Consider the following 144,179-nt stretch of genomic DNA (forward strand, 5'->3'; position numbering starts at 1 on the left):
ACCCCTATCCTGGTAACGCACAAGGCTAGAACCCACACACTCCCGGCACTCATAGACTCAGGAGCAGATGAAAGCCTGATGCCTTGGGGCGTGTGTAAACTGTTGGGACTGCGGCCTGTTCCTCTCAAGCGACCTCTGGTGGCCACGTCCCTCGACGGCAGCAGACTGTTCACAATAACCCATGCTACCGAACCAGTGGGGGTGGGGGTACAAGAACATACCGAGACCATGAGCTTTCACCTTTTCTCAGCATCAACTCAGACTGTGGTGCTGGGGTTTTCCTGGTTATGTAAGCACAGCCCGCAAATTGAATGGAGAACTGGGACAATTGCGGGTTGGGGTAGTGGCTGTGCAGGGAACTGTGGGGGGGGGGGTAATACGGGGGCTAAGAGGGTCGATGTTAATAACGTGTCTCTTTCTACCTCCTCAGGACCGGAGATCGACCTGAGCACAGTCCACCATTGTTACCATCATCATCTTCTGCAAGACCAGTGCTATGTCCTTACCTCCTCACCGACCCTATGATTGCGCCATCAACCTCATCCCTGGGTCCACCATCCCAAGGGGACGTCTCTATTCGATCTCTGGTCCCGAGAGACAAGCCATGAAGGACTATATTCAGTCCTCGTTAAAGGCAGGTTTGCTCCGCCCTTCTTCCTCTGCCGCTGGGGAAGGCTTTTTCTTCGTGGGGAAGAAGGACGGAGGCCTGCGTCCATGTATTGACTATCGCCAGCTTAATGATGTCACGATTAAGAACCGTTATCCACTCCCGTTAATGTCATCAGTTTTCGATCAGTTGCAACAAGCCAAGGTATTCACAAAGCTTGACTTAAGGAATGCTTACCACCTTGTTAGAATACGAGAGGGGGATGAGTGGAAGACTGCTTTTAACACGCCAGATGGCCATTATGAGTACCTTGTGATGCCGTTTGGTCTTACCAATGCTCCAGCTTTCTTTCAGGCTATGATTAATGATGTCCTACGTGACTTCTTAGACCGCTTTGTATTCATTTATTTAGATGATATCCTTATCTACTCACCCGATTTAGCAACCCACCAGCAGCATGTAGCCACAGTATTAGAAAGGCTCTTGGCTAACAAATTATATGTTAAGGCAGAGAAAAGCCAATTCCATGCCGACACCATCTCCTTCTTGGGCTTTATCGTAGCCCCTGGAAGGGTTCAGATGGATCCGGCTAAAATCAGCGCTGTTGTTAACTGGCCAACCCCCGATAGCCGCAAGAAGGTCCAGCAATTCCTGGGATTTGCTAACTTCTACAGGCGGTTTATCCGAGGCTTCAGCGCAACAGCGGCTCCCTTCCATGCTCTCACTTCTCCACAGGTGCGGTTCTCGTGGACCCCTGAGACGGAGGCCGCCTTCCAGACCCTCAAGACCCGTTTTACCACAGCACCAATTCTGAACATGCCTGATCCCCTCCGACAGTTTGTGGTGGAGGTTGACGCTTCTAATGAAGGGGTTGGGGCCATGCTCTTGCAGCGCTCTGAACAGGATGGAAAGATTCATCCCTGCGCCTTTCTTTCATGGAAACTCCAAAGCTGAGCGGAATTATGAGGTGGGAGACCGAGAGTTATTGGCCGTGAAGACTGCCTTAGAGGAGTGGCGTCACTGGTTGGAGGGGGCGGAGCACCCTTTTCTGGTCTGGACAGACCACAGGAACTTAGAATACCTTAAGACTGCTAAGAGACTAAACGCTCGTCAGGCCAGGTGGGCGCTCTTCTTTAACCGCTTTTCGTTTTCAATCTCTTACAGGCCAAGGTCCCAAAACAAGAAGGCTGATGCGCTCTCTCGCCTCTACGACCCTGAGCCTGTGGCCAAAGAGCCTGAAAGCATCCTGCCACTGAACTGTGTGGTAGGGGCGGTGCATTGGCAAATAGAAAAGGAGGTGAAGCTGGCTAATGGGGAGGCTCCATCACCGCGTGGGTGTCCAGAGAACCGTCTGTTTGTCCCGATCGACTTACGCCCCCGGGTGTTTCAATGGGCCCACTCCTCGCCGCTTTCCTGCCATCCGGGAGTTCGGCGGACTATTCATGCCATCTGCCGGAGGTTCTGGTGGCCGGGGATGGAGCCGGAGGCCCGGGAGTACATTAAGGCATGCTCGGTCTGCGCCCAGAACAAGAACTCCAACCGTCCACGCATGGGACTATTACAGCCACTGCCCATTCCCTCCAGGCCATGGGCAGAGATATCCATGGACTTCGTCACGGGGCTCCCGGTCTCCCAAGGCAACAACACGATCCTCACAGTGGTCGACCGATTCTCAAAGATGGTTCGTTTTATTGCTCTGCCAGCCCTGCCCTCCGCCAAGGACACCGCCGAGATCATGATGAGGCAAGTGTTTCGGGTTCATGGGTTCCCCAAGGATATCGTTTCCGATCGAGGGCCCCAGTTCGTGTCCCGATTCTGGGGGGCCTTCTGCTAGCTAATCGGAGCCAAAGCCAGCCTCGGCTCTGGATATCACCCGGAATCCAACGGCCAGACCGAGCACCTGAACCAGCAGCTGGAAACCGGCCTCCGGTGCCTGGTTTCCCAGAACCAATCGATATGGAGCAACCACCTGGTCTGGGTCGAGTTCGCCCATAACACGCTGCCCACCTCAGCTACGAGTATGTCACCGTTCAAATGTGTGTTTGGCTATGACCCTCCAGTTTTCACCGCCCAGGAGCCGGAGGTCTCAGTCCCCTTCCGCCCACGCCTTAGTCCGCAGATGCCGGCGCATCTGGGAGGCTGCCCGTCTGGTCCTTGCTCGTCAGGGGGACCGAATGAAGAGAGCGGCAGACCGTCGACGATGCCCGGCGCCTTCATACCAGCCGGGGCAGCGGGTCTGGCTCAGCGCTCAGGACCTGCCCCTTCGAGCTTCATCCAAGAAGCTGGCACCCCGCTTTGTTGGTCCATTCCCAGTTTCCAAAGTGATCGGACCGGCGGCTGTTCGACTACGCCTTCCCCGCACCCTTCGGATCCACCCCACGTTCCACGTGAGCCAAGTGAAACCCGTGGTTGAGAGCGCCGTGCTGCCGACTCCGCCCTCACCACCCCCGCTGGAGATCGACGGTGGCCCCACCTACAAGGTCAAGCGGCTGTTGGCGGTCCGGACCAGGGGCAGGGGACGTCAGTATCTTGTCGATTGGAAAGGGTACGGCCCCAAAGAGAGACAGTGGGTCCCTTCCCGCTTTATTCTTTGCCCAAGCCTCATCAGAGACTTCCACAGGGCCCATCCTGAGCTGCCTGGTCCGTCTGGGATCCGGTCCTAGAGGGGGGGGGTTCTGTCACATCCTGGTATATTGTCTCTTCCTGCTTTATTTTGAAGCCTCACCCTCCTGTTTCCACCACTCACCCTTCCTGCTGACCCACCTGTCTCTGATTATGGTTACCTATTGTTCCCACCTGTGCCACATTCCTTATGTGCTTAAATTGTTTGTCACTCCCTAGTCTCGTGCCAAAGTGTCTTCGCCCTTCGCTGCCACCAAAGTCAGATCATAGCCAAGATATTCTAAGTTGTAAGTTGCTCATAGTAATTTTGTGCCTCATGCATAGCCCTTCGTTGTACTTGTAAACTCCAGTGCATTTTGCCTGGCTCTCTTGTTTCTCGTTTGTATCATTTTATTTTATAGCTCGATATTTCCTCCTTCTGGAGCGTCCTCAGTTTGTTCCAGCTTCTTATGGTTTCTGTTAAATAAAAGACTGAACTGAATTCTGCACGTGAGTCCGCTCCGTTCCATCCAAGTGTGACAAGTGCAGAGCTAACAGTTCTGGGTTTTGAAGATGAGGCAAATCACTGTCCAGAACAAAAAGTCCTGTTGTTGATGATGAAGTGGTGTTCTGTTTCCTTATACCGAGATTAAATGATTTTTATATTCAGATTTGAATTCTTCCAAGGTGTGGTTGATTCTGGGTATAAAGGCATCATGGAGACAAAATAAGTCAGTTTCATTGTCTACATGTAGGATACCCAGGGATTCCATTTCATAAAAAATTGGTGCATGATCGTGGCGACAGTTCAAGTCTTGATTAAAACGCACAATCTTTTGTGTACAGAATTTCTTGTTAAAACAAAGCATTCACCCCTGCTTGCATGCATGTCCGCCCAGATTTGAGCATTCTCCCTTCTGTGATCAGTTCTAATATGTAATTGTCTGCCAAACTGTCTAACAACTGTATTAAAGAGATTTCTCAGTTTCAGCGCGATTATTGTTGGAGCAGTGAAGAAAAATTAACATTCTTATGTAGCCATCTACTGCACCATGAACGACCAATTTCCACCTAATCAACTTGATTTCACTCTATATGCCATATACAATTTGGATGTGGGACAGAGTATACTCTTCAGCCTATTGTTGTTCTTCTCCTGCTTAGGACGCCAAATGGGTCAATCCTTCGCAGAGAATCCCTTTCACGATTTCTCTGAACCACAATGTTTTTGGAGCGGAGATGTCCCATAAGCATCACTTCTCTAACATTTTGGTGTTGAGTTTTTATTTGGGACACTTCAAAATCCAATTGTTCATCACTGTTGCTTTTAAATTTGGATGGTGTGATATTAAAGTCTCGCAGTAGCTTGTAAGTTGGCTTTGAGATGGAAAGAATAGATCAGGGTTCACTAAATCCGGACCTCGGTGCCACTTTCCTGTCGTGTTTTCCATGTCTCCCTCCTCCAACACACCTGAATAAAAATAATCAGGATCATTATCAGGCTTCTGGAGAGGTTGCTGATGATGTAATCATTTGATTCAGGTGTGTTAGGGGAGAGAGATGTAGAAAACACGACAGGAATAGTGGCACCGAGGTCCGGATTTAGTGAACCCTGGAATAGATGCTTCTGTAAAGGTGGGTTTCAGTGAAAGAACATGTTCAAGCTCTTCTTTGGAGATCTGATGTCTTCCTTCATTCTACAACACAGCAAAGAATATGACATTTAGCATGTTTTTATAACAAACAAAGGTGATTAAATGCTTACCGTATAACAAGCATTCAACAATTTTCTGAACCGCTCTCACGAGGATTGCGGAGGTGCTGGAGCCTATCCCGGCGAAGTTCGGGCAGGAAGTGAGGTACACCCTGAACTGGTTGCCAGCCAATCGCAGACAAACAACCAGTCACACACACTCTTGCCTATTGACAATTCAGAGTTATCAATCAGTCTACTTTGCAATAGCATACCGCACGAATGCTATTTTTAGACCGTGACGTTGCATCGTAAAGCGGGAGTAAAGCGGAAGTGGGACGTTATAGACCTGCCCTCGCATGGAACCAATGTTATTTTTGCTACTTTTCTCCGGTAATGTTTCAAAAACGAACAGGCCGATCACACATTGCTTTTTTGGGATTTGTAGAAACGACTCTAGACATTACGACATACGTTTCCTGAAACCAAAAACTCGGAGGAAAAAATGTGGGGAATTAATCAACTTGCGTGGAAGTTTAACGCCAGCTAGGTGAAGCCAAGCCATTCACTTTTCATATGCAGTGGACATTTTGTTGGGTTGGCATGCTCCTTCAGAGGACAAAGAGGTAAGCCATTTTGATATTTTTAACTTATTTTTTAGTGTGGCGTTGTGCTGTGCTGCTTCTGTCCGACAATGAATGACCTGAAAAGAATTAAAATGGTATCTGACTGCCACTGTTACCTTTTCTGTTGTAAAAAAAAAAACTTTAGTAAGGGGGAAGTGTAAATAAATTATAGAATTAAGATATGTTATTAATGAAAAAATTAAGTGTTCGTTGGCTCTCAACGAGTAGCATTTGCAATCGCTACACAGAAATATCAGTGTAAATTGCCCAAAAGAACGGTCAGAGACGTAAGACAACCAGAGGCTATAATATTTGAGATAGACAGCATGTGGTGGCAAAGGATAGATTGTTGAAACAGGAGAATGTCATTGTCAGTCGTGTAAAAAAAAGGTGTTGATAAAAAAGCTAAGGCTATGCTTAGGTCGGCTCGTTTTTTTTTTTCATCTTTTTCAGCCGTTGATACTCAAGCCATCTCTTTAACTGAACATGTAGCGGATGATGTTGTGTTCCCCTAGAAGTCACCCACACAGGACGTCAGGCTTAACCCGATTATACAAACCAAGTCAGGCGGCCACAGCAGAAGCAAGGGAAACGCCGAAACCGGAGCCAAAGCGACGTCAACGTTGTCCAAAAGTGGTGGAATAGGAGAGGCAGCGGCGTTCGCAGACGTTGGCAAAGGAATGACCTCAGAGACTTCTGGAGGCGCTGGCACAGCAGCGAGATTAGCAGTGGCCAGCGGCGCTGGCAGAGGAGTGACCTTGGTGACTTCCGGAGGCGCAGGTGCTGGAGGGACGTCAGCAGTGGCCATAGACTCAGGCACAGGATTAATGTCGCCAGGAAGACCAAGAGCAGACGCTGCGTCGATGAGAAAACCAGTGCCGGACGGGACGCCATCGACTAGGCCGGAGGCGAACGCCGTCGAGTAGGCTAGAGGCGGGCGCGGCATTGTCGAGTAGGCCGGAGGCGAACGCCGTCGAGTAGGCTAGAGGCGGGCGCGGCATTGTCGAGTAGGCCGGAGGCGGGCGCACCGGCGTCGAGTAGGCCGGAGGCGGGCGCACCGGCGTCGAGTAGGCCGGAGGCGGGCGCACCGTCGTCGAGTAGGCCGGAGGCGGGCGCACCGTCGTCGAGTAGGCCAGAGGCGGGCGCACCGTCGTCGAGTTGGCCGGAGGTGGGCACGTCGACGTAGAGCAGCGCCGGAGCCGAGGCGAGCGAGAGTGGTGCCAGAGGCGAGACAGCAACGTCGGTGTCGGGAAGCGCCAGAGTGGGAGCGTGCTGTGATGGCGCGGGTACTGGGATGTAAGTACGACTTTGAGGAACCGAGGCGGAAGCACTGCCATTGTTGGCAAGAACCTCAGGCAGTAAGGGCTCTTGTTGCGGGCACCGTGGGCGTCTTTGAAGTCGATAAAGCATACAACGGTTCAAAACAGCAGAAAAGGCCCGCTTTGAGCACCCCATATTTGTCCTCTTTCGTCAGAAAAGCAACAAAACGCTGAACTCTGTCGAGTACCCGAGCGCAGCCACCACGTGGTAGAAGCACATGGTATCGTCGGCTATACCGTGGAGGGCGAACTGCGCCTCCGTGCACGCGAACCACGTGGCCGCAGATGACTCATCGAACATCGTTAGCTGGAGAAAGCTAGTGTCCGCCATTGCTTAAAGTGTTTGAAAAATGTCTGTGAGACTTCCACGAGGCCAGTCGGGGTCACCAGTGTAGCGGGTGTTGTCGTGTTCGGCCGCTCATGTCTCTCGTAAGTCTCTAGTATCTCTTGCTCGGCCATAAATGCGCACGGCTAAATAGTTCCCCCCAGGAACACAACATGCCCCACACAAGTTCCCTAGGTGAATTCTGTTAAGAGGTAGTGGTCACTACAAACATTTTTCTGTTCTTCTTTACCAATGAATTTGGCACCAGGGAGATCATTTTCGGACATAATTGGTAGCTTTAGCTCTGTAAAATTCTCCTTCGTACACGATTTCCGTTTATTTCCTTTTGGGGACAAACGTTAGCGTGTCCCCCCTTAACATTAACTATCGTCAATGATTTTAATGAGCGGAAGTGACGTGTAGCGTGTGGTACACCATTGGCTAGCAATCAGTTCAGGGTGTTCCCCACCCCGGAGTGACCTCGGATAGGCTCCAGCATCCCCCGCAAAGACAAGCGGGTCGAATGATGAATGAATCAGTCTACCGTGCATGTTTCTGTGATGTGAGAGGAACCCAGAGTACCCAACGAAACCCCACACAGGCATGGTGAAAACATGCAAGTTCATTAGCTGGAGTCGATCTCAAAACAGTGTGGCGGACGTGCTAACCATACTTTTTCACCATGCTGCTCGGGGTAATGACTATTTTTGGTAATTTAAAAAAAAACCTTAGCCTTAACCGTATTTTATATACGTATATGTTCTAATTACTAACCCTTTATGAATCACTCATTCAACTTACTGGCTGCCACTGACGGTGCTCTCCATCCATCATCTGCCGCTTAATCTGGGGTCAGGTTACGGGGGCAGCAGTTTTAGCAGGGAAGCAAAGACTTCCCGCTCCCCAGCCACTTCAACCAGGTCCTCCGGCGGGATTCCAGGGAGTGGGCGTTCCCAAGCCAGCCGAGAGATATAGGCTCTGGGTCCTGGGTCGTCCCTGGGGCCTTCCACCAGTGGGACATACCCGGAACACCTCTCCAGGGAGGCGTCCAGGAGGCATCCGAACCAGATGCCCGAGCCACTTCAACTGGCTCCTCTCAATACGGAGGAGAAGCGGCTCAACACCAAATCCCTCTCAGATGACTGAATTTCTCACCCTATCTCTAAAGCAGAGCATGGACACCCTGCGGAGAAAACTCATTTCGGCCGCTTGTATCCGGGATCTTGTTCTTTCGGTCATGACCCACAGCTCGTGACTAGAGGTGAGGGTAGGAACGTAGATTGACTGGTAAATATAGAGCTTTGTCTTTTGGCTCAGCTCCTTCTTCACCACTACGGACCGGTGCAGAGTCCGCATCACTGCAGACGCTGCACCACTCCACATGTCAATCTCCCACTCCCTCCTACCCTCATTCGTAAACAAGACCCAAAGATACTTGAACTCCTCCACTTGGGGCAGGATCTAATCCACGACCCGGAGAGGGAAAGCCACACTTTTCCGACTGAGGACCATGGTCTTGGATTTGGAGGTGCTGATCTTCATCCCAACCGCTTCACACTCTGCTGCGAACCGTTCCAGTAAGAGTTGGAGGTCATGACTTGACGAAGCCAACAGCACAACATCATATGGTAAAGCATTAGAAAGTACAACAGTCAATAAATTTCAAACTCGTGACCACAAAGCCAAACTTTTTGGGAAACAAGTGTTTTTATGTGTCAATGCGACGAAACAAACAGGGAACTACCACTTTGCGCTTAAAATATGTGTTACATGGTGTTATCTTTAATATATTACTACAGGTAAGTGAATCAAGGAAATATAGACATTCTCTGAAAAAACAATATTCTAGTTGAGAAAAAAGAAAAACCTAAATCAACTTGCATTTCAATGTAAAAGTCGTTTTCCCATGCTAATGCTAACACAAACATGAAACTTTCTCTCCGTAACAATTTACATCATTTTCAGTTGTCGCCTTACCACTCCAAATGTTAAAGGTAGCATTTACAAATATGTTACAATGCAATGACAAAATCAAGCAAGTACTTAAATACATGATTTTATTAATTTTCCCATAAATGTCGCAATCAGTGCTGTCAGTTCCATTGAAAAACATTACAGCACTGCTTGTGCTTGGAACTACTCCTGCCCAACATGAACCACGTGACCACCGGCGGCGAGATCAGAGAGTGTCGCAACTCTTTTTCTTCGTGGCTATGGGTCAGACTGCAGCCGCAGCCACGCTACAAACAACGCCTCATACAAACTTTGCCTCTCCAAACCACGCCTTTTGTTGGTACAGTGGCACGAAGAATTTGTTTACTGCACTATGTGAAGTTCAAAGGGTTTTTGGGACTATAGGCCCTAGCCAGAGGTATGTCGTAACGTGTTACATGTACTCCGTTACATTTATTTGAGTAAATTTTGGAGAAAAACGTACCTCTAAGAGTAGTTTTACTAAGCCATCCTTTTTTACTTTTACTTGAGTAGATTTGTGAAGAATAAAATGCTACTCTTACTCCGCTACTTTGGGCTACACAAGTCGTTTTTCTCTTTATTCTACATATTAAATTTTTTTATTCATTTTTTTTTTTTTTTTACTAGTGATGCTATTGTCAGACGTCGCAACAATAATCACATGACTCCATTACACCAATGTTCTATGGACATGCAAGCCTGTCCCAAGGGGTCAGATTGTCCACCTGCTGGCACTTTGGGCTAATCAGCCCAGCATACCAATCAGCGTGTAGAGCCCTCCGACATAAGGAGGGAACTATCTTGACCCTATGAATTGCTCTTTAGTGTCGAGGTCTCCCACGTCCTATAGACCCTACTCACGTGACGTCACAGCCACGCCCCCGCGCCATGTTGTCCGGATACTCGTCATATAAATGCATTAGCGCTTCGTAAATTCCTCCTATTATTGCACGTTTTACTGCTCGTCAACATTAATACTCAAAATGGTGAAGTCGTGTGTGGCGGTCGGTTGCAATAACAGAGAAGATAGACGGAGAGACTTGAAGTTTTACCGGATTCCGAGGGACCCGGAGAGAAGAGCGAGATGGGCTGCTGCAATTCGACGCGAAAACTGGGCTCCAAACGACTACCACAGATTATGTAGTAGTCATTTTATATCTGGTAAGATGCATTTAATATATATTTAGAGGGTTTTTGGCTGACAACCACAATTAAGATCATTGCTAGGCTAATCGCCGACAACATACACGTATGTATGTAGTGAGTGCTATCGCTAAACCATATAAACATTAAAAGCCCTAGCTCCATCGACAAATGACATGAAATACATTAGACTTGACAGTGGATGTTAGCAAGAACAAAAGATTTTGAATTGAAAATTTCGTAACTCACCTTCCGAGCACAAGATTCCTGCCGAATTTTCGTGTACGAGGACCTGTTTCACCCAACCAGCAACGTAGCATTTATAAGCCTCCAAGCTCTTAAAGTTTTTCAAACTTTCGTGAGAATAGGCTGATTTTGTGTGGACAAGATAGTTGTAAATATCAGGATATCAGATGTCAGGCGAAGCCAGCGGGTCGAAAAACATCGATTTAGGCATCAAATACGGATCTGGCGAATGGATAAACTGAAGCTTTTCCACGTAACGCCTTTTATGCAACGGATCCAATGAGTTTACAGTGTCAGATAACACCGGGGCTTCCATGAATTGCTCTATAACTTGCTCGACTAATTGAAAACAATGAGAATAGGTCTGAAAAAGAGGTACAATATGGCGGCCGGAAACAGCGACACGCCCATTTTGTGACGTAGGTGAGTAGGGTCTATAGACCCCAATCACGTGACGTCACAACTCCGCCCCCCGACTGGTGCCGCCATGTTGTCTGTCAGCTCATCGTGTTTACATATTACTGCTACGTACATTCCTCCTATTACTGCGTGTTTTTCTGCTTGTCTAAGGAATCACCGCCTAGTAAACGAATCCAAAAACATTCCTGAGAATCGTTAACATTGATTAATCAAAATGGTGAAGGGAGGTGTGGCGGTTGGTTGCAGTAACAGAGAAGATAAATGGTCATTTTAGTTGCTGTGTGCCCATTGTTAAAAGGGCAAATCTCGAAAGCAGGGGGAACATTTCACACGGGGCAGCTATTTTTCGGCACACACCGACCCGTTGTCGATCAAATTTCATTTTACAATCGTGACAACGGTGACGCTCAGCTGTCCAAATGTCGGTTTATATTCGGGCCGGTGCCGATTTTGGGTCCCCGACTCCTCATCGTGACACAAACTGGAGTATGATTGGAAATTTTGTGGTCTCAGGACGAGCTCTGACGCACGAGACGGGACCGGACGGGAGGAAACATCGGTTTGTGCATCAAATATGGATCTGGCGACTGGATCGACTGAAGCTTTTCCAAATAACGGCTTTTATGCAACTCATCCAATGAGGTTACAGCGTCTGAAAGCACCGGGGCTTCCCTAATTTGCAAGTGAATCCACCTTTACAAACTACGATCATTGACAATACGACACACAATGAAGGACAATATGGCGGCACAATACAGCGATCACGTGATTGTGTGACTTTGGTGATTGTGGTCTATAGCCTCTCTTATGCTCCTTCAGCTGTCAGCCAGTTTTGTGACGACCAGCAAGAATCTCCTCCTGCTGCCGTTGGTGTAAACGTGTCCCACCTGGCGCTAGTTGGACCTACCTCCTAACTTTGTCATGCGGGATCACTGACTCGGATACGCATGGAGTGATTGCGGGCTGGCCATGTTACGTGGCGACCGCTAATAACGAGACACTGCTGCTTTGCTTACGTTAAATGCTCAGGTCCAATTCTTCCGTGATGGGCGGAGCGGATGTCATCGCCGTGCTGAGTGGACGTCGTCACCGTGCGGGGCAGACTAGTTGCGTGCGCGCATGGCTCTGCCGCATTTAAAGAACTGGTGTCGCACGGAACACACCCCTTGGACATCCGGATACGGATCCAGTTTTAGTTGCTATATCATTTTTAACTTTTTTTATTTCACCAAATGATATTGTTGCCAATTTATCTATGATCATCATTGCTTCGTTTTCTGTTGTTTTAGGGCTTGGGGCTTCCAGTGGTTGGTGGCGTGCGGGTTTTGGCGACCCCTGGTGTGCAGTGACATCTTGTTTTGGTTTTGTTTTGTAGTGTTTTGGGGTTCGCCCCTCCCACCACTGGTAAGTCCCAGCCCCGTGGGTTTATGCATTTATGTTGGAAGTCCTTTATTTATTTTATTTATTTATTTATTTACAAAATAAACAATTTGTACCACGCAGAACTGCCTCTTGCTCTCCTTGCAGCACGAACCTTGCTTACCTTAAATTTAAAATATTTCCCTGGTACAAATCCAGGGAAATATTTGTCTGGCAAATTTTAAATATTCAAAATAGCACGTGTTGCCACATACAGTAAACATTTTTGTTTTGGGCCACGGTCCTTCAGAGGACGAAGAGGTAAGTGTTGTCGTTGCCATTTCCGATGCAGTTGAAGTGGGACAAGAACGACACGACACATGCGTTTTGAGACAATCCACACTTTATTTACACACGTGCAATCCCTAAATAATCAAGCCCGGTGACGTCACCCCAGTGCAACCCGCCCAACAGTCTACATATGAGAGCACACATACCCCCGTTCAAACCAACACCCTCACCTGCTCTCATAATGTACAGGTCAAATAGACTAAACATATTAGCCATTTGGGATTTGGCTGCTACACTACAAACCAAACATAAACTTTCCAAACTTCTGTATTTTCACCTTGGTTGCAGGCTTGGTCATAATATCAGCAACCATATTTGCTGTTGGACAGTATTTGATGGTCACATTACCATCTTTAACAGACGAGCGGACAAAATGAAAACGGATATCAATATGCTTACACCTCTGGTGATTTACAGGGTTTTTAGCCAAAGCAATGGCTCCTTGGTTGTATTCTAAGACTGTTGCTGGTGTATATTTACATTCCTTGTCCGTGTCCTGTAACAAATGTTAGAAATACAGACACTCTTGAGTTGTTGCCCCCAGAGCCATACAGTGGGGAGAACAAGTATTTGATACACTGCCAATGGGTTTTCCCATTGGCAGTGTATCAAATACTTGTTCTCCCCACTGTATATTCTGCCTCACATATGGATAACGCAACAGTGGGCTGTTTCTTTGATTTCCACGATACTGCTGGGCCTTGTTCCGTTCGGCCCACACAATAGCCCGTGGTACTGCGCCTATCCTTTAGATCCGCAGCCCAGTCAGCGTCACTATAGGCTACAAGTTTAAGTGCTTCATCAGTTTTCTTATAAGATAATTCGTAATTGACTGTACCCTTTAAATATCTAAGTACATGCTTGGCCGCTACCATGTGATGTTGTTTTGGTTGTAATAGGTATTGAGATAACCTGCTCACTACCAAACATATGTCTGGTCTTGTACATGTCATCACATAGAGCAGTACTTCTCAAATGGTGGTGCGCGCCCCCCCAGGGGGGCGCAGAGCGATGCCAGGGTTGGCGCGAGCGACCTCGGGGAACATGCTTTTTTTTTTTTTTGCCGTACTAGAATAAAGTGTAATTGCACATCCACGCCGTGGGTGGCAGTGGCGCTGTCATTTTCAAAGTGCGTGCAGTATTTTTGAAGTAAGCAAGAGCACACGGGAGAGACTCATGCAGAGCTGGACTCACGCACCCACTGTTTTCTCCGGGTCTCACGTGTCCGGCCGAGAAGTGCCGTTTTCGGCTTGGGATCGTCACGACCACCGCCCTCACCTACGGTTCTCCCTCGGCCGCCGAGAATGCGCTTTTTTCGGGCCGTTTGCCTTTTGGCTTTGACTTTTAATATAGTGGGAAATGAGGAAAGACCACTGTTTACTGAGTCTAAGGGTGAATCCCATTTCACCCCTTGGCCCTACCCCTTACCCCTTTCCCTCCGTTTTGCGCGTTCACGTGTAGGGGTAGGGCTGTCCCAATTCACGCTAATGTGCAGGGGGAGGGCTTTCCACCCCTCCTAACGGAGGGCCATGACTACCCTAACTCCAAACGGAGGGTTACGCGAAATTTCCCAGGGTGCAAAGCGATTACCCCGAGAATCATTTCCAAAATGGCGGAGCCAAGGAAAGAAGTACACAAATGTAAGTAGCTCTGTTTATCCCTAATTTAACTATTTTAACAGTTTTAAGTTGTGATAACTGATGTATTGTGTGAGCGGGACTTACGTCGCAATGTGTAGTTTTTTTTCTGCTATAAACGCACATCGGCGAAATCGCTCTTTATTGCATTAATAAGGAATCAGTCAATGCATGTGAATGTGCTGGGGAAAGTCGAAAAACAACACAGTTGTCGTTTTTTAAAATTTGCGAGTAATGTATTAGATTGACCATAGAGAAGTTGCTTTTGAGCGACGTGTGCGTCATTTCGCTACCTATTATCACAAGTATTCATGTTCGTGAATGTGATTCACAGGGAGTCAAGCACAAACAAAGAGCCTTACCAGGTTTGAGAACCAAGAACGGTTCTTGAAGTCAAAAGCCTCGGCCAAACAACAGTGGGAGTGAGTAATTACCTCTGCTAAGGAGGTTATGTTTTTGCCAGAGTTTGTTTGTTAATTAGCAATTCATAAGTTATCCCTCGCATTTACAACACAGGAAGCTGATCAAGGAGCTGGGGCTGCAGGGGAAGATGTCCTCCCAGCAGGTCTCCAAAAAATGGGAGAATTAAAAAAAAAAAAAGGACAAGGTAAACAGTAATGCCCGTTAAGTAGATGAATACTATGTACTCCTGAAATATTGTCAGCGAGCAATGAAGTACATTCACAATTGCCATTGTCTTACTTCTTACAGGAGCTGAAAACTCCCTGCTCTGGGGGTGGGACAGATGAAGGCCAGGAGACCGCCACAACGTGGCAATATTATGAGGATATGCTGAGAGGAAGGGCAGCAATGGACCCTTCACTCTTGGTGGATGCATGCGCAGAGGGGGATGTCATCATCCAAAGTGCTTTGGTAAACATACAGCCATATATTTTTTTTGGTTAATGTGCATGGTATGTCCAAATAATGATGTATTGTACACACAGCCACCACTCCCTCATTCTGTAACACCTTTTTTCTCAATGGATTGAAGTGCATGCTGTAATGTAATGTTGTTTGTTCCCCTAGAACGTCGCTGAGCCCAGAATGTGCCACGTGCTGTTCCTGCTCCAGTCACCCCACCATCTCTTCATTTTGTTTATTGATGGTTGTCTTATGTTCATTTTTTTAATCTGGTCATATCCATACTGTTTATTTTCTGTAGTTGCACCACACACTTTCAGACACTTTAAGCTGTAATTTGCACTATGTTCACTATTTCTGTAAAGAAGCTGCTAATAAAAGAAAGGAATAACAGTTTGTGAGCATGATTATCACATCAGCATCATATGAATGAAACGGATATTGGTTTGAAGAGATTTATTTTGTAAAATAAAAATGTGATGCATTACATTAGAATGTAATGGGAAAATAGGAGAAAAAGCGTGAAAAAAAAAAAAACTATCACCAAAAATTATATACATTGCACATCAACACACGAGCCACCACGATGTAAGAGAGTCCATGTGCCAACAAGTATATATAGATCAGGACCTCCAGTTGCCCGTCCCAACCATGGTCCTGCTCTCTCTGTTCAGCAGCTTTTGGACAGCGTTTATGGCTCTTCTGCTGAGGTGTAGGTCCCACCTCAAGTCCGCCTCAACATTGAATCACAACCTTAGAACAGGCATATTATGGTCCAACCGGCAATAATTTGTGGGATGACCCATTTGCTGGAAAGAAAAACATGGAAAGAACAGGCTTTCATCCTCCCAAACCAACACATTGATAGCACACACAATGCAGTGAATGTATTTATGTATTCACATCTGAACCTGGTACAAAAAAAATGGGTTCAAACCCCCCTGAGCAGCATGTTTACCTCAAACGGAAGGAGGCGAGTAACAAAAGCCACACGTTAGCTGTTGCTTTTTGTTCGGTTAGCCAGGCTAGGACACTACTCCAATCAATAAATCAGCAAATCAAAAAAGGCAAGCAAATTTTTTCTGTATAACAAAATATCACGAATGTACAGTTAAAAGGACGTTCAAACACAAACACATTGTTTCTTTCACACGCTAGCTCTGGAGGCTACCAACCATTTGTGCTGGCTGGACACTAAAAAGTGCTCACTCACACGCGTTATTTGTATTACTTTCTCATTCTACATACCCCAGCAAGATACAGCAATGCTCCCAGATGTCGAAGACGCCTTCGCCTGATGGCCTTTCGTCGATTCGACGCAGATATTTGTAAAAATAGCTTCATAGCCAAGGAGAGTGTGGGCACCACAGCAGTAGGCGTGTCTGTTTAGTTCTGTCGCTTTTTGATGACGTCACAACTGGCGGAATGGACTTATGACGTACTTGAGTGTGAAGGGGTGTGTGTAGGGCTAACGTTTCAAGCCCTACCCCTTATTGCTCCGTTTGAAGGGCCAAGGGGTAGGGGGAAGGGGGAAGGGGTAGGGCCAAGGGGTGAAATGGGATTCACCCTAAAAATGATTATAGCGGAGAGTCTGAAGCCAAATCAGTTAAGACGCCACTTAAAGACATTAGACCTCAATCTCATTGATAAACCGCTTGATTGTTTTTCAGCTAAAACGTGCTGAATATTGCCAATTGTCACAATCGTCCCGCTTTGTCAGTGTTATATCAGTAAACCAGTGAGCACTGTGGTGAATCAGCGAAAATAAAAACTTTCCTTCTGTCCAAAGACACCCCCCCCCCCCCCCCCCCCTTCTATTCAGTTTTGTTTTTCTCGGTCAAATTTTTTGGCATATTGTCCTGAAGAGTAAATGTTTCTAATCAATTTGAATTTGTTATTATTTACTGATTTTATTATATTTTATTTTTCAGTATCAAATGGTCAAAAATGTACCTTGAGTGTATTTTTACAGTTTGGATGTGACTTTTCTTTTTTTTTTTTTTTTTTACTTCAGGCAAATTGATGCGCGTTAAGTCTTTTCTGTTACAAGCAAAACAATGTTAATAAAGTTATACTTTATTATAAGTTGATCTATGTTACTTTTTTTCTTTAATAGAAAAAAAGGACACAATGTTAGGCTGAGGCTTACTTATAATAGTAATATTATAGACAAATGATACTATTTACAGTGGCGGCAGAGAGTTGGGGGGGGCGAAACATTTACGTCTTCCTTGGGGGGGCGTAACAGAAAATAATTGAGAAGCACTGACATAGAGCAAGCTGCCTATGATTTCCCTATATCTCTTAGGGTCTGTAAACTCACCATCAAGTGTTAGCTTTTGTTCACACGGGCTAGGTCTGGGTTTACACTCGGTCATACCAAGTTTTTCTAATACCTTTAACATATATATCAGTGTTGACTCATTTTCACAATCCCTTTTGTCTGCTCAAAATCAATGCCCAGGAAATGCTTGAGTTGCCACAGATCTTTCATTTTAAATCTTGCCATGAATATCCTCTTCACACTCTCAATTTGTTCATAATCTTTAGCCGCGATGAGTAAGTCATCCAATCAATATGACCTTTTGACCTCCTGCTCCCCTCCTGTAGACACAGTGGTCAACAGAGTTCCGTTCAAATCCAATTTCACTAAGGTAGTCATGTAGTACGTGATTCCAGTTTCTTCCTGACTGTTTTAACCCATACAGTGATTTGTTTAACTTACCCACCAGTTCCTCCCCAGTTTCTGATTTGAGTTGAAAACCCTTTGGCTGCTTTATATGTACACATCACAATCAATAAGTGCGTTCAGATAAGACACAAATACAACACTAGAATAGTCATCAGTAAAGGATAAAGCATATCTGAACCCATCCTTTGCCTCAGGTTCAATAGAGCCGGAAAGATCAGTGTGTACCAACTCTAGTGCTGCTTTTGCTCTCTTATCTGGCACCCGGTTCCGACTCTGAGCAAACTTCCCTTTTATGCAAACCTCACAGTTTTGATTTGACCAATTTTACGGCCCTTTGATTTCCATACCCCTCACAACATGTTGCAGTTTACACACATCATCGTAGTTGCAATGTCATAGAATTTTGTGCCATGTTTGTACATCAAAACACGCGTGGCATTGATCATTCTCACCAGTGCTGTAGGTGTCCAGATAATACAGACTGTTGTACTCTTTAATGTTGAATCTGGTCCCGTCCTTGTGGATCAGCTGGTCGCATCCCTGTTGGAACGTCACTGATGCTCCGTTGGCCGTAGTAGTCTTGACAGAGAATATGTTCTGCGGATAGGATGGTGTGTACAGTGCTCCCTTCAGCAATGCCTTCACCCTTTGGCCTTCGCTGTTCATCAGGTACACCTCCGCATCTCCTCTCTTGGATGCAACGCCGCTCGTTCTGGTCCCATCTGCCAGCTCCAGGACGTGTTTCTCTGGCTGGAAGGTGTCATCAAAGTTCTTAAATCTTTTGATGTCAGTGATTATGTGAGAAGTAGCCCCTGTGTCCACCATCAGGTCTTGTTGTCTGGACTGGTTGAGCTCTCCATCAACAATATTAAAGGAAAAGGCGTGTTCTTCCTCCTCAGTTGCTCGTTTGACACCATCACGCCTCCTTCGTCTGCATCTAGTATCACTGTGACTCGCATTTTTACAGATATTGCACCACTGCCTCTGTTCACTTGTGCAAAAATGGGCAATATGCCCTTTTTGGTTGCAGGTGAAGCAAATAATGTTCTGCCTGTTCTCTCTTTCCCCTCCAGGACTTGAGCCAATAACTTTTATCACGCCATCATCGGTTGTATTAGAGCCCAATTTCTCCGTACTTTCAAAACCTCTCAACTTGGTTTTAAAATCAGCAAACGTCACGACGTCATCACTCTGGGTTACATAGACGCTAAACGGTTTGAATGACTCTGGCAATCCTTTCAGAATCACCGCAATTAAAAGTCCGTCACTGAGCGTCTCTTCCGCCTTTCTCAGTGCTGTAATGGCCTTTTCCGCCCTGAGTACATAGTCTGTGACCATCTCATTGATCCCCTTTTGGAGGGAAGTTAGTTCTGTATACAAGCCGATCACTCGCGGCTTGCCTTTACCCGCGTAATGACTCCGCAGTATCTCCAAGGCTTTTCGCCGGTCTCCTTCGGTGTCCCTCATTACTAGGGAGAGGCTCTCGTCGTCAAGGAACTGGACCAATTCGGCGTATGCGCACTGAACTTTCTCTCCGTATATTTCTGCATCGAAGTCCTCAGCGGATGTGTCCGGCTCATGCAAGATTGCGTCTTTCAGCCCTTGCAGCTGCATGTGTTCCATGAATTTTGCCTCCCACAGTTCGTAATTCGTTTCTTCTCCATCAAACACAGTCTCAACCAGCTTCCAGCTTCTCGTCTGGGCCCATAACCTGTTGTCGTTGCCATTTCCGATGCCACTGAAGAGGGACAAGAACGACACGACACATGCGTTTTGAGACAATCCACACTTTATTTACACACGTGCAATCCCTAAATAATCAAGCCCGGTGACGTCACCCCAGTGCAACCCGCCCCAACAGTCTACTATGAGAGCACACACATCCTCGTTCAAACCAACAGTAAGCCATTTTGATATTTTTTTAACTTATTTTTTAGTGTGACGTTTTGCCGTGCTGCTTGTCTGACAATGAATGACCTGATAAACATTAAAACAGTGTCTGACTGCCACTGTTACCTTTCTGTTGTAAAAAAAAAAAAAAAACTTTAGTAAGGGGGAAGTGTAAATAATGAAGATGAATAATAACAAATGAAGATTTGTTATTAATTATTATTGTTATTAATGAAAAAATTAAAGTATTCATTGGCTGTCAGCTAGTAGCATATGCGATCGTTACACAAAAATAGCAACGTAAATTACCCCCAGAACGGTCAGAGACGTAAGACAACCAGAGGATATAATATTGTAGCGTCGCCGGGGCTGTCATCAATGGGTTAATTTACGCACTAACGCGGGGCTGTCATTGGTGCGCTGGTGCACCAGCGCGACGCTCCGATTGGTGTACTAGATTGCGTCAGTGTATATAGTTGTTGTTTTTTTGCATTGGTGAGGTGGCGGGAGGTGAATAAAAGAAAAAGAGGAAAAAGGCTCGTGTGTTGTTTTCGCGGCCAAACTTCCGCTTAGCAAACGCTACAATATTTAAGAAAGACAGGGCATATCCGGGTAAAGGATAGATTGTTAAAACAGGAGAATGTCTTTGTCAGTGGCGTAAGAAAAAGGTTGATAAAAAAGCTAAGGTTAAGCTTAGGTTGGCTCGGCTTTTTTTCCCGTCTTTTTCAGCCCTCGACACTTAAGCCACCTCTTTAACTGAACATAGGTATGTTCTTCCACATCTTTACCAGTAAATTTGGCACCAGGGACATCATTTTTGGACAGAATTGGTAGGTTTAGCTCAGTAAACATCTCGCTCGTACACTACTTCCATTCATTTGCTATTGGGGACAAACGGGAGGTTGACCCGCCTAGCCACAATTGCTAACGTCATGAATATTAATGAGCAAAAGTGACGTGTTGCTTGCGGTACGCCATTTGTAGCAACTGGGCGTAATTTGTAGCGGCTGTCGGCTGAAGTCAGGCATTATTAGCCTGAGAAGTGGAGAAGCACGGCGCACGAGCATAGTAACCACAAAGTCCAGCAAACTTAACTTAATGTTTGAGACACACAGGCTATATTGTATGAAGCACAGAAAAGAAGGGTCGAGGTGGAGTTGGTGTGGGTCCCGGCCAGTGTTGTTACTAAGTAACGCGTTACTGTGATCTGATTACTTTCTTTCAGTAACAAGCAATCTAATGCGTTCATTTTCCAAGCCAGTAATCCGATTAAAGTTAGTTTCCTTAGTGCCTGAGCGTTACTATTTTGTTCTTGCCTCATAATGTATGTGGAATGAAGAATACTGTAGTCATGTACGAAGAGCATTTGAATAGAAAATATTGCTCTTGAGTTTGGGAGGGACATCACATCTCACGTTTTCTCATCGAGTAAAAAAAAAAGCGGTCACGTGTATTACCATGCTGTTAGATCGCTGCCTGCCACGGCGGTCAACAACATAGCCTCACTGGCATCGCTGCCTCATCAGAATGCTAACAGTGAAAGGCAGGGTACATACCGCAAATGGTTGCCTTTGCTCACTGGAAATACAGTTACATTACTTCACATTTCTGTCCAGTAAAGATGACAAAAATATCTCCGTGCGTTGCAAACTTTGCGCTGGCTGAAAAAGAGTGTCGGCCGCTAAAAACTCTACATCCAATTCAACAAGGAAGCACTTGAAATACAGCACAACGCGACAAAACTCGAAACAAAGCCTACAGCTTACAAGACAGCCAGCACTTCTACAGTTTGTAACCAGCCTTTATGCACATTTTATTGTTAGTGTTTGTAACCATAGGCGGAGTTTTACTTTTGTGGGACTGGGGGCAAAGCATGTTGATGACTCTGAAACAAAAGTCAAAAGTTTGGACACACCTCATCATTTTTGCGTTTTATATATTTTCACTACTATTTTAAATCCTCTCTGAATACATCAAAACTATAAACGAACATCTGGAATGGCAAAAAAAAGTGAAATAACTGAAAACAGGTTTTATATTCTACATCAGGGTGCCCAAGTCCGGTCCTCGAGAGCCCCTATCCAGCTTGTTTTCCATGTCTCCCTCTTTGAACACACCTGAATCAAATGATCAGCTCATCAGCAAGCTCTGCAGGAGCCTGATAATGATCCTGATTATTTGAGTCAGGTGTGTTGGAGGAGGGAGACATGGAAAACAAGCTGGATAGGGGCTCTCAAGGACTGGACTTGAGCACCCTGTTCTACATTCTACACCTTGGAGGTGTCGCCAAACTTTTGGCCAATACTGTATATATACATATATATATATATATATATATAAAACTGTTCAAGCTCAGTTGTTATTGTTGCGTTTGAAAGCTTAGGTTTACAGGAATTCTAAATATCCATCTTGCCTCCACAGGTGTAGTTTTGGCTAAGCAAAGCAAAAGATAGTGTCTAAGGTGCTAGTCACATGATCTGCTCGAAAAATGATTTTGACCCTTTATGAAATACGTTGTAGGATTCTTGTTCATTTCATTAATTTTTGTTGTTTGTTTTATTGCTTTACAACTTTTATAGGCAATATTTTAACAGCTAGGTCTTTATTTTAAAGGGGAAGTTCAGAATTTTTGACATTAGGCTTTGTCTTGGAGTTAGCGGGGGTTGATTTAGTTGTTGGAGTTGATTTGAACAAATTATGTGCAGTTTGTCAGTTATTTGTTAGTTTCAGGGCTCCGGGGAGACCAAACTAGCACGAGTCAATGGTGGTTGAAATCAACTCCATCGACTAATTAAACCCTCGCTAACTCAAACATTAAGCCTTATGTGAAAAATTCAATACATTTTTCTGTTGTCATTTTTATGTAGAGGCAGCAAAAGCAGAAAAATTGGTAAAAAGTAACTGATAAGTTACTTTTAAAGTAACTTAGTTACATTGATAATAAAGTAATCAGAAAAGTAATTAGATTACTTTTTTGAGGTGTAAATTGTGTAATCAGTAATTAAATTACTTTTTTAAGTAATCTGTGACAACACTGGTCCCGGCACACGTGGGGATTGAGGGGAATAAGGAGGTGGATATCCTTGCCAAACAAGCATTATAGAAAGGCGGGTTGATTTTAGTGAAGAAGGGAAATCCATTATTAGGGGTCTCACACAAAAAAGGTGGCAAGGATATTGGGAAGCACAAGAAACGGGGAGACATTTGTTCTCAATACAGTCACAGGTGGGGGTGGGAAGAAGATTAGGGAGAAGCCGGAGGGAGGAGGTTGTAATAAGTCAAAATTAAAAAATAACTAATAGAGTTTCTCAAGGACACAGGGTTGTTGAAAAGGATATAGAAAGGGGATATTTTATTTTCTTTGTTTTGTGGTTTTTCATTTGGTTTAGGTTTTGTCTTCACTCAGGGTGTTTCACTGTCAAAGAAGAGCATAATTTTAATTTAGTCTGTAACGGCCTGATCTCGTACTAAACCGTCAACCCAGTAGGTGGCGGTAATGCCCTACCGTACGAGGGGTAAATTGCCAATAAACAAGAAGAAGAAGAAGTGCGGCGCAGGGGACTGAGAGGAGAACTGTGGTTACCTGTTTGAAGACGATCCACTTTTTCTTCTTCTTGTCCCCTCGATGCTATCCACTGATAGGTGGCTGAAATTTGAGGACACGCCGACAATCCGTTCCATCTCGCTTCTGCCTCGAGTCTTTTGTGTGCACGTTGAAATTTAGCCCCCTGCTTAAGTTAGCCTAGCCTAGTTTAGCTGCTTATAAAGACAACGAACAACGCGCGCAACACATCGTCGAGCAAGCAAACATCAAGCCCCGAAATGTCAGGTGAGTTGATTTTTGACTCCCGTGTCTCGCAAATATATTACAATTTGAATGTTTTATTTATTTATTTTTTTTAATATGAATGTTTACAGATAAGGGGCAATGTATGACGTGTGCTGTTTCATCTGTGTCCCCCCTAGTTTTATTGGCCGGTTTTGTCTAATATCGTGTCTTTTAATGTGATGTTCTCGAAACACTTGGCATTTCTTGACATCGTTGTGTGTATTGTGCGCCGAAAAGGTCAGACCAATCATGCGGGAGACAAAAAATGCATCTTTCAGAAACATGGATTGCTATATGGTTCGGATATGACAACAAAATCTTTGTAACAACATCTAATGTTTTCATTCTTATTCTGCAGTTATCTACATACAGCAGTTTTTACTTTCAACGAAAATAGTTTAAATTGCGGTTGCACATCTTATTTTCTATCATTTTATACATGCTATATTTACTTTAGTGAATGCCATTTTGAATCCATCTTTTTGTCCATGAGACCGTATTTAATAGTTGCTTAATAGGGAATGGGACGTACTGCGTCATTGTTTGGATACGCCGCTGTGTTGTTGGTAACATGACTTACTTCCGGTCCGGCAGACACAACGCGGATTGTAACCAGTCTTTCCGTTTACTTCACCGTGGGATGTTTTTTTGTTGTTTTTTGTTGTTGCAGGAATTATGTTAAAAAAACAAAAAACAAAGTCGTGGTGGGATTTAAAGGGAAACGCTTTCAGTAGAGGCCCAAAACCGGTACTTCTCAAAAATGACTTTAATCAATGACGTAAACCCATACTTGCTGCCAAAGAAGGCATGGAGCAACAAAATTTGGACGACCTGCCCCTATTGACTATGTATGTAAATGTAAAGATTTTAAACTGTCAGTTCAAATATTGTATTGGAGAAGTTGCAATACTTGAAATGGAAATGCAAGAACTTTAATGAACATATTTATTCTACCTGGCTATTTAACTAAGGCCAGTGAATTTTTTTTTTTTTTTTTTTTTAACTGCTTTGAAACAGATGTTTTATTGTAGTCTTGTATTTATATAGTATATTACTTTTTATATTTCATTATTATTATTATATATAATATAATATATTATATTATTACTGTATTATATACAGTGGTACCTCTACATACGAAGTTAATCCGTTCCAGGACCTTGTTTGTAAGTCGAAATGGTCGTATGTCGAGCAGGATTTTCCAATAGGAATACATTATAATTCCATTAATTCGTTCCACAGCTCAAAAACCTACATTAAATCCCTAATAAATACTGCTGGTACTATTACAAATTGCAATTACACATAGCAAAACAAATAAATTATAAATAAAAATCGGAATAATATAATAAAAATAATAAAAACAATTCCTGTATTAATGTAATGAATCGGGTTATAATGTGGCGGACGTTTTATGTGCTACCTGAACGCACCGCGGGGCTGACGTGCCAGAGACAGAGAGCGGTGAGCTTGAGAGTTTCACTTTCACTTTTAATGTTTACTTGAGAACACCATCAATTGCAGCACGCAGTAGGTGTTTTGTCTTGAATAAGTTGTGAAATAAATTATAAAAACGTGGCGAATCTGGCAATTTATATGGAGATGTTACCACAATAAGAATTGTCAGCTTAATTTATAAAGACTGGCGAACGATGGTCGGAGGAGGACTGTGGAGATTTATTGTTTAGCCATTTCACGGATGCCCAGCCCACGCTCATATTTGTCAATCATTTGCATTTTCATTTAGAAGGTAAGTGTCAACTTTTTCCTTGTTTCACCACCTGTACCAACCTTTTTTTGAAACCTGTGTCGATTTGTCACACAAGAAAATCCGTCGTGCATTAGTCTGCGGTGCTGCCATGTCGTCGTATTTCGAGCTTTTCGTCGGATGTAGAAACAAATGGCGAGTCAAATTTTACGTCGGATGTCGAAAAGATCGTGTGTCGAAGCGATCGTATGTCGAGGTACCACTGTATTATAAAATTTGCTGCCCCCTGTCGGAGTGTGGGCCTTTTTTGCTCTAATGTAAGGATTTTAAACTCAGTTTAACTATTGTGTTGGAGACGTTGTATTTGTATTGTATTGGATCGTTTTTGTTCACCACTGTAAATAACAGCACCGCAGCAGTAGAGGTAAACTGCCGTTTTCGTACAACCCGTTTTGTTTAGTGTAGAAGCCAGGTTAGTGGCTGTATTAGGCTCGAGCGTTTACGTCACAGCAGCACGGGATCATTCGAGATTTGCGACAACGCAGCCATATTGGAAGCACGTCTGCATCACGGGACATTAAAGCCTGAGTTATATTCCCGCGTTGCGGTGACGGCGTAGCGACTACGGCGTCATTCGACATTCGATAGTTCTGTGGTGAGGGACCGTGTTGCTCTGTAATTCACCGCCAAGCCACTTGTTTACTTCCGCTAGTCGGAGAAAAAATAAACAATGCAAGATGGAACTCTTGAAAGTAAATATTCTGCTCATCAACACTGAATAAATATGGAACATACAAATGTTGACAGGCAGGCGACGCAGAAGACGGTTTCGAGGTGGTCTGGCCGACTTTTGATGGCGCACAGAGAGTTTTAGACTCGGGTGGAGAGAGCTAGCTGTGGCGGCTAGCTTCAAACTGGCGTCGAGCACTGCGTTCAAGGTCTGCAAAGCCCTCCAGCCTGATTTGTTTGCCGTGTTCTACAACCAGCCAGCGGGAAGCCATAGCAGATTTCTGGCGTCTAGGGAACTTCCCAAACTGCGTTGGGAGGCTTGATTTTAAGGTTATCATAAAAAGCACCGAGGCACTCTCAATCAGTGCTGATGTATTGTGTGTGTGAACTGTCTGTTATTGAAAATTAAAGATCAAAACAGCTCTTTTGACACCAAATCTGTGCTTTATTCTTCATATACTTGAAACATATGTACACAGTAAATGATGAAGTGCACCAACCAAAAATACGACATAAAGTGATAAAAAGTTGGCAGTTTTTGGCCGACTGGGTCACCGCTTCGTGTGGCCACTCGATTCCGAACACCCACGTCTCGGTGGTTCTTCCATTTTTTTTCCCGATCGCCGACCTTGCCATTTGGCAATCACAATAATAATGTCTTGACGAGACTTGCTCTTCGATGACACTCCCGTCGGCTTGGTGCATTTTTGCGTGTAGAAAATAATGTTTGATTCTATTCTACAGTGGCGGGGATTTCCCGCTGAACCGGAAACAACAGTCTGAGCGGACCAATCACAGTCCGTTTTCGCTACGTCATACGCGTCTACGCGACGCGAAGGTTAGAAAAATCGAGAGGCGCACGTAAGCCTACGGCGTAGGGTCGTAACTCGATTCTTCCTTGACGGCGTAGGTCTGACGCGGAAGTATAACTCGGCCTTTAAACTTAACGGCAAATACAATTCAACTACGAGTGCCAAAGATGGAAAAAAGTAAGGAAAACTTGTCAGTTCGATACAGAGACAAACTTGTTACCACGGGGAAGGACAGATATGTGAGCAAACTTAAGGATGTGAACAATGTTGACCCTTACGAGCAAGCCGAACACAAATGGGAATAAAGATGTCAACAAGCTTCCACCGCTACGCGAAATGGACATCATGCTGTATTTAGTGTTTGGTGTAAGTTACTACACTCATCAGCAATTCCGAAACTACAAATCGCTACAAAGTTACGAACAGTTTTGCTGCGGATCGGTGCAGGACCTGCACATTATGACCGTAGCAAACGGCAACACCATCGTTCTTGCAAAGGTAGGCAATGTGTGTTTACATTTTCATTGTCATGTACATCTGAATTTGTGCTGTGCTGAGCTGTGATAGTTAAGTGACAACTCAATGCTGTGTTTTAGAAAACAGATTTGTTGCAGACAATGTAGCCTGTGTACAATTTCTTTGCCACTATCTCATGGCAACATGTTACAGCTTTTTCATTTAGAAACGACAGGAATTATGCCTCATGAAGTCAATGCACATGTATGCATGCTAGTTGTTTAGCTGTAGCTATAGCTAACAACAGGCCGACTTAGGGCATAAAGTTACCGAAATTTGCGTAGACAAACGAAATTAACTTACCGGAGTGGAAGTGCATAGAGCAAACTCTGTGTGTAACTGGAGAATCAAACGTTATGCCCTTCCTTCTGATCGAGGCCACCCATGCCATTCTTTGACGTTTAGTAAGTTCAGATATGAGCTTTCCCTCGCCTTTTCTCCATGTAGGGATCCGGAAGAAACTCAATGGGGCTCGTCGAGCTGTACACTCTCCTTTGTATTCGATCGGTTGTTGCAATTCTTTACCAAACAATAATTTCCAATCATTTTTAAAGAGCGACCTGAGTCGAAATGCCTCACTGTTTGTTTTTCTTTTTTACGATCAGGGTTTACTTAGCGGGTGGGGTTCAAGTGTAGTTTCATTTTGTTTGTTGTTTTGGCCTGGGCTTACGCTGAAGCCAGCTTCTTCCGCATTTTGTATATTTTGTTCATTGCGAGTTCGACTTGTGTGAATAAATTTGTGTCCACTTGCAACTTGTGTGCGTGTCTCGTTTTATGTTACGCCCTTAGCAGCCGTCCGTGGGACGTAACAGTGGGATTATGGGAAGCGTGAGCAGGCATTCCGCGCTTGCGTTAAATGCGTCAAATATTTTAACCTGATTAATTCCAAAAAAATAATTACTGCCCGTTAACGTGCTAAATTTGAAAGCACTTTACATTTCGTCAGAAACTCGTTCGGTACGCCCCCGTAATGAACCGAGGACCCCGAACCGAAACGGTTCAATACAAATACATGTACCGTTACACCCTTAGTAAAGAGCCATTATAAACATGAGAAAACAAGACGTTTCACTTAATATTAAACCATTTTAGATACTCAGTCTTTATCTTAAATGTACATTGTTGAAAACAGCCAACAATTGCTACTCAGATGTGACTAGAAAAAAAAACATTCTCTGCTTTCACTCAAAAAACTTAAAATCTTATAAAATCTTATTTTTAAACCTAAAAATGTAATTACGCTTGATAACACTCATCACTTCAAAGTTCGGTGTTTTCCCAGGTTTTTGTATTGCATTTCCATTTTTCTCGAGCTATTTTTAAGTTCTAGTTTAGTTTTAAGTTTTAGTCTAAATTGTAAGTCCTGATAGGATTTTGAGTTTTTGCAGTGTTCAAAATAAATGTATGATACCTGCTGTATTGGAGCACAGTAGGCACCAGTGCTACTTGTGTTTTATCCGTCAATGACTACCAAGCTTTATTATGTTTTTAATTTTACACCCTCACCACTTTACAGCGCTGTGTTTTTACTAGGGGTGTAACGGTACACAAAAATCTCGGTTCGGTACGTACCTCGGTTTTGAGGTCACGGTTCGGTTCATTTTCGGTACAGTAAGAAAACCAAATGCAAAATATAAATGTGCTAGTTGTTCATTACACACTTTTGTGCTTTCAACAATAGGAACAGTAGCCTATACAAAGCGGAATTCTGCTCAAAAAGTAGCGTGTATTTAAAGATAATAATCCAACAACAATTTGCCTTTCGGACGCCGCGTATTGGTCAGCTTTCTTTCTGAAAGCAAGAAGAAAAAAGTCCTGTGCTAAAGAGAAAAGCAATCCCAATGACAAAGATTTAACAACTATTTTACAAATGAAATGCCTCAATGATTTTTTTCCCTTATGAACGGTATTCAAAAGCTGCATTGGTGGATTTTCTCAAGTTAAAGCGCCACACAGAAACTAATAAATTTAATTGTGTAAGCAGGATCTGTATATTATTCTTAATGGCGTACCGCAAGCAACACGTCACTTCCGCTCATTAATATTCATGACATTAGCTACTGTTGCTAAGTAAGGACAAGCCACCGTTTGTCCCTAATAGGAAATGAATGGAAATCGTGTACGAAGGAGATGTTTACAGAGCTAAACCTACCAATTCTCTCCAAAAATGATGTGCCTGGTGCCAAATTGACTGGCAAAGATGTGGAAGAACATAAAAATGTTCAGTTAAAGAGATGGATTTAGTGTCGAAGGCTGAAAAAGACGAAAAAAACGAGCCGACCTAAGCATAGCTTTAGCTTTTTTATCGACGCGACTGACAATGACATTCTCCTGTTTCAACAAGCTATCCTTTACCATCAGCCCTGTCTTTCTTATATATTTTCTGGTTGTCCTACGTCTCTTACCGTTCTTGGGGGTAATTTAGTTAGCTTTGTGTAGCGATCGCAAATGCTACTCAGTGACAGCCAACGAACACTTTTAATGGCAGTCAGATACCATTGTAATTCTTTTCAGGTCATTCATTGTCAGACAGAAGCAGTACGGCACAACGTTACGCTAAAAAAATAAGTTGAAAATATAAAAATGGCTTACCTCTTTGTCCTCTGAAAGACCATGCCAAGCCAACATAATGTTTACTGCATATGAAACGTAAATGGATTCGCCAAGCTGGTGTTAAAGTCCGCGCAAGTTGATTCGGTCTTCACATTTTTTCCTCCCGAGTTTTTGGTTTCCGGAAACGTATGAAGAAAACATCCTTCATGTGTCGTAATGTCTAGAGTCGTTTCTACAAGTTCCAAAAAAGCAAGGCGTGATCGGCATGTTCGTTTTTGAAAGATTACCGGAAAAAAGTAGCACTTTTTACGTTGGGTCTATGCGAGGGCGGGTCTATGATGTCCCACTTCGGCTTTACTTCCGCTTTACGATGCGACGTCACGGTCTAAAAATAGCCTGCGTGCGGTACGCCATTACAGGTGTTTTAGCACATTTCAATTTATTTTATTTAAATGGGCTATTATTTATTTTACGATGTGTTTGTATTTTACAAATGTGATGTAATATTCATTTATATTGTATATTTTATGTTGTATAACTTTAGTTCCTATATTCATGCGACAAAGATGGCGCCGATACTATTTACCGGTCCAGTATTACACTTGACCGCAACCTTTTTTTCTCCTGACGCTCACTACACTCTCTGTTGTGTACTAATGACACGTGATCACTTTGCATGCCAAGCAGCTATCGCTTTTGGCCTGCTCCAGACCAATGAGAGTGGCCCAATAGCCGTTCTTAACCAGGAGTACTAGGAGTTTGAGGAAAAACAAACCAGGAGAAATGACGGCGGACTGGAAATATTACAGCATAGAAATCCCGTCGATTAAAATCAATGGCTGCATGCAAGATTTGCGGCCGGAAAGTTTCGAGAGGTGGAGTTAAATCGGCCAGTTTCGATACTTTGACCCTGACAAAAAAACCTTTGAAGACGAAACGTGAACAAACACTGAGTGCTACCAAGAGAAAGGGGGCTGGACCGCAGCAACAAAAGGTTAGTATGTGGTAGGCCTGAACGATATTGGAAAAAAATATTGCTGCGATTTTTGGGGGTTTGCGATAGTATATTGCGATATTAAAAAAAAAAAAAAAAAAAAAATATATATATATATATATTTTTTTTTTTACAAATTTTCAGCACTAACGAGGCAGAATCAAATGACACCACTGGGGTTCGATTCCACCGCAGATGGGGGGCTGGGTGAACTCTGGATGACCTAAAAAACAATGTTTAAAGGGGATGTTTCGGCAAAGGGGGTGTGAGACATCAATAGAACCGTTATGCGCCAAGATAACAAATATTGATAAAGTTAACAAAAAAATCAATCACATTAATGAGCAATTATCGAAAATAGATCGAAAATGACGAACACTACCGAAAGTGTTCCGGAAACAGCCGAATGGGGCGGCGACGTCACGACAAGTGATTGAAAGTCGAGGCGGAGCTAGGTGCCATTGTTTTTTAACGACGAGAGAGTAGCGTTGGGGTTTGTTTGACCAAAACATCACAACAATGGTTCAAAACTGCTGTGCTATGTGGTGTACAAATAGTTGTTTATCGGAATATAGTATCCATGAGTTCCTGAACGCGAAAAAAAAAGCTGGACTACACAGAAAATGGGTAAAGTTCGTCCGTGCAAAGAGGGCTAATTTTCTAGACACAGCCTCCGGCACGCTTTTCTGTGGTGCGCATTTTCCAACTGAAAGCTTCTCGAACTATGGACAAGAGAAATCGGGTTTTGCTAAAAGATTGCTGCTCAAAGGAGATGCGGTGCCGACCATAGATGCACAGCCACCTAAATGTCCCGAGATATCAAGAGAGAGACGATGACTGCTAAAGGAGGCTAAAGCTACGCAAAGAAGGGAGCAGCCAAGCTTGAAATGGCCAGAGTGAGTACTCTTTTATAATTAATAAAAAAAAATGTCACGCCTTTGGATACAGGACTCGACACATGTATAAATGATCGTTCGTAAAATATATAGAACAAATCCTCTGATCCCGTTCATATTTGTGTCTGTTGGCAGAGCGAAAAGCTATGATAGCGCAATAAATTATAATTATTCTATGCATTCCTTTATTTTGCAGTCACGGTGTATCAGCTTCACAAAAAGAAATGCTAAACAAATCATTGGTGTTTCCCACACGATCTGCTGCCGATGTTTCATCAGTGTCATTGCTCCCCTCAATGACCGTTTCATTACGCTGCATTGGCGTTCGTTTGGGCTCAAATTGGTCACCTATAACACCGATTAAAGCTTTGCAACTCTCCTCGTCACCATTAGATGAACATTCGTTACGTCCTTCTACGTCGGATTCGTCGCTGAAACTAGAAACGAAACTGACTGCCATCATCGCCGCCATTCAGTATTAAAGCACTGAGCCTTTTTCTTGTTGAAGAAACAGCCCTCACTGCCAACTCTGAATTCTCTTTTATTGACAACGAGCGGTGTTTCTTCATGAGGGAACCTGGAATATGTGCAGGACGAACACAATGCATCAGCATAAACAGCTCAAAACACCCCTAATTCTCCCCACACTAGAAGGAATTATATTGATGCAGACAGGCGCTGCCCCCCTAGTGGCCGGTGGCACTCTCTTCACTTGACGTGACGTCACGCACACAATCTGCCAGATCTCGGGCGCCGGTCGTTTTAGCTTGACAATCGAGCCAAATTTCTCTCATTTTCTTGTGTGTAATTACACGAAGTGGCATGATATGAATACAAAAGGCATGCGTTTATGGATAAATGATGGAATATCAAAATTTTCCCAGGGCGCTACATCCCCTTTAATAACTGCAAAACGATGATGGCACAAACGAAACGTTTTGCAGCACAAACCAGCACTAACGACGAAGAAAAAAATGGAATCATCGCCGTTCCATTCCGCCGCAGATGGGGTGCTGCGCGTGACGTCATCACTATACATTATTATGAATATCTCAAAAACCGTAGCAGTTCAAACAAAACTTTTTGCAGCACAATCCAGCACTAACGAGGCAGAATCAAATGACACCACTGGGGTTCCATTCCGCCGCAGATGGGGGGCTGGGTGAACTCTGGTTGACCTAAAAAACAATGTTTAAGTAGGCCTGCAAGCAGGACTGAACGGGCCCTCGCAATCTAGCGCAACTCGGACAGTGTGCAGGTCAGGGTGGTGGCAGATCGTCCTCTCTAATCTCATTAGAACCTAACATGCTCGAAAGTTGCCTCTTTACATTCACACACCTAAGAGATAAAAACCCCTATTGGAGAGAGTACTACAAAAAAAGAGTGAATAAAGGGTCGTCACGGCAACAGACAGAGACATGTGGACATGGGCCATAAAATAAGTATTTCAAAAGGTCTTGAAACTACAATGACCATCCTGAAAAGAACTGGACATATATTAGAAAAATGAGTGACTTTCTATTGCCACTAGTTGGCGCTATAGGGATGATGCAAATGACCCCTACAGGACCCTTCAGAGTATGACTCAACAAGCACGAGATGTTTGGCGCAGATATGTTGTAGAAGTTATGACTGTTCAAAGCTTGTGGTGAGACGAAATGGCTTCAGTCATTTTCACTTCTCCTGTTGGACTCTTCTGCTTCAACCAAACCTCAGTATTTTTCATCAGGCACCTGAACACGTGTCTTATGGCTCCCCTGATGCAGGTTTCAGGTGAATATATTTTTTTCCTTGGAGGAGGAGGCTGTTTAGTAAAAAGAGGCATTTCCTGTTCCCACTAGGGGGCGCTAGGCCTAATGGGTAATGTTTCAATGCACTCGTGTTAAGGGTGGGATCCCGCACATATATGTCAGATATGAAAAAGATTGAACGTTGTGTCAAGGAGCTATTAGTCTTTTACTGAATTTGTCATTTTGCCGAAAAAATGGCCGACTTTAGCACCACGCCCAGGTCAGACCCATGAATGAAAACACACCATTTTGAAAATTGTAGATCTCCTATGTCTCCTGAATAGTCTCACCAATTTTGAAAATGATCCAACTAACTCCCTGTGACAAGGTCTCAAATGTGCACCCTGTTAATTGATAAAAATTTCACATTCGATCCAAAATACCCGATTTCCTGTTTGGTTTGGAATATGGGTTCAAGAGACTTTTTGGAGCAGTTTTGCATAAGGTATCGACTCCCCACATTTTCATTGCTCGACGTTAAAAAAACCAAATAGGAAACGCCTTTTTGAAAAATTCAAGGGGGCGCCACTGAGCCATTTTGTTACATTTTTTTGTAATGTCGCAAGATTATTGAAATCCACGCAAAGCCGCATGTATGTGCAAAATTTGGTGAGTTTTCGTGCATGTTCAGGCCTCCAAATGTAAACTATACTACAAATGGATACAAATTTCACATTTGATCCAAAATACCCGATTTTCCGTTGGATTTAGAAAATGGGTGCAAGAGACTTTTTGGAACAGTTTTGCATAAGGTATGGACTCCCCAAATTTCATTCCTCTACGTTGAAAAAACCCAATAAGAAAGGCCTTTTTTAAAAATCCTTTCTGTCGCCACTAGTTGGCACTGTAGAGTTGATGCAAATGACCCTTACAAGACCCTTCAGGGTATGACTCTCAACAAGCACGGGAAGTTTGGCGCAGATATGTTGTATATCTGCTGAGTTATGGCTGTTCAAAGTTTTTTGCGAGACAAATTGTTGACGGTCATTTTCACTTTCCTGTTTGGACCCCTCCGCTTCAACGAAACCTCAATATTTTTCATCAGGCACCTGAACACAGGTCTTAAGGCTCCCCTGATGCAGGTTTAAGGTCAACAGATGTTTTTCCCTTAGAGGAGGAACCTGTCTCGTAAAAAAAGGCATTTCCTATTCTCACAAGAAAGGCCTAATGGGTAATATTTCAATGCACTCGTGTTAAGGGTGGGATACCGCACATACATGCCAGATATGAAAAAGATTGAACGTTGTGTCAAGGAACTATTAGTCATTTACTGAATTTGTCATTTTGCCGAAAAAATGGCCGACTTTGGCACCACGCCCAGGTCAGACCCGTGAATGAAAACGCACTCAAATGTGCACCCTGTAAATGGATAAAAATTTCATATTCGATCCAAAATAACCGATTTCCTGTTGGGTTTGGAATATGAGTGTAAATGCTTTTTTGGAGTGGTTTTGGACAAGGTATAGACTCCCCAAATTTCATTACTCTACGCTGACAGACCCTAATGTTATAGGCCAATTTTAAAATTTCAAGGGGAGCCATTTTGTTACATTTTTTTGCAACGTTGCAAAATTATCGAAATGTACAATTTTCCGCACGTATGTGCAAATTTTGGTGACTTTTCGTGCATGTTCAGGCCTCCAAATTGGCCGTTTTCATTTGCCCCAAAAAATAAATAAATAAATAAATAAATAAATAAATAATAATAATAACTAGGCCTGCAAGCAGGACTGAACGGGCCCTCGCAATCTAGCGCAACTCGGACGTCATGCAACTCTGACTGTGTGCAGGTCAGGGTGGTGGCAGATCCTCCTCTCTAATCATCTCATTAGAACCTAACATGCTCGAAAGTCACCTATTTACATTCCCACACCCAAGAGATAAAAACCCCTATAGGACAGAGTACTACAAAAAAGGAGCCACTACTGAGCTGTGCAGCCAAGCCCTTATTCAAAACCAAAATTAATCTTCTAACTGGGCCAATTCGACCAAGTGTGCCAAATATTGTGGCTCTATAAGCTGCCTGAGTCTCTGAAAAAAAAATATTTCCTTTAAATGGCGAACAAAGGGTCGTCACGGCAACAGACAGAGACACGTAGACACGGGGCGTAAATAAGTATTTTAATAGGTCTTGAAACTACAATGACCAACCTGAAAAGAACTGGACATGTATTGGAAAAACGAGTGACTTTCTATTGCCACTAGTTGGCGCTGGAGGGGGTGATGCAAATGACCCCTACAAGGCCCTTCAGGGTATGACTCTCAACAAGCATGGGAAGTTTGGCGCAGATATATTGTATATCTGCCGAGTTATGACTCTTCAAAGTTTTTGGAGAGAAAAATTGTTGACAGTCATTTTCACTTTTCTGTTTGGACCCCTCCGCTTCAACGAAACTTCATTATTTTTCATCAGGCACCTGAAGACAGGTCTTAAGGCTTCCCTTATGCAGGTTTGAGGTAGATTGATTTTTTTCCCTTTAGAGGAGGAGTGTGTCCCGTAAAAAAGGGCATTTCCTTTTCCCACTAGGAGGCGCCAGGCACAAATGGTAAATTTTCAATCCAGTCCTGCTCAGGCTGGTATACCTCACACACATGCCAGATTTAAAATAGATTGAACGTTGTATGAGGGAGTTATCAGTAATTTTCCGAATTCGGTGTTTTGGCGAAAAAATGGCCGACTTTGGCACCCCACCCAGGTCAGGCCCGTGAATGAAAACACACCATTTTGATAACTTAAGATTTCATATGCCTCATGAACAGTCTCGCCAATTTTGAGAATGATCAAACTAATTCCCTAGGTGCCAAGGTGTAAAATGTGCACACTGTAAATCGATAAAAATTTCACATTCAATCCAAAATACCCGATTTCCTGTTGGGTTTGGAATACGCATGCAAGAGACTTTTTGAAGCAGTTTTGTACAAGGTATCGACTCTCCGAATTTCATCCCTCTACGTTGAAAAAACCTAAATGGAGAGGCCTTTTTGAAAATTTCAAGGGGGCGCCACTGAGCCATTTTGTTACATGTTTTCATAACGTTGCAAGATTATTGAACGTTACGCAAAGCTGCATGAATGTCCAAATTTTGGTGAGTTTTCGTGCATGTTCAAGCCTCCAAATGTAAACTCCTACTGTGAACCGATAAAAATTTCACATTCGATCCAAAATACCCGATTTCCTGTTGGATTTGGAATACGGGTGCAAGAGACTTTTTGGAGCAGTTTTGCATAAGGTATCCACTCCCCAAATTTCCTCGCTCTATGTTGAAAAAACCCAATAGGAAAGGCCTTTTTTAAAACTTCTTTCTGTCGCCACTAGTTGGCACTGTAGAGTTGATGCAAATGACCCCTACAACAACCTTCAGGGTATGACTCTCAACAAACACGGGAAGTTTGGCGCAGATATGTTGTATATCTGCCGAGTTACGACTGTTCAAAGTTTTTGGCGAGACAAATTGTTGATGGTCATTTTCACTTCCAGTTTGGACCTCTCCGCTTCAACGATACCTCAATATTTGTCATCAGGCACCTGAACACATGTCTTAAGGCTCCCCTGAAACAGGTTTGAGGTCAATAGATTTTTTTCCCTTGGAGGAGGAGCCTGTCTCAGAAAGAAGGCCATTTCCTGTTCTCACTAGGGGGCGCCAGGCCTAATGGGTAATATTTCAAGGCAGTCGTGTTCAGGCTGGGATATCTCATATACATGCTAGAAATGAAAAAGATTGAACGTTGTATCACAGAGTTTTTAATCATTTTCTGAATTTGGTGTTTTGGCCAAAAATGGCCGACTTTGGGACCACGCCCAGGTCAGACCCTTGAATGAAAACTCACCATTTTGAAAACTTAAGATCTCATATGTCTCCTGAATAGTCTGACCAATTTTGAAGACGATCCAAATATTTCCTTCAGCGACAAGGTCTCAAATGTAAATCGATAAAATTTCACATTTGATCCAAAATTTCCGGCTTCCTGTTGGGTTTAGAATATGGGTGCAAGAGACTTTTTGGAGCAGTTTTGCACAATGTATCGACTCGCCAAATTTCATTGTTCTACGTTGAAAAAACCTAATAGGAGAGGCCTTTTTGAAAATTTCAAGGGGGCGCCACTGAGCCATTTTGTTAAATTTTTTTGTAGATTATCAAAATTTACGCAAAGTTGCATGTATGTGCAAATTTTGGTGAGTTTTCGTGCATGTTCAAGCCTCCAAACGTAAACTCCAGCTGTGAACCGATAAAATTTCACATTCGATCCAAAATACCCGATTTCCTGTTGGATTTGGAATATGGGTGCAAGAGGCTTTTTTGAGCAGTTAGGCATAAGGTATCTACTCCCCAAATTTCATCGCTCTACATTGAAAACCTGAGAGGAGAGGCCTTTTTGAAACTTTTAAGGGTCAAGGGGGCGCCACTGAGCCATTTTTTGACATTTTTTCGTAACGACGCAAGATTATCGAAATTTACGCGAAGCCGCACGTATTTGCAAATTTTGGTGACTTTTCGTGCGTGTTCCGGCCTCCAAATTGGCCATTTTCATTTGCCCTGAAAAAAAAAAAAAAAAAATAAATAAATAATAATAATCCTTTGCAGAACAATAGGGCCTTCGCACGCCTAGTGCTCGGGCCCTAATTAGTAATCCTTTGCAAAACAATAGGGCCTTCGCACGTCTAGTGCTCGGGCCCTAATAATCCTTTGTAAAACAATAGGGCCTTCGCACGCTTAGTGCTCGGGCCCTAATAACTGCAAAACTATGATGGCACAAACGAAACTTTTTGGAGCACAAACCAGCACAATCATAGCACAAACGATTGACATAATTTTTATATAAATTTGCATCTGATGGGGGGCCAACTTCACGGAGGTGCACGTTTGCCATGTCCAAGTTGGGCCGAACACGTCGAATTGTTGCTTTGAGCTTCCTCAGAGTCTCAATGTATACCTCCACAAACCAAATCCACAAACCCTAACCCTCAGAGGGGTTTCTCCCTCTGCAACAAGGAATTTGATTACAACTCTTTGTTTCTGACCAGCTTCAAGAGGGGCAGCCATTTTGAAAGCTAGTTTAAACTTTAAAAATCTGAACATTAGAAAAACACATATAACAATCGCAAAAAGATGTCTCCTATCATGTTTGTGCCAAATATGAACAAGATTGGTAAAATCCTGTACAAGCAATGCACTTCAGTGCATTACTTTTTGAATGCCCCTCGTACATCCCTAAATGTCCAAATTGAGTACTGCTTGTCATTTTCCCTCCAAAATGTCATGTGACTCGTTACATGAGTGCTGTCAGCATAGCTGCAGAGATTGAAGACATGGGGGTCAGCCTGTTGATGCTTAGACCATACGCCACACTCTACATCAAATTGGTGTGCATGGATGTCACCGCAGGAGGAAGCCTCTTCTGAAGACTGTACACGAGAAAGCCCGGCCATCTCATCAGACTGGAACCATGTCCTATGGTCTGATGAGACGGGCGGCGTATGGTCTGAACACTAACAGGCTGGCCCCCACGTCTTTAATCTCTGCAGGAATGCTGACAGCACTCCTGTAATGAGTCACTTGACATTTTGGAGGGAAATGGGGTTTGTTGGCTGTTCCTGCCTTCATCCAAACTTCAGGCCTCAAATGTTGTGCAAAGACAAGTAGCAACACCAGAACATCTGTGTCTCTGCATTGAATGATGAGTCGTTGAAACCAAGTTTCAGTTATTCCTATACCAATGTGTTTTGATGTTGGTTTCCGTCCACCAGAAGCTAGGAAAACACTGTCTTAAGCAATGCTGAGTAGTTTTGTATTAAAAGTTTCTTCACTATCATTTTGTAGTTCAGCATCACCAATACAAAGGAGTCGTAACAACATGTATAGACTTTCAGGCACAACTTCTACCGCATGATGCAGATCTATTCCTCCAATAACATCATGTCCCGGACACACCCTAATGTCCGCCTTGATCTTCAATGCCACCCAGTACAGCCAACTCAATATCTGAGCGTCCTTGTCAGTTCCACAACTAGTCATGGTTGCCTCTTGCGTGTCATCATTATCTGTTGATTTCTTCATGTTAAGTATGGCATCCTCAGCCTTCATTTCAGATTTCATTATAGGATCAGTTGTTTTTGTTTTTGTGAATGCCCCAATATTGCTTTTCCATCAAGCAACCTGTCAAGCTTTTCCTTAACACACTGACATCTGTAACTTCCTGGATCCAAGTCAAAGTCTGCAAGCAGCTTACAGTATCTTTCCCAAACTGTTCTCATTGAGTATATTTGACCTCTGGCAAGTCCTGCTCTAAACTCATCTGCTGCATTATTTAAATAAATAGAATATGGATCATTTGGATGTTGCGAAGTTTGTCTCCTTGCTTATCTTTCTGACAAAAGATACATTTTCCCAAGTGACTGGAGATACTGATTGTCTAGTGAAGCGGGGGCAGAAGGTGCTTGTAGGTTCCTGGGATGTACTTGCTTTTTAAAAAAAACTCTTTGTAAGGTGAGAAATGTAAGTGACATTGGTAAAAGCGGCATAACATGATTTGTGCCATTTTATTTTGTCTGTGTATAGGAATGCCTGGATTTGATCCAGAGCATCTGCATATTCCACATCCCTGTATTTTGCTCTTTCACTTGCTCTGACTCTGATACAATTCAGGTGGTTTTTGTAGCTTCTTTTCTTTGCTGTACTTCCCAAATAAAATATTTGTGCCAATTTATACCTCATGCTATTTGATCTTCTTAGGGTTCTAAGCTTTGTGCTCCCTCTGTCTCCATGTTAACTTATCTGAAAAGCAAGGGAATCATTATCTTTTCTTTAGCCTGCTTCTTTAGGAGACCGAAAATATAGATTATTTGAGCTGAGTTGCTATGCTAGTTGAAAATGTTGTCAACACTTATCTAGCAGAATGTAGAACTTAGTATTGTGCAGAAATAAATATTCCCAGTACACATCAACATGTAGTTATTACCAAGTCACGTGAGCCTAAATATCTAGCTATGATGTTTAGCTAGTCGAGAAATAGGTTTTCCTACCTTTTCTGCCACTTTGTGGTGAGACCTGGTTTGTTGTTGTAGACAGTTAGAAATGAGAGAGATGTTTTTGTTGTAGAAAAATAGAAATTAGTGAATCTAGTCAATGATTTCCTATGAAAACACCTTCTGTGATCTCCAGTGAACCTCTTTCTTCAGGCCTCAGCACAGTTGTCGTAACAAAACTGCGCAATACTCCTTTGCTATGCTTATTATTCAATTTATCAAAGGTTATACTTGCACATAAGATTGATTATATTGGAAGGATGTCCAAGAGTACAGTAGGGGATAAGAAGGATAAGGAAACACTTAGGGATAAATTCCGCTTTTGGCCACTTTTAAAGATATAGTTATAAAATGGACAAAATCAAATTTTCCAAGCTGACAACCAGTCTAAATTACATCCCAAGGGATCAAATATTAATATTTTATAGGTTGTCAGCTTGTACCCTGAGATGGCCGCATCAGTGACAATGTCAGTTTTGGCCCCCAGACTAGGGGGAAGCAAAAATTTTGAACAGGGGGGCATTTTGGAAAAAAACACAACTTTTTTTAAAACAGCAAAACCCTAACTGGAGGTGAGAGCAGGTGAGAGCAGAATCAAAGACGCCACAATTTTAACGAGATATTATCGCATACTTACCTCGTTTCGATCGAAAAACTCCATGTGGCATGTATCACCGAGTGTCAAGACACAGTTGTGAGTGGCCAGAGCTGCATTTTTGTGAGATTTCATGGACGAAACATGGTGATATAACTAGGGTCGCGATGCAGAAATCGTAGACATCAAGGAGTGGTCGAGATTTTCATTTTCACATATTTACCTTTTTAAACGTTATTATTCAATTTGTATTTGATTGGATCGATTATTTATCATCTAACATACTGGAGAAAATGCGACAGTAACAAAAAAAAATTCAATTAAGCTATACTTATGAGGTAGATATCTGTGACTTAGTGAATAATTTTTTTAAGTGTTTTTTTTTTTTTTAACGAAATAGTAGACATCAATTAATGATTCTAAGCTAGAAATGACATTTTGAATAATAAATATAAATAATTACCTTCGTTTTATGGCTGGGTTGAAACAAAAGCGGTTGCGCGACATCTGTAAACGGGGGTTTTCAGGGTAAAACAGACAAAAATAGTTCGGGGGCTTAATGCGCCATGAATCTGCTATGTCAGCATATAGGTATATTGTCCTATCAAGCACAACAGTTGTTTTGGCTTATACAGCAGTTTCTTTTAAAGAGGAGTGCAAGAGCAGAAACTGCTTTTTCAGTCTTGTTTGTGTTTTCCGCCACATGTTACTACAACTTTATACCTCTGTGCCTAAATGCTGAAGGTATTAAGTACAATTTTATTTTTTCTTGAAAAGGTTTTTCTGTGTTTCTGTGCGGTATTAATATTGCTCTCTTTTACTTTAAAAAAAAAAAAAAAAAAAAAAAAAAAAAGACGTTTTATTTTTATGTTACGACACTGGCAACTTCCAGTGCAATATTTTGGGTTTGGGAAAAGAGCCAGATTTTTTTTTCAATCTCAATGGATTATTCAAAACGGGCCGACATTTTTCCAATATTTTCGGCATTCATTTAAGAACATTAATGCTGTTCCGCTGCTGCCCTACACACATACGCAATATATGACCTTGTTTTTTTGTGGTTTCATTTGTTTTTCATCTATTTTATTAGACTGTTTTTGTTATGTCTTACTGATTTTAATGTGAATTACTTTGTGTTGGATTGAATGACAACAAGTCATGAAAAAATACAAAATTGACAATTTTCTCCAACTTTAAATGACTTGGGGACACAAGTTTGTAAATGAAGAAATAAGAATTGGGCTGTGTTTGGGGACACAAGTTTGTAAATGAAGAAATAAGAATTGGGCCGTGTTTGGGGACACAAGTTTGTAAATGAAGAAATAAGAATTGGGCCGTGTGTCTGTGGTCTTATTTTTGTAGATGTCAGCCAAGCTCATCATCCTGAGCACCAGGGGTCTGCGTGCATCAAAGAGGAAGAAGATTTACCATACATCAAGGAAGAGGAGGAGGAACAGTTGGTATACATTAAAGGTCATCCCAAGCTTTTTTTATTTTTTATTTGATGAGGCAGATTTCAACCATAATAGTATCTTCTCATAAGTCCGGAAATGCCTTTTTCAGTCTAGTATTTTTCATCACTTGGATATAGCGGCAGTGCTTACTTTGTAGACATGCCATGCACTCGTTAGCTGACATAAGGTGCCAAATCGACTTGACTTTTGTTTGCAAATTGAAAGATTTCCTACAAGTGACTAGAGGTGTGCGAAATTTCTGATTCTTGGATTATTCGCGATTCGGCCGTGGAAGATTCGAGAACGATTCACAAACATCCAAATTCCGATTATTGAAGTATGCCAAGTAAAGCGAAACGACAACACAGTCAGTGCGGTATTCGGGACGCAATGAGGAACGGACCGAGAGTAAACATCATGCTCAACTCATGCCGCTAGATAAAAAACCAATAATACCTGACTGCGGCCGACAGCCGCTACAAACTACGCCCACATAATGCTACGTTAGATATCACATGTACATAGAAGTAGATGTGAAATGACAGACTCGGCAGCGTGAGCGCATGTATCGAAAATGTTATTTAGTAACGCCTTACTGACAACCAGTGTTGATAACGGCATTAGAGTATAACGGTGTTACTAACGGCGTTATTTTTTTTCAGTAGTGAGTAATCTAATAAATGTTCTTATCATGGCAACGCCTTGACCGTCACTGAGGATGTAAAGGGGTGCGTTACTACATTGGTTGAATGACGCGAGAAAAGTCAGAGACACGGACTCAAGGAGACGAGAGAGCAAGCGGGAGTGTGCTGGATGGAAGGGAGCTGTGACGCCGTTGTAAACGCAATGCTAAGTGGCTCCAATAAGAAATGACAGACACGGCGGCATTAGCACATGTACTAGTCCTTCTCAAAAAATTAGCATATTGTGATAAAGTTCATTATTTTCTGTAATGTACTGATAAACATTAGACTTTCATATATTTTAGATTCATTACACACAACTGAAGTAGTTCAAGCCTTTTATTGTTTTAATATTGATGATTTTGGCAAAAAAAAAAAAAAAAAAAACCCTACCTAAAAAAATTAGCATAATTCATCCAACCAATACAAAAAAGTGTTTTAATACAAAAAAAGTCAACCTTCAATTAATTATATCAGCTATGCACTAGGGCTGGGCGATATGGCCTTAAGTACGTATCACGATAAATTGAGCAGATTTACCTCGATAACGATAAATGACGATAAATTCGCCCAAGCAAACTGTTATATAATTTGAAAATTTGAATCAATGCATGGAATACAAATTAAGTTTCTCATTAAATTTATTTACCAGCTTTCAATTTAACAATTGCACATGCAGTCTAAACATTAAGTATTAAAAAAAATCTTGTAAACAATAAGAATTCTTGTGTGAACATTTATAACAGCTTGTATGACTTGAAAAATATCATCACTTGAATTTCATTAAATTCATTCCGCATTGTTATACACTAGATAGTGGCATACGTTTAGATATTTAGAATAGATACAAATACGACACATCCACCCGCCCCCCAGAAATTATACTTAATTAAAAAATAAAATGTTTCACAAACCTTTCCTTTCTTTTATTCGGCTCAATTATTTACATCTAATGATTTTGGAAATCCTTACAGTATGCAATAAATAATATTCCTGTTCCCAAGCACTGTGCTTACTGTACTGTAATTTTTACAAAAAATAAACAATACATAGTTACTCCCCGTCATCTAGGACGAGCCACTTACAAGACTAGCACTGTCGTGTATTACAAATACTGCTTTGAACACATCTTCACAGACAAAAGCAATGACACAGGCTTAAAGAGGTCAACTTTAATTGTGTAAATCACACTTAATAACGACACGATCTCCTGGTCGAAATAGACGACATCCATTTAATTTCTATTGAAGATATGTAATGCTGAGGCAATTTGTCAACTTTACTTTTAAAAAGAAACGTGCACTTTTTATCCAGTAGATGGGGCTCTTGCAGTGTGTCAAACAGTGATTCAATTTAGGGCAATTGTCTTAAAAGTGGTTCATTGTTTCAGAAAGCCTCGGTTTTTCCATCCCTATCTGGAACCCGTCAAGAGTTTACTTAATGTCGGGTGGAAGTTTGGCGAAGCTAACTTAAGCCCGACTTCATCCCGTTTACTTGTAGCGTTAGCCGCTAGCGTTAGCTGCTAGCGTTAGCTGCTAGCGTTAGCCTACCGGGCTTCTGTTTGATTGGCTTCCTGAAAACCATGTGACTCCAAACGTAAGCACACTGTCTGCTTTCTTAAAGGGGAATGAACATAGCCGAACAACACAAGAGTCAAAGCGGGATCAAAAGACTATATTTTCTTCTTTTATTAAATTACAGAATTTACCGACATGGTCAAAATTACGTCGGTCATCGTGAAGAATTTCGGTAACGGTAAATTTTCGGTTTACCGCCCTGCTCTACTATGCACCCAATACTTGGTCGGGAATCCTTTTGCAGAAATGACTTCTTCAATGCGGCGTGGCATGGAAGCAATTAGCCTTAGGCACACCTTAGGTGTTATGGAGGCCCAGGATGCTTCTATAGCGGCCTTAAAGAGCATACGACAGGAGAAAAAAGTCTTAAAAATAGCATTATTATGTGAATTAGAATCATATTTTGAGACGATTCCACAATACAACACACAACGATACAACAATTTAGCAAAGCACAGATGACGAAAAATTAGTCTTTTAATCTACCGGTTAGCAACGCCTACCATTATAGGGCTCTAGCGTCCCCAACAGGTGGATGATGTCAGCGGGAGACTGGGCTCATCGGTTTTACTATTCAGCCCATTGAGGGGGAATTATTCAGAACGAGGAAAACGCGATGAAGAGAGCTGCAAAATGTCATTGTTTCTGTCTCTCTACTCCAATATTTTTACAGGATATTCTTTTTATCCAAGTATTTTTCCACAATAGCTAAATAAATGACTTGAGAAGGACCAGTCAGCCCGTCGAGGGGGAAGTAGTCACAACGAGGAAAACGCGACGAAGAGAGCTGCAAAATGTCATTGCTTCTGTCTCTTTACTTCAATATTTTTACCAGATATTCTTTTTATCCAAGTATTTTCGCCAATTGCTAAATAAATGGCATGGTCATGACAAATAAGTCTTGTGCTAAATGGAATATGAAAAAACGCACTTATTCAGGACGACATGGCAAAATTACTCCATAATGGTCAAAACTGTCGACTTCACCTTTACTGTCGCACCTCCCGAACGATATTTTTTGACACCCAAATTGGACATAAGTCATTTCCCTTCCCCGGCTTCGGAGAATGTAAACAAACCAAGAGGCGTGACAGCTAGCTGACATGCTAACCCGAACCGAGTGATGTTTCAAAGTCTTCGAAGCGAAAAATCACACATAACTAGCCCGGATTATTTGACATGACGACTGGCTTGCCGATTGTCTTCGCGGACCGGCAAACTGCCCGGCGGAGAGCAATTTATAGCTAGTTCCCCGGAAGAGGGCGGCTGCAGTTGTTGTGCAGCTAATGTGCACGAGGAAAGCTTTTTACATGCCCATCAATGATCAAACGTAAGTAGTCCTTTATTTAAAGAAAGTTTGTAGTGTTTACTTTGTAATCGCTGTATTCGTATTAGACATAATACAAAACAAGATGTTTACTCACTTCCTCGTAAGTCCAATGGTCCCAGAGTAGTAGGGCTTGTTTTGGCCAATATCCACGGTGAATGGGAACCTTTTGAAACTCCAAAAAGGCGCATACGCCTCTCCCTCATAAAGCAAGATTTTTCTGCAGCCGTTTGGCTGGCGTGATGCGAAAAATAAACATTTTAATCCGCAAAATCAGCTGAATCCTTAGTCTTCATACACAGCAGTACGGCTGTAGAGTGAAGAGGACGCCTTCAACCGTACACGTCACAGCGCCCTCCTCATCAATGCAAGACCGAAGCCGGAAGTCACTCATTTTCATGGCGCGGGATTTAAAAAACTAAAAATAATATAGCGATCACTTCCACACACATCCAGGCGGTCCATATCATTCAGGAGCATAAAACACCGCGTGTATTATGAAATAAACATGCTTTTTCGTGTCACATGCACTTTAAGCTCATCCACAGTGTTGGGTCTGGTGTCTCTCAACTTCCTCTTCACATTATCCCACATATTCTCTATGGGGTTCAGGTCAGGAGAGTTGGCAGGCCAATTGAGCACAGTAATGCCATGGTCAGTAAAACATTTACCAGTGGTTTTGGCACTGTGAGCAGGTGCCAGGTTGTGGTGAAAAATGAAATCTGCATCTCCATAAAGCTTTTCAGCAAATGGAAGCATGAAGTTCTCAAAAATCTCCTTATAGCTAGCTGCATTGATCCTGCCCTTGATAAAAACAGTAGACCAACACCATCAGACTTTTCATAAAGGGTGTCATTTTAAAGGTATTCTTAGTGTAGAATCTGAAGTATGTGGGATTAACTCCAGAAATCGTTATTTATATGACGAACATGATATGCTTTTATTTAGAAATGTTCACCGGAAGTATGTTCGCTAAACCACTAATTCAAGCTTTACACTCCGCCAAAAAAGCACTTTTTGTCATAGCATGTGGTGTCAGTAATAGATGTTTTTTCATTTTGCAAATGGTGTTAACCAGCGATTTTTCATGTTTGAAGTATCACCTTTTGACTGCAAGTTTTGGAGAAGGCTGCCTGTTTTATAGCTGCCTAAAGTAGGTCGTCTTTTTTCCCCATTCCCCTCAATGTAGCAATGCTAACATATATAGTGTTTAATATAGATGTGTTTTCCTATGTTGTATGTCTGAACTTTAATTCTACAGCGTGTTGATGAGAGAAAAGAACTGGAGTCTCATATGCCATCAGCACGCATGCACAAATGTATGCACGCGCGCGCAGCAATAAAACGCAGCCGTGAAAATGACCGCCCTCATATTTATTTACCATGCGATAAATGCACTCATTGCATATCGCGAAAGGCTTAGCAACTTCAATAAAACATGTCATTAGTTAGTTAGATGGACTTACACTCTCCTGTCGTTCTCATTCACCGCCGACGTGCAGCCAAGCTTGGCATTGAAGAGACAGGACACAACAGTGTACCCTCCTTTGTTTCTTTAAAAATAAGTTAATGTTTTGGACTCTCTGGTGCGCTTTTTTGGCTTTGTGCCGCTTTCCCCACTTGCATACCAAGCGTCCGACATTCTGAACTTTCCACGCATATATTTTTTTTAACCCTTCATTAACCGTCGACGGGATGTTGTGCTCGTCGACGGATTTACGTCATCGATGACGTCGACTATGTCGACTAGTCGGGACAGCTCTACCCCAGACCATCACTGTCTGTGGGTACTTGCCACTGGACTTCAGGCATTTTGGCATTTCCTTCTCCCTAGTCTTCCTCCAAACTCTGGCACCTTGATTTCCGAATGACATGCAAAATTTGCTTGCATCTGAAAAAAGTACTTTGGACCACTGAGCAACAGTCCAGTGCTGCTTCTCTGTAGCCCAGGTCAGGCGCTTCTGACATTTCCAGCACACGCCTGTGCACAGTGGCTCTGGATGTTTCTACTCCAGACTCGGTCCACTGTTTCTGCATGTCCCCCAAGGTCTGGAATCGGCCCTTCTCCACAATCTTTCTCAGGGTGCGGTTGTGCAGCGTTTCCTGCCACACTTTTTCCTTCCCACAGACTTTCCACTGAAGTGCCTTGATACAGCACTCTGGGAACAGCCTACTCGCTCAGAAATTTCTTTCTATGTCTTAGCCTCTTGCTTGAGGGTGTCAGTAGCCACGTTTACATGCTGACTTTTATTCATACCGATTCAAATAATTCCGATTGGAAATTTCAGATCAGCTGTTTACATGTCACTTCATCTATTCCGATCCAGCGTTTACATGTGTCTGCCTTTATTCCGAAAGGACGTTTGACAACTGCCGTCCGACATGCGCAGATGAATCAAAACAAAGCGTCACGTTGCAAAACATGGAGATCGATCGTCGGAGTGCTGCTGTTTTAACTTTAACCCACTTGTTGTGTTTGTGGGGTCGTATCCGCTTCTGCTGTTTTGCTCTTTTGCCTTGTAGTAGCCGGTTTTCCACCGGTTTCTAATCTGGTCAACGCTCCGGTCTATTCCGGCTTCGTGTAACCTCTCGTGAACATTTTTTAAATAGTTCACTGTTCCTCGTTTTACGCCCGTCTAAGCGAGCAATTATATTCAATTCTTTTAAAGTTTGAATTAAATACAATCTTTCCGCCGGACTCCAATTAGGTGCGCTGTGCTTGGAAGCCATGTTGCAAGTGACGTTACTTACGTCACAAAGTGACGTCACCACGTCAGTACGGAGCATGTGCAGAAAGAACACAACCAGACACCATTCCGCTTCCCTGTTTACATGATATAATTGTACTTCTAATCGGTTTGGGAAAAGGAATATTCCACCCCTGTGAATCGGAATGAAATACCATTCGGTTTGGGCCTGTTCATTCCGAATGAGGTGTTTATATGGAACACATTTCTTCGGTTTGAACAAATATTCCGATTGTAATTGGAATATTTGGCTCCATGTAAACGTGGCAAATGATGGCCTTCTGGACAGCAGTCAGGTCGGCAGTCTTGCCCATGATTACGCTTTTGAGTAATGAACCAGGCTGGGAGTTTTTAAAAGCCTCAGGAATCTTTCGCAGAGGTTTTGAGTTAATTCGTTGATTCAGATGATTAGGTTCGTAGCTTCTTTAGAGTACCTTTTCATGATATGCCATTTTTTTGAGACGGGGATTTTTGGTTTTTCTTGACTTTTTTGCCAAAATCATCAGTATTAAAACAATAAAAGGCTTGAACTACTTCAGTTGTGTGTAATGAATCTAAAATATATGAAAGTCTAATGTTTATCAGTACATTATAGAAAATATTGAACTATATCACAATATGCTAATTTTTTGAGAAGCACTAGTAGAGAGAACCAGATGCGAAATGATAGACTCGCCGGCGTTAATAAACAGCCGCCATCTTAACGCAGTAGACTTCTCTGGAAGGCTCTGTTGTAGAGAACCTTCCTCGCGAACCTTAGTAACTTTTTATCTAAAATACTCCTAAATCGGCAAAATCTTGATTTGAATCTATCTTTAAATGACGAAACTCTTTTAAAACTTTCACATCTCGAAAGAAGACAGAAGGGAACTAATGCAATAACGGGAGCAATTTTAACAACTTTAATGGTTGATCCACAACATTAAATGCCCTCTAAACATAGCAAAGGTTACTATGTTTTTTTTTTTTTTGTGAGCAGGGCTTTTTAGCCATTTTTATTCTTTGCTATTTCCTTTTTTTTTTAAATTCAAAAGTAATTGTCTCATCTTCTTTATAAGAATAGTGACCTGAAGTCAAACACCGACACTCAAATCAGGACAGTTACCATTGTTTATTTTCCAATTATAGCTATCTATAGTAGGATCAAGTATTAAACCAAAACCCTGTGTTAAAGTATCCATTCATAATAATTGCTGAATTCTCTGAAAAATTTGTTAGCTGGTGTAAAATTTTATGAAGAACTCTGGATCATCATCATTTTTTGGGGCATAATATTCGCTAATGTGAACAGCTTTTCTTATCTTGGCTTAGAATATTATGTATCTACCTTCCGGGTCTGCTACTGCATTGATTAAAGTAAATAAAATTCTTTCATGGATTAATATTGATACCCATCTTTGTGTTCTATCATAGCTAGCCGAATACATTAAATTAAAATTTGAGTGTCTGAGATATTTCTCTTTAAGATTTGGCAAAAAAAAAAAGAGGTGAGTTTCGAACATGTAGGTTCTCATGAGATGAAGAGAGGGGGATGATTTGCCACCACCCTGACCTGCGTGCCGTCCAAGTTGCGCCAAACTGCGAAGGGCCCGTTCAATCCTGCTTGCAGGCCTAGATTTTATTTGTGATTGTACCAGCAGTATTTATTAAGGATTTGGGGTAGGTTGTAGAGATGTGGAACGAAATAATCAAATTGTGATGTATTCTTATGGGAAAATCCCGCTCCACATACAAACTAGGTCCTGGAATGAATACAATTCAAATGTAGAAGTACTACTATATATATATATATATATATATATGTTTATACTGTGTATGTATGTATAGTATACATTAGTCACAGTGCAATATTGGTGTCATGGCATCCCGATGAGATTCGATATCTTTGTTTTTGGAAAATTCCTCTGGTGTTTTGACATACTTGAAGTTATAGTTTGCAAGACACCACATAAGTATGTAGCTACAATTTACAGAAACTTCACATGCACTCCAAATTTCCCATGCATGCAAACGAAACTAAATTTGTGGAGGTTTTCCTCGGTGCTATGTATTTATGAAGTATCACCGTCGAGTACCTCCATTGACCCAGCTGCTGCTCCGCTCCTTTCTGCTTGAGTTTTTTTCCCATCTTCTTCTTCCCCTGAGGTACCCAAGAGGTGAGGTGGCCAAGAGGCCATTTTTGTGCCCGAAATATGGTAGCTCATAACTTAAAGACAGTTTAAGCCTGTAGAAAGTAGCCAAATTTGGGAGTTGACTTGCTGTTACTGATATTACAGTTCATAAAAAGCATTTATTGTGTCTTGCAGGTTTCGGAAAATATTGTGATCCTGAGCAGCAGCAGCCAGAGTCTCTTGGCGTTAAAGAGGAGGTTGAGCTCCCCCAAATCAAACAGGGGAAGCCAGAGCCCCTTCAACAGCAAGACAAAGAAGAGCAGCGTCCAATCAAAAAGGAAGAGCTGCCATACGTCAATGAGGATGAAGATTTTACCAGGTCGACTGGCGAGCCCTTGAAGAGTAAAGATGGTCCGAGTGAGGTTAGCAGAGTGGTAAAGCCTCCAAGGGGCAGCAGCAGGTCAACAGACGTAATGCAGGCAGACAATTTCATAGCTCCACCATCTGATAGAAACGACGCCACATCACACTCGCCTGACACTGATGACGATGGTCATAAAGGTTCCAGTGACAACAAATGCTGCAAATGCTCTGAGTGTGGGAAAACCTTTGGTAATAGGGGTACTTGTCTTGGCCATATGAGCAGAGACTCCGGTAAGAAAATCTTTCCTTGCTCAGTTTGTGGTCAAATATGCAGTCACAAAAATGCTTTAGAAGTACACACAAGAACCCACACGGGTGAAAAACCTTTTGCCTGTTCTGTGTGTGGTCAAAGATTCACGAGGAAGGAAAGCTTGAAGATACACACAAGAACACACACTGGAGAAAAACCATTTTCCTGCTCGGATTGTGGTCAAAGATTCACTTGGAAGGAAAGCTTAAAAATACACACAAAAACCCACACTGGTGAGAAACCTTTTGTATGCGCAGTTTGTGGTCAAGGGTTCTCTACAAAACAAAACTTAAAAACCCACACAAGAACCCACACTGGAGAAAAACCCTTTTCCTGCTCAGTTTGTGGTCAAAGATTCACTTGGCAGGAAAGCTTAAAAATACACACAGGAACCCACAGTGGAAAAAAACCCTTTACCTGCTCAGTTTGTGGTCAAGGGTTCTCTACAAAGCAAAACTTAAAGACACACACCAAAACACACACTGGAGAAAAACCTTTTTCCTGCTCCGTTTGTGGTCAAAGATTCGGTCAGAAGAAAGTCTTGAAAATACACACAAGGACCCACACTGGAGAAAAACCTTTTTCCTGCTCAGTTTGTGGCCGAAGCTTCTCTAAAAAGGGAAACTTAAAAACGCACACAAGAACCCACACTGGTGAAAAACCTTTTTCTTGCTCAGTTTGTGGCCAAAGATTTTCTTGGAAATATAAGGTAAAGAGGCATGCGTGTGTTGGTGTGTGAAGCAGTGGCCAGTGACGGATTTTCCTCTCATCCATGATGGCTTCACCAGTTTGCATGCAGGATGATTGTATTCTGTGGGGCTTACCTGATAAAGTGTTGACATGACATGAAAAAACATGTTTATTTCATATTACACGTGTTTATGCTTTAGTTTCATTTAATTTTTCTTTTATCCCAGGCAATTATTGTCTGGGATAAAGGAAAAATTCCACTAATCTGTAAGTGTAGCAAAAATTACCTTCAAAACAACTGTTAAATGTCATTTCTAAGTCTATAAAGTTAGGAAAATGTACACACACATAAAGTACAACAGTTAAAAAAAAAACTGATACACTGTATCAAATACAGTTTATACAGTGCCACCACCTGGCACACTGCCGCTTTTGCTGGTTTTCCCACTTGCAAAGGTCTGTAATTTGTATCATAAATTCTCTTCAATTGTGAGGGACGGAATCTAATACAAAAAAACAGAATATCATGTTGTATGATTTTTAAATAATGAATCTGCATTTAATTGCATGAAATAAGTATTTGATACGTCACAAAAATCGAACTTAATAATTGGTACAGAAACCTTTGTTTGCTATTACAGATACCAAATGTTTCCTGTAGTCCTTGACAAGGTTTGCAAACAATGCAGCAGGGATTTTGGCCCACTCCTCCATGCAGATCTTCTCCAGAGCCTTCAGGTTTCGGGGCTGCACGGACTTTCAGCTCCCTCCATAGATTTTCTATCGGGTTCAGATCTTGTGACTGGCTAGGCCACTCCAGGACCTTAAGATGCTTCTTACGGAGCCACTCTTTAGTTGCCTTGGCTGTGTGCTTTAGGTCGTTGTCATGCTGGAAGACCCAGCCACGACCCATCTTCAGGGCTCTCACTGAAGGAAGGAGGGTGTCAGCCAAGATCTGGCGATACATAGCCCCATCCATCCTCCCCTCAATACGGTGCAGTCGTCCTGTACCCTTGGTAGAGAAGCAGCCCCAAAAAATGATGTTTCCTCCTCCATATTTCACGGTTGGGATGGTGTTCTTGGGGTTGTAGTCATCCTTTTTCCTCCAAACACGACGAGCCGAGTTTAGACCAAAAAGTTCCATTTTGGTCTCATCCGACTAATTGACCTTCTCCCATTGCTCCTCTGGATCATCCAGATGGTCAGTGGCAAACTTCAGACGTGTCTGGACATGCACTGGCTTCAGCAGCGGGACCTTGCGTGTGCTGTAGGATTTTAATCCATGACGGCGTAATGTGTTTCCAATGGTTTTCTTCGAGACTGTTGTTCCAGCTCTCTTCAGGTCATTGACAAGGTCCTGCCGTGTAGTTCTGGGCTGATCCCTCACCTTCCTCATGATCAGTGATGCCCCACGAGGTGAGATCTTGCATGGAGCCCCAGAAAGAGGCAGATTGACCGTCAACTTGAACTTCTTCCATTTTCTAATAATCGCTCCAGCAGTTGTTACCTTCTCACCAAGCTGCTTGCTTATTTTGCTGTAGCCCATCCCAGCCTTGTGCAGGTCTATTATTTTATCCCTGATGTCCTTACACAGCTCTTTGGTCTTGGCCATTGTGGAGAGGTTAGTTTGTTTGTTTGAGCATGTGAACAGGTGTCTTTTATACAGGTAACAAGTTCAAACAGGTGCAGTTACTTCCGGTAATGAGTGGAGAACAGGAGGGATTCTTAAAAAAAAAAAAAACTAAGAGCCGAAATATTTACTAGTTGGTAATGTATCAAATACTTATTTCATGCAGTTAAATACAAATTTATTATTCTAAAATTATACAATGTGATTTTCCGGATTTTTGTATTAGATTCCATCCCTCCCAGTTGAAGAGAACTTATGATACAAATTATAGACCTCTACATGGCTTGCAAGTGGGAAAACCAGCAAAATCGGCAGTGTATCAAATACTTGTTCTCCCCACTGTGTATATATATATATATATATATATTTTTTTTAAAGACATTTTCACTAGATGACATGAATAGCTGTTTGGAAAGACTTTGGATGACTCACTGTGACCACAGTGTACAGTGATCCCTCATTTTTCGTGGTTAATGGGGACCAGAACCTGCCTCGATATGTGTGTGTTCAATGTATTTATTCAGATTGAGCATTGGAAAGAGATACATTTAAGACATGTTTTTTCACTTTTTTCCCTAAAGTATGACTTGAAAACTTGTATATATATTTTAATAAATGGTTTTTAAGTACTTCAAATGTAATAATTAAGATCAGTTTTAAACAACTGTCCCACCGAATCATTGTTAAGCAAGAATAAAGCACCGTAGTAGAAAAATGCTTGGCTTTATTAAATGCTTCTGTTTACCTACCTTGGATGTGACTCTTCGAGTGACATGTAGAAATTACAAACTCATGATCACTTGTGGCGTTTTTTTGCCACAACACAACAGGTCCGGCTGTCTTGAACCTCTCCCCGCACACACACATTCATTCCAGCCCGCGCTTCATTGCCGCTGCAACTATTTAACAAGTTAAACAATGATTGACAGGTGTAAAGTCACTCCTCTGGCAACATCAAAGAAAACCAGCTTTCAACATCGTTAACTTTAATAAGCAAGTGCCGCAGTGACTCAGGACCAAAGAGCTGAGGGAGGGAGGGAGGCTATGCGACATTTGTGGATTAAGGAATAAAAAAACTACCGCACGTCCTTGCGATGGGACTATCGCGCATGCGCACATCCCGATGGCGATGTTTAAACGATATATCGTTCAGGCTTACCACAAACCCAAACTTTTTGGCAAAGTGTTTTTATAAGGCAATGCGACGAAACAAACTAGGAAGTACCACTTAGAACCTGGGAATGAAATATGCGTTGCATGGTGTTATCTATAATATGTTACGACAGATAAGTGAATCAAGGAAATCTAGACCATCTGGAAAAACGGCATTCTAGTTGTGAACAAAGATAAACTTAAATCATCTTGCATTTGAATATGAAAGTGAATTTCCCGTGCCATTGCTAACAAAAACACGAAACTTTCCCTCCACAACATTGGGAAGTTCCCATCTGCGTTTACATAGTTTTCAGTTGTGGCCGTACCACTCCAAATGTAAAACTAGGCCTGCAAGCAGGACTGAACGGGCCCTCGCAATCTAGCGCAACTCGGACGTCACGCAACTCGGACTGTGTGCAGGTCAGGGTGGTGGCAGATCCTTCTCTCTAATCATCTCATTAGAACCTAACATTCCCGAAAGTCGCCTATTTACATTCCCACACCCAACAGATAAAAACCCCTATTGGAGAGAGTACTACAAAAAAGGAGCCACTACTGAGCTGTGCAGCCAAGCCCTTATTCAAAACTAAAATTAATCTTCTAACTGGGCCAATTTGACCAAGTGTGCCAAATATTGTGGCTCTATAAGCTGCCTGAGTCTCTGAAAAAAAAAATTTCCTTTAAATGGCGAACAAAGGGTCGTCACGGCAACAGACAGAGACACGTGGAAATGGGCCGTAAATAAGTATTTTAATAGGTCTTGAAACTACAATGACCAACCTTAAAAGAACTGGACATGTATTGGAAAAACGAGTGACTTTCTATTGCCACTAGTTGGCGCTGTAGGGTTGGTGCAAATGACCCCTACAAGGCCCTTCAGGGTATGACTCTCAACAAGCACGGGAAGTTTGGCGCAGATATGTTGTATATCTGCCAAGTTATGACTGTTCAAAGTTTTTGGAGAGAAAAATTGTTGACAGTCATTTTCACTTTCCTGTTTGGACACCTCCGCTTCAACGAAACTTCAATATTTTTCATCAGGCACCTGAAGACAGGTCTTAAGGCTTCCCTTATGCAGGTTTGAGGTAGATTGATTTTTTCCCTTTAGAGGAGGAGTGTGTCCCGTAAAAAAGGGCATTTCCTGTTCCCACTAGGAGGCGCCAGGCACAAATGGTAAATTTTCAATCCAGTCCTGCTCAGGCTGGTATACCTCACACACATGCCAGATTTAAAATAGATTGAACGTTGTATGAGGGAGTTATGTCATTTTCCGAATTCGGTGTTTTAACAAAAAAATGGCCGAATTTGGCACCCCGCCCATGTCAGGCCCGTGAATGAAAACACACCATTTTGATAACTTAAGATTTCATATGCCTCATGAACAGTCTCGCCAATTTTGAGAATGATCAAACTAATTCCCTAGGTGCCAAGGTGTAAAATGTGCACACTGTAAATCGATAAAAATTTCACATTCAATCCAAAATACCCGATTTCCTGTTGGGTTTGGAATATGCATGCAAGAGACTTTTTGGAGCAGTTTTGTACAAGGTATCGACTCTCCGAATTTCATCCCTCTACGTTGAAAAAACCTAAATGGAGAGGCCTTTTTGAAAATTTCAAGGGGGCGCCACTGAGCCATTTTGTTACATGTTTTCGTAACGTTGCAAGATTATTGAACGTTATCCAAAGCCGCATTTTTGTCCAAATTTTTGTGAGTTTTCGTGCATGTTCAAGCCTTCAAATGTAAACTACTGTGAACCGATAAAAATTTCACATTTGATCCAAAATACCCGATTTCCTGTTGGATTTGGAATACGGGTGCAAGAGATTTTTTGGAGCAGTTCTGCATAAAGTATCTACTCCCCAAATTTCATAGCTCTATGTTGAAAAAACCCAATAGGAAAGGCCTTTTTTAAAACTTCTTTCTGTCGCCACTAGTTGGCACTGTAGAGTTGATGCAAATGACCCCTACAAGAACCTTCAGGGTATGACTCTCAACAAACACGGGAAGTTTGGCGCATATATGTTGTATATCTGCCGAGTTATGACTGTTCAAAGTTTTTGGCGAGACAAATTGTTGACGGTCATTTTCACTTCCAGTTTGGACCTCTCTGCTTCAACGAAACCTCAATATTTTTCATCAGGCACCTGAACACATGTCTTGAGGCTCCCCTGAAACAGGTTTGAGGTCAATAGATTTTTTTCCCTTGGAGGAGGAGCCTGTCTCGTAAAGAAGGCCATTTCCTGTTTCCACTAGGGGCGCCAGGCCTAATGGGTAATATTTCAATGCAGTCGTGTTCAGGCTGGGATATCTCATAAACATGCTAGAAATGAAAAAGATTGAACGTTGGATCACAGAGTTTTTAATCATTTTCTGAATTTTGTATTTTGCCTAAAAATGGCCGACTTTGGGACCACGCCCAGGCCAGACCCTTGAATGAAAACACACCATTTTGAAAACTTAAGATCTCATATGTCTCCTGAATAGTCTGACCAATTTTGAAGACGATCCAACTTTATCCTTCAGCGACAAGGTCTCAAATGTAAATCGATAAAATTTCGCATTTGACCCAAAATTTCCGGCTTCCTGTTGGGTTTGGAATATGGGTGTAAGAGACTTTTTGGAGCAGTTTTGTACAATGTATCGACTCACTAAATTTCATTGTTCTACGTTGAAAAAACCTAATAGGATAGGCCTTTTTGAAAATTTCAAGGGGGCGCCACTGAGCCATTTTGTTAAATTTTTTTGTAGATTATCAAAATTTACGCAAAGTTGCATGTATGTGCAAATTTTGGTGAGTTTTTGTGCATGTTCAAGCCTCCAAACGTAAACTCCAACTGTGAACCGAAAAAATTTCACATTCGATCCAAAATACCCGATTTCCTGTTGGATTTGGAATATGCGTGCAAGAGGCTTTTTTGAGCAGTTAGGCATAAGGTATCTACTCCCCAAATTTCATTGCTCTACGTTGAAAACCTGAGAGGAGAGGCCTTTTTGAAAATTTTAAGGGTCAAGGGGGCGCCACTGAGCCATTTTTTGACATTTTTTCAAAACGACGCAAGATTATCGAAATTTACGCGAATCTGCACGTATGTGCAAATTTTGGTGACTTTTCGTGCATGTTCAGGCCTCCAAATTGGCCATTTTCATTTGCCATGAAAAAAGAAGAATAATAATAACTAGGCCTGCAAGCAGGACTGAACGGGCCCTCGCAATCTAGCGCAACTCGGACGTCACGCAACTCGGACTGTGTGCAGGTCAGGGTGGTGGCAGATCCTCCTCTCTAATCATCTCATTAGAACCTAACATGCTCGAAAGTCGCCTATTTACATTCCCACACCCAAGAGATAAAAACCCCTATTGGAGAGAGTACTACAAAAAAGGAGCCACTACTGAGCTGTGCAGCCAAGCCCTTATTCAAAACCAAAATTAATCTTCTAACTGGGCCAATTCGACCAAGTGTGCCAACTATTGTGGCTCTATAAGCTCCCTGAGTCTCTGAAAAAAAATATTTCCTTTAAATGGCGAACAAAGGGTCGTCACGGCAACAGACAGAGACACGTGGACATGGGCCGTAAAAAAGTATTTTAATAGGTCTTGAAACTACAATGACCAACATGAAAAGAACTGGACATGTTTTGGAAAAACGAGTGACTTTCTATCGCCACTAGTTGGCGCTGTAGGGTTGATGCAAATGACCCCTACAAGGCCCTTCAGGGTATGACTCTCAACAAGCACGGGAAGTTTGGCGCAGATATATTGTATATCTGCCGAGTTATGACTGTTCAAAGTTTTTGGAGAGAAAAATTGTTGACAGTCATTTTCACTTTCCTGTTTGGACCCCTCCGCTTCAACGAAACTTCAATATTTTTCATCAGGCACCTGAAGACAGGTCTTAAGGTTTCCCTTATGCAGGTTTGAGGTAGATTGATTTTTTCCCTTTAGAGGAGGAGTGTGTCCCGTTCCTGTTCCCACTAGGAGGCGCCAGGCACAAATGGTAAATTTTCAATCCAGTCCTGCTCAGGCTGGTATACATCACACACATGCCAGATTTAAAATAGATTGAAGGTTGTATGAGGGAGTTATCAGTCATTTTCCGAATTCTGTGTTTTGGCGAAAAAATGGAAGAATTTGGCGCCCCGCCCAGGTCAGGCCCGTGAATGAAAACACACCATTTTTATAACTTAAGATTTCATATGCCTCATGAACAGTCTCACCAATTTTGAGAATGATCAAACTAATTCCCTAGGTGCCAAGGTGTAAAATGTGCACACTGTAAATCGATAAAAAGTTCACATTCAATCCAAAATACCCGTTTTCCTGTAGGATTTGGAATGTGTGTGCAAGAGACTTTTTGGAGCAGTTTTGCACAAAGTTTTGACTCTCCAAATTTCATCACTCTATGTTAGAAAAACCTAAATGGAGAGGCCTTTTTGAAAATTTCAAGGGGGCGCCACTGAGCCATTTTGTTAAATTGTTTCGTAACGTTGCAAGATTATCGAACGTTATCCAAGCCGCATGTATGTGCAAATTTTGGTGAGTTTTTATGCATATTCAAGCCTCCAAATGTAAACTCTTACTGTGAACCCATGAAAATTTCACATTAGATCCAAAATACCCGATTTCCTGTTGGATTTGGAATATGGGTGCAAGAGACTTTTTGGAGCAGTTTTGCATAAGGTATCTACTCCCCAAATTTCCTCGCTCTATGTTGAAAAAACCCAATAGGAAAGGCCTTTTTTAAAACTTCTTTCTGTCGCCACTAGTTGGCACTGTAGAGTTGATGCAAATAACCCCTACAAGAACCTTCAGGGTATGACCCTCAACAAACACGGGAAGTTTGGCGCAGATATGTTGTATATCTGCCGAGTTATGACTGTTCAAAGTTTTTGGCGAGACAAATTGTTGACGGTCATTTTCACTTCCAGTTTGGACCTCTCCGCTTTAATGAAACCTCAATATTTTTCATCAGGCACCTGAACACATGTCTTGAGACTCCCCTGAAACAGGTTTGAGGTCAATAGATTTTTTTCCCTTGGAGGAGGAGCCTCTCTCGTAAAGAATGCTATTTCCTGTTCCCACTAGGGGGCGCCAGGCCTAATGGGTAATATTTCAATGCAGTCGTGTTCAGGCTGGGATATCTCATATACATGCTAGAAATGAAAAAGATTGAACGTTGTATCACGGAGTTTTTAATCATTTTCTGAATTTGGTGTTTTGCCCAAAAATGGCCGACTTTGGGACCACGCCCAGGTCAAACCCTTGAATGAAAACTCACCATTTTGAAAACTTAAGATCTCATATGTCTCCTGAATAGTCTGACCAATTTTGAAGACGATCCAACTTTATCCTTCAGCGACAAGGTCTCAAATGTAAATCGATAAAATTTCACATTTGATCCAAAATTTCCGGCTTCCTGTTGGGTTTGGAATATGGGTGCAAGAGACTTTTTGGAGCAGTTTTGCACAATGTATCGACTTGCTAAATTTCATCATTCTACGTTGAAAAAACCTAATAGGAGAGGCCTTTTTGAAAATTTCAAGGGGGCGCCACTGAGCGATTATGTTAAATTTTTTCGTAGATTATCAAAATTTATGCAAAGTTATATGTATGTGCAAATTTTGGTGAGTATTCGTGCATGTTCAGGCCTCCAAATGTAAACTCCAACAGTGAACCGATAAAAATTTCACATTTGATCCAAAATACCCGATTTCCTGTTGGATTTGGAATATGGGTGCAAGAGGCTTTTTTGAACAGTTAGGCATAAGGTATCTACTCCCCAAATTTCATTGCTCTACGTTGAAAACCTGAGAGGAGAGGCCTTTTTGAAAATTTTAAGGGTCAAGGGGGCGCCACTGAGCCATTTTTTGACATTTTTTCAAAACGACGCAAGATTATCGAAATTTACGCGAATCTGCACGTATGTGCAAATTTTGGTGACTTTTCGTGCATGTGCAGGCCTCCAAATTGGCCATTTTCATTTGCCCTGAAAAAAGAATAATAATAACTAGGCCTGCAAGCAGGACTGAACGGGCCCTCGCAATCTAGCGCAACTCGGACGTCACGCAACTCGGACTGTGTGCAGGTCAGGGTGGTGGCAGATCCTCCTCTCTAATCATCTCATTAGAACCTAACATGCTCGAAAGTCGCCTATTTACATTCCCACACCCAAGAGATAAAAACCCCTATTGGAGAGAGTACTACAAAAAAGGAGCCACTACTGAGCTGTGCAGCCAAGCCCTTATTCAAAACCAAAATTAATCTTCTAACTTGGCCAATTCGACCAAGTGTGCCAAATATTGTGGCTCTATAAGCTGCCTGAGTCTCTGAAAAAAAATATTTCCTTTAAATGGCGAACAAAGGGTCGTCACGGCAACAGACAGAGACACGTGGACATGGGCCGTAAAAAAGTATTTTAATAGGTCTTGAAACTACAATGACCAACATGAAAAGAACTGGACATGTTTTGGAAAAACGAGTGACTTTCTATCGCCACTAGTTGGCGCTGTAGGGTTGATGCAAATGACCCCTACAAGTTCCTTCAGGGTATGACTCTCAACAAGCACGGGAAGTTTGGCGCAGATATGTTCTATATCTGCCGAGTTATGATTGTTCAAAGTTTTTGGAGAGAAAAATTGTTGACAGTCATTTTCACTTTCCTGTTTGGACCCCTCCGCTTCAACGAAACTTCAATATTTTTCATCATGCACCTGAAGACAGGTCTTAAGGCTTCCCTTATGCAGGTTTGAGGTAGATTGGTTTTTTCCCTTTAGAGGAGGAGTGTGTCCCGTAAAAAAGGGCATTTCCTGTTTCCACTAGGAGGCGCCAGGCACAAATGGTAAATTTTCAATCCAGTCCTGCTCAGGCTGGTATACCTCACACACATGCCAGATTTAAAATAGATTTAACATTGTATGAGGGTGTTATCAGTCATTTTCCGAATTCGGTGTTTTGGCGAAAAAATGGAAGAATTTGGCGCCCCGCCCAGGTCAGGCCCGTGAATGAAAACACACCATTTTTATAACTTAAGATTTCATATGCCTCATGAACAGTCTCGCCATTTTTGAGAATGATCAAACTAATTCCCTAGGTGCCAAGGTGTAAAATGTGCACACTGTAAATCGATAAAAAGTTCACATTCAATCCAAAATACCCGATTTCCTGTAGGATTGGAATGTGTGTGCAAGAGACTTTTTGGAGCAGTTTTGCACAAAGTTTTGACTCTCCAAATTTCATCACTCTATGTTGGAAAAACCTAAATGGAGAGGCCTTTTTGAAAACTTCAAGGGGGCGCCACTGAGCCATTTTGTTAAAATTTTTCGTAACGTTGCAAGATTATCGAACTTTATCCAAAGCCGCATGTATGTGCAAATTTTGGTGAGTTTTTATGCATATTCAAGCCTCCAAATGTAAACTCTTACTGTGAACCCATGAAAATTTCACATTCGACCCAAAATACCCGATTTCCTGTTGGATTTGGAATATGGGTGCAAGAGACTTTTTGGAGCAGTTTTGCATAAGGTATGTACTCCCCAAATTTCCTTGCTCTATGTTGAAAAAACCCAATAGGAAAGGCCTTTTTTAAAACTTCTTTCTGTCGCCACTAGTTGGCACTGTAGAGTTGATGCAAATGACCCCTACAAGAACCTTCAGGGTATGACTCTCAACAAACACGGAAAGTTTGGCGCAGATATGTTGCATATCTGCCGAGTTATGACTGTTCAAAATGTTTGGCGAGACAAATTGTTGACGGTAATTTTCACTTCCAGTTTGGACCTCTCCGCTTCAACGAAACCTCAATATTTTTCATCAGGGACCTGAACACATGTCTTGAGGCTCCCCTGAAACAGGTTTGAGGTCAATAGATTTTTTTCCCTTGGAGGAGGAGCCTGTCTCGTAAAGAAGGCCATTTCCTGTTCCCACTAGGGGGCGCCAGGCCTAATGGGTAATATTTCAATGCAGTCGTGTTCAGGCTGGGATATCTCATATACATGCTAGAAATGAAAAAGATTGAACGTTGTATCACGGAGTTTTTAATCATTTTCTGAATTTGGTATTTTGCCCAAAAATGGCCGAATTTGGGACCACGCCCAGGTCAGACCCTTGAGTGAAAACTCACCATTTTGAAAACTTAAGATCTCATATGTCTCCTGAATAGTCTGACCAATTTTGAAGACGATCCAACTATTTTCTTCAGCGACAAGGTCTCAAATGTAAATCGATAAAATTTCACATTTGATCCAAAATTTCCGGCTTCCTGTTGGGTTTGGAATATGGGTGCAAGAGACTTTTTGGAGCAGTTTTGCACAATGTATCGACTCGCCAAATTTCATCGTTCTACGTTGAAAAAACCTAATAGGAAAGGCCTTTTTGAAAATTTCAAGGGGGCGCCACTGAGCCATTTTGTTAATTTTTTTTGTAGATTATCAAAATTTACGCAAAGTTGCATGTATGTGCAAATTTTGGTGAGTTTTCGTGCATGTTCAGGCCTCCAAATGTAAACTCCAACTGTGAACCGATAAAAATTTCACATTTGATCCAAAATATCCGATTTCCTGTTGGATTTGGAATATGGGTGCAAGAGGCTTTTTTGAACAGTTAGGCATAAGGTATCTACTCCCCAAATTTCATTGCTCTACGTTGAAAACCTGAGAGGAGAGGCCTTTTTGAAAATTTTAAGGGTCAAGGGGGCGCCACTGAGCCATTTTTTGACATTTTTTCAAAACGACACAAGATTATCGAAATTTACGCAAAGCCGCACGTATGTGCAAATTTTGGTGACTTTTCGTGCATGTTCAGGCCTCCAAATTGGCCATTTTCATTTGCCCTGAAAAAAGAATAATAATAATAATAATAACTAGGCCTGCAAGCAGGACTGAACGGGCCCTCGCAATCTAGCGCAACTCGGACGTCACGCAACTCGGACTGTGTGCAGGTCAGGGTGGTGGCAGATCCTCCTCTCTAATCATCTCATTAGAACCTAAGATGCTCGAAAGTAGCCTATATACATTCCCACACCCAAGAGATAAAAACCCCTATTGGAGAGAGTACTACAAAAAAGGAGCCACTACTGAGCTGTGCAGCCAAGCCCTTATTCAAAACCCAAAACTAATCTTCTAAGTGGGCCAATTCGACCAAGTGTGCCAAATATTGTGGCTCTATAAGCTGCCTGAGTCTCTGAAAAAAAATATTTCCTTTAAATGGCGAACAAAGGGTCGTCACGGCAACAGACAGAGACACGTGGACATGGGCCGTAAATAAGTATTTTAATAGGTCTTGAAACTACAATGACCAACCTGAAAAGAACTGAACATGTATTGGAAAAACGAGTGACTTTCTATTGCCACTAGTTGGCGCTGTAGGTTTGATGCAAATGACCCCTACAAGGCCCTTCAGGGTATGACTCTCAACAAGCACGGGAAGTTTGGCGCAGATATGTTGTATATCTGCCGAGTTATGACTGTTCAAAGTTTTTGGAGAGAAAAATTGTTGACAGTCATTTTCACTTTCCTGTTTGGACCCCTCCGCTTCAACGAAACTTCAATATTTTTCATCAGGCACCTGAAGACAGGTCTTAAGGCTTCCCTTATGCAGCTTTGAGGTAGATTGATTTTTTTCCCTTTAGAGGAGGAGTGTGTCCCGTAAAAAAAGGGCATTTCCTGTTCCCACTAGGAGGCGCCAAGCACAAATGGTAAATTTTCAATCCAGTCCTGCTCAGGCTGGTATACCTCACACACATGCCAGATTTAAAATAGATTGAACGTTGTATGAGGGAGTTATCAGTCATTTTCCGAATTCGGTGTTTTGGCGAAAAAATGGCCGACTTTGGCACCCTGCCCAGGTCAGGCCCGTGAATGAAAACACACCATTTTGATAACTTAAGATTTCATATGCCTCATGAACAGTCTCGCCAATTTTGAGAATGATCAAACTAATTCCCTAGGTGCCAAGGTGTAAAATGTGCACACTGTAAATCGATAAAAATTTCACATTCAATCCAAAATACCCGATTTCCTGTTGGGTTTGGAATATGCATGCAAGAGACTTTTTGGAGCAGTTTTGTACAAGGTATCGACTCTCCGAATTTCATCCCTCTACGTTGAAAAAACCTAAATGGAGAGGCCTTTTTGAAAATTTCAAGGGGGCGCCACTGAGCCATTTTGTTACATGTTTTCGTAACGTTGCAAGATTATTGAACGTTATGCAAAGCCACATGTATGTCCAAATTTTTGTGAGTTTTCGTGCATGTTCAAGCCTCCAAATGTAAACTCCTACTGTGAACCGATAAAAATTTCACATTCGATCCAAAATACCCGATTTCCTGTTGGATTTGGATTACGGGTGCAAGAGACTTTTTGGAGCAGTTTTGCACAAGGTATCGACTCCCCAAATTTCATCACTCTCTGTTGAAAAAACCTAATAGGAAACGCCTTTTTGAAAAATTCAAGGGGGCGCCACTGAGGCATTTTGCTACATTTTTTCGTAACATTGCAAGATTATCGAACGTTATCTAAATCCGCATGTATGTGCAAATTTTTACGAGTTTTTGTGCATATTCAAGCCTCCAAATGTAAACTCCTACTGTGAACCCATGAAAATTTCACATTCGATCCAAAATACCCGATTTCCTGTTGGATTTGGAATATGGGTGCAAGAGACTTTTTGGAGCAGTTTTGCATAAGGTATCTACTCCCCAAATTTCCTTGCTCTATGTTGAAAAAACCCAATAGGAAAGGCCTTTTTTAAAACTTCTTTCTGTCGCCACTAGTTGGCACTGTAGAGTTGATGCAAATGACCCCTACAAGAACCTTCAGGGTATGACTCTCAACAAACACGGGAAGTTTGGCGCAGATATGTTGTATATCTGCCGAGTTATGACTGTTCAAAGTTTTTTGCGTGACAAATTGTTGACGTTCATTTTCACTTTCCTGTTTGGACCCCTCCGCCTCAACGAAACCTCAATATTTTTCATCAGGCACCTGAACACAGGTCTTAAGGCTCCCCTGATGCAGGTTTGAGGTCAACAGATTTTTTTCCCTTGGAGGAGGAACCTGTCTCGTAAAAAAAGGCATTTCCTGTTCTCACTAGGGGGCGCTAGACCTAATGGGTAATATTTCAATGCACTCGTGTTAAGGGTGGGATACCACACATACATGCCAAATATGAAAAAGATTGAACGTTGTGTCAAGGAACTATAAGTCATTTACTGAATTTGTCATTTTGCCGAAAAAATGGTCGACTTTGGCACCACGCCCAGGTCAGACCCGTGAATGAAAACGCACCATTTTCAAAACTTAAGATTTCATATGTCTCCTGAACAGTCTCACCAATTTTGAAGATGATCCAACTAACTCCCTCGGCGAAAAGGTCTCAAATGTGCACCCTGTAAATCGATAAAAATTTCATATTTGATCCAAAATAACCGATTTCCTGTTGGGTTTGGAATATGCGTGTAAATGCTTTTTTGGAGCGGTTTTGGACAAGGTATAGACCCCCCAAATTTCATTGCTCTACGCTGACAGACCCTAATGTTATAGGCCAATTTTAAAATTTCAAGGGGGCGCCACTGAGCCATTTTGTTATATTTTTTTGCAACGTTGCAAAATTATCGAAATTTACAATTTTCCGGACGTATGTGCAAATTTTGGTGACTTTTCGTGCATGTTGAGGCCTCCAAATTGGCCGTTTTCATTTGCCCTGAAAAAAAAAAAAAAAAATAAATAAAAAAAAAAATAATCCTTTGCAAAACAATAGGGCCTTCGCACGTCTAGTGCTCGGGCCCTAATAAAAATAAAAATAATAATAATAATAATAATAATAATCCTTTGCAAAACAATAGGGTCTTCGCACGCTCAGTGCTCGGGCCCTAATAAAAATAATAATAATAACTAGGCCTGCAAGCAGGACTGAACGGGCCCTCGCAATCTAGCGCAACTCGGACGTCACGCAACTCGGACTGTGTGCAGGTCAGGGTGGTGGCAGATCCTCCTCTCTAATCATCTCATTAGAACCTAACATGCTCGAAAGTCGCCTATTTACATTCCCACACCCAAGAGATAAAAACTCCTATTGGAGAGAGTACTACAAAAAAGGAGCCACTACTGAGCTGTGCAGCCAAGCCCTTATTCAAAACTAAAATTAATCTTCTAACTGGGCCAATTCGACCAAGTGTGCCAAATATTGTGGCTCTATAAGCTTCCTGAGTCTCTGAAAAAAAATATTTCCTTTAAATGGCGAACAAAGGGTCGTCACGGCAACAGACAGAGACACGTGGACATTGGCCGTAAATAAGTATTTTAATAGGTCTTGAAACTACAATGACCAACCTGAAAAGAGCTGGACATGTATTGGAAAAACGAGTGACTTTCTATTGCCACTAGTTGGCGCTGTAGGGTTGATGCAAATGACCCCTACAAGGCCCTTCAGGGTATGACTCTCAACAAGCACGGGAAGTTTGGCGCAGATATGTTGTATATCTGCCAAGTTATGACTGTTCAAAGTTTTTGGAGAGAAAAATTGTTAACAGTCATTTTCACTTTCCTGTTTGGACCCTTCCGCTTCAACGAAACTTCAATATTTTTCATCAGGCACCTGAAGACAGGTCTTAAGGCTTCCCTTATGCAGGTTTGAGGTAGTTTGAGAATGATCAAACTAATTCCCTAGGTGCCAAGGTGTAAAATGTGCACACTGTAAATCGATAAAAATTTCACGTTTAATCCAAAATACCCGATTTCCTGTTGGGTTTGGAATACGCATGCAAGAGACTTTTTTGAGCAGTTTTGTACAAGGTATCGACTCTCCGAATTTCATCCCTCTACGTTGAAAAAACCTAAATGGAGAGGCCTTTTTGAAAATTTCAAGGGGGCGCCACTGAGCCATTTTGTTACATGTTTTCGTAACGTTGCAAGATTATTGAACGTTATGCAAAGCTGCATGTATGTGCAAATTTTGGTGAGTTTTTATGCATATTCAAGCCTCAAAATGTAAACTCTTACTGTGAACCCATGAAAATTTCACATTCGATCCAAAATACCCGATTTCCTGTTGGATTTGGAATATGGGTGCAAGAGACTTTTTGGAGCAGTTTTGCATAAGGTATCTACTCCCCAAATTTCCTCGCTCTATGTTGAAAAAACCCAATAGGAAAGGCCTTTTTTAAAACTTCTTTCTGTCGCCACTAGTTGGCACTGTAGAGCAAGAACCTTCAGGGTATGACTCTCAACAAACACGGAAAGTTTGGCGCAGATATGTTGCATATCTGCCGAGTTATGACTGTTCAAAATTTTGGGCGAGACAAATTGTTGACGGTCATTTTCACTTCCAGTTTGGACCTCTCCGCTTCAACGAAACCTCAATATTTTTCATCAGGCACCTGAACACATGTCTTGAGGCTCCCCTGAAACAGGTTTGAGGTCAATAGATTTTTTTCCCATGGAGGAGGAGCCTGTCTCGTAAAGAAGGCCATTTCCTGTTTCCACTAGGGGCGCCAGGCCTAATGGGTAATATTTCAATGCAGTCATGTTCAGGCTGGGATATCTCATAAACATGCTAAAAATGAAAAAGATTGAACGTTGGATCACGGAGTTTTTAATCATTTTCTGAATTTGGTATTTTGCCTAAAAATGGCCGACTTTGGGACCACGCCCAGGCCAGACCCTTGAATGAAAACACACCATTTTGAAAACTTAAGATCTCATAGGTCTCCTGAATAGTCTGACCAATTTTGAAGACGATCCAACTTTATCCTTCAGCGACAAGGTCTCAAATGTAAATCGATAAAATTTCGCATTTGACCCAAAATTTCCGGCTTCCTGTTGGGTTTGGAATATGGGTGCAAGAGACTTTTTGGAGTAGTTTTGTACAATGTATCGACTCACTAAATTTCATTGTTCTACGTTGAAAAAACCTAATAGGAGAGGCCTTTTTGAAAATTTCAAGGGGGCGCCACTGAGCGATTTTGTTAAATTTTTTCGTAGATTATCAAAATTTATGCAAAGTTATATGTATGTGCAAATTTTGGTGAGTTTTCGTGCATGTTCAGGCCTCCAAATGTAAACTCCAACTGTGAACCGATAAAAATTTCACATTTGATCCAAAATACCCGATTTCCTGTTGGATTTGGAATATGGGTGCAAGAGGCTTTTTTGAACAGTTAGGCATAAGGTATCTACTCCCCAAATTTAATTGCTCTACGTTGAAAACCTGAGAGGAGAGGCCTTTTTGAAAATTTTAAGGGTCAAGGGGGCGCCACTGAGCCATTTTTTGACATTTTTTCAAAACGACGCAAGATTATCGAAATTTACGCGAACCCGCACGTATGTGCAAATTTTGGTGACTTTTCGTGCATGTTCAGGCCTCCAAATTGGCCATTTCCATTTGCCCTGAAAAAAGAATAATAATAACTAAGCCTGCAAGCAGGACTGAACGGGCCCTCGCAATCTAGCGCAACTCGGACGTCATGCAACTCGGACAGTGTGCAGGTCAGGGTGGTGGCAGATCGTCCTCTCTAATCATCTCATTAGAACCTAACATGCGCGAAAGTTGCCTCTTTACATTCACACACCTAAGAGATAAAAAACCCTATTGGACAGAGGACTACAAAAAAGGAGCGAATAAAGGGTCATCACAGCAACAGACAGAGACATGTGGACATGGGCCGTAAAATAAGTATTTTAAAAGGTCTTGAAACTACAATGACCAACCTGAAAAGAACTGGACATATATTTTAAAAAATGAGTGACTTTCTATTGCCACTAGTTGGCGCTGTAGGGTTGATGCAAATGACCCCTACAGGACCCTTCAGACTATGACTCAACAAGCACGATATGTTTGGCGCAGATATGTTGTACAAGTTATGACTGTTCAAAACTTGTGGTGAGACGAAATGGCTTCAGTCATTTTTACTTCTCCTGCTGGACCCTTCTGCTTCAACCAAACCTCAGTATTTTTCATCAGGCACCTGAACACATGTCTTAAGGCTCCCCTGATGCAGGTTTGAGGTGAATAGATTTTTTTTCCTTGGAGGAGGAGCCTGTTTCGTAAAAAAAGTCATTTCCTGTTCCCACTAGGGGGCGCTAGGCCTAATGAGTAATATTTCAATGCACTCGTGTTAAGGGTGGGATGCCGCACATACATGCCAGATATGAAAAAGATTGAACGTTGTTTCAAGGAGCTATTAGTCCTTTACTGAATTTGTCATTTTGCCGAAAAAATGGCCGACTTTGGCACCACGCCCAGGTCAGACCCATGAATGAAAACACACCATTTTGAAAAGTTTAGATTTCATATGTCTCCTGAATTGTCTAACCAATTTTGAAGATGATCCAACTGATTCCCTCTGTGACAAGGTCTCAAATGTGCACCCTGTTAATTGATAAAAATTTCACATTCGATCCAAAATACCCGATTTCCTGTTGGGTTTGGAATATGGGTGCAAGAGACTTTTTGGAGCAGTTTTGTACAAGGTATCGACTCCCCAAATTTCATTGCTCTACGTTAAAAAAACCTAATAGGAAACGCCTTTTTGAAAAATTCAAGGGGGCGCCACTGAGCCATTTTGTTACATTTTTTTGTAACGTTGCAAGATTATTGAAATCCACACAAAGCCGCATGTATGTGCAAAATTTGGTGAGTTTTCGTGCATGTCCAGGCCTCGAAATGTAAACTGTACTAGAAATGGACAGAAATTTCACATTCGATCCAAAATACCCGATTTTCTGTTGGATTTGGAATATGGGTGCAAGAGGCTTTTTTGAGCAGTTAGGCATAAGGTATGTACTCCCCAAATTTCATTGCTCTACGTTGAAAAAACCCAATAGGAAAAGCCTTTTTTAAAACTCCTTTCTGTCGCCACTAGTTGGCACTGTAGAGTTGATGCAAATGACCCCTACAGGACGCTTCAGGGTATGACTCTTAACAAGCATGGGAAGTTTGGCGCAGATATGTTGTATATCTGCTGAGTTATGACTGTTCAAAGTATTTTGCGAGACAAATTGTTGACGATCATTTTCACTTTCATGTTTGGACCCCTCCGCTTCAACGAAACCTCAATATTTTTCATCAGGCACCTGAACACAGGTCTTAAGGCTCCCCTGATGCAGGTTTGAGGTCAACAGATTTTTTTCCCTTGGAGGAGGAACCTGTCTTGTAAAAAAAGGCATTTCCTGTTCTCACTAGGGGGCGCTAGGCCTAATGGGTAATATTTCAATGCAGTCGTGTTCAGGCTGGGATACCGCATGTACATGGCAGATATGAAAAAGATTGAAAGTTGTGTAAAGGAATTATTAGCCATTTACTGAATTCGGTGTTTTGCCGAAAAAATGGCCGACTTTGGCACCACGCCCAGGTCAGACCCGTGAATGAAAACACACCATTTTAGAAACTTAAGATCTCATATGTCTCCTGAACAGTCTCACCAATTTTGAAGATGATCCAACTAACTCCCTCGGCGAAAAGGTCTCAAATGTGCACCCTGTAAATCGATAAAAATTTCATATTCGATCCAAAATAACCGATTTCCTGTTGGGTTTGGAATATGGGTGCCAATGCTTTTTTGAAGCGGTTTTAGACAAGGTATAGACTCCCCAAATTTCATTGCTCTACGCTGACAAACCCTAATGTTATAGGCCAATTTTAAAATTTCAAGGGGGCGCCACTGAGCCATTTTGTTACATTTTTTTGCAACGTTGTTAAATTATCGAAATTTACAATTTTCCGAACGTATGTGCAAAATTTGGTGACTTTTCGCGCATGTTCAGGCCTCCAAATTGGCCGTTTTCATTTGCCCTGAAAAATAAATAAATAAATAAATAAATAATCCTTTGCAAAACAATAGGGCCTTCGCACGCCTAGTGCTCGGGCCCTAATAATAATCCTTTGCAAAACAATAGGGCCTTCGCACGTCTAGTGCTCGGGCCCTAATAATCCTTTGCAAAACAATAGGGCCTTCGCATGCCTAGTGCTCGGGCCCTAATAATCCTTTGCAAAACAATAGGGCCTTCGCACGCCTAGTGCTCGGGCCCTAACTAGCATTGACAAATATATTATAATGCGAAAACTTAATCAAACAAGTACTTCCTCAATACGTGATTTTCCCATAAACGTCGCAAACACCACTTTCAGTTCCATAGAAAACAATTACAGCGCTGCTTGTGCTTGGAACTATTAACGCCTACATAAACCACGTGACCACCTTCGGCGAGATTAGTGTCGCAACTCTCTTGCGACATTGGAAATTCGTGATTGGGCGACAGGTGCATATGTGCTGTGCTAGTGGAAGGGTTAGGGTTTATACCCACTGATGCTAAAACAGTCATAATTTACCATTTTATGTGTGTTACTTTCCATCCATTATATTTCATGAGCATTCATGTCGGTCTCAATTGTCTGGGGGGGCGGAAATCAAGCCAGAGGAACCCACGGAATCTTCAAAAATGGATTCGGCACGACCTAGATGACACGTAGATGAGATTGGATGATTGTTTTTATCACTTAGTTGATCCTTCCTGGTCAAAATTATAACAACCTGTCAGCCTGTGTTGACGTGAAGTAAAGATTGATACGCCGGCCACTTGAGTGACCAAAATGTGGTCCATCCATCCATCCATTATCTTCCGCTTAGTCCGGGGTCGGGTCGCGGGGGACAGCCGACGGAGGAAACTAATTTCGGCCGCTTGTATCCGGGATCTTCTTTCTGTCACGACCCACAGCTCCTGACCATAGCTGAGGGTAGGAACGTAGATCGACCGGTAAATCGAGAGCTTCGCCTTTTGGCTCAGCTCCTTCTTCACCACAACAGACCGGTGCAGAGTCTACATCACTGCAGACGCTGCACCGATCCGCCTGTCAATCTCCCGCTCCCTCCTACCCTCACTCGTGAACAAGACCCCAAGATACTTGAACTCCTCCACTTGGGGCAGGATCTCATCCGCGACCCGGAGAGGGCATGCCACCCTTTTCCGGCTGAGGACCATGATCTCGGATTTGGAGGTGCTGATCTTCATCCCAACCGCTTCACATTCGGCTGCGAACCGCCCCAGTAAGAGTTGGAGGTCACGGCTCGATGAAGCTAACAGCACCACATCATCTGCAAAAAGCAGAGATGCAATGCTGAGGTCACCAAACCGGACACCCTCAACGCTTCGGCTGCGCCTAGAAATTCTGTCCATAAAAATTATGAACAGAATCTGTGACAAAAGGCAGCCTTGGCAGAGTCAAATTCTCACTGGGAACGAATTCGACTTGCTGCCGGCAATGCGGACCAGACTCTGACACCGGTCGTACAGGGACCAAACAGCCCTTACCAAGGGGCTCTGTACACCGTACTCCCAGAGCACCCTCCACAGAACTCCCCTAGGCACACGGTCGAACGCCTTCTCCAAATCCACAAAACACATGTAGACTGGTTGAGCGAACTCCCATGCCTCCTCGAGGATCCTGCCAAGGGTGTAGAGCTGGTCCACTGTTCCACGGCCGGGATGAAAACCACACTGCTCCTCCTGAATCTGAGATTCGACTTCCTGACGGACCCTCCTCTCCAGCACCCCTGAATAGACTTTACCGGGGAGGCTGAGGAGTGTGATCCATCTATAATTGGAACACACCCTCCGGTCCCCCTTCTTAAAACGGGGGACCACCACCCCGGTCTGCCAATCCAGAGGCACTGTCCCCGATGTCCACGCAATGTTGTAGAGGTGTGTCAGCCACGACAGCCCCACTACATCCAGAGCCTTTAGGAACTCCGGGCGGATCTCGTCGACCCACAGGGCCTTGCCACTGAGGAGCTTTCCAACCACCTCAGTGACTTCAACCCCAGAGATCGGCGAGCCCACCTCGGAGTCCCCAGACCCTGCTTCCTCAAAGGAAGGCGTGTCGGTGAAATTGAGGAGGTCTGCGAAGTATTCTCCCCACCGACTCACGACGTCCCGAGTCGAGGGCAGCAGTACCCTATCTTCACTATATACAGTGTTAATGGTGCACTGCTTTCCTCTCCGCAGACGCCGGATGGTGGACCAGAATTTCCTCGAAGCCGTTTTCCATAGCCTCACCAAACTCCTCCCATGTCCGAGTTTTTGCCTCAGTGACCGCCGTAGGTGCAGTCCGCTTGGCCAGCCGGTACCTGTCAGCTGCCTCCAGAGTCCCACAGGCCAAAAAGGCCAGGTAGGCCTCCTTCTTTAGCTTGACGGCATCCCTTACCGCTGGTGTCCACCAGCGGGTTTGAGGATTGCCGCCACGACAGGCACCAACCACCTTACGGCCACAGCTCCGATCGGCCGCCTCAACAATGGAGGTGCGGAACATGGTCCACTCGGACTCAATGTTCCCCACCTCCCCCGGAACAAGGGAGAAGTTCTTCCGGAGGTGAGTGTTGAAGCTCTTTCTGACAGGGGATTCTGCCAGACGTTCCCAGCAGACCCTCACAATACGTTTAGGCCTGTCAGGTCTGACCCCGCCATCGGAGCCAACACACCACCAGGTGGTGATCAGTTGACAGCTCCGCCCCTCTCTTCACCCGAGTGTCCAAAACATGCGGCCGCAAGTCCGATGACACGATTACAAAGTCCATCATCGAACTGCAGCCTAGGGTGTCCTGGTGCCAAGTGCACATATGGACAACCTTATGTTTTAACATGGTGTTTGTTATGGACAATCCATGACGAGCACAGAAGTCCAACAGAACACCGCTCGGGTTCTGATCGGGGGGGGGTGCTTCCTCCCAATCACGCCCCTCCAGGTCTCACTGTCATTACCCACGTGAGCGTTGAAGTCCCCCAGCAGAACGAGGGAGTCCCCAGAGGGGGCGCTCTCCAGCACACACCCTCCAAGGACTCCAAAAAGGCTGGGTACTCTGAACTGCTGTTTGGTGCATAAGCACAAACAACAGTCAAGACCAGTCCCCCCACCCTAGGCGGAGGGAGGCTATCCTCTCGTCTACTGGGGTAAACCCCAGCGTACAGGCACCAAGCCGGGGGGCGATAAGTATGCCCACACCTGCTCGGCGCCTCTCACCGTGGGCAACTCCAGAGTGGAAGAGGGTCCAACCCCTCTCGAGATGACTGGTACCAGAACCCATACTGTGTGTGGAGGAGAGTCCAACTTAATCTAGTTGGAACTTCTCTGCCTCACACACCAGCTCGGGCTCCTTCCCCGCCAGAGAGGTGACATTCCATGTCCCAAGAGTTAGCTTCTGTAGCCGGGGGTCGGACCGCCAAGGCCCCTGCCCAAAATGTGGTGAAATTACAAATTATATTACATTTGCCGAATGTAGAAGGACTGACACGGATTTTGTCGATACAAGGAAATACTTCAAGGTATGTGCATATCATATAAACAAAAATTGTATTTCATTCGTTTTTATTGCATACAATGATCGCAATAAAAGTTTTGGACAACATGATTCCATTTCGTGTTTTATTTAAAAAGATTGGTGCACGTGCAAAACACGTCAATAAATCACAATTTATAAAATGATTAAAAATATTAAAGGTTGAGCATACGAGGAATGCGTTATCAGACAGCAGAGCTTAAGGGATCCAAACTTTCAATCGACATTACGAGACCCTCGGCGGCATCCAGATGGACTTTATCCCGCCGTCTTTGGTGATTCCAGCTCCAATAGCATATCTTAAAATTGTTGCAGTTAAAAAGCAGTTGGATCTCTGGATCGAGCTGACAGTCCGCTTCGAGGCAAGCAAACGCCTCCAGCCCCCTCCCCCGGGTTGGACAACATAAGCTCGGTATAAGTCCATCAACCTACAGTAAGTGTTGCTGTGAGGCACATCAATTTATATTGCCTAACAGCATTTTCCACCTGTAAACAAAAAACTTGGAACACTTGCTTTTCGGGGGAGCCATCCAACACATACGCGTTTGCAATAGGCGAGCAACAGTAGTTTTTGTCAATAACATTAAAGCTAATAATTACAATCATCATCGATATATCAATAGCAAAGGCAACAAATCGTTTCATGCGCCAGATTTTAAGTTTCGTGTCTTTGGAGCAATTACTTTCCATGAGATAGCGGCACCATGATTACACGAATGCCCGGGACCCGCAGTACAACCTGCAGTTTGGACGTCTCCCTACGCTGTTAGACTGGCTTGACCGCAATGGATTGTGGTGTGGAGCATTGAGGCGCTGGCTTGATTCTGCATCCACATTCGTGAAGACAAAATTCCCGTGTTAGTGTTTGAGGACACAGCCAACTTTGTGGCTGCGGAGGTAATGGAATGCCTAGGAGCTTCCTGATGGGAGTATCCATCCATTGCCGTAGAGTCAATAAAATACGATCATATTTGACTTGTGGTCACCCTCGGTCACTTCTCTATGTTGTCTTCCCATGTACAGATGGCAGAAGAATGCAGTATTTCCCAATCATGGTTTTTCAGGCTTTCACTCCAGCGCCATTGAAGTCAATGGTAAAAAAATTGGAAATGGAAGTGGTAGGCAGACATAAGGAAGTAAAGCGAAAGTACCTCAGAAACTTGACTAACAGCTCACAAACTCCCATTCAAACTGTAAATTGTGCTTAGACATTAGATTTGAATTGTATTTATGAACAACTGGAAAATAAGTCATTGACACGATCTGGATGAGTGCTTTGCACACTAGAAAAAAAAACCTCCCAAACTGCTGCGCAGAAATGAACCAAACTTCACCGAATGGTGAATTGTGTCATATTCTAGTAATTACATTTGGAAATTTGGTTCTACGACATTTGGTTTGTGCGCAATCCTAAAAATGATTTCAAACGGCCAATATCACCTTTTGAGCCTGAGATCTATGCACTTTGGCCGAGAAATGTAATATTGATAACTCCCAAACTGCCACGCAGAAGTGAACCAAACTTCACCCAATGGTGAATCGTGTCATATTCTAGTAATTACATTTGAAAATTTGGTTCTAGGACATTTGGTATGTGCACAATCCTCAAAATGAGTGCAAAAAAGCAATACTCACCTTTTGAGTGCGAGATCAGTGCACTTTGGAAGAGAAATGTAATATTGATAACTCCCAAACCGCCGCGCAATATTCACCCAATGGTGACTTGTGTCATATTCTAGTAATTACATTTGGAAATTTGGTTGTAGGACATTTGGTTTGTGCGCAATCCTCAAAATGAGTTAAAAAAAGCCATTCTCACCTTTTGAGCGCAAGATCAGTGCACTTTGGCAGAGAATTGTAATATTGTGAATAACTCCCAAACTGCTGCGCAGAAGAAAACCAAACTTCACTCAATGGTGTATTGTGTCATATTCTAGTAATTACATTTGGAAATTTGGTTCTAGGACATTTGGTTTGTGCGCAATCCTCAAAATGAGTTCAAAAAAGCAATACTCACCTTTCGAGCACATCATCAGTGCACTTTGGCAGAGAAATGTAATATTGATGATAACTCCCAAACCACTACGCAGAAGTGAACCAAACTTCACCCAATGGTGAATTGTGTCATATTCTTGTAATTACATTTGGAAATTTGGTTCTAGGACATTTGGTTTGTGCGCAATCCTCAAAATGAGTTCAAAAAAGCCATTCTCACCTTTCGAGCACATCATCAGTGCACTTTGGCAGAGAAATGTAATATTGATGATAATTCCCAAACCGCTACGCAGAAGTGAGCCAAACTTCACCCAATGGTGAATTGTGTCATATTCTTGTAATTAAATTTGGAAATTTGGTTCTAGGACATTTGGTTTGTGCGCAATCCTCGAAATGAGTTCAAAAAAGCCATTCTCACCTTTGGAGCGCGAGATCAATTCACTTCGGCCGAGAAATGTAATTTTGATGCTAACTCCCAAACCGCTGCGCAGAAGTGAACCAATCATCAATATTACATTTCTCTGCCAAAGTGCATAGATCTCACGCTCAAAAGGTGAGAATGGCTTTTTTGAACTCGTTTTGAGGATTGCGCACAAACAAAATGTCCTAGAACCAAATTTCCAAATGTAATTACTAGAATATGACACAATTCACCATTGGGTCCAACTTGGTTCAGTTCTGCGCAGCTGTTTGGGAGTTATCATCAATATTACATTTCTCTGCCAAAGTGATTTGATCTCGCACTCCAAAAGGTGAGAATGGCTTTTTTGAGCTCATTTTGAGAATTGCGCACAAACCGAATGTCCTAGAACCAAATTTCCAAATGAAATTACTAGAACATGACACAATTCACCATTGGGTGAAGTTTGGTTCACTACGCAGTGGTTTGGGAGTTATCATCAATATTACATTTCTCTGCCAAAGTGCATAGATCTCGCGCTCAAAAGGTGAGAATAGATTTTTTGAACTCATTTTGTCAGAACTGGACTCAAAGGAGGACCCAAATGCAGAGTTATTGTTGTTAACAAAAATAATTTTTTCAACAGTCTCTCTTAAGGTGAAAACAAACAAGGCAGGTTCTTCAGCAAAAATTCACTTCATGAAGGAAGGCAAAAACGTTATCAAAAACACAAAGTAGCAAACAAACTCAGAAATGCTTACAAAATATTCACAATCAGAAAGCAGGTTCTTCAAAAAAAATTCACCTCACAAGGAAGGCAAAATAACCATCAAAAAACAAAATAGCAAACAAACTCAAAAGCCTTACTAAATTCTTCAGGACTTGACTCTCGTGGTGACTTAGGCTGTGGACTTTAGCAGGCTGGGGTGACACGTCAGCGGACGAAGACACTCTGGCAAAAAACAAAGGGGAGACTGACTATAGGCGCTTTCGCACTGTTGTAACTATCTGCAGTTCCTCGACCCTTTTGGGGGTGGATGACGTCATTTTGTGTGTTCGGATATGTAGGAACGTAGGACGAGGACCTCGTCTTCCGAGCAACATTTTAGCGCCGACTCTGAAGTGAGTACTTTCCGCGGGGCCGCAGGAACGATATTACGTAGCTCTTTGGTGATTCGCTGAAATCAGCGGCAAACACGCCCCTTACTTTTCGCGCATCACATGGAGCCGCCATATTTAAAAAACAACTACTCTGTCTGTAAATTGTTGGAAAAAAAATGGAGCCAGGAAAAGCTCAATGGAGCGACGATGAGGTAAAAGCCCTCCTTGCTATTTATTCAACTGCGAGCGTCCAAAGAGGACTTGAGGGGTCGCAACGCAACAAAAAAATATTTGCCGAGATAAGCGCACAACTGGAGAAGGCTGGGGTTTACCACAGCGCAAAACAATTAGGGAAAAAATGAAGAAACTGAAACAGGACTACAAGAAGATCAAAGACCACAACAACCAGAGCGGGGCAGACAGAAAAACTGGCAAATGGTATGAGACGCTCGACCTCATATTGGGCCACAGACCAGCATATGGGAACGCCGAAACAAAAGACTCCTCTGCTTCACTTTTGCGGTCGTTGACGCAGAAGGAGAACAACCCACCCTCCCAGCTGCTTGAAGGTATGGAACAAGAAGTTATTTAAGGGTGTAACCGTTTGTTTTTGCATGTTCGGTTCGGTTCACTTGCGTACACTGTCGGTTTTGTTGTATTTTTCCCCTGATAAAATGCATTCTAAACGCTGCATGGGGAACCGAATTACTGAAGGTGTTTCCCCACGGACGCATTAAGTGTCGGACATGACTAGTCTCGTTTTACTTTTTGTAATAGAGAAGGGGAAGTGAATAAATACATAGTTATGTTGACATTGCGGTACAGATATGTTGACCGAGATAACACAGCAGAATCAGAAGATGTTGTGTGTGCACTTAAGAAAGTAAGCTAGATTTTGTCACAACGAAATTTTAAATTCTCAACCCTTTAAATGTTATGTTGTTGAGATGCATTGCGTTTCTATTCAAACAGAGCAAAACAGATCTCCTCTATCAAATCCAATTACTGTTGCCTGCAGTACCCCTTGTCGCCCATCAGGTAAGTCATGCTGCCTGAATGCATTCAGAAATGTTGACTTTTGTGATCTTCTCTAACTTACATTAGCTAAATGTAAATAGAAGATGTGTGGTATTCCTATTGTTTATCTGAATTAAGGTCTAATCCAAAATATTTCTCTGACCACCAGAAACACCAATATTATATATGTAATACAATGTTATAAATGTCATAAAATATATATATAGGAGAGACGGGTAGACCTTTATTAACACGTATCAAAGAACATTTATATTTTATTAGGCATTATAATAGAAAATCCTATGTATTGTATGAACATTTCCAAACTTGTGAAGTCGATAACTTCAAATTCAAGGGCCTACAAAGCGATAGCACGTGGTCAAGAAGGCAAAGACTCCGTTTTGAACATATTTGGATCCAAAAACTGGGCACAGTGCATCCGGAGGGCCTGAACGAAAAAACATAATTTGGTTATTGATTAGTTTGACAGTCGTATATGTGTATAATTACCTCCTTCACGCGTTCTTGTCCGGTCCTGGTGATGCGGGGGTCCCGGTTGGACGAGGCCCATCCATTGGATTGAGTTTTGTAAATAAAATGTTGTGATTTGCATTGTTGTTTGTATTGTAAATGTTTTGGCACTTTTTGTATAGCACTTACCACACGAGCACTTAGGCTGGGCTCTGCTGGCCGGGATGCCCGTTTTACATGGTACCGGGATTGTTTGACTTTTTGGTGTTTGTGTGGGGGGGGTTGGAGTGGGGGTCCGGGTTCGACATGCGATGCCGTCTTGGGCACTTATATTTATTCTTGTATATATTGTAAATAATGTTAATATATTTTTTTTGTCTAGTTGGTTGTATATGTAAATAAATATATCCAATTGTAAATAATTTGGTTTTGGTGTGTAAATAATTGTTTATATTGAATGTTATGGTTGTAGGTGTTGCATGTCGTGGCTGGGTTCCGGTTCTAACATGATTCTTCGGGGTTGGGGGGGATGGCCCCCCCCCTTTTTTTGAGGGGTTATCCCCCCCACACTAACCCCAAACCTCGTAATCCCTTTGGGATTTCGGGGGGAGGAAACGTTACTTCCCTTCTCTGCTTTGGCAGGGGAGGGAGGGGGGATTTTCTATCCCGCGCGTTTTGTCAAATTTAGTTTGTTTTTCGTTTAAAGGTTGAGTACAGGTAAACCCTACCTTTTACTAAACTTAACTAATCGAGAACACTTGCCCTCCTAACCCTAATTGATAAATAGCATATTGTTTAAATCATAACCTTAATAGGGCCAAAAATTAACCCTAGGAAATAAATAAACCCTAATTGAATAAACCCTAGAGGTTAAAAATAACCCTAGCCCAGATTACACCCAATATATAACTAATTGTATTTAATATATAATATATAACTAATAGTATTTAATATATGATATATTATTTATATACTTACCCTATACCGCGCCTGTACCTAATAATATGGCCATAGTTGCGCCTGATGTTTGGGCAGCGTATATGCCTAGTAATAGAAACGTGCCTGTACCTAATAATATGGTCACATTTATACCTAATGATAGGGCGATGCCTGTGCCTAATAATATGGCCGCGTTTGTACCTAATAATATGAACATACTGGTACCTAATAATAGGGCCGCGCCTGGGCCTATAAATATGGCCGGATCTGCGCTTGATAATAGGATTACGCTTGTGCCTAATAATATGACCGTACGTGCGCCTAATTATAGAATTTAGCCTATACCTAGTGAGATTATGGATTTATATGTATGTATGTGTTTATGTGTACATATGTATTTATATAGATATATATGTATTTGGATGTATGTGTGTGTATATATATATGAGTGGATATATATATATATGTGTATATGCATGTATACACGGATGGGCTTATCTGATTGTATGAAATATTAGGTTAAGGATACTATTATGATTATTATATCATATATATTGATTGTATATAGGATAATTGGGTTATAATATTAGGACGGGGTGTCGATATAGTATTGGAAATGTTGTACAATTTGGATTAAATATATTAGGTGTAAAATTTGTTTTATGCTGATATAATAAATAGTAATATATAAAATAATATTTGCCTGTTTCTCTCTCTATATATTATATAGTGGGTCCTGACTTGTGGTTCTGGGGTTCTCAATGTATCTCTATGTATTATCTACTATAAATTATAAATTATATTTTGGACATTCCCCACTAAAACAATAAACATGGTATTTGACGAAGCATAAATAGGATTTAATATGTATGGGATATAGATAAAACGAAACGATATATGTATGTGTGGATGTGGGTGGGTGTTGTAGGTGTGTGTGTATATGTATGTATATATGTAGGTATATATTTATGTGGGTATATATACATTTATACATATAACGTCTAATATCCTATAACATAATTTCTATATTTTCCATAACCATATATTAGACTTGAGCCAGTGCCAGTGAAATTCCGTTTCACTCTATATATATAAGTCACCTAACTTGGCCAGAGCCTCGTCCAAAGTGGTATTTCGAAATATTACTAACTTATTATTCATTATCACTAATGTGGTTGTAGGGTGGCAGTAGTAATATTAAGAAAAAATTCCTAAAAATATATATATATATATATATATATATATATATATAAAATGTTGTATGGGTTTGTATGGTTCCCCGGGGATCAATATAATATTGCCCTTTCTCTCCAATATAATTGATTTTTGTACATATTTTGATTTTTTTTTTTTTTTTACCGCGATTGCGCAAATACATTTTTGAACAAAAATTTTTTTTTATAAGCAATTTTTTGTAAATAAAGGGCTGTGCCTATTTTTTAGGTATTTACGAATCAATATTTGGAGAGAAGGCGCAACATTTGGATGGTTACTGTACCTTTAAAAAGCATTTGCTAGACTTTTGTGGACCCCCTCCCTCAGAGAACTTCGGAGGAGAGAGTGGATTATTTATTAGGAATCTTTTTTGTGAACTCTTTTTTGCTTCCCCACTGACCGTTTTTTGGTTAAACTCAAACATTGTGAAGTTTTTCACTTCCGACGGAGAAACGATAAAAAGTGCGACACTCCTTATTCCGCTCCCATTGGGAATCGGCTGGCCGGCGACGGTGGAGAATCCGACTTCCTGGTTGGGAACGTGAGTACTCCAGCAGTTCCTCTTTGTGTTGGCTTAAAAGGTAAAGGTATGCATTTGGTCTATACATAGAAAAATCATTTAATACAGGGAAGGTATATATAAGAACCCTTCCTGATTGAGGTTTTGATTTTGTTCGAATTTTCAGACTCCTTTCATCTCTTCTCACGACAAATACAAACATGTTGAGACGACAGCTACCAGTTCGCCAACCAAGGCCATACGCCCAGCGGACCTGGCATCAATACGCCAAACGACAAGACACGTACGCCTCTCGGGTGTCAGGGGGGGCCTCTTCTGCACCCTCAGGTGACCGTGCATACAACTCCGATCAAACCAAAAAGTATTTCTGCATTTTGCAAGCCATACACCACTCCGAAATCATTTCGAAATCGTTAGAAACGGATAATTATCCTAAAATCATGTCATTAAAAGTAAACAAATTGGCAAACTTTATCAAACCAGCCTCTCCGAGCGACGATATACTGTCAAAAATAAAGGACAATACTAAAAACTGGCTCAGAAATAACTTTATTCTCATGCGTGATCATTATGATTCGGTAATCTCCAACAACTGGGGGATACTAGGGGACTTTGATGAAGCGTCATATAATAAAGCAATAGACTGGGCAAGAATCCGATTTGGACCGAAATTAACATCCTCGTCTCTAAAAACATTTTATGACATGGTCTACAATAAGGAAATGCGCGCGCAGTACATAACAATAACCCAATAAATCTTCGTTCATTATCGCAATTCCCTCCGTTGCGAGCTGGGTTGCCAGATCTTCCACCATGGCAACAGGCGAGCGTAGTGGAGGACGGCGAAATTGCGGGACCTTCGGGTCTGTGCAAAGAAAATTACCTAAGACAACCTATACATGACAAAAATATCAAAAGTAATGATGACAAAATAAATACAATGGATAAATTTGCCCATGAACAACTCCCGCAACGAATTCAAACATCAGCTAAACTTTTAAAACAAGCGCTCAGTGAAATGAACAATAAATCTCCAAGAAAATGCAAAGCAAAGACGAAACATATAATGGAAAATGACATAGAACATAATACGAACGACAAGGGTAAGAAATTTCCACCAGAAATGACGAAAACGGCAATAAAAATAACGGGAAAAACAATTCTTACAAAGTTCCGAAATAAGGGATACAGGAAGGGAGGACTCGGAGACTCCGTTATCAGGGGTCTCAAAAAAAGAATATACTGCTTTGATGACATTACTTATGGAGGATGACCATCCCGCCCCCTCTCTCTCTCCACCAGACACGGGCAGATCAATTACTGGCTCCCAACGCAGCGAACAAACTGGAATCATTGAAAAGAAAACTGACATTGAAAATAAAACTATGGCGAATTTTGCCATAGAGGAAAATGAGAAAATTACAATGATGAGAGAGGCAGTCGACACAGGTCATGAGACGGTGCACAAGCCCTCTTCTGATACATCATTTTCCACTCAGGAAAGACATCCACCGGTCGAAAATTCTAAAGATGATTTTTCACTGCGTTGGGAGCCTACAAGACCTCAAAAAACAATCAGAAAAAATAAAGAATGGAAATTACACATTGTCAAAAATATTGTCATTATTGGAGACTCAAATTTATCGCGCATCCCACCATTCCAGGATCCTGATGTACAAATAGACAGCTTCCCAGGGGCACAAATACATCACTTACAACTTCTGATCAAAGAAGCTACAATTAATTCCCGTGTAGATAAACTTATTTTGTCTATAGGTTTGAATAATTGCCTTAGACTATTAATGCCATATACAACTGAGAGACAATTATACACCTTAATTAAAACGACCACAGAGAGGTTCCCACAAGCGGAAATCTTCATGCCTATTATCAATTTTTCGGACAGACTAGACAATAAAGTACAACAACGCATTGAAAATCTTAATGGAATTATTATGAATAAATACAACTTTTTAAACGAAATTTCCTACTTAAAATTCAAAGTAGAGATACATGACGCGGTCCACTGGACATCAGAGACAGCGGAGGCGATTTTGAACTATTGGCTTGACCAATTAAACATGTGAGGGGTTCAACCGTGGCTGGGAACCCCTCACCGTCAAATGTTTTGGTATTATGCGACAGCTTCAAATTAAATAAGGAACAACTGGAGGTTTTAGAAAAGGGTTTAACATTTATCCCAACTCCAGGGAAGCCGAACAAAAATGATATTGGTAAGGATCTGTATAAATTTCATAGGAAAATTAAAATTCTGCATTATTTTAAGGACGAGGAAGAATATACCTACCAACCGTTCACTGGGCCGTTAGTATGGGAACCTAACACAAATAGTATGTCACAACCGATTAAAGATTTTATTAAAGATAACGAAAATCTATTGAAAAAATATAGGCCACTACATGCTGATAAAAATAACCTTACACCCAGACAAAAAGAAGCTTTAAAAACACTCGTAAATAATGACAAAATTATTATAAAACCTGCTGACAAAGGGGGCCAAATAGTTATACAGGACAAGGATAATTATATTAAAGAGGCGACTAGACAATTAAATAATCCAAAATATTATATAAAAATGCCTCATTCTTTAATTAAGCGCACAAGAATATTAATTAGAGACATTATAACTGAACTATACAATAAAAAATATATAACTTATAAACAATTAAAATACTTTTTGGGACCGGAGAGCCCCTGTCCAAGACTTTTCTATCTACTTCCAAAAATACATAAACCACCAGAGACATGGACTATCCCGTATAAAGTTCCCACAGGCAGTCCGATTGTGACTGCGGATCCGAATCGTATAGAATAACAGAATACAATGATTATTACATAAATCCTTTATCACAAATACATCCTAGTTATATTTAAGATACTTATGAATTTGTACATAAAATTAAAAATAGACCCTTACCATCTAATGCTTTTTTATTTACTATAGATATTGATTCACTATATACCAACATAGACACGAATTTGGGACTTGAAGCTGTCGCAAATGCCTTTCGGAAATCTCCACAACATGGCCGACCAGACCAGGAAATCCTCCAGTTGTTGGAGATTACATTAACCAGGAATGATTTTTGCTTCGGCAAGGATTTTTATTTACAAACTTGCGGTTGCGCAATGGGCCGCAAGTATTCTCCAGCGTATGCGAATATCTATCTGGCAAAATGGGAAGAAGAGGCTTTGAAATTATGCCATAAAACTCCGCTATTATATGAGATATCTAGACGATATATTTGGTATCTGGGAAGGAACGATTGATGAATTTTATACATTTATTGAAATATTAAACTCATATCATTCGAATATTAAATTAAAATATAATATTAGTAATGAGCATATAGAATTTTTAGACACAACAGTATTCGTTTATTATAATAATACCAGTACGGATATCTCAAAATACTTAGCCACCAAAGTTTTCTTCAAAACTACGGACAGACATGCACTATTATTCAAAAATAGCTACCATCCAAAACACACATTCAAAGGTATTATTAAATCTCAACTTATCCGTTTTCACAGAATATGCACCTTCCCTGAGGATGTAGAGGAGGCCACAAACATTTTGTTTAAAGCCTTGCGCCCGAGGGGCTACACAAAACGATTCCTCCGGACATTAAAATCCGAAATCGCGAAATCATATAAAGATACCTAATAATATGAACATACTGGTACCTAATAATAGGGCCGCGCCTGGGCCTATAAATATGGCCGGATCTGCGCTTGATAATAGGATTACGCTTGTGCCTAATAATATGACCGTACGTGCGCCTAATTATAGAACTTAGCCTATACCTAGTGAGATTATGGATTTATATGTATGTATGTGTTTATGTGTGCATATGTATATACAGTGCCTTACAAAAGTATTCGGCCCCCTTGAACCTTGCAACCTTTCGCCACATTTCAGGCTTCAAACATAAAGTTATAAAATTTTAATTTTTTGTCAAGAATCAACAACAAGTGGGACACAATCGTGAAGTGGAACAAAATTTATTGGATAATTTAAACTTTTTTAACAAATAAAAAACTGAAAAGTGGGGCGTGCAATATTATTCGGCCCCCTTGCGTTAATACTTTGTAGCGCCACCTTTTGCTCCAATTACAGCTGCAAGTCGCTTGGGGTATGTTTCTATCAGTTTTGCACATCGAGAGACTGACATTCTTGCCCATTCTTCCTTGCAAAACAGCTCGAGCTCAGTGAGGTTGGATGGAGAGTGTTTGTGAACAGCAGTCTTCAGCTTTTTCCACAGATTCTCGATTGGATTCAGGTCTGGACTTTGACTTGGCCATTCTAACACCTGGATACGTTTTTTTTTTTTTTAACCATTCCATTGTAGATTTGGCTTTGTTTTGGATCATTGTCCTGTTGGAAGATAAATCTCCGTCCCAGTCTCAGGTCTTGTGCAGATACTAACAGGTTTTCTTCCAGAATGTTCCTGTATTTGGCTGCATCCATCTTCCCGTCAATTTTAACCATCTTGCCTGTCCCTGCTGAAGAAAAGCAGGCCCAAACCATGATGCTGCCACCACCATGTTTGACAGTGGGGATGGTGTGTTCAGGGTGATGAGCTGTGTTGCTTTTACGCCAAACATATCGTTTTGCATTGTGGCCCAAAAGTTCAATTTTGGCTTCATCTGACCAGAGCACCTTCTTCCACATGTTTGGTGTGTCTCCCAGGTGGCTTGTGGCAAACTTTAAACGAGACTTTTTATGGATATCTTTGAGAAATGGCTTTCTTCTTGCCACTCTTCCATAAAGGCCAGATTTGTGCAGTGTACGACTGATTGTTGTCCTATGGACAGACTCTCCCACCTCAGCTGTAAATCTCTGCAGTTCATCCAGAGTGATCATGGGCCTCTTGGCTGCATCTCTGATCAGTTTTCTCCTTGTTTGAGAAGAAAGTTTGGAAGGACGGTCGGGTCTTGGTAGATTTGCAGTGGTCTGATGCTCCTTCCATTTAAATATGATGGCTTGCACAGTGCTCCTTGAGATGTTTAAAGCTTGGGAAATCTTTTTGTATCCAAATCCGGCTTTAAACTTCTCCACAACAGTATCTCGGACCTGCCTGGTGTGTTCCTTGGTTTTCATAATGCTCTCTGCACTTTAAACAGAACCCTGATACTATCACAGAGCAGGTGCATTTATACGGAGACTTGATTACACACAGGTGGATTCTATTTATCATCATCGGTCATTTAGGACAACATTGGATCATTCAGAGATCCTCACTGAACTTCTGGAGTGAGTTTGCTGCACTGAAAGTAAAGGGGCCGAATAATATTGCACGCCCCACGTTTCAGTTTTTTATTTGTTAAAACAGTTTAAATTATCCAATAAATGTTGTTCCACTTCACGATTGTGTCCCACTTGTTGTTGATTCTTGACAAAAAAAATTAAATTTCATATCTTTGTTTGAAGCCTGAAATGTGGCGAAAGGTTGCAAGATTCAAGGGGGCCGAATACTTTTGCAAGGCACTGTATATAGATATATATGTATTTGGATGTATGTGTGTGTATATATATATGAGTGGATATATATGTATATGCATGTATACACGGAAAGGCTTATCTGATTGTATGAAATATTAGGTTAAGGATACTATTATGATTATTATATCATATATATTGATTGTATATAGGATAATTGGGTTATAATATTAGGACGGGGGGTCGATATAGTATTGGAAATGTTGTACAATTTGGATTAAATATATTAGGTGTAAAATTTGTTTTATGCTGATATAATAAATAGTAATATATAAAATAATATTTGCCTGTTTCTCTCTATATATATTATATAGTGGGTCCTGACTTGTGGTTCTGGGGTTCTCAATGTATCTCTATGTATTATCTACTATAAATTATAAATTATATTTTGGACATTCCCCACTAAAACAATAAAAATGGTATTTGACGAAGCATAAATAGGAGGATTTAATATGCATGGGATATAGATAAAACGAAACGATATATGTATGTGTGGATGTGGGTGGGTGTTGTAGGTGTGTGTGTATATATATGTATATATGTAGGTATATATTTATGTGGGTATATATACATTTATCCATATAACGTCTAATATCCTATAACATAATTTCTATATTTTCTATAACCATATATTAGACTTGAGCCAGTGCCAGTGAAATTCTCTCTCTCTCTCTCTCTCTCTCTCTCTCTCTCTCTCTCTCTCTCTCTCTCTCTCTCTCTCTCTCTCTCTCTCTCTCTCTCTCTCTCTCTCTCTCTCTCTCTCATATCATGGCTGTACTCATTTAAAAGAAAAAAGTAACTAATTGAGCTAAGTTTCTTTATGAATCACCATTTGTCTCAGAACTTTTATTCAAAAGTGTTTATCCCCTGTGTACCCACTAGAAAACCCCGTTGTGATGTCCTGCCATTCCCTGCCCCCACAAAATGCCAGTACCAGCCAGCTTACATCAGGTAAAGAAAGATTGTCTTTTATGTGCAAAATCTGTGCTGCTATAGTGGTGGTTAGCTTGATGAGTGCACTAACAACCTGGTGGGATCATATCATGGCGGCACTGATGCTTTGTTTGAAAGGAAAAAAAGTAACTAATTGAGCTAAGTTTTTTTTTTTTTTATAAACCACCACTACCACTCAGAACTTGTTCATTCAAAAATGTTTATCCCCTGTGTACCCACCAGAAAACAACGTTGTGATGTCCTGCCATTCCTTGCCCCACACAAAGTGCCAGTACCAGTCAGCTTACATCAGGTAAAGAAATGTTGTATTTTATGTGCAAAATTGTGTGCTGCTATAATGGTGGTTAGCCTGGCTGAGTGAACTCACAACCTAATTGGATCATCTCATTGCTGCACTTAAGTCTCATTAGGAAAATATACAAAACTGATAGCACAACAAATATCAATAATGAAGGATGAGAAACTTGATGTTATTATTTTGTTCTTTGAAGAGAAACTTGATGTTATTTTTTTCTTTGAAATTCAGTAACTACACACCGGTTTCCTGCTTGTCCGGATTCACAAATAATAAGCCAACGCCGCCCAGCTGCCAGCACCCACTGCCATCCCAGACCTGGTAAGGAAATAATCTGTTGTTCCTGCATCTTGCCAAGAAATAGTGAGAACTTGTGGACAACTTGTAGTGTGGTGTACAGCCAGTTCTTCACTGATTTTCCACCTTCCTTATTTCTTGCAGCAAAGAGGAGAAAGAATGACACACTGCTTGCAACTGTGCAGGAATGGCAGGCTTCGGACGCAGAGTACCAAAGGCAACGAAATGCACAATTTGACAGGATGCTACAGGTGTTTGAAGAGCAAAATCAACACTTTGAAAAGCAGTGTCAGGCTCTGCTGTCTGAGTCCAGCCGGCAACATCAGATGGTAATGGAGGGTATTCGGGACATCATGAACAGAATGTCAAATCGGCATGACAAACCCTAATTAAAAGAAATTGGACTCAACCAAATGTTTCACATCTAAATTTTTCTATTGTTGCAGAGATTTTTCTGTAAAATATATTACTTTGAAAACAAATTTTGCACATGTTAATTTTTCCTTTTGTTGGTGTGATTTTTCATTACAATATATTATTTTTAATTTTGCACGTTATTTTTTTTTGTGTTGCAGTGTGACTTTTCATTAAAAAATATTACTTTGAGTAACACAATGTTTTATGTCTGATTACTAGTACACTGAAGTATTCCTTAACATGTGGCTTGCAATACATTGTGTGAGTAGTAAACACATGACACCACATTAAAAAAAATTGGCCTTTGTAGCCAGCTACAGATGGAAAATGGGTTTATAATAATGCACATAAAACATAAATGAAAATTAAGACTTATTTTGGGAGGGAAAAAAAACGAGTCATGGGGTGGTGGTGTACACCTATTTAGTTGGGCAACACAAAGTGGCGCATCAAGGCTGAACGCACAGCTACACCTTCAGCATCTGTAGCAGGTGGTTGAACAAGAGTGTCTGGCTGCAGTGGCAGTGGCTCGCTCCACTCCTCTCTCCACATCTCATTGTGACTTTCACAGAGGTTATGAAGCACACAGCACGTGAGCACCATGGACTTGATCCTCTCTAGGCTGCAGTCATTGCACTTTTGGAGGCATCGCCACCTTCCTTTCAGTCTACCAAAAGCATGCTCAACCACAACTCTTGCCCTGCTTGTCTTCACGTTGAATGTCTGCTCTTCTTTGGTTAAGGCACCAGTGTCTGCAAATTGCTTCATGAGCCAGCTTTTCAGTGGATATGCAGCATCTCCAATGATGTAGTAGCCAACATTCTGCCCTCCAACACTCATGTACTCCTGTGAAAATACCCTGCCCCTCTCAGCCAGTTCCCACAGAGCAGACAAGCGTAACACTCGGGCACCATGCAGGCTACCAGGTTGCCCAGTGTATGCGTTCCAAATCAAACCTCTTTCATCTACAACTGCCTGTAAAACAATCGAGTACCATCCTTTTCTATTGAAATACTCTGTATGGTACTGCTGGGGTGCTAAAATTGGGATGTGGGAGCCATCAACAGCCCCAATACACTGTGGCAACCCCCATCTTTGCTCAAAGTACTGTGCATGTTCTTTCATTTTGTCAAGGCTAGGTATTTTCAGGACCTCTGGCAGCAAAACTTCTTCCACGGCGGAGCAGAACTCTCTTAAACAGTCACAGGCAGTTGAAAGGCCAATCCCAAATATATGCCCTATGCTCCTGTAGTCAGAGTTGGTGGCGAGCTTCCAAAGGGCGACAGCAATCCTCATGTCTAACGGAACTGTAAGGCGAAACGTCGTGTCCACTCTCTCCATTGCAGGCCTCAGACGCCGACAGAGGTAATGAAATGTCTCTCTAGTCATACGGAAATTCTCCACGAACTGCTGGTCTGTAAAACTGGGAAGAACCCGTCTCCACCAGTCATCGGCTTTTGTTCGCACCCAAACAGATGGCGAGGATCGCTGTGCAATGAGTCGCTGCAAAATCTGAAATGGAAATGGAAAACTTATTTTCTTGGGTATTTTGGGTAACATAAGTCACAAACTCAAAAACACAAAACACAAACTTGGCTCAAATGTTTGTTCATATGAAAGTACATGTGTATACAGTAACAGTAGGGGTCTAACAGTACACTAAAATTAAAATTTGGTTCAGGTTTTGAAGTGCTCAGTGCAATTAAGTCTTTACGAAAAAAGATTGGAAAAATATACTTAATGCTTTTATTTTTCAAAATGTAAACAATAGAATATGTGAAAATAAATAAACGAGACACTTTTGGATGATATTTCAAATACATATAAAACACCTCGTTCTGAAAAAAAAAAAAAAAAAAAATTATAACATTTATTCCCTTGACTTTTTTTCACGTACATATTCCAGAGTGTCCGACACTTAAAGCGTCCGTGCGGAAACTGCCGCAGGACCGCACACATCGCATAGCTCGCACTAGTAAATTTATGAGGGCTTCCAAATGCATCAAAAGAAAACAGACGGCACGCAAGTAAAGTTAAAACAGTTAAAAAAACACGTGAACACTTACATCCTTAGTAAACACGTCAAATACATTGTTTTACACTTACCCGTAGCCTCCTTTGTCTTCTACGGTCGTCTGCTACCCTTTCGGTCTCCATGAAACGAAGAAACATCGCTTGCTTTTGACTCTTGTCTTTTAATGTGCGCTACCAGTCTCGTCGTTAGACGCTGGGATTGCTCGCTGATGGAAACGATTCCCTTCAAACTTGCAAGAATTGCTGCAGTGTCTTCAACGGTCTCCATTTCGTTGTCTTCTGTTTAGCTAATGCGCCGCTGGTGGGCGTGACGACTGGCGAGTAAATAATGCGTCACTGGCGCAGACTAAAACGTCACAGCAGGTCTGACTGGGCGTAGTACCCCATGTGCGAACACGACTGCTTCGCAAAGGATAGCTCCTCGAACTACAGGAGGGCGGGATAGTTAAAGGAGCTAAGTACTCAAGTTCCTGCAGTGCGAAAGCGCCTTATATATATATACACACAGAGAAGGTAATGGGGAACAGGTGGAAACAATTGGTGATTAGGGAGCACATGAGGAAGGGCAAGTGCTCTGAAACAAGGAGGAAAAGAATTTCAAAATAAAGCAGGAAGTAACCATGATGCGACAAACCTCACCACGGTGTGACACATTTTGAGGATTGCACACAAACCAAATGTCCTAAACAAAATTTCCAAATGTAATTACTAGAATATGACACAATTCACCATTGGGGGAAGTTTGGTTCACTTCTGAGCAGCGGTTTGGAAGTTATCATCAATATTAGATTTCTCTGCCAAAGTGATTAGATCTTTTGCTCAAAAGGTGAGAATGGCTTTTTTTTAACTCATTTTGAGAATCGCGCACAAACCAAATGTCCTAGCACCAAATTTCCAAATGTAATTACTAGAATATGACACAATTCACCATTGGATGACGTTTGGTTCACTTCTGCGCAGCGGTTTGGAAGTTATCATCAATATTAGATTTCTCTGCCAAAGTGATTAGATCTTTTGCTCAAAAGGTGAGAATGGCTTTTTTGAACTCATTTTGAGAATTGCGCACAAACCAAATGTCCTAGAACCAAATTTCCAAATGTAATTAATAAAATATGATGCAATTCACCATTGGGTGAAGTTTGGTTCACTTCTGCGCAGCGGTTTGGAAGTTATCATCAATATTAGATTTCTCTGCCAAAGTGATTAGATCTTTTGCTCAAAAGGTGAGAATGGCTTTTTTGAACTCATTTTGAGGATTGCGCGCAAACCAAAAGTCCTAGAACCAAATTTCCAAATGTAATTACTAGAATATGACACAATTCACCATTGGGTGAAGTTTGGTTCACTTCTGCGCTGCGGTTTGGGAGTTATCATCAATATTACATTTCTCTGCCAAAGTGCATTGATCTCGCGCTCCAAAGGTGAGAATGGCTTTTTTGAACTCATTTTGAGGATTGCGCACGAACCAAATGTCCTAGAACCAAATTTCCAAATGTAATTACTAGAATGTGACACAATTCACCATTGGATGAAGTTTGGTTCACTTCTGCGCAGCGCTTTGGGAGTTATCATCAAAATTACATTTCTCGGCCGAAGTGAATAGATCTCACTGTCCAAAGGCGTGAATGGCTTTTTTGAACTCAGTTTGAGGATTGCGCTCAAACCAAATGTCCTGGAGCCAAATTTCCAAATGTAACTACTAGATTGTGATACAATACACTATTGGCTGAAGTTTGGTTCACTTCTGCGCAGCGGTTTGGGAGTTATCATCAAAATACATTTCTCGGCCGAAGTGAATAGATCTCACTGTCAAAAGGTGAGAACGGCTTTTTTGAACTCAGTTTGAGGATTGCGCTCAAACTAAACGTCCTAGAACCAAATTTCCTAATGTAACAACTAGATTGTGATACAATACACTATTGGGTGAAGTTTGGTTCACTTCTGCGCAGCGCTTTAGGAGTTATCATCAAAATTACATTTCTCGGCCGAAGTGAATAGATCTCACTGTCCAAAGGCGTGAATGGCTTTTTTGAACTCATTTTGAGGATTGCGCTCAAAACAAGTGCCCTAGAGCCAAATTTCCAAATGTAACTACTAGATTGTGATACAATACACTATTGGCTGAAGTTTGGTTCACTTCTGCGCAGCGGTTTGGGAGTTATCATCAAAATACATTTCTCGGCCGAAGTGAATAGATCTCACTGTCAAAAGGTGAGAACGGCTTTTTTGAACTCAGTTTGAGGATTGCGCTCAAACCAAACGTCCAAGAACCAAATTTCCAAATGTAACTACTAGATTGTGATACAATACACTATTGGGTAAAGTTTGGTTCACTTCTGCGCAGCGGTTTGGGAGTTAACATCAAAATTACATTTCTCGGCCGAAGTGAGTAGAGCTCAGTGTCAAAAGGTGAGAACGGCTTTTTTGAACTCAGTTTGAGGATTGCGCTCAAACCAAATGTCTTAGAACCAAATTTCAAAATGTAACTACTAAATTGTGATACAATACACTATTGGGTGAAGTTTGGTTCACTTCTGCACAGCGGTTTGGGAGTTATCATCAAAATTGCCTTTCTCGCCCGAAGTGAATAGATCTCACTGTCAAAAGGTGAGAACGGCTTTTTTGAACTAAGTTTGAGGATTGCGCACAAACCAAATGTCCTAGAACCAAATTTCCAAATGTAATTACTAGAATGTGACACAATTCACCATTGGATGAAGTTTGGTTCACTTCTGTGCAGCGGTTTGGGAGTTATCATCAATATTAGATTTCTCTGCCAAATTGCATAGATCTCGCGCTCAAAAGGTGAGAATGGCTTTTTTAAACTCATTTTGAGGAATGTGCACAAACCAAATGTCCTAGAACCAAATTTCCAAATGTAATTACTAGAATATGACACAATTCACCATTGGGGGAAGTTTGGTTCACTTCTGCCCAGGGGTATTGGAGTTATTATCAATATTACATTTCTCTGCCAAAGTGCATAGATCTCGTGCTCAAAAGGTGAGAATGGCTTTTTTGAACTCATTTTGAGGATTGCGCACAAACCAAATGTCCTAGAACCAAATTTCCAAATGTAATTGCTAGAATATGACAATTCACCATTGGATGAAGTTTGGTTCACTTCTGCGCAGCGGTTTGGGAGTTATCATCAAAATTACATTTCTCGGCCGAAGTGAATAGATCTCACTGTCCAAAGGCGTGAATGGCTTTTTTGAACTCAGTTTGAGGATTGCGCTCAAACCAAATGTCCTAGAGCCAAATTTCCAAATGTAACTACTAGATTGTGATACAATACACTATTGGCTGAAGTTTGGTTCACTTCTGCGCAGCGGTTTGGGAGTTATCATCAAAATACATTTCTCGGCCGAAGTGAATAGATCTCACTGTCAAAAGGTGAGAACAGCTTTTTTGAGCTCAGTTTGAGGATTGCGCTCAAACCAAACGTCCTAGAACCAAATTTCAAAATGTAACTACTAGATTGTGATACAATACACTATTGGGTAAAGTTTGGTTCACTTCTGCGCAACGGTTTGGGAGTTAACATCAAAATTACATTTCTCGGCCGAAGTGAGTAGAGCTCAGTGTCAAAAGGTGAGAACGGCTTTTTTGAACTCAGTTTGAGGATTGCGCTCAAACCAAATGTCTTAGAACCAAATTTCAAAATGTAACTACTAGATTGTGATACAATACACTATTGGGTGAAGTTTGGTTCACTTCTGCACAGCGGTTTGGGAGTTATCATCAAAATTGCCTTTCTCGGCTGAAGTGAATAGATCTCACTGTCAAAAGGTGAGAACTGCTTTTTTGAACTAAGTTTGAGGATTGCGCACAAACCAAATGTCCTAGAACCAAATTTCCAAATGTAATTACCAGAATGTGACACAATTCACCATTGGATGAAGTTTGGTTCACTTCTGTGCAGCGGTTTGGGAGTTATCATCAATATTAGATTTCTCTGCCAACTATTGGGTGAAGTTTGGGTGACTTCTGCGCAGCGGTTTTGGAGTTAACATCAAAATTACATTTCTCGGCCATATCGCGTAGATCTCACTGAGAAAAGGCTTAAATGACTTTTTTTAACTAAGTTTGAGGATTGCGCTCAAACCAAATGTCCTAGAACCAAATTTCCAAATGTAACTACTAGATTGTGATACAATACACTATTGGGTGAAGTTTGGGTGACTTCTGCGCAGCGGTTTTGGAGTTAACATCAAAATTACATTTCTCGGCCATATCGCGTAGATCTCACTGAGAAAAGGCTTAAATGACTTTTTTTAACTAAGTTTGATGATTGCGCTCAAACCAAATGTCCTAGAACCAAATTTCCAAATGTAACTACTAGATTGTGATACAATACACTATTGGGTGGAGTTTGGTTGACTTCTGCGCAGCGGTTTGGGAGTTAACATCAAAATTACATTTCTCGGCCATATCGCGTAGATCTCACTGAGAAAAGGCTTAAATGACTTTTTTTTAACTAAGTTTGAGTATTGCGCTCAAACCAAATGTCCTAGAACCAAATTTCCAAATGTAACTACTAAATTGTGATAAAATACACTATTGGGTGAAGTTTGGTTGACTTCTGCGCAGCGGTTTGGGAGTTAACATCAAAATTACATTTCTCAGCCATATCGCGTAGATCTCACTGAGAAAAGGCTTAAATGACTTTTTTTTTAACTAAGTTTGAGGATTGCGCTCAAACCAAATGTCCTAAAACCAAATTTCCAAATGTAACTACTAGGATATGATACAATACACTATTGGGTGAAGTTTGGTTGACTTCTGCGCAGCGGTTTGGGAGTTAACATCAAAATTACATTTCTCGGCCATATCGCCTAGATCTCACTGAGAAAAGGCTTAAATGACTATTTTTTAACTAAGTTTGAGGATTGCGCTCAAACCAAATGTCCTAGAACCAAATTTCCAAATGTAACTACTAGGATATGATACAATACACTATTGGGTGAAGTTTGGTTGACTTCTGCGCAGCGGTTTGGGAGTTAACATCAAAATTACATTTCTCGGCCATATCGCCTAGATCTCACTGAGAAAAGGCTTAAATGACTTTTTTTAACTAAGTTTGAGGATTGCGCTCAAACCAAATGTCCTAGAACCAAATTTCCAAATGTAACTACTAGATTGTGATACAATACACTATTGGGTGAAGTTTGGGTGACTTCTGCGCAGCGGTTTTGGAGTTAACATCAAAATTACATTTCTCGGCCATATCGCGTAGATCTCACTGAGAAAAGGCTTAAATGACTTTTTTTAACTAAGTTTGAGGATTGCGCTCAAACCAAATGTCCTAGAACCAAATTTCCAAATGTAACTACTAGATTGTGATACAATACACTATTGGGTGAAGTTTGGTTGACTTCTGCGCAGCGGTTTGGGAGTTAACATCAAAATTACATTTCTCGGCCATATCGCCTAGATCTCACTGCGAAAAGGCTTAAATGACTTTTTTTTAACTAAGTTTGAGGATTGCGTTCAAACCAAATGTCCTAGAACCAAATTTCCAAATGTAACTACTAGGATATGATACAATACACTATTGGGTGAAGTTTGGTTGACTTCTGCGCAGCGGTTTGGGAGTTAACATCAAAATTACATTTCTCGGCCATATCGCGTAGATCTCACTGAGAAAAGGCTTAAATGACTTTTTTAATTAAGTTTGATGATTGCGCTCAAACCAAATGTCCTAGAACCAAATTTCCAAATGTAACTACTAGATTGTGATACAATACACTATTGGGTGAAGTTTGGTTGACTTCTGCGCAGCGGTTTGGGAGTTAACATCAAAATTACATTTCTCGGCCATATCGCGTAGATCTCACTGAGAAAAGGCTTAAATGACTTTTTTTTAACTAAGTTTGAGGATTGCGCTCAAACCAAATGTCCTAAAACCAAATTTCCAAATGTAACTACTAGGTTATGATACAATACACTATTGGGTGAAGTTTGGTTGACTTCTGCGCAGCGGTTTGGGAGTTAACATCAAAATTACATTTCTCGGCCATATCGCCTAGATCTCACTGAGAAAAGGCTTAAATGACTATTTTTTAACTAAGTTTGAGGATTGCGCTCAAACCAAATGTCCTAGAACCAAATTTCCAAATGTAACTACTAGGATATGATACAATACACTATTGGGTGAAGTTTGGTTGACTTCTGCGCAGCGGTTTGGGAGTTAACATCAAAATTACATTTCTCGGCCATATCGCCTAGATCTCACTGAGAAAAGGCTTAAATGACTTTTTTTTAACTAAGTTTGATGATTGCGCTCAAACCAAATGTCCTAGAATCAAATTTCCAAATGTAACTACTAGATTGTGATACAATACACTATTGGGTGAAGTTTGGGTGACTTCTGCGCAGCGGTTTTGGAGTTAACATCAAAATTACATTTCTCTGCCATATCGCGTAGATCTCACTGAGAAAAGGCTTAAATGACTTTTTTTAACTAAGTTTGAGGATTGCGCTCAAACCAAATGTCCTAGAACCAAATTTCCAAATGTAACTACTAGATTGTGATACAATACACTATTGGGTGAAGTTTGGGTGACTTCTGCGCAGCGGTTTGGGAGTTAACATCAAAATTACATTTCTCGGCCATATCGCGTAGATCTCACTGAGAAAAGGCTTAAATGACTTTTTTTAACTAAGTTTGAGGATTGCGCTCAAACCAAATGTCCTAGAACCAAATTTCCAAATGTAACTACTAGATTGTGATACAATACACTATTGGGTGAAGTTTGGTTGACTTCTGCGCAGCGGTTTGGGAGTTAACATCAAAATTACATTTCTCGGCCATATCGCCTAGATCTCACTGCGAAAAGGCTTAAATAACTTTTTAAATTAAGTTTGATGATTGCGCTCAAACCAAATGTCCTAGAACCAAATTTCCAAATGTAACTACTAGATTGTGATACAATACACTATTGGGTGGAGTTTGGTTGACTTCTGCGCAGCGGTTTGGGAGTTAACATCAAAATTACATTTCTCGGCCATATCGCGTAGATCTCACTGAGAAAAGGCTTAAATGACTTTTTTTTAACTAAGTTTGAGTATTGCGCTCAAACCAAATGTCCTAGAACCAAATTTCCAAATGTAACTACTAAATTGTGATAAAATACACTATTGGGTGAAGTTTGGTTGACTTCTGCGCAGCGGTTTGGGAGTTAACATCAAAATTACATTTCTCAGCCATATCGCGTAGATCTCACTGAGAAAAGGCTTAAATGACTTTTTTAATTAAGTTTGATGATTGCGCTCAAACCAAATGTCCTAGAACCAAATTTCCAAATGTATCTACTAGATTGTGATACAATACACTATTGGGTGAAGTTTGGTTGACTTCTGCGCAGCGGTTTGGGAGTTAACATCAAAATTACATTTCTCGGCCATATCGCCTAGATCTCACTGAGAAAAGGCTTAAATGACTATTTTTTAACTAAGTTTGAGGATTGCGCTCAAACCAAATGTCCTAGAACCAAATTTCCAAATGTAACTACTAGGATATGATACAATACACTATTGGGTGAAGTTTGGTTGACTTCTGCGCAGCGGTTTGGGAGTTAACATCAAAATTACATTTCTCGGCCATATCGCCTAGATCTCACTGAGAAAAGGCTTAAATGACTTTTTTTTAACTAAGTTTGATGATTGCGCTCAAACCAAATGTCCTAGAATCAAATTTCCAAATGTAACTACTAGATTGTGATACAATACACTATTGGGTGAAGTTTGGGTGACTTCTGCGCAGCGGTTTTGGAGTTAACATCAAAATTACATTTCTCTGCCATATCGCGTAGATCTCACTGAGAAAAGGCTTAAATGACTTTTTTTAACTAAGTTTGAGGATTGCGCTCAAACCAAATGTCCTAGAACCAAATTTCCAAATGTAACTACTAGATTGTGATACAATACACTATTGGGTGAAGTTTGGGTGACTTCTGCGCAGCGGTTTGGGAGTTAACATCAAAATTACATTTCTCGGCCATATCGCGTAGATCTCACTGAGAAAAGGCTTAAATGACTTTTTTTAACTAAGTTTGAGGATTGCGCTCAAACCAAATGTCCTAGAACCAAATTTCCAAATGTAACTACTAGATTGTGATACAATACACTATTGGGTGAAGTTTGGTTGACTTCTGCGCAGCGGTTTGGGAGTTAACATCAAAATTACATTTCTCGGCCATATCGCCTAGATCTCACTGCGAAAAGGCTTAAATAACTTTTTAAATTAAGTTTGATGATTGCGCTCAAACCAAATGTCCTAGAACCAAATTTCCAAATGTAACTACTAGATTGTGATACAATACACTATTGGGTGGAGTTTGGTTGACTTCTGCGCAGCGGTTTGGGAGTTAACATCAAAATTACATTTCTCGGCCATATCGCGTAGATCTCACTGAGAAAAGGCTTAAATGACTTTTTTTTAACTAAGTTTGAGTATTGCGCTCAAACCAAATGTCCTAGAACCAAATTTCCAAATGTAACTACTAAATTGTGATAAAATACACTATTGGGTGAAGTTTGGTTGACTTCTGCGCAGCGGTTTGGGAGTTAACATCAAAATTACATTTCTCAGCCATATCGCGTAGATCTCACTGAGAAAAGGCTTAAATGACTTTTTTAATTAAGTTTGATGATTGCGCTCAAACCAAATGTCCTAGAACCAAATTTCCAAATGTATCTACTAGATTGTGATACAATACACTATTGGGTGAAGTTTGGTTGACTTCTGCGCAGCGGTTTGGGAGTTAACATCAAAATTACATTTCTCGGCCATATCGCGTAGATCTCACTGAGAAAAGGCTTAAATGACTTTTTTTAACTAAGTTTGAGGATTGCGCTCAAACCAAATGTCCTAAAACCAAATTTCCAAATGTAACTACTAGGTTATGATACAATACACTATTGGGTGAAGTTTGGTTGACTTCTGCGCAGCGGTTTGGGAGTTAACATCAAAATTACATTTCTCGGCCATATCGCCTAGATCTCACTGAGAAAAGGCTTAAATGACTATTTTTTAACTAAGTTTGAGGATTGCGCTCAAACCAAATGTCCTAGAACCAAATTTCCAAATGTAACTACTAGGATATGATACAATACACTATTGGGTGAAGTTTGGTTGACTTCTGCGCAGCGGTTTGGGAGTTAACATCAAAATTACATTTCTCGGCCATATCGCCTAGATCTCACTGAGAAAAGGCTTAAATGACTTTTTTTAACTAAGTTTGAGGATTGCGCTCAAACCAAATGTCCTAGAACCAAATTTCCAAATGTAACTACTAGATTGTGATACAATACACTATTGGGTGAAGTTTGGGTGACTTCTGCGCAGCGGTTTGGGAGTTAACATCAAAATTACATTTCTCGGCCATATCGCCTAGATCTCACTGCGAAAAGTCTTAAATGACTTTTTTTTAACTAAGTTTGAGGATTGCGCTCAAACCAAATGTCCTAGAACCAAATTTCCAAATGTAACTACTAGGATATGATACAATACACTATTGGGTGAAGTTTGGTTGACTTCTGCGCAGCGGTTTGGGAGTTAACATCAAAATTACATTTCTCGGCCATATCGCCTAGATCTCACTGAGAAAAGGCTTAAATGACTTTTTTTAACTAAGTTTGAGGATTGCGCTCAAACCAAATGTCCTAGAACCAAATTTCCAAATGTAACTACTAGATTGTGATACAATAAACTATTGGGTGAAGTTTGGGTGACTTCTGCGCAGCGGTTTTGGAGTTAACATCAAAATTACATTTCTCGGCCATATCGCGTAGATCTCACTGAGAAAAGGCTTAAATGACTTTTTTTAACTAAGTTTGAGGATTGCGCTCAAACCAAATGTCCTAGAACCAAATTTCCAAATGTAACTACTAGATTGTGATACAATAAACTATTGGGTGAAGTTTGGGTGACTTCTGCGCAGCGGTTTTGGAGTTAACATCAAAATTACATTTCTCGGCCATATCGCGTAGATCTCACTGAGAAAAGGCTTAAATGACTTTTTTTAACTAAGTTTGAGGATTGCGCTCAAACCAAATGTCCTAGAACCAAATTTCCAAATGTAACTACTAGATTGTGATACAATACACTATTGGGTGAAGTTTGGGTGACTTCTGCGCAGCGGTTTTGGAGTTAACATCAAAATTACATTTCTCGGCCATATCGCGTAGATCTCACTGAGAAAAGGCTTAAATGACTTTTTTTAACTAAGTTTGAGGATTGCGCTCAAACCAAATGTCCTAGAACCAAATTTCCAAATGTAACTACTAGATTGTGATACAATACACTATTGGGTGAAGTTTGGTTGACTTCTGCGCAGCGGTTTTGGAGTTAACATCAAAATTACATTTCTCGGCCATATCGCGTAGATCTCACTGAGAAAAGGCTTAAATGACTTTTTTTTAACTAAGTTTGAGTATTGCGCTCAAACCAAATGTCCTAGAACCAAATTTCCAAATGTAACTACTAGATTGTGATAAAATACACTATTGGGTGAAGTTTGGTTGACTTCTGCGCAGCGGTTTGGGAGTTAACATCAAAATTACATTTCTCGGCCATATCGCATTGATCTCATTGAGAAAAGGCTTAAATGACTTTTTTAATTAAGCTTGATGATTGCGCTCAAACCAAATGTCCTAGAACCAAATTTCCAAATGTAACTACTAGATTGTGATACAATACACTATTGGGTGAAGTTTGGTTGACTTCTGCGCAGCGGTTTGGGAGTTAACATCAAAATTACATTTCTCGGCCATATCGCGTAGATCTCACTGAGAAAAGGCTTAAATGACTTTTTTTAACTAAGTTTGAGTATTGCGCTCAAACCAAATATCCTAGAACCAAATTTCCAAATGTAACTACTAGATTGTGATAAAATACACTATTGGGTGAAGTTTGGTTGACTTCTGCGCAGCGGTTTGGGAGTTAACATCAAAATTACATTTCTCGGCCATATCGCGTAGATCTCACTGAGAAAAGGCTTAAATGACTTTTTTTAACTAAGTTTGAGGATTGCGCTCAAACCAAATGTCCTAGAACCAAATTTCCAAATGTACTACTAGGATATGATACAATACACTATTGGGTGAAGTTTGGTTGACTTCTGCGCAGCGGTTTGGGAGTTAACATCAAAATTACATTTCTCGGCCATATCGCCTAGATCTCACTGAGAAAAGGCTTAAATGACTTTTTTTAACTAAGTTTGAGGATTGCGCTCAAACCAAATGTCCTAGAACCAAATTTCCAAATGTAACTACTAGGATATGATACAATACACTATTGGGTGAAGTTTGGTTGACTTCTGCGCAGCGGTTTGGGAGTTAACATCAAAATTACATTTCTCGGCCATATCGCCTAGATCTCACTGAGAAAAGGCTTAAATGACTTTTTTTAACTAAGTTTGAGGATTGCGCTCAAACCAAATGTCCTAGAACCAAATTTCCAAATGTAACTACTAGATTGTGATACAATACACTATTGGGTGAAGTTTGGGTGACTTCTGCGCAGCGGTTTGGGAGTTAACATCAAAATTACATTTCTCGGCCATATCGCCTAGATCTCACTGCGAAAAGGCTTAAATGACTTTTTTTTAACTAAGTTTGAGGATTGCGCTCAAACCAAATGTCCTAGAACCAAATTTCCAAATGTAACTACTAGGATATGATACAATACACTATTGGGTGAAGTTTGGTTGACTTCTGCGCAGCGGTTTGGGAGTTAACATCAAAATTACATTTCTCGGCCATATCGCCTAGATCTCACTGAGAAAAGGCTTAAATGACTTTTTTTAACTAAGTTTGAGGATTGCGCTCAAACCAAATGTCCTAGAACCAAATTTCCAAATGTAACTACTAGATTGTGATACAATAAACTATTGGGTGAAGTTTGGGTGACTTCTGCGCAGCGGTTTTGGAGTTAACATCAAAATTACATTTCTCGGCCATATCGCGTAGATCTCACTGAGAAAAGGCTTAAATGACTTTTTTTAACTAAGTTTGAGGATTGCGCTCAAACCAAATGTCCTAGAACCAAATTTCCAAATGTAACTACTAGATTGTGATACAATAAACTATTGGGTGAAGTTTGGGTGACTTCTGCGCAGCGGTTTTGGAGTTAACATCAAAATTACATTTCTCGGCCATATCGCGTAGATCTCACTGAGAAAAGGCTTAAATGACTTTTTTTAACTAAGTTTGAGGATTGCGCTCAAACCAAATGTCCTAGAACCAAATTTCCAAATGTAACTACTAGATTGTGATACAATACACTATTGGGTGAAGTTTGGGTGACTTCTGCGCAGCGGTTTTGGAGTTAACATCAAAATTACATTTCTCGGCCATATCGCGTAGATCTCACTGAGAAAAGGCTTAAATGACTTTTTTTAACTAAGTTTGAGGATTGCGCTCAAACCAAATGTCCTAGAACCAAATTTCCAAATGTAACTACTAGATTGTGATACAATACACTATTGGGTGAAGTTTGGTTGACTTCTGCGCAGCGGTTTTGGAGTTAACATCAAAATTACATTTCTCGGCCATATCGCGTAGATCTCACTGAGAAAAGGCTTAAATGACTTTTTTTTAACTAAGTTTGAGTATTGCGCTCAAACCAAATGTCCTAGAACCAAATTTCCAAATGTAACTACTAGATTGTGATAAAATACACTATTGGGTGAAGTTTGGTTGACTTCTGCGCAGCGGTTTGGGAGTTAACATCAAAATTACATTTCTCGGCCATATCGCATTGATCTCATTGAGAAAAGGCTTAAATGACTTTTTTAATTAAGCTTGATGATTGCGCTCAAACCAAATGTCCTAGAACCAAATTTCCAAATGTAACTACTAGATTGTGATACAATACACTATTGGGTGAAGTTTGGTTGACTTCTGCGCAGCGGTTTGGGAGTTAACATCAAAATTACATTTCTCGGCCATATCGCGTAGATCTCACTGAGAAAAGGCTTAAATGACTTTTTTTAACTAAGTTTGAGTATTGCGCTCAAACCAAATATCCTAGAACCAAATTTCCAAATGTAACTACTAGATTGTGATAAAATACACTATTGGGTGAAGTTTGGTTGACTTCTGCGCAGCGGTTTGGGAGTTAACATCAAAATTACATTTCTCGGCCATATCGCGTAGATCTCACTGAGAAAAGGCTTAAATGACTTTTTTTAACTAAGTTTGAGGATTGCGCTCAAACCAAATGTCCTAGAACCAAATTTCCAAATGTACTACTAGGATATGATACAATACACTATTGGGTGAAGTTTGGTTGACTTCTGCGCAGCGGTTTGGGAGTTAACATCAAAATTACATTTCTCGGCCATATCGCCTAGATCTCACTGAGAAAAGGCTTAAATGACTTTTTTTAACTAAGTTTGAGGATTGCGCTCAAACCAAATGTCCTAGAACCAAATTTCCAAATGTAACTACTAGGATATGATACAATACACTATTGGGTGAAGTTTGGTTGACTTCTGCGCAGCGGTTTGGGAGTTAACATCAAAATTACATTTCTCGGCCATATCGCCTAGATCTCACTGAGAAAAGGCTTAAATGACTTTTTTTAACTAAGTTTGAGGATTGCGCTCAAACCAAATGTCCTAGAACCAAATTTCCAAATGTAACTACTAGATTGTGATACAATAAACTATTGGGTGAAGTTTGGGTGACTTCTGCGCAGCGGTTTTGGAGTTAACATCAAAATTACATTTCTCGGCCATATCGCGTAGATCTCACTGAGAAAAGGCTTAAATGACTTTTTTTAACTAAGTTTGAGGATTGCGCTCAAACCAAATGTCCTAGAACCAAATTTCCAAATGTAACTACTAGATTGTGATACAATACACTATTGGGTGAAGTTTGGTTGACTTCTGCGCAGCGGTTTTGGAGTTAACATCAAAATTACATTTCTCGGCCATATCGCGTAGATCTCACTGCGAAAAGGCTTAAATGACTTTTTTTTAACTAAGTTTGAGTATTGCGCTCAAACCAAATGTCCTAGAACCAAATTTCCAAATGTAACTACTAGATTGTGATAAAATACACTATTGGGTGAAGTTTGGTTGACTTCTGCGCAGCGGTTTGGGAGTTAACATCAAAATTACATTTCTCGGCCATATCGCATAGATCTCACTGAGAAAAGGCTTAAATGACTTTTTTAATTAAGTTTGATGATTGCGCTCAAACCAAATGTCCTAGAACCAAATTTCCAAATGTAACTACTAGATTGTGATACAATACACTATTGGGTGAAGTTTGGTTGACTTCTGTGCAGCGGTTTGGGAGTTAACATCAAAATTACATTTCTCGGCCATATCGCGTAGATCTCACTGAGAAAAGGCTTAAATGACTTTTTTTAACTAAGTTTGAGTATTGCGCTCAAACCAAATATCCTAGAACCAAATTTCCAAATGTAACTACTAGATTGTGATACAATACACTATTGGGTGAAGTTTGGGTGACTTCTGCGCAGCGGTTTTGGAGTTAACATCAAAATTACATTTCTCGGCCATATCGCATAGATCTCACTGAGAAAAGGCTTAAATGACTTTTTTTTAACTAAGTTTGAGTATTGCGCTCAAACCAAATGTCCTAGAACCAAATTTCCAAATGTAACTACTAGATTGTGATAAAATACACTATTGGGTGAAGTTTGGTTGACTTCTGCGCAGCGGTTTGGGAGTTAACATCAAAATTACATTTCTCGGCCATATCGCGTAGATCTTACTGAGAAAAGGCTTAAATGACTTTTTTAATTAAGTTTGATGATTGCGCTCAAACCAAATGTCCTAGAACCAAATTTCCAAATGTAACTACTAGATTATGATACAATACACTATTGGGTGAAGTTTGGGTGACTTCTGCGCAGCGGTTTTGGAGTTAACATCAAAATTACATTTCTCGGCCATATCGCGTAGATCTCACTGCGAAAAGGCTTAAATGACTTTTTTTAACTAAGTTTGAGGATTGCGCTCAAACCAAATGTCCTAGAACCAAATTTCCAAATGTAACTGCTAGATTATGATACAATACACTATTGGGTGAAGTTTAGGTGACTTCTGCGCGGCGGTTTTGGAGTTAACATCAAAATTACATTTCTCGGCCATATCGCGTAGATCTCACTGCGAAAAGGCTTAAATGACTTTTTTTAACTAAGTTTGAGGATTGCGCTCAAACCAAATGTCCTAGAACCAAATTTCCAAATGTAACTACTAGATTGTGATACAATACACTATTGGGTGAAGTTTGGTTGACTTCTGCGCAGCGGTTTGGGAGTTAACATCAAAATTACATTTCTCGGCCATATCGCGTAGATCTCACTGAGAAAAGGCTTAAATGACTTTTTTTTAACTAAGTTTGAGTATTGCGCTCAAACCAAATGTCCTAGAACCAAATTTCCAAATGTAACTACTAGATTGTGATACAATACACTATTGGGTGAAGTTTGGTTGACTTCTGCGCAGCGGTTTGGGAGTTAACATCAAAATTACATTTCTCGGCCATATCGCGTAGATCTCACTGAGAAAAGGCTTAAATGACTTTTTTTAACTAAGTTTGAGTATTGCGCTCAAACCAAATATCCTAGAACCAAATTTCCAAATGTAACTACTAGATTGTGATAAAATACACTATTGGGTGAAGTTTGGTTGACTTCTGCGCAGCGGTTTGGGAGTTAACATCAAAATTACATTTCTCGGCCATATCGCATAGATCTCACTGAGAAAAGGCTTAAATGACTTTTTTAATTAAGTTTGATGATTGCGCTCAAACCAAATGTCCTAGAACCAAATTTCCAAATGTAACTACTAGATTGTGATACAATACACTATTGGGTGAAGTTTGGTTGACTTCTGCGCAGCGGTTTGGGAGTTAACATCAAAATTACATTTCTCGGCCATATCGCCTAGATCTCACTGAGAAAAGGCTTAAATGACTATTTTTTAACTAAGTTTGAGGATTGCGCTCAAACCAAATGTCCTAGAACCAAATTTCCAAATGTAACTACTAGATTATGATACAATACACTATTGGGTGAAGTTTGAGTGACTTCTACGCAGCGGTTTTGGAGTTAACATCAAAATTACATTTCTCGGCCATATCGCGTAGATCTCACTGCGAAAAGGCTTAAATGACTTTTTTTAACTAAGTTTGAGGATTGCGCTCAAACCAAATGTCCTAGAACCAAATTTCCAAATGTAACTACTAGATTATGATACAATACACTATTGGGTGAAGTTTGAGTGACTTCTACGCAGCGGTTTTGGAGTTAACATCAAAATTACATTTCTCGGCCATATCGCGTAGATCTCACTGCGAAAAGGCTTAAATGACTTTTTTTAACTAAGTTTGAGGATTGCGCTCAAACCAAATGTCCTAGAACCAAATTTCCAAATGTAACTACTAGATTGTGATACAATAAACTATTGGGTGAAGTTTGGGTGACTTCTGCGCAGCGGTTTTGGAGTTAACATCAAAATTACATTTCTCGGCCATATCGCGTAGATCTCACTGAGAAAAGGCTTAAATGACTTTTTTTAACTAAGTTTGAGGATTGCGCTCAAACCAAATGTCCTAGAACCAAATTTCCAAATGTAACTACTAGATTGTGATACAATACACTATTGGGTGAAGTTTGGGTGACTTCTGCGCAGCGGTTTTGGAGTTAACATCAAAATTACATTTCTCGGCCATATCGCGTAGATCTCACTGAGAAAAGGCTTAAATGACTTTTTTTAACTAAGTTTGAGGATTGCGCTCAAACCAAATGTCCTAGAACCAAATTTCCAAATGTAACTACTAGATTGTGATACAATACACTATTGGGTGAAGTTTGGTTGACTTCTGCGCAGCGGTTTTGGAGTTAACATCAAAATTACATTTCTCGGCCATATCGCGTAGATCTCACTGAGAAAAGGCTTAAATGACTTTTTTTTAACTAAGTTTGAGTATTGCGCTCAAACCAAATGTCCTAGAACCAAATTTCCAAATGTAACTACTAGATTGTGATAAAATACACTATTGGGTGAAGTTTGGTTGACTTCTGCGCAGCGGTTTGGGAGTTAACATCAAAATTACATTTCTCGGCCATATCGCATTGATCTCATTGAGAAAAGGCTTAAATGACTTTTTTAATTAAGCTTGATGATTGCGCTCAAACCAAATGTCCTAGAACCAAATTTCCAAATGTAACTACTAGATTGTGATACAATACACTATTGGGTGAAGTTTGGTTGACTTCTGCGCAGCGGTTTGGGAGTTAACATCAAAATTACATTTCTCGGCCATATCGCGTAGATCTCACTGAGAAAAGGCTTAAATGACTTTTTTTAACTAAGTTTGAGTATTGCGCTCAAACCAAATATCCTAGAACCAAATTTCCAAATGTAACTACTAGATTGTGATAAAATACACTATTGGGTGAAGTTTGGTTGACTTCTGCGCAGCGGTTTGGGAGTTAACATCAAAATTACATTTCTCGGCCATATCGCGTAGATCTCACTGAGAAAAGGCTTAAATGACTTTTTTTAACTAAGTTTGAGGATTGCGCTCAAACCAAATGTCCTAGAACCAAATTTCCAAATGTACTACTAGGATATGATACAATACACTATTGGGTGAAGTTTGGTTGACTTCTGCGCAGCGGTTTGGGAGTTAACATCAAAATTACATTTCTCGGCCATATCGCCTAGATCTCACTGAGAAAAGGCTTAAATGACTTTTTTTAACTAAGTTTGAGGATTGCGCTCAAACCAAATGTCCTAGAACCAAATTTCCAAATGTAACTACTAGGATATGATACAATACACTATTGGGTGAAGTTTGGTTGACTTCTGCGCAGCGGTTTGGGAGTTAACATCAAAATTACATTTCTCGGCCATATCGCCTAGATCTCACTGAGAAAAGGCTTAAATGACTTTTTTTAACTAAGTTTGAGGATTGCGCTCAAACCAAATGTCCTAGAACCAAATTTCCAAATGTAACTACTAGATTGTGATACAATAAACTATTGGGTGAAGTTTGGGTGACTTCTGCGCAGCGGTTTTGGAGTTAACATCAAAATTACATTTCTCGGCCATATCGCGTAGATCTCACTGAGAAAAGGCTTAAATGACTTTTTTTAACTAAGTTTGAGGATTGCGCTCAAACCAAATGTCCTAGAACCAAATTTCCAAATGTAACTACTAGATTGTGATACAATACACTATTGGGTGAAGTTTGGTTGACTTCTGCGCAGCGGTTTTGGAGTTAACATCAAAATTACATTTCTCGGCCATATCGCGTAGATCTCACTGCGAAAAGGCTTAAATGACTTTTTTTTAACTAAGTTTGAGTATTGCGCTCAAACCAAATGTCCTAGAACCAAATTTCCAAATGTAACTACTAGATTGTGATAAAATACACTATTGGGTGAAGTTTGGTTGACTTCTGCGCAGCGGTTTGGGAGTTAACATCAAAATTACATTTCTCGGCCATATCGCATAGATCTCACTGAGAAAAGGCTTAAATGACTTTTTTAATTAAGTTTGATGATTGCGCTCAAACCAAATGTCCTAGAACCAAATTTCCAAATGTAACTACTAGATTGTGATACAATACACTATTGGGTGAAGTTTGGTTGACTTCTGTGCAGCGGTTTGGGAGTTAACATCAAAATTACATTTCTCGGCCATATCGCGTAGATCTCACTGAGAAAAGGCTTAAATGACTTTTTTTAACTAAGTTTGAGTATTGCGCTCAAACCAAATATCCTAGAACCAAATTTCCAAATGTAACTACTAGATTGTGATACAATACACTATTGGGTGAAGTTTGGGTGACTTCTGCGCAGCGGTTTTGGAGTTAACATCAAAATTACATTTCTCGGCCATATCGCATAGATCTCACTGAGAAAAGGCTTAAATGACTTTTTTTTAACTAAGTTTGAGTATTGCGCTCAAACCAAATGTCCTAGAACCAAATTTCCAAATGTAACTACTAGATTGTGATAAAATACACTATTGGGTGAAGTTTGGTTGACTTCTGCGCAGCGGTTTGGGAGTTAACATCAAAATTACATTTCTCGGCCATATCGCGTAGATCTTACTGAGAAAAGGCTTAAATGACTTTTTTAATTAAGTTTGATGATTGCGCTCAAACCAAATGTCCTAGAACCAAATTTCCAAATGTAACTACTAGATTATGATACAATACACTATTGGGTGAAGTTTGGGTGACTTCTGCGCAGCGGTTTTGGAGTTAACATCAAAATTACATTTCTCGGCCATATCGCGTAGATCTCACTGCGAAAAGGCTTAAATGACTTTTTTTAACTAAGTTTGAGGATTGCGCTCAAACCAAATGTCCTAGAACCAAATTTCCAAATGTAACTGCTAGATTATGATACAATACACTATTGGGTGAAGTTTAGGTGACTTCTGCGCGGCGGTTTTGGAGTTAACATCAAAATTACATTTCTCGGCCATATCGCGTAGATCTCACTGCGAAAAGGCTTAAATGACTTTTTTTAACTAAGTTTGAGGATTGCGCTCAAACCAAATGTCCTAGAACCAAATTTCCAAATGTAACTACTAGATTGTGATACAATACACTATTGGGTGAAGTTTGGTTGACTTCTGCGCAGCGGTTTGGGAGTTAACATCAAAATTACATTTCTCGGCCATATCGCGTAGATCTCACTGAGAAAAGGCTTAAATGACTTTTTTTTAACTAAGTTTGAGTATTGCGCTCAAACCAAATGTCCTAGAACCAAATTTCCAAATGTAACTACTAGATTGTGATACAATACACTATTGGGTGAAGTTTGGTTGACTTCTGCGCAGCGGTTTGGGAGTTAACATCAAAATTACATTTCTCGGCCATATCGCGTAGATCTCACTGAGAAAAGGCTTAAATGACTTTTTTTAACTAAGTTTGAGTATTGCGCTCAAACCAAATATCCTAGAACCAAATTTCCAAATGTAACTACTAGATTGTGATAAAATACACTATTGGGTGAAGTTTGGTTGACTTCTGCGCAGCGGTTTGGGAGTTAACATCAAAATTACATTTCTCGGCCATATCGCATAGATCTCACTGAGAAAAGGCTTAAATGACTTTTTTAATTAAGTTTGATGATTGCGCTCAAACCAAATGTCCTAGAACCAAATTTCCAAATGTAACTACTAGATTGTGATACAATACACTATTGGGTGAAGTTTGGTTGACTTCTGCGCAGCGGTTTGGGAGTTAACATCAAAATTACATTTCTCGGCCATATCGCCTAGATCTCACTGAGAAAAGGCTTAAATGACTATTTTTTAACTAAGTTTGAGGATTGCGCTCAAACCAAATGTCCTAGAACCAAATTTCCAAATGTAACTACTAGATTATGATACAATACACTATTGGGTGAAGTTTGAGTGACTTCTACGCAGCGGTTTTGGAGTTAACATCAAAATTACATTTCTCGGCCATATCGCGTAGATCTCACTGCGAAAAGGCTTAAATGACTTTTTTTAACTAAGTTTGAGGATTGCGCTCAAACCAAATGTCCTAGAACCAAATTTCCAAATGTAACTACTAGATTATGATACAATACACTATTGGGTGAAGTTTGAGTGACTTCTACGCAGCGGTTTTGGAGTTAACATCAAAATTACATTTCTCGGCCATATCGCGTAGATCTCACTGCGAAAAGGCTTAAATGACTTTTTTTAACTAAGTTTGAGGATTGCGCTCAAACCAAATGTCCTAGAACCAAATTTCCAAATGTAACTACTAGATTATGATACAATACACTATTGGGTGAAGTTTGGGTGACTTCTGCGCAGCAGTTTTGGAGTTAACATCAAAATTACATTTCTCGGCCATATCGCGTAGATCTCACTGCGAAAAGGCTTAAATGACTTTTTTTAAACTAAGTTTGAGGATTGCGCTCAAACCAAATGTCCTAGAACCAAATTTCCAAATGTAACTACTAGATTGTGATACAATACACTATTGGGTGAAGTTTGGTTGACTTCTGCGCAGCGGTTTGGGAGTTAACATCAAAATTACATTTCTCGGCCATATCGCGTAGATCTCACTGAGAAAAGGCTTAAATGACTTTTTTTTAACTAAGTTTGAGTATTGCGCTCAAACCAAATGTCCTAGAACCAAATTTCCAAATGTAACTACTAGATTGTGATACAATACACTATTGGGTGAAGTTTGGTTGACTTCTGCGCAGCGGTTTGGGAGTTAACATCAAAATTACATTTCTCGGCCATATCGCGTAGATCTCACTGAGAAAAGGCTTAAATGACTTTTTTTAACTAAGTTTGAGGATTGCGCTCAAACCAAATGTCCTAGAACCAAATTTCCAAATGTAACTACTAGGATATGATACAATACACTATTGGGTGAAGTTTGGTTGACTTCTGCGCAGCGGTTTGGGAGTTAACATCAAAATTACATTTCTCGGCCATATCGCCTAGATCTCACTGAGAAAAGGCTTAAATAACTTTTTTTTAAGTAAGTTTGAGGATTGCGCTCAAACCAAATGTCCTAGAACCAAATTTCCAAATGTAACTACTAGATTGTGATACAATACACTATTGGGTGAAGTTTGGGTGACTTCTGCGCAGCGGTTTTGGAGTTAACATCAAAATTACATTTCTCGGCCATATCGCGTAGATCTCACTGAGAAAAGGCTTAAATGACTTTTTTTAACTAAGTTTGAGGATTGCGCTCAAACCAAATGTCCTAGAACCAAATTTCCAAATGTAACTACTAGATTGTGATACAATACACTATTGGGTGAAGTTTGGTTGACTTCTGCGCAGCGGTTTGGGAGTTAACATCAAAATTACATTTCTCGGCCATATCGCGTAGATCTCACTGAGAAAAGGCTTAAATGACTTTTTTTAACTAAGTTTGAGTATTGCGCTCAAACCAAATATCCTAGAACCAAATTTCCAAATGTAACTACTACATTGTGATAAAATACACTATTGGGTGAAGTTTGGTTGACTTCTGCGCAGCGGTTTGGGAGTTAACATCAAAATTACATTTCTCGGCCATATCGCATAGATCTCACTGAGAAAAGGCTTAAATGACTTTTTTAATTAAGTTTGATGATTGCGCTCAAACCAAATGTCCTAGAACCAAATTTCCAAATGTAACTACTAGATTGTGATACAATACACTATTGGGTGAAGTTTGGTTGACTTCTGCGCAGCGGTTTGGGAGTTAACATCAAAATTACATTTCTCGGCCATATCGCCTAGATTTCACTGAGAAAAGGCTTAAATGACTATTTTTTAACTAAGTTTGAGGATTGCGCTCAAACCAAATGTCCTAGAACCAAATTTCCAAATGTAACTACTAGATTATGATACAATACACTATTGGGTGAAGTTTGAGTGACTTCTACGCAGTGGTTTTGGAGTTAACATCAAAATTACATTTCTCGGCCATATTGCGTAGCTCTCACTGCGAAAAGGCTTAAATGACTTTTTTTAACTAAGTTTGAGGATTGCGCTCAAACCAAATGTCCTAGAACCAAATTTCCAAATGTAACTACTAGATTATGATACAATACACTATTGGGGGAAGTTTGGGTGACTTCTGCGCAGCAGTTTTGGAGTTAACATCAAAATTACATTTCTCGGCCATATCGCGTAGATCTCACTGCGAAAAGGCTTAAATGACTTTTTTTTAACTAAGTTTGAGGATTGCGCTCAAACCAAATGTCCTAGAACCAAATTTCCAAATGTAACTACTAGAATGTGATACAATACACTATTGGGTGAAGTTTGGTTGACTTCTGCGCAGCGGTTTGGGAGTTAACATCAAAATTACATTTCTCGGCCATATCGCGTAGATCTCACTGAGAAAAGGCTTAAATGACTTTTTTTTAACTAAGTTTGAGTATTGCGCTCAAACCAAATGTCCTAGAACCAAATTTCCAAATGTAACTACTAGATTGTGATACAATACACTATTGGGTGAAGTTTGGTTGACTTCTGCGCAGCGGTTTGGGAGTTAACATCAAAATTACATTTCTCGGCCATATCGCGTAGATCTCACTGAGAAAAGGCTTAAATGACTTTTTTTAACTAAGTTTGAGGATTGCGCTCAAACCAAATGTCCTAGAACCAAATTTCCAAATGTAACTACTAGGATATGATACAATACACTATTGGGTGAAGTTTGGTTGACTTCTGCGCAGCGGTTTGGGAGTTAACATCAAAATTACATTTCTCGGCCATATCGCATAGATCTCACTGAGAAAAGGCTTAAATGACTTTTTTTAACTAAGTTTGAGGATTGCGCTCAAACCAAATGTCCTAGAACCAAATTTCCAAATGTAACTACTAGGATATGATACAATACACTATTGGGTGAAGTTTGGTTGACTTCTGCGCAGCGGTTTGGAAGTTAACATCAAAATTACATTTCTCGGCCATATCGCCTAGATCTCACTGAGAAAAGGCTTAAATGACTTTTTTTAACTAAGTTTGAGGATTGCGCTCAAACCAAATGTCCTAGAACCAAATTTCCAAATGTAACTACTAGATTGTGATACAGTACACTATTGGGTGAAGTTTGGTTGACTTCTGCGCAGCGGTTTGGGAGTTAACATCAAAATTACATTTCTCGGCCATATCGCGTAGATCTCACTGAGAAAAGGCTTAAATGACTTTTTTTAACTAAGTTTGAGTATTGCGCTCAAACCAAATGTCCTAGAACCAAATTTCCAAATGTAACTACTAGATTGTGATACAATACACTATTGGGTGAAGTTTGGTTGACTTCTGCGCAGCGGTTTGGGAGTTAACATCAAAATTACATTTCTCGGCCATATCGCGTAGATCTCACTGAGAAAAGGCTTAAATGACTTTTTTTAACTAAGTTTGAGGATTGCGCTCAAACCAAATGTCCTAGAACCAAATTTCCAAATGTAACTACTAGATTGTGATACAATACACTATTGGGTGAAGTTTGGGTGACTTCTGCGCAGCGGTTTTGGAGTAAACATCAAAATTACATTTCTCGGCCATATCGCGTAGATCTCACTGAGAAAAGGCTTAAATGACTTTTTTTAACTAAGTTTGAGGATTGCGCTCAAACCAAATGTCCTAGAACCAAATTTCCAAATGTAACTACTAGATTGTGATACAATACACTATTGGGTGAAGTTTGGTTGACTTCTGCGCAGCGGTTTTGGAGTTAACATCAAAATTACATTTCTCGGCCATATCGTGTAGATCTCACTGAGAAAAGGCTTAAATGACTTTTTTTTAACTAAGTTTGAGTATTGCGCTCAAACCAAATGTCCTAGAACAAAATTTCCAAATGTAACTACTAGATTGTGATAAAATACACTATTGGGTGAAGTTTGGTTGACTTCTGCGCAGCGGTTTGGAAGTTAACATCAAAATTACATTTCTCGGCCATATCGCCTAGATCTCACTGAGAAAAGGCTTAAATGACTTTTTTTAACTAAGTTTGAGGATTGCGCTCAAACCAAATGTCCTAGAACCAAATTTCCAAATGTAACTACTAGATTGTGATACAATACACTATTGGGTGAAGTTTGGGTGACTTCTGCGCAGCGGTTTTGGAGTTAACATCAAAATTACATTTCTCGGCCATATCGCGTAGATCTCACTGAGAAAAGGCTTAAATGACTTTTTTTAACTAAGTTTGAGGATTGCGCTCAAACCAAATGTCCTAGAACCAAATTTCCAAATGTAACTACTAGATTGTGATACAATACACTATTGGGTGAAGTTTGGTTGACTTCTGCGCAGCGGTTTGGGAGTTAACATCAAAATTACATTTCTCGGCCATATCGCGTAGATCTCACTGAGAAAAGGCTTAAATGACTTATTTTAACTAAGTTTGAGTATTGCGCTCAAACCAAATGTCCTAGAACCAAATTTCCAAATGTAACTACTAGATTGTGATAAAATACACTATTGGGTGAAGTTTGGTTGACTTCTGCGCAGCGGTTTGGGAGTTAACATCAAAATTACATTTCTCGGCCATATCGCGTAGATCTCACTGAGAAAAGGCTTAAATGACTTATTTTAACTAATTTTGAGTATTGCGCTCAAACCAAATGTCCTAGAACCAAATTTCCAAATGTAACTACTAGATTGTGATAAAATACACTATTGGGTGAAGTTTGGTTGACTTCTGTGCAGCGGTTTGGGAGTTAACATCAAAATTACATTTCTCGGCCATATCGCATAGATCTCACTGAGAAAAGGCTTAAATGACTTTTTTAATTAAGTTTGATGATTGCGCTCAAACCAAATGTCCTAGGACCAAATTTCCAAATGTAACTACTAGATTGTGATACAGTACACTATTGGGTGAAGTTTGGTTGACTTCTGCGCAGCGGTTTGGGAGTTAACATCAAAATTACATTTCTCGGCCATATCGCGTAGATCCCACTGAGAAAAGGCTTAAATGACTTTTTTTAACTAAGTTTGAGTATTGCGCTCAAACCAAATGTCCTAGAACCAAATTTCCAAATGTAACTACTAGATTGTGATACAATACACTATTGGGTGAAGTTTGGTTGACTTCTGCGCAGCGGTTTGGGAGTTAACATCAAAATTACATTTCTCGGCCATATCGCGTAGATCTCACTGAGAAAAGGCTTAAATGACTTTTTTTAACTAAGTTTGAGGATTGCGCTCAAACCAAATGTCCTAGAACCAAATTTCCAAATGTAACTACTAGATTGTGATACAATACACTATTGGGTGAAGTTTGGGTGACTTCTGCGCAGCGGTTTTGGAGTTAACATCAAAATTACATTTCTCGGCCATATCGCGTAGATCTCACTGAGAAAAGGCTTAAATGACTTTTTTTAACTAAGTTTGAGGATTGCGCTCAAACCAAATGTCCTAGAACCAAATTTCCAAATGTAACTACTAGATTGTGATACAATACACTATTGGGTGAAGTTTGGTTGACTTCTGCGCAGCGGTTTTGGAGTTAACATCAAAATTACATTTCTCGGCCATATCGTGTAGATCTCACTGAGAAAAGGCTTAAATGACTTTTTTTTAACTAAGTTTGAGTATTGCGCTCAAACCAAATGTCCTAGAACCAAATTTCCAAATGTAACTACTAGATTGTGATAAAATACACTATTGGGTGAAGTTTGGTTGACTTCTGCGCAGCGGTTTGGGAGTTAACATCAAAATTACATTTCTCGGCCATATCGCATAGATCTCACTGAGAAAAGGCTTAAATGACTTTTTTAATTAAGTTTGATGATTGCGCTCAAACCAAATGTCCTAGAACCAAATTTCCAAATGTAACTACTAGGATATGATACAATACACTATTGGGTGAAGTTTGGTTGACTTCTGCGCAGCGGTTTGGGAGTTAACATCAAAATTACATTTCTAGGCCATATCGCCTAGATCTCACTGAGAAAAGGCTTGAAATGACTTTTTTTAACTAAGTTTGAGGATTGCGCTCAAACCAAATGTCCTAGAACCAAATTTCCAAATGTAACTACTAGATTGTGATACAATACACTATTGGGTGAAGTTTGGGTGACTTCTGCGCAGCGGTTTTGGAGTTAACATCAAAATTACATTTCTCGGCCATATCGCGTAGATCTCACTGAGAAAAGGCTTAAATGACTTTTTTTAACTAAGTTTGAGGATTGCGCTCAAACCAAATGTCCTAGAACCAAATTTCCAAATGTAACTACTAGATTGTGATACAATACACTATTGGGTGAAGTTTGGTTGACTTCTGCGCAGCGGTTTGGGAGTTAACATCAAAATTACATTTCTCGGCCATATCGCCTAGATCTCACTGCGAAAAGGCTTAAATGACTTTTTTTAACTAAGTTTGAGGATTGCGCTCAAACCAAATGTCCTAGAACCAAATTTCCAAATGTAACTACTAGGATATGATACAATACACTATTGGGTGAAGTTTGGTTGACTTCTGCGCAGCGGTTTGGGAGTTAACATCAAAATTACATTTCTCGGCCATATCGCCTAGATCTCACTGAGAAAAGGCTTAAATGACTTTTTTTAACTAAGTTTGAGGATTGCGCTCAAATCAAATGTCCTAGAACCAAATTTCCAAATGTAACTACTAGATTGTGATACAATTAACTATTGGGTGAAGTTTGGGTGACTTCTGCGCAGCGGTTTTGGAGTTAACATCAAAATTACATTTCTCGGCCATATCGCGTAGATCTCACTGAGAAAAGGCTTAAATGACTTTTTTTAACTAAGTTTGAGGATTGCGCTCAAACCAAATGTCATAGAACCAAATTTCCAAATGTAACTACTAGATTGTGATACAATACACTATTGGGTGAAGTTTGGGTGACTTCTGCGCAGCGGTTTTGGAGTTAACATCAAAATTACATTTCTCGGCCATATCGCGTAGATCTCACTGAGAAAAGGCTTAAATGACTTTTTTTAACTAAGTTTGAGGATTGCGCTCAAACCAAATGTCCTAGAACCAAATTTCCAAATGTAACTACTAGATTGTGATACAATACACTATTGGGTGAAGTTTGGTTGACTTCTGCGCAGCGGTTTTGGAGTTAACATCAAAATTACAATTCTCGGCCATATCGCGTAGATCTCACTGCGAAAAGGCTTAAATGACTTTTTTTTTAACTAAGTTTGAGTATTGCGCTCAAACCAAATGTCCTAGAACCAAATTTCCAAATGTAACTACTAGATTGTGATAAAATACACTATTGGGTGAAGTTTGGTTGACTTCTGCGCAGCGGTTTGGGAGTTAACATCAAAATTACATTTCTCGGCCATATCGCATAGATCTCACTGAGAAAAGGCTTAAATGACTTTTTTAATTAAGTTTGATGATTGCGCTCAAACCAAATGTCCTAGAACCAAATTTCCAAATGTAACTACTAGGATATGATACAATACACTATTGGGTGAAGTCTGGTTGACTTCTGTGCAGCGGTTTGGGAGTTAACATCAAAATTACATTCCTCGGCCATATCGCGTAGATCTCACTGAGAAAAGGCTTAAATGACTTTTTTTAACTAAGTTTGAGGATTGCGCTCAAACCAAATGTCCTAGAACCAAATTTCCAAATGTAACTACTAGATTGTGATACAATACACTATTGGGTGCAGTTTGGGTGACTTCTGCGCAGCGGTTTTGGAGTTAACATCAAAATTACATTTCTCGGCCATATCGCGTAGATCTCACTGAGAAAAGGCTTAAATGACTTTTTTTAACTAAGTTTGAGGATTGCGCTCAAACCAAATGTCCTAGAACCAAATTTCCAAATGTAACTACTAGATTGTGATACAATACACTATTGGGTGAAGTTTGGTTGACTTCTGCGCAGCGGTTTGGGAGTTAACATCAAAATTACATTTCTCGGCCATATCGCGTAGATCTCACTGAGAAAAGGCTTAAATGACTTATTTTAACTAAGTTTGAGTATTGCGCTCAAACCAAATGTCCTAGAACCAAATTTCCAAATGTAACTACTAGATTGTGATAAAATACACTATTGGGTGAAGTTTGGTTGACTTCTGCGCAGCGGTTTGGGAGTTAACATCAAAATTACATTTCTCGGCCATATCGCGTAGATCTCACTGAGAAAAGGCTTAAATGACTTATTTTAACTAATTTTGAGTATTGCGCTCAAACCAAATGTCCTAGAACCAAATTTCCAAATGTAACTACTAGATTGTGATAAAATACACTATTGGGTGAAGTTTGGTTGACTTCTGTGCAGCGGTTTGGGAGTTAACATCAAAATTACATTTCTCGGCCATATCGCATAGATCTCACTGAGAAAAGGCTTAAATGACTTTTTTAATTAAGTTTGATGATTGCGCTCAAACCAAATGTCCTAGGACCAAATTTCCAAATGTAACTACTAGATTGTGATACAATACACTATTGGGTGAAGTTTGGGTGACTTCTGCGCAGCGGTTTTGGAGTTAACATCAAAATTACATTTCTCGGCCATATCGCGTAGATCTCACTGAGAAAAGGCTTAAATGACTTTTTTTAACTAAGTTTGAGGATTGCGCTCAAACCAAATGTCCTAGAACCAAATTTCCAAATGTAACTACTAGATTGTGATACAATACACTATTGGGTGAAGTTTGGTTGACTTCTGCGCAGCGGTTTTGGAGTTAACATCAAAATTACAATTCTCGGCCATATCGCGTAGATCTCACTGCGAAAAGGCTTAAATGACTTTTTTTTAACTAAGTTTGAGTATTGCGCTCAAACCAAATGTCCTAGAACCAAATTTCCAAATGTAACTACTAGATTGTGATAAAATACACTATTGGGTGAAGTTTGGTTGACTTCTGCGCAGCGGTTTGGGAGTTAACATCAAAATTACATTTCTCGGCCATATCGCATAGATCTCACTGAGAAAAGGCTTAAATGACTTTTTTAATTAAGTTTGATGATTGCGCTCAAACCAAATGTCCTAGAACCAAATTTCCAAATGTAACTACTAGGATATGATACAATACACTATTGGGTGAAGTCTGGTTGACTTCTGCGCAGCGGTTTGGGAGTTAACATCAAAATTACATTCCTCGGCCATATCGCGTAGATCTCACTGAGAAAAGGCTTAAATGACTTTTTTTAACTAAGTTTGAGGATTGCGCTCAAACCAAATGTCCTAGAACCAAATTTCCAAATGTAACTACTAGATTGTGATACAATACACTATTGGGTGAAGTTTGGGTGACTTCTGCGCAGCGGTTTTGGAGTTAACATCAAAATTACATTTCTCGGCCATATCGCGTAGATCTCACTGAGAAAAGGCTTAAATGACTTTTTTTAACTAAGTTTGAGGATTGCGCTCAAACCAAATGTCCTAGAACCAAATTTCCAAATGTAACTACTAGATTGTGATACAATACACTATTGGGTGAAGTTTGGTTGACTTCTGCGCAGCGGTTTGGGAGTTAACATCAAAATTACATTTCTCGGCCATATCGCGTAGATCTCACTGAGAAAAGGCTTAAATGACTTATTTTAACTAAGTTTGAGTATTGCGCTCAAACCAAATGTCCTAGAACCAAATTTCCAAATGTAACTACTAGATTGTGATAAAATACACTATTGGGTGAAGTTTGGTTGACTTCTGCGCAGCGGTTTGGGAGTTAACATCAAAATTACATTTCTCGGCCATATCGCGTAGATCTCACTGAGAAAAGGCTTAAATGACTTATTTTAACTAATTTTGAGTATTGCGCTCAAACCAAATGTCCTAGAACCAAATTTCCAAATGTAACTACTAGATTGTGATAAAATACACTATTGGGTGAAGTTTGGTTGACTTCTGTGCAGCGGTTTGGGAGTTAACATCAAAATTACATTTCTCGGCCATATCGCATAGATCTCACTGAGAAAAGGCTTAAATGACTTTTTTAATTAAGTTTGATGATTGCGCTCAAACCAAATGTCCTAGGACCAAATTTCCAAATGTAACTACTAGATTGTGATACAGTACACTATTGGGTGAAGTTTGGTTGACTTCTGCGCAGCGGTTTGGGAGTTAACATCAAAATTACATTTCTCGGCCATATCGCGTAGATCTCACTGAGAAAAGGCTTAAATGACTTTTTTTAACTAAGTTTGAGTATTGCGCTCAAACCAAATGTCCTAGAACCAAATTTCCAAATGTAACTACTAGATTGTGATACAATACACTATTGGGTGAAGTTTGGTTGACTTCTGCGCAGCGGTTTGGGAGTTAACATCAAAATTACATTTCTCGGCCATATCGCGTAGATCTCACTGAGAAAAGGCTTAAATGACTTTTTTTAACTAAGTTTGAGGATTGCGCTCAAACCAAATGTCCTAGAACCAAATTTCCAAATGTAACTACTAGATTGTGATACAATACACTATTGGGTGAAGTTTGGGTGACTTCTGCGCAGCGGTTTTGGAGTTAACATCAAAATTACATTTCTCGGCCATATCGCGTAGATCTCACTGAGAAAAGGCTTAAATGACTTTTTTTAACTAAGTTTGAGGATTGCGCTCAAACCAAATGTCCTAGAACCAAATTTCCAAATGTAACTACTAGATTGTGATACAATACACTATTGGGTGAAGTTTGGTTGACTTCTGCGCAGCGGTTTTGGAGTTAACATCAAAATTACATTTCTCGGCCATATCGTGTAGATCTCACTGAGAAAAGGCTTAAATGACTTTTTTTTAACTAAGTTTGAGTATTGCGCTCAAAACAAATGTCCTACAACCAAATTTCCAAATGTAACTACTAGATTGTGATAAAATACACTATTGGGTGAAGTTTGGTTGACTTCTGCGCAGCGGTTTGGGAGTTAACATCAAAATTACATTTCTCGGCCATATCGCATAGATCTCACTGAGAAAAGGCTTAAATGACTTTTTTAATTAAGTTTGATGATTGCGCTCAAACCAAATGTCCTAGAACCAAATTTCCAAATGTAACTACTAGGATATGATACAATACACTATTGGGTGAAGTTTGGTTGACTTCTGCGCAGCGGTTTGGGAGTTAACATCAAAATTACATTTCTCGGCCATATCGCCTAGATCTCACTGAGAAAAGGCTTAAATGACTTTTTTTAACTAAGTTTGAGGATTGCGCTCAAACCAAATGTCCTAGAACCAAATTTCCAAATGTAACTACTAGATTGTGATACAATACACTATTGGGTGAAGTTTGGGTGACTTCTGCGCAGCGGTTTTGGAGTTAACATAAAAATTACATTTCTCGGCCATATCGCGTAGATCTCACTGAGAAAAGGCTTAAATGACTTTTTTTAACTAAGTTTGAGGATTGCGCTCAAACCAAATGTCCTAGAACCAAATTTCCAAATGTAACTACTAGATTGTGATACAATACACTATTGGGTGAAGTTTGGTTGACTTCTGCGCAGCGGTTTGGGAGTTAACATCAAAATTACATTTCTCGGCCATATCGCCTAGATCTCACTGCGAAAAGGCTTAAATGACTTTTTTTAACTAAGTTTGAGGATTGCGCTCAAACCAAATGTCCTAGAACCAAATTTCCAAATGTAACTACTAGGATATGATACAATACACTATTGGGTGAAGTTTGGTTGACTTCTGCGCAGCGGTTTGGGAGTTAACATCAAAATTACATTTCTCGGCCATATCGCCTAGATCTCACTGAGAAAAGGCTTAAATGACTTTTTTTAACTAAGTTTGAGGATTGCGCTCAAACCAAATGTCCTAGAACCAAATTTCCAAATGTAACTACTAGATTGTGATACAATAAACTATTGGGTGAAGTTTGGGTGACTTCTGCGCAGCGGTTTTGGAGTTAACATCAAAATTACATTTCTCGGCCATATCGCGTAGATCTCACTGAGAAAAGGCTTAAATGACTTTTTTTAACTAAGTTTGAGGATTGCGCTCAAACCAAATGTCATAGAACCAAATTTCCAAATGTAACTACTAGATTGTGATACAATACACTATTGGGTGAAGTTTGGGTGACTTCTGCGCAGCGGTTTTGGAGTTAACATCAAAATTACATTTCTCGGCCATATCGCGTAGATCTCACTGAGAAAAGGCTTAAATGACTTTTTTTAACTAAGTTTGAGGATTGCGCTCAAACCAAATGTCCTAGAACCAAATTTCCAAATGTAACTACTAGATTGTGATACAATACACTATTGGGTGAAGTTTGGTTGACTTCTGCGCAGCGGTTTTGGAGTTAACATCAAAATTACAATTCTCGGCCATATCGCGTAGATCTCACTGCGAAAAGGCTTAAATGACTTTTTTTTAACTAAGTTTGAGTATTGCGCTCAAACCAAATGTCCTAGAACCAAATTTCCAAATGTAACTACTAGATTGTGATACAATACACTATTGGGTGAAGTTTGGTTGACTTCTGCGCAGCGGTTTGGGAGTTAACATCAAAATTACATTTCTCGGCCATATCGCGTAGATCTCACTGAGAAAAGGCTTAAATGACTTTTTTTTAACTAAGTTTGAGTATCGCGCTCAAACCAAATATCCTAGAACCAAATTTCCAAATGTAACTACTAGATTGTGATAAAATACACTATTGGGTGAAGTTTGGTTGACTTCTGCGCAGCGGTTTGGGAGTTAACATCAAAATTACATTTCTCGGCCATATCGCATAGATCTCACTGAGAAAAGGCTTAAATGACTTTTTTAATTAAGTTTGATGATTGCGCTCAAACCAAATGTCCTAGAACCAAATTTCCAAATGTAACTACTAGATTGTGATACAATACACTATTGGGTGAAGTTTGGTTGACTTCTGCGCAGCGGTTTGGGAGTTAACATCAAAATTACATTTCTCGGCCATATCGCCTAGATCTCACTGAGAAAAGGCTTAAATGACTATTTTTTAACTAAGTTTGAGGATTGCGCTCAAACCAAATGTCCAAGAACCAAATTTCCAAATGTAACTACTAGATTATGATACAATACACTATTGGGTGAAGTTTGAGTGACTTCTACGCAGCGGTTTTGGAGTTAACATCAAAATTACATTTCTCGGCCATATCGCGTAGATCTCACTGCGAAAAGGCTTAAATGACTTTTTTTAACTAAGTTTGAGGATTGCGCTCAAACCAAATGTCCTAGAACCAAATTTCCAAATGTAACTACTAGATTATGATACAATACACTATTGGGTGAAGTTTGGTTGACTTCTGCGCAGCGGTTTGGGAGTTAACATCAAAATTACATTTCTCGGCCATATCGCGTAGATCTCACTGAGAAAAGGCTTAAATGACTTTTTTTAACTAGGTTTGAGGATTGCGCTCAAACCAAATATCCTAGAACCAAATTTCCAAATGTAACTACTAGGTTATGATACAATACACTATTGGGTGAAGTTTGCTTGACTTCTGCGCAGCGGTTTGGGAGTTAACATCAAAATTACATTTCTCGGCCATATCGCGTAGATCTCACTGAGAAAAGGCTTAAATGACTTATTTTAACTAAGTTTGAGTATTGCGCTCAAACCAAATGTCCTAGAACCAAATTTCCAAATGTAACTACTAGATTGTGATAAAATACACTATTGGGTGAAGTTTGGTTGACTTCTGCGCAGCGGTTTGGGAGTTAACATTAAAATTACATTTCTCGGCCATATCGCGTAGATCTCACTGAGAAAAGGCTTAAATGAATTATTTTAACTAATTTTGAGTATTGCGCTCAAACCAAATGTCCTAGAACCAAATTTCCAAATGTAACTACTAGATTGTGATAAAATACACTATTGGGTGAAGTTTGGTTGACTTCTGTGCAGCGGTTTGGGAGTTAACATCAAAATTACATTTCTCGGCCATATCGCATAGATCTCACTGAGAAAAGGCTTAAATGACTTTTTTAATTAAGTTTGATGATTGCGCTCAAACCAAATGTCCTAGAACCAAATTTCCAAATGTAACTACTAGATTGTGATACAGTACACTATTGGGTGAAGTTTGGTTGACTTCTGCGCAGCGGTTTGGGAGTTAACATCAAAATTACATTTCTCGGCCATATCGCGTAGATCTCACTGAGAAAAGGCTTAAATGACTTTTTTTAACTAAGTTTGAGTATTGCGCTCAAACCAAATGTCCTAGAACCAAATTTCCAAATGTAACTACTAGATTGTGATACAATACACTATTGGGTGAAGTTTGGTTGACTTCTGCGCAGCGGTTTGGGAGTTAACATCAAAATTACATTTCTCGGCCATATCGCGTAGATCTCACTGAGAAAAGGCTTAAATGACTTTTTTTTAACTAAGTTTGAGGATTGCGCTCAAACCAAATGTCCTAGAACCAAATTTCCAAATGTAACTACTAGATTGTGATACAATACACTATTGGGTGAAGTTTGGGTGACTTCTGCGCAGCGGTTTTGGAGTTAACATCAAAATTACATTTCTCGGCCATATCGCGTAGATCTCACTGAGAAAAGGCTTAAATGACTTTTTTTAACTAAGTTTGAGGATTGCGCTCAAACCAAATGTCCTAGAACCAAATTTCCAAATGTAACTACTAGATTGTGATACAATACACTATTGGGTGAAGTTTGGTTGACTTCTGCGCAGCGGTTTTGGAGTTAACATCAAAATTACATTTCTCGGCCATATCGCCTAGATCTCACTGAGAAAAGGCTTAAATGACTTTTTTTTAACTAAGTTTGAGTATTGCGCTCAAACCAAATGTCCTAGAACCAAATTTCCAAATGTAACTACTAGATTGTGATAAAATACACTATTGGGTGAAGTTTGGTTGACTTCTGCGCAGCGGTTTGGGAGTTAACATCAAAATTACATTTCTCGGCCATATCGCATAGATCTCACTGAGAAAAGGCTTAAATGACTTTTTTAATTAAGTTTAATGATTGCGCTCAAACCAAATGTCCTAGAACCAAATTTCCAAATGTAACTACTAGATTGTGATACAGTACACTATTGGGTGAAGTTTGGTTGACTTCTGCGCAGCGGTTTGGGAGTTAACATCAAAATTACATTTCTCGGCCATATCGCGTAGATCTCACTGAGAAAAGGCTTAAATGACTTTTTTTAACTAAGTTTGAGTATTGCGCTCAAACCAAATGTCCTAGAACAAAATTTCCAAATGTAACTACTAGATTGTGATACAATACACTATTGGGTGAAGTTTGGTTGACTTCTGCGCAGCGGTTTGGGAGTTAACATCAAAATTACATTTCTCGGCCATATCGCGTAGATCTCACTGAGAAAAGGCTTAAATGACTTTTTTTAACTAAGTTTGAGGATTGCGCTCAAACCAAATGTCCTAGAACCAAATTTCCAAATGTAACTACTAGATTGTGATACAATACACTATTGGGTGAAGTTTGGTTGACTTCTGCGCAGCGGTTTTGGAGTTAACATCAAAATTACATTTCTCGGCCATATCGTGTAGATCTCACTGAGAAAAGGCTTAAATGACTTTTTTTTAACTAAGTTTGAGTATTGCGCTCAAACCAAATGTCCTAGAACCAAATTTCCAAATGTAACTACTAGATTGTGATAAAATACACTATTGGGTGAAGTTTGGTTGACTTCTGCGCAGCGGTTTGGGAGTTAACATCAAAATTACATTTCTCGGCCATATCGCATAGATCTCACTGAGAAAAGGCTTAAATGACTTTTTTAATTAAGTTTGATGATTGCGCTCAAACCAAATGTCCTAGAACCAAATTTCCAAATGTAACTACTAGGATATGATACAATACACTATTGGGTGAAGTTTGGTTGACTTCTGCGCAGCGGTTTGGGAGTTAACATCAAAATTACATTTCTCGGCCATATCGCCTAGATCTCACTGAGAAAAGGCTTAAATGACTTTTTTTAACTAAGTTTGAGGATTGCGCTCAAACCAAATGTCCTAGAACCAAATTTCCAAATGTAACTACTAGATTGTGATACAATACACTATTGGGTGAAGTTTGGGTGACTTCTGCGCAGCGGTTTTGGAGTTAACATCAAAATTACATTTCTCGGCCATATCGCGTAGATCTCACTGAGAAAAGGCTTAAATGACTTTTTTTAACTAAGTTTGAGGATTGCGCTCAAACCAAATGTCCTAGAACCAAATTTCCAAATGTAACTACTAGATTGTGATACAATACACTATTGGGTGAAGTTTGGTTGACTTCTGCGCAGCGGTTTGGGAGTTAACATCAAAATTACATTTCTCGGCCATATCGCCTAGATCTCACTGCGAAAAGGCTTAAATGACTTTTTTTAACTAAGTTTGAGGATTGCGCTCAAACCAAATGTCCTAGAACCAAATTTCCAAATGTAACTACTAGGATATGATACAATACACTATTGGGTGAAGTTTGGTTGACTTCTGCGCAGCGGTTTGGGAGTTAACATCAAAATTACATTTCTCGGCCATATCGCCTAGATCTCACTGAGAAAAGGCTTAAATGACTTTTTTTAACTAAGTTTGAGGATTGCGCTCAAACCAAATGTCCTAGAACCAAATTTCCAAATGTAACTACTAGATTGTGATACAATAAACTATTGGGTGAAGTTTGGGTGACTTCTGCGCAGCGGTTTTGGAGTTAACATCAAAATTACATTTCTCGGCCATATCGCGTAGATCTCACTGAGAAAAAGCTTAAATGACTTTTTTTAACTAAGTTTGAGGATTGCGCTCAAACCAAATGTCATAGAACCAAATTTCCAAATGTAACTACTAGATTGTGATACAATACACTATTGGGTGAAGTTTGGGTGACTTCTGCGCAGCGGTTTTGGAGTTAACATCAAAATTACATTTCTCGGCCATATCGCGTAGATCTCACTGAGAAAAGGCTTAAATGACTTTTTTTAACTAAGTTTGAGGATTGCGCTCAAACCAAATGTCCTAGAACCAAATTTCCAAATGTAACTACTAGATTGTGATACAATACACTATTGGGTGAAGTTTGGTTGACTTCTGCGCAGCGGTTTTGGAGTTAACATCAAAATTACAATTCTCGGCCATATCGCGTAGATCTCACTGCGAAAAGGCTTAAATGACTTTTTTTTAACTAAGTTTGAGTATTGCGCTCAAACCAAATGTCCTAGAACCAAATTTCCAAATGTAACTACTAGATTGTGATACAATACACTATTGGGTGAAGTTTGGTTGACTTCTGCGCAGCGGTTTGGGAGTTAACATCAAAATTACATTTCTCGGCCATATCGCGTAGATCTCACTGAGAAAAGGCTTAAATGACTTATTTTAACTAAGTTTGAGTATTGCGCTCAAACCAAATGTCCTAGAACCAAATTTCCAAATGTAACTACTAGATTGTGATAAAATACACTATTGGGTGAAGTTTGGTTGACTTCTGCGCAGCGGTTTGGGAGTTAACATTAAAATTACATTTCTCGGCCATATCGCGTAGATCTCACTGAGAAAACGCTTAAATGACTTATTTTAACTAATTTTGAGTATTGCGCTCAAACCAAATGTCCTAGAACCAAATTTCCAAATGTAACTACTAGATTGTGATAAAATACACTATTGGGTGAAGTTTGGTTGACTTCTGTGCAGCGGTTATGGAGTTAACATCAAAATTACATTTCTCGGCCATATCGCATAGATCTCACTGAGAAAAGGCTTAAATGACTTTTTTAATTAAGTTTGATGATTGCGCTCAAACCAAATGTCCTAGAACCAAATTTCCAAATGTAACTACTAGATTGTGATACAGTACACTATTGGGTGAAGTTTGGTTGACTTCTGCGCAGCGGTTTGGGAGTTAACATCAAAATTACATTTCTCGGCCATATCGCGTAGATCTCACTGAGAAAAGGCTTAAATGACTTTTTTTAACTAAGTTTGAGTATTGCGCTCAAACCAAATGTCCTAGAACCAAATTTCCAAATGTAACTACTAGATTGTGATACAATACACTATTGGGTGAAGTTTGGTTGACTTCTGCGCAGCGGTTTGGGAGTTAACATCAAAATTACATTTCTCGGCCATATCGCGTAGATCTCACTGAGAAAAGGCTTAAATGACTTTTTTTTAACTAAGTTTGAGGATTGCGCTCAAACCAAATGTCCTAGAACCAAATTTCCAAATGTAACTACTAGATTGTGATACAATACACTATTGGGTGAAGTTTGGGTGACTTCTGCGCAGCGGTTTTGGAGTTAACATCAAAATTACATTTCTCGGCCATATCGCGTAGATCTCACTGAGAAAAGGCTTAAATGACTTTTTTTAACTAAGTTTGAGGATTGCGCTCAAACCAAATGTCCTAGAACCAAATTTCCAAATGTAACTACTAGATTGTGATACAATACACTATTGGGTGAAGTTTGGTTGACTTCTGCGCAGCGGTTTTGGAGTTAACATCAAAATTACATTTCTCGGCCATATCGCCTAGATCTCACTGAGAAAAGGCTTAAATGACTTTTTTTTAACTAAGTTTGAGTATTGCGCTCAAACCAAATGTCCTAGAACCAAATTTCCAAATGTAACTACTAGATTGTGATAAAATACACTATTGGGTGAAGTTTGGTTGACTTCTGCGCAGCGGTTTGGGAGTTAACATCAAAATTACATTTCTCGGCCATATCGCATAGATCTCACTGAGAAAAGGCTTAAATGACTTTTTTAATTAAGTTTAATGATTGCGCTCAAACCAAATGTCCTAGAACCAAATTTCCAAATGTAACTACTAGATTGTGATACAGTACACTATTGGGTGAAGTTTGGTTGACTTCTGCGCAGCGGTTTGGGAGTTAACATCAAAATTACATTTCTCGGCCATATCGCGTAGATCTCACTGAGAAAAGGCTTAAATGACTTTTTTTAACTAAGTTTGAGTATTGCGCTCAAACCAAATGTCCTAGAACAAAATTTCCAAATGTAACTACTAGATTGTGATACAATACACTATTGGGTGAAGTTTGGTTGACTTCTGCGCAGCGGTTTGGGAGTTAACATCAAAATTATATTTCTCGGCCATATCGCGTAGATCTCACTGAGAAAAGGCTTAAATGACTTTTTTTAACTAAGTTTGAGGATTGCGCTCAAACCAAATGTCCTAGAACCAAATTTCCAAATGTAACTACTAGATTGTGATACAATACACTATTGGGTGAAGTTTGGTTGACTTCTGCGCAGCGGTTTTGGAGTTAACATCAAAATTACATTTCTCGGCCATATCGTGTAGATCTCACTGAGAAAAGGCTTAAATGACTTTTTTTTTTAACTAAGTTTGAGTATTGCGCTCAAACCAAATGTCCTAGAACCAAATTTCCAAATGTAACTACTAGATTGTGATAAAATACACTATTGGGTGAAGTTTGGTTGACTTCTGCGCAGCGGTTTGGGAGTTAACATCAAAATTACATTTCTCGGCCATATCGCATAGATCTCACTGAGAAAAGGCTTAAATGACTTTTTTAATTAAGTTTGATGATTGCGCTAAAACCAAATGTCCTAGAACCAAATTTCCAAATGTAACTACTAGGATATGATACAATACACTATTGGGTGAAGTTTGGTTGACTTCTGCGCAGCGGTTTGGGAGTTAACATCAAAATTACATTTCTCGGCCATATCGCCTAGATCTCACTGAGAAAAGGCTTAAATGACTTTTTTTAACTAAGTTTGAGGATTGCGCTCAAACCAAATGTCCTAGAACCAAATTTCCAAATGTAACTACGAGATTGTGATACAATACACTATTGGGTGAAGTTTGGGTGACTTCTGCGCAGCGGTTTTGGAGTTAACATCAAAATTACATTTCTCGGCCATATCGCGTAGATCTCACTGAGAAAAGGCTTAAATGACTTTTTTTAACTAAGTTTGAGGATTGCGCTCAAACCAAATGTCCTAGAACCAAATTTCCAAATGTAACTACTAGATTGTGATACAATACACTATTGGGTGAAGTTTGGTTGACTTCTGCGCAGCGGTTTGGGAGTTAACATCAAAATTACATTTCTCGGCCATATCGCCTAGATCTCACTGCGAAAAGGCTTAAATGACTTTTTTTAACTAAGTTTGAGGATTGCGCTCAAACCAAATGTCCTAGAACCAAATTTCCAAATGTAACTACTAGGATATGATACAATACACTATTGGGTGAAGTTTGGTTGACTTCTGCGCAGCGGTTTGGGAGTTAACATCAAAATTACATTTCTCGGCCATATCGCCTAGATCTCACTGAGAAAAGGCTTAAATGACTTTTTTTAACTAAGTTTGAGGATTGCGCTCAAACCAAATGTCCTAGAACCAAATTTCCAAATGTAACTACTAGATTGTGATACAATAAACTATTGGGTGAAGTTTGGGTGACTTCTGCGCAGCGGTTTTGGAGTTAACATCAAAATTACATTTCTCGGCCATATCGCGTAGATCTCACTGAGAAAAAGCTTAAATGACTTTTTTTAACTAAGTTTGAGGATTGCGCTCAAACCAAATGTCATAGAACCAAATTTCCAAATGTAACTACTAGATTGTGATACAATACACTATTGGGTGAAGTTTGGGTGACTTCTGCGCAGCGGTTTTGGAGTTAACATCAAAATTACATTTCTCGGCCATATCGCGTAGATCTCACTGAGAAAAGGCTTAAATGACTTTTTTTAACTAAGTTTGAGGATTGCGCTCAAACCAAATGTCCTAGAACCAAATTTCCAAATGTAACTACTAGATTGTGATACAATACACTATTGGGTGAAGTTTGGTTGACTTCTGCGCAGCGGTTTTGGAGTTAACATCAAAATTACAATTCTCGGCCATATCGCGTAGATCTCACTGCGAAAAGGCTTAAATGACTTTTTTTTAACTAAGTTTGAGTATTGCGCTCAAACCAAATGTCCTAGAACCAAATTTCCAAATGTAACTACTAGATTGTGATACAATACACTATTGGGTGAAGTTTGGTTGACTTCTGCGCAGCGGTTTGGGAGTTAACATCAAAATTACATTTCTCGGCCATATCGCGTAGATCTCACTGAGAAAAGGCTTAAATGACTTTTTTTAACTAAGTTTGAGTATTGCGCTCAAACCAAATATCCTAGAACCAAATTTCCAAATGTAACTACTAGATTGTGATACAATACACTATTGGGTGAAGTTTGGTTGACTTCTGCGCAGCGGTTTGGGAGTTAACATCAAAATTACATTTCTCGGCCATATCGCCTAGATCTCACTGAGAAAAGGCTTAAATGACTATTTTTTAACTAAGTTTGAGGATTGCGCTCAAACCAAATGTCCAAGAACCAAATTTCCAAATGTAACTACTAGATTATGATACAATACACTATTGGGTGAAGTTTGAGTGACTTCTACGCAGCGGTTTTGGAGTTAACATCAAAATTACATTTCTCGGCCATATCGCGTAGATCTCACTGCGAAAAGGCTTAAATGACTTTTTTTAACTAAGTTTGAGGATTGCGCTCAAACCAAATGTCCTAGAACCAAATTTCCAAATGTAACTACTAGATTATGATACAATACACTATTGGGTGAAGTTTGGGTGACTTCTGCGCAGCGGTTTGGGAGTTAACATCAAAATTACATTTCTCGGCCATATCGCGTAGATCTCACTGAGAAAAGGCTTAAATGACTTTTTTTAACTAGGTTTGAGGATTGCGCTCAAACCAAATGTCCTAGAACCAAATTTCCAAATGTAACTACTAGGTTATGATACAATACACTATTGGGTGAAGTTTGGGTGACTTCTGCGCAGCGGTTTGGGAGTTAACATCAAAATTACATTTCTCGGCCATATCGCGTAGATCTCACTGAGAAAAGGCTTAAATGACTTATTTTAACTAAGTTTGAGTATTGCGCTCAAACCAAATGTCCTAGAACCAAATTTCCAAATGTAACTACTAGATTGTGATAAAATACACTATTGGGTGAAGTTTGGTTGACTTCTGCGCAGCGGTTTGGGAGTTAACATCAAAATTACATTTCTCGGCCATATCGCGTAGATCTCACTGAGAAAAGGCTTAAATGACTTATTTTAACTAATTTTGAGTATTGCGCTCAAACCAAATGTCCTAGAACCAAATTTCCAAATGTAACTACTAGATTGTGATAAAATACACTATTGGGTGAAGTTTGGTTGACTTCTGTGCAGCGGTTTGGGAGTTAACATCAAAATTACATTTCTCGGCCATATCGCATAGATCTCACTGAGAAAAGGCTTAAATGACTTTTTTAATTAAGTTTGATGATTGCGCTCAAACCAAATGTCCTAGAACCAAATTTCCAAATGTAACTACTAGATTGTGATACAGTACACTATTGGGTGAAGTTTGGTTGACTTCTGCGCAGCGGTTTGGGAGTTAACATCAAAATTACATTTCTCGGCCATATCGCGTAGATCTCACTGAGAAAAGGCTTAAATGGCTTTTTTTAACTAAGTTTGAGTATTGCGCTCAAACCAAATGTCCTAGAACCAAATTTCCAAATGTAACTACTAGATTGTGATACAATACACTATTGGGTGAAGTTTGGTTGACTTCTGCGCAGCGGTTTGGGAGTTAACATCAAAATTACATTTCTCGGCCATATCGCGTAGATCTCACTGAGAAAAGGCTTAAATGACTTTTTTTTAACTAAGTTTGAGGATTGCGCTCAAACCAAATGTCCTAGAACCAAATTTCCAAATGTAACTACTAGATTGTGATACAATACACTATTGGGTGAAGTTTGGGTGACTTCTGCGCAGCGGTTTTGGAGTTAACATCAAAATTACATTTCTCGGCCATATCGCGTAGATCTCACTGCGAAAAGGCTTAAATGACTTTTTTTAACTAAGTTTGAGGATTGCGCTCAAACCAAATGTCCTAGAACCAAATTTCCAAATGTAACTACTAGATTATGATACAATACACTATTGGGTGAAGTTTGGGTGACTTCTGCGCAGCGGTTTGGGAGTTAACATCAAAATTACATTTCTCGGCCATATCGCGTAGATCTCACTGAGAAAAGGCTTAAATGACTTTTTTTAACTAGGTTTGAGGATTGCGCTCAAACCAAATGTCCTAGAACCAAATTTCCAAATGTAACTACTAGGTTATGATACAATACACTATTGGGTGAAGTTTGGTTGACTTCTGCGCAGGGGTTTGGGAGTTAACATCAAAATTACATTTCTCGGCCATATCGCGTAGATCTCACTGAGAAAAGGCTTAAATGACTTTTTTTTAACTAAGTTTGAGTATTGCGCTCAAACCAAATGTCCTAGAACCAAATTTCCAAATGTAACTACTAGATTGTGATAAAATACACTATTGGGTGAAGTTTGGTTGACTTCTGCGCAGCGGTTTGGGAGTTAACATCAAAATTACATTTCTCGGCCATATCGCGTAGATCTCACTGAGAAAAGGCTTAAATGACTTATTTTAACTAATTTTGAGTATTGCGCTCAAACCAAATGTCCTAGAACCAAATTTCCAAATGTAACTACTAGATTGTGATAAAATACACTATTGGGTGAAGTTTGGTTGACTTCTGTGCAGCGGTTTGGGAGTTAACATCAAAATTACATTTCTCGGCCATATCGCATAGATCTCACTGAGAAAAGGCTTAAATGACTTTTTTAATTAAGTTTGATGATTGCGCTCAAACCAAATGTCCTAGAACCAAATTTCCAAATGTAACTACTAGATTGTGATACAGTACACTATTGGGTGAAGTTTGGTTGACTTCTGCGCAGCGGTTTGGGAGTTAACATCAAAATTACATTTCTCGGCCATATCGCGTAGATCTCACTGAGAAAAGGCTTAAATGACTTTTTTTAACTAAGTTTGAGTATTGCGCTCAAACCAAATGTCCTAGAACCAAATTTCCAAATGTAACTACTAGATTGTGATACAATACACTATTGGGTGAAGTTTGGTTGACTTCTGCGCAGCGGTTTGGGAGTTAACATCAAAATTACATTTCTCGGCCATATCGCGTAGATCTCACTGAGAAAAGGCTTAAATGACTTTTTTTTAACTAAGTTTGAGGATTGCGCTCAAACCAAATGTCCTTGAACCAAATTTCCAAATGTAACTACTAGATTGTGATACAATACACTATTGGGTGAAGTTTGGGTGACTTCTGCGCAGCGGTTTTGGAGTTAACATCAAAATTACATTTCTCGGCCATATCGCGTAGATCTCACTGAGAAAAGGCTTAAATGACTTTTTTTAACTAAGTTTGAGGATTGCGCTCAAACCAAATGTCCTAGAACCAAATTTCCAAATGTAACTACTAGATTGTGATACAATACACTATTGGGTGAAGTTTGGTTGACTTCTGCGCAGCGGTTTTGGAGTTAACATCAAAATTACATTTCTCGGCCATATCGCCTAGATCTCACTGAGAAAAGGCTTAAATGACTTTTTTTTAACTAAGTTTGAGTATTGCGCTCAAACCAAATGTCCTAGAACCAAATTTCCAAATGTAACTACTAGATTGTGATAAAATACACTATTGGGTGAAGTTTGGTTGACTTCTGCGCAGCGGTTTGGGAGTTAACATCAAAAATACATTTCTCAGCCATATCGCATAGATCTCACTGAGAAAAGGCTTAAATGACTTTTTTAATTAAGTTTGATGATTGCGCTCAAACCAAATGTCCTAGAACCAAATTTCCAAATGTAACTACTAGGATATGATACAATACACTATTGGGTGAAGTTTGGTTGACTTCTGCGCAGCGGTTTGGGAGTTAACATCAAAATTACATTTCTCGGCCATATCGCCTAGATCTCACTGAGAAAAGGCTTAAATGACTTTTTTTAACTAAGTTTGAGGATTGCGCTCAAACCAAATGTCCTAGAACCAAATTTCCAAATGTAACTACTAGATTGTGATACAATACACTATTGGGTGAAGTTTGGGTGACTTCTGCGCAGCGGTTTTGGAGTTAACATCAAAATTACATTTCTCGGCCATATCGCGTAGATCTCACTGAGAAAAGGCTTAAATGACTTTTTTTAACTAAGTTTGAGGATTGCGCTCAAACCAAATGTCCTAGAACCAAATTTCCAAATGTAACTACTAGATTATGATACAATACACTATTGGGTGAAGTTTGGGTGACTTCTGCGCAGCAGTTTTGGAGTTAACATCAAAATTACATTTCTCGGCCATATCGCGTAGATCTCACTGCGAAAAGGCTTAAATGACTTTTTTTTAACTAAGTTTGAGGATTGCGCTCAAACCAAATGTCCTAGAACCAAATTTCCAAATGTAACTACTAGATTATGATACAATACACTATTGGGTGAAGTTTGAGTGACTTCTACGCAGCGGTTTTGGAGTTAACATCAAAATTACATTTCTCGGCCATATCGCGTAGATCTCACTGCGAAAAGGCTTAAATGACTTTTTTTAACTAAGTTTGAGGATTGCGCTCAAACCAAATGTCCTAGAACCAAATTTCCAAATGTAACTACTAGATTATGATACAATACACTATTGGGTGAAGTTTGGGTGACTTCTGCGCAGCGGTTTGGGAGTTAACATCAAAATTACATTTCTCGGCCATATCGCGTAGATCTCACTGAGAAAAGGCTTAAATGACTTTTTTTAACTAGGTTTGAGGATTGCGCTCAAACCAAATGTCCTAGAACCAAATTTCCAAATGTAACTACTAGGTTATGATACAATACACTATTGGGTGAAGTTTGGTTGACTTCTGCGTAGAGGTTTGGGAGTTAACATCAAAATTACATTTCTCGGCCATATCGCGTAGATCTCACTGAGAAAAGGCTTAAATGACTTATTTTAACTAAGTTTGAGTATTGCGCTCAAACCAAATGTCCTAGAACCAAATTTCCAAATGTAACTACTAGATTGTGATAAAATACACTATTGGGTGAAGTTTGGTTGACTTCTGCGCAGCGGTTTGGGAGTTAACATCAAAATTACATTTCTCGGCCATATCGTGTAGATCTCACTGAGAAAAGGCTTAAATGACTTATTTTAACTAATTTTGAGTATTGCGCTCAAACCAAATGTCCTAGAACCAAATTTCCAAATGTAACTACTAGATTGTGATAAAATACACTATTGGGTGAAGTTTGGTTGACTTCTGCGCAGCGGTTTGGGAGTTAACATCAAAATTACATTTCTCGGCCATATCGCATAGATCTCACTGAGAAAAGGCTTAAATGACTTTTTTAATTAAGTTTGATGATTGCGCTCAAACCAAATGTCCTAGAACCAAATTTCCAAATGTAACTACTAGATTGTGATACAGTACGCTATTGGGTGAAGTTTGGTTGACTTCTGCGCAGCGGTTTGGGAGTTAACATCAAAATTACATTTCTCGGCCATATCGCGTAGATCTCACTGAGAAAAGGCTTAAATGACTTTTTTTAACTAAGTTTGAGTATTGCGCTCAAACCAAATGTCCTAGAACCAAATTTCCAAATGTAACTACTAGATTGTGATACAATACACTATTGGGTGAAGTTTGGTTGACTTCTGCGCAGCGGTTTGGGAGTTAACATCAAAATTACATTTTTCGGCCATATCGCGTAGATCTCACTGAGAAAAGGCTTAAATGACTTTTTTTAACTAAGTTTGAGGATTGCGCTCAAACCAAATGTCCTAGAACCAAATTTCCAAATGTAACTACTAGATTGTGATACAATACACTATTGGGTGAAGTTTGGGTGACTTCTGCGCAGCGGTTTTGGAGTTAACATCAAAATTACATTTCTCGGCCATATCGCGTAGATCTCACTGAGAAAAGGCTTAAATGACTTTTTTTAACTAAGTTTGAGGATTGCGCTCAAACCAAATGTCCTAGAACCAAATTTCCAAATGTAACTACTAGATTGTGATACAATACACTATTGGGTGAAGTTTGGTTGACTTCTGCGCAGCGGTTTTGGAGTTAACATCAAAATTACATTTCTCGGCCATATCGCGTAGATCTCACTGAGAAAAGGCTTAAATGACTTTTTTTTAACTAAGTTTGAGTATTGCGCTCAAACCAAATGTCCTAGAACCAAATTTCCAAATGTAACTACTAGATTGTGATAAAATACACTATTGGGTGAAGTTTGGTTGACTTCTGCGCAGCGGTTTGGGAGTTAACATCAAAATTACATTTCTCGGCCATATCGCATAGATCTCACTGAGAAAAGGCTTAAATGACTTTTTTAATTAAGTTTGATGATTGCGCTCAAACCAAATGTCCTACAACCAAATTTCCAAATGTAACTACTAGGATATGATACAATACACTATTGGGTGAAGTTTGGTTGACTTCTGCGCAGCGGTTTGGGAGTTAACATCAAAATTACATTTCTCGGCCATATCGCCTAGATCTCACTGAGAAAAGGCTTAAATGACTTTTTTTAACTAAGTTTGAGGATTGCGCTCAAACCAAATGTCCTAGAACCAAATTTTCAAATGTAACTACTAGATTATGATACAATACACTATTGGGTGAAGTTTGGGTGACTTCTGCGCAGCAGTTTTGGAGTTAACATCAAAATTACATTTCTCGGCCATATCGCGTAGATCTCACTGCGAAAAGGCTTAAATGACTTTTTTTTAACTAAGTTTGAGGATTGCGCTCAAACCAAATGTCCTAGAACCAAATTTCCAAATGTAACTACTAGATTGTGATACAATACACTATTGGGTGAAGTTTGGTTGACTTCTGCGCAGCGGTTTGGGAGTTAACATCAAAATTACATTTCTCGGCCATATCGCGTAGATCTCACTGAGAAAAGGCTTAAATGACTTTTTTTAACTAAGTTTGAGGATTGCGCTCAAACCAAATGTCCTAGAACCAAATTTCCAAATGTAACTACTAGATTGTGATAAAATACACTATTGGGTGAAGTTTGGTTGACTTCTGCGCAGCGGTTTGGGAGTTAACATCAAAATTACATTTCTCGGCCATATCGCGTAGATCTCACTGAGAAAAGGCTTAAATGACTTATTTTAACTAATTTTGAGTATTGCGCTCAAACCAAATGTCCTAGAACCAAATTTCCAAATGTAACTACTAGATTGTGATAAAATACACTATTGGGTGAAGTTTGGTTGACTTCTGTGCAGCGGTTTGGGAGTTAACATCAAAATTACATTTCTCGGCCATATCGCGTAGATCTCACTGAGAAAAGGCTTAAATGACTTTTTTTAACTAAGTTTGAGGATTGCGCTCAAACCAAATGTCCTAGAACAAAATTTCCAAATGTAACTACTAGATTATGATACAATACACTATTGGGTGAAGTTTGGGTGACTTCTGCGCAGCAGTTTTGGAGTTAAAATCAAAATTACATTTCTCGGCCATATCGCGTAGATCTCACTGCGAAAAGGCTTAAATGACTTTTTTTTAACTAAGTTTGAGGATTGCGCTCAAACCAAATGTCCTAGAACCAAATTTCCAAATGTAACTACTAGATTGTGATACAATACACTATTGGGTGAAGTTTGGTTGACTTCTGCGCAGCGGTTTGGGAGTTAACATCAAAATTACATTTCTCGGCCATATCGCGTAGATCTCACTGAGATAAGGCTTAAATGACTTTTTTTAACTAAGTTTGAGGATTGCGCTCAAACCAAATGTCCTAGAACCAAATTTCCAAATGTAACTACTAGATTGTGATAAAATACACTATTGGGTGAAGTTTGGTTTACTTCTGCGCAGCGGTTTGGGAGTTAACATCAAAATTACATTTCTCGGCCATATCGCGTAGATCTCACTGAGAAAAGGCTTAAATGACTTATTTTAACTAATTTTGAGTATTGCGCTCAAACCAAATGTCCTAGAACCAAATTTCCAAATGTAACTACTAGATTGTGATAAAATACACTATTGGGTGAAGTTTGGTTGACTTCTGTGCAGCGGTTTGGGAGTTAACATCAAAATTACATTTCTCGGCCATATCGCATAGATCTCACTGAGAAAAGGCTTAAATGACTTTTTTAATTAAGTTTGATGATTGCGCTCAAACCAAATGTCCTAGGACCAAATTTCCAAATGTAACTACTAGATTGTGATACAGTACACTATTGGGTGAAGTTTGGTTGACTTCTGCGCAGCGGTTTGGGAGTTAACATCAAAATTACATTTCTCGGCCATATCGCGTAGATCTCACTGAGAAAAGGCTTAAATGACTTTTTTTTAACTAAGTTTGAGTATTGCGCTCAAACCAAATGTCCTAGAACCAAATTTCCAAATGTAACTACTAGATTGTGATACAATACACTATTGGGTGAAGTTTGGGTGACTTCTGCGCAGCGGTTTTGGAGTTAACATCAAAATTACATTTCTCGGCCATATCGCATAGATCTCACTGAGAAAAGGCTTAAATGACTTTTTTTAACTAAGTTTGAGGATTGCGCTCAAACCAAATGTCCTAGAACCAAATTTCCAAATGTAACTACTAGATTGTGATACAATACACTATTGGGTGAAGTTTGGTTGACTTCTGCGCAGCGGTTTTGGAGTTAACATCAAAATTACATTTCTCGGCCATATCGTGTAGATCTCACTGAGAAAAGGCTTAAATGACTTTTTTTTAACTAAGTTTGAGTATTGCGCTCAAACCAAATGTCCTAGAACCAAATTTCCAAATGTAACTACTAGATTGTGATAAAATACACTATTGGGTGAAGTTTGGTTGACTTCTGCGCAGCGGTTTGGGAGTTAACATCAAAATTACATTTCTCGGCCATATCGCCTAGATCTCACTGAGAAAAGGCTTAAATGACTTTTTTAATTAAGTTTGATGATTGCGCTCAAACCAAATGTCCTAGAACCAAATTTCCAAATGTAACTACTAGGATATGATACAATACACTATTGGGTGAAGTTTGGTTGACTTCTGCGCAGCGGTTTGGGAGTTAACATCAAAATTACATTTCTCGGCCATATCGCATAGATCTCACTGAGAAAAGTCTTCAATGACTTTTTTAATTAAGTTTGATGATTGCGCTCAAACCAAATGTCCTAGAACCAAATTTCCAAATGTAACTACTAGATTGTGATACAATACACTATTGGGTGAAGTTTGGTTGACTTCTGCGCAGCGGTTTGGGAGTTAACATCAAAATTATATTTCTCGGCCATATCGCCTAGATCTCACTGAGAAAAGGCTTAAATGACTTTTTTTAACTAAGTTTGAGGATTGCGCTCAAACCAAATGTCCTAGAACCAAATTTCCAAATGTAACTACTAGATTGTGATACAATACACTATTGGGTGAAGTTTGGGTGACTTCTGCGCAGCGGTTTTGGAGTTAACATCAAAATTACATTTCTCGGCCATATCGCGTAGATCTCACTGAGAAAAGGCTTAAATGACTTTTTTTAACTAAGTTTGAGGATTGCGCTCAAACCAAATGTCCTAGAACCAAATTTCCAAATGTAACTACTAGATTGTGATACAATACACTATTGGGTGAAGTTTGGGTGACTTCTGCGCAGCGGTTTTGGAGTTAACATCAAAATTACATTTCTCGGCCATATCGCATAGATCTCACTGAGAAAAGGCTTAAATGACTTTTTTTAACTAAGTTTGAGGATTGCGCTCAAACCAAATGTCCTAGAACCAAATTTCCAAATATAACTACTAGATTGTGATACAATACACTATTGGGTGAAGTTTGGTTGACTTCTGCGCAGCGGTTTTGGAGTTAACATCAAAATTACATTTCTCGGCCATATCGTGTAGATCTCACTGAGAAAAGGCTTAAATGACTTTTTTTTTAACTAAGTTTGAGTATTGCGCTCAAACCAAATGTCCTAGAACCAAATTTCCAAATGTAACTACTAGATTGTGATAAAATACACTATTGGGTGAAGTTTGGTTGACTTCTGCGCAGCGGTTTGGGAGTTAACATCAAAATTACATTTCTCGGCCATATCGCATAGATCTCACTGAGAAAAGGCTTAAATGACTTTTTTAATTAAGTT

The 144,179-nt window shown here is 40.4% G+C and overlaps 3 protein-coding genes and 2 long non-coding RNA genes across 6 annotated transcripts; 3 read left to right on the forward strand and 2 right to left on the reverse strand.

Moving 5' to 3' along the window:
- Positions 1–13,893: 13,893 nt before the first annotated feature.
- Positions 13,894–15,673, forward strand: LOC130927296 (uncharacterized). The gene is made up of 5 exons (XR_009066387.1): positions 13,894–14,304; positions 14,636–14,723; positions 14,818–14,908; positions 15,013–15,174; positions 15,331–15,673. It is a non-coding gene; the product is annotated as an uncharacterized LOC130927296 (long non-coding RNA).
- Positions 15,607–16,606, reverse strand: LOC130927295 (uncharacterized). The gene is made up of 2 exons (XR_009066386.1): positions 16,414–16,606; positions 15,607–15,974 (listed from the first exon to the last, which is right to left on the reverse strand). It is a non-coding gene; the product is annotated as an uncharacterized LOC130927295 (long non-coding RNA).
- Positions 16,607–23,282: 6,676 nt separating this feature from the next.
- On the forward strand, positions 23,283–55,783 carry LOC130927336 (oocyte zinc finger protein XlCOF6.1-like). Of its 2 annotated transcripts, XM_057853099.1 has the most exons (3): positions 23,283–23,576; positions 42,556–42,666; positions 51,288–55,782. In XM_057853099.1, the coding sequence occupies exons 1-3, from the start codon at positions 23,570–23,572 to the stop codon at positions 52,502–52,504; spliced, it is 1,335 nt and encodes a 444-aa protein (XP_057709082.1). In that variant the 5' UTR covers positions 23,283–23,569; the 3' UTR covers positions 52,505–55,782. The 2 variants fall into 2 exon arrangements, with proteins under 2 accessions (XP_057709082.1, XP_057709083.1); XM_057853100.1 differs by lacking the exon at positions 42,556–42,666 and having other exon boundaries at positions 51,288–55,783.
- A 22,721-nt stretch (positions 55,784–78,504) lies between these two features.
- LOC130927204 (uncharacterized) lies at positions 78,505–90,703 on the forward strand. Its single transcript, XM_057852859.1, has 8 exons — positions 78,505–79,943; positions 80,033–80,098; positions 83,134–83,243; positions 83,389–83,549; positions 89,629–89,697; positions 89,923–89,992; positions 90,227–90,316; positions 90,437–90,703. The coding sequence occupies exons 1-8, from the start codon at positions 79,866–79,868 to the stop codon at positions 90,453–90,455; spliced, it is 663 nt and encodes a 220-aa protein (XP_057708842.1). The 5' UTR covers positions 78,505–79,865; the 3' UTR covers positions 90,456–90,703.
- A 429-nt stretch (positions 90,704–91,132) lies between these two features.
- Positions 91,133–92,005, reverse strand: LOC130926867 (uncharacterized). The gene has a single exon (XM_057852154.1). The coding sequence runs from the start codon at positions 92,003–92,005 to the stop codon at positions 91,133–91,135; it is 873 nt and encodes a 290-aa protein (XP_057708137.1).
- Positions 92,006–144,179: the final 52,174 nt, after the last annotated feature.

The sequence above is a fragment of the Corythoichthys intestinalis genome, chromosome 12 (assembly GCF_030265065.1).
Source record: "Corythoichthys intestinalis isolate RoL2023-P3 chromosome 12, ASM3026506v1, whole genome shotgun sequence".
Lineage (NCBI taxonomy): Eukaryota > Metazoa > Chordata > Actinopteri > Syngnathiformes > Syngnathidae > Corythoichthys > Corythoichthys intestinalis.

What these genes read in the sequence shown, in the direction of transcription:
- LOC130927204 (XM_057852859.1), top strand. Translation starts at nt 79,866, where the DNA reads ATGTTGACATTGCGGTACAGATATGTTGACCGAGATAACACAGCAGAA. An exon ending in CCGACTTCCTGGTTGGGAAC is followed by an intron (nt 83,244 to 83,388) that starts GTGAGTACTCCA and finishes TCGAATTTTCAG; the next exon opens with ACTCCTTTCATCTCTTCTCA. An exon ending in TACCAGTCAGCTTACATCAG is followed by an intron (nt 89,993 to 90,226) that starts GTAAAGAAATGT and finishes TTTGAAATTCAG; the next exon opens with TAACTACACACCGGTTTCCT.
- LOC130927336 (XM_057853099.1), top strand. An exon ending in ACAGTTGGTATACATTAAAG is followed by an intron (nt 42,667 to 51,287) that starts GTCATCCCAAGC and finishes TGTGTCTTGCAG; the next exon opens with GTTTCGGAAAATATTGTGAT.
- LOC130926867 (XM_057852154.1), bottom strand. Translation starts at nt 92,005, where the DNA reads ATGAGGATTGCTGTCGCCCTTTGGAAGCTCGCCACCAACTCTGACTAC.